The following is a 144,179-nucleotide window of genomic DNA, read 5'->3' on the forward strand; positions in this document are numbered from 1 at the left end:
TAATTGCTTCTTCTCTGCAGTCACCCTTAAGTGCAGAATCCTTGTGTTTTATGCAATCAGTACTACCTTTGGACTGTATCAGTGTAACAAGTTACGTTTTGATGTTGCAGGTGCAACTGTAATATTTTGAAAGTAATAAAATGATGCAACATAAGGGTCTGTAGGTAAATTATTATGGAAGCTCTCTCAAACTTCCGAAATATAGCCTGAATGGCACCAACAACATAAAAAACTACAAACAGAGCGCTAACAAGAACGTTCGCTTTAGAGGGGGCACTATACACCGTGTCCGACAGCAGCCCGCACGGCACAATATGCGAGTTGCGTTCCTTTTTACCAAGGAACTGTAGATCCTACATCGCTAGCCATTAAAGCTGTAGCACCATGACACATGGATAATAACGAAATTTTTATTGTTGTGGGTATAAAGTGCGCTATCGGCCGCTATCCTGTGGGCCGCCCTTTCAAATGCGTGCGCGTTTCCTTTAGCCACCACCGCGGCGCGACGGCGCTGCTACTGACGATCACGTCAGTGACAATGAGCCGCAAGCATCCCCTCTCCGGAGATCCTGTGGCAGGTGCACTTGAGTTCTTACATTAGTGCACTGACTCCATTTCGTCTGTTCGCCAGTTGAATAACATTCATGGACTTTCATAATGGCCAGCATTCCGACGGGCGGGGTAGACTATTACCCGCTATATGGCCTGACAGCCAGGCTAGAGTTTCTACTGCCTCCCTTCATGCTTGCCAAACCGTACATTGTCCAGAAGGATAGCTGGATCTCTCTCAATCGAGAACGCTTCCAGCATCATGAGCAGAGTCTTCCAACCAGCTAGGGATTTTGGCGGTCTAAGGTGCCAACTGAATAGAATTTGGCACGATCCAATAACTCTGTCACTCAATCAAGCAGAATGACTACTTGCATAAGAACCAGAGGTGGGTCAATGCGTTATTGACTTGCTTAATTTGTAAATGTTTTATTTTTCTTTATTGTTATTTTAAAACCTGTACAACAGGCAGGCTTTCAGCAGCAATCTACGCTGCTCTTCAGCCATAGAATACGCAATGAGAAAAACAGAAAGAATACACATAAGTTACAGAACGGTGGGCAATAAAACAGTAGACACATATAGACAAACACGCAGCCACTCACACTCGACGATAATCCACACTGCAAACTGTTGACACGATGCACAAACACTGAAGATGGCGATGGCACAGGTGAACGATGGAGTGCGGCGGTGAACACTGAACACTAAACACGACGGCACACACGAGACACTGATGGTGATGATCTCCATCACACAAATGTCCACTTAGCGTGTGCGGGTCCGGGTACCTGCCAAGAGAGAAAGAAGGGTGAGGTGGGGGAGAGGGGAGAACAAGGATTCCAATGGCTGAGGAGATGGGGGAGGAGGAGAGGGATAGGGGAGGGGAAGCCTGGGTAGGAGTGGGGAGAAACAGAGGAGGCAGGGGAGAGAAGGGTGGGAGGGTGCCCAAAGGAGCAAACACAGGAAGAGTGAGGGAGGATCGAAATTGGGGGAAGGGTAGATGGAGGGGAGGAGGGCATCAGGGAGAGGGAGCTGGCGGAAGCCACCTTGGGAGAGGGTAAGGAGGGTGAAGAGATGGAGACTGGGTGGGACGTGGGAATACAGGCGCGGTAGTGGGCGGGGCGGCAGAGGATGGGCGAGACAAGCAGGTGAGGAGGATCGAGTTTGCGGGAGGTGTACAGGATCCGTCTCCTTTCAAGGAAAAGGAGGAGGTGGGGGAACGGAATGAGATCGTCCAGGATCCGTGTGGGGGAGGGGAGATGGATGCAATAGGCGAGATGGAAAGCATGGCGTTCAAGGATTTGAAGGGATTTATAAAAGGTAGCGGGGCGGAGATCCATGCCAGATGAGTGTAACAAAGGATGAGGAATTTATAGGTGTGGAGTATGGTGGAGGAGTCCAGACCCCACGTACGGCCGGAAAGGAGTTTGAGGAGACTGAGTCGGGAGTGTGCCTTGGCTTGGATTGTCCAGAGACGGGGGGTCCAGGAGAGTCGATGGTCGAGGGTGATGCCAAGGTACTTAAGGCTGGGGGTGAGGGCGATAGGAAGGCCATGGACGGTGAGATAAAAATCAAGGAGGCAGAAGGAAGGGGTGGTTTTGCCTACAATGATAGCCTGGGTTTTGGAGGGATTGACCTTGAGCAACCACTGGATGCACCAAGCTGTTAACCAATCAGCATGGGATTGGAGAAGGTGTTGGGAGCGCTGCAGGGTGGGGGCAAGGGCAAGGAAGGCGGTGTCATCGGCAAACTGGGGAAGGTGGGCAGGGGGTGACGGCGACGGCATGTCCGCCGTATATAAAAGGTACAGAAGGGGAGAGAGGACGGAGCCTTGGGGCACACCGGCAGAGGGAAAAAAGGTGTAGGAATCCGTGTTATTGATGGTGATGTAGGAAGGATGGTGCGAGAGAAAGAAGCCGATCAGATGGATGCAGTTAATGGGAAGGGCGAAGGTTTGGAGCTGGAAGAGGAGACCGGAATGCCATATGCGGTCATAAGCACGTTCGAGGTTGGCCTTGCGAAGGGTGTCAGGGAAGGGTTGATCATAATGGAGAAGAGGATAGTAGGGGGAGGGTTTAGTTCTGGCAAGGCGACGGAAGGCCGACTAGAACTTGGACGAGTTTATAGGTAGGGTAGCATTTAAACGGATGCATGTCTGTCGCCAGTCCCGGCGTTTCTTAGCCACAAGCAAATCAAATGTGTCGCTGGAGTTGCCAGTGGCGTTGAAATGTGTCCGGGTCACGCGTGTGTAGGAAGGCACGGTAGAGACGGCGGGATTCACAGAGGAGGATGACGGCCTGTGGTGGTAAGGTAGGTCGGTGGGGCTGGATGGCGACAGTAGGGACGTGGGCCTCCACGGCCTCAGACAAGATCTGCTGGAGAAAGGAGGCGGCATGGCTAACATCGTCAGGGTGATGGTAGGTTAAGGGCTGTCTATCGACCTGGGTGGAGAGGGTATCCCGGTAGGCATTCCAGTTGGCACGGGAATAGTTAGGGACGTACTTTGGAGGAGGGTCATTACGAGGGTGGGGGCGGGGGCGACGACCGTCTGAAACGGTGAGGAGGACAGGGAGATGGTCGCTACCAATAGGCTCCAGGACATCCACCGTTATGAGGCCAAGAAGGTTAGGGGAGGAAAGGATAACATCAGCAGTGGAGTTGGATTCAGGACAGGTGTGCTGGGGGATGGGGATGAGGTCGCCTTGAAGGGAGGAGAGGAACCGATGCTACCGCCGTAACCGGGCGGTGGAACGACTATGGATGTTGAGGTCGGCCACGATCACACAGGAGGAGAAGGTACAGTCAATGTGGGAGAGGAATAGGGGAGTTAGGGCGGACATAGATGGTGGCGCAGGTGACAGTAAGGCCGGGGAAGAAGAGACTTAGGATCAGGTGTTCGGTGGGGTCGGGAAGGAGAGGATGGAGCCGAACTGGAATCTGGCAATGGTGACTGATGGCAACGCTGGCACGCACAATCGGAAGGGGATTATCGGAATGGTGAAGGAGGTAGGGTGAAATGTGGATGGTGTGGTGGGGTTGGAGGAAGGTTTCATTGAGGAGGAAGGCATCCATGTGGTGGGTGGCAAGGGTGTGCAGGAAGAAGTTATTGTGTGTGGGAAGGGAGTGGATGTTGTTGAAAAGGATACGGTGCTGTCACGCGATGACAGGGATTTAGACAATGGTGTCAACACGGGAGAAGGTGAAATGGGCCTAGTGGTTGGAGTAGGTGGCATACATTTTTAAATGGAAAATGGAACGAGCAGCGAGGGAGACCTGTTGGAGGGTGTGAGGGCACTGGAAAGGGTGGACGTTTTGTAGGACAATGGTGAGGAACCTGATCATGTCCTCAGCAGTGGGGCGGGGGGGGGGGGGGGGTGGACGAAAGGAATTGCCAGGAAGTATGGGGGCGTCCAGAGGACGGACAGGGACATTGAGTTCAGGAGTGGTCGGAGGGGGTCGGGCTTTACACTTTTGGGAGTAGGTGGGACGGGGGAGATTGCAGATATTACAGTAGGGAGTGGATTGAAGGTTAGGGCACTGCCAGAGGAAGTGGGCTTGCCTACAATGCGGTCAGGTGGGGGCCTCGCAGCACTCGGCTGTTGGGTGTGCGTTATAGTGCAGACATCTCTGGCAGTGCAGGGATTGAGGAGGGGAATGGGAGGGGTCGACCTTATTGCACTGGTTGAAGAGGAGGGCACCCTCCTTCAGGAGATGGTCAATGGAGGGGGCGTCCTCAGAGAAAACCTGCATAAGGCAGGTGGGGCCGGCCGAGTTGAAAATGAGGTGGACCACCCGCACCTCCAGCGTGGGTTTCCTCGAGCTCCGCCAACACCTCCTCCTCTGTGATCGTCGGACTGAGCCGAGTGATCACGGCAGTGAGGGTCGGTGGGCGATGTGGGGGTTGGGGTTGGAGGGTAGGAGATGGAGAAGGAGCAGTGGTGATTGAAGCGTTGGGGCCAAAATGGGTGATGGGGAGTTGGGAGAGGATGTCAGTATGGAGGGTGGGACTGGGGGAGGAGATGAGAACAGAATTCCGTCTGGGAGTGAAGAGAGAGTTCGGGTACCAGGGAAGTGTTAGCGGAGGAGGAGGGAGAGATTACGGGCCTAGAGAAGGGAAGGACCAGGATGGGAGAGGAGGCATTTGTATTATGAGGGGGAGGGGAGGAGAAGGAGGAGTTGGAGCGAGCAGGGCCAGGCTAGGAGACCCATGGCATCCTGGGGGGGGGGGGGAGGAGGACGGGGCGGAGCCTTTTGTGAGTGGAGGAGGTGGTGGTGCACTAGGACATTTAACGGCGGCAGAAGGGTGGGTGGTGACGTGAGGGATGGGAGCTATAGGGAGGTGACGGGAAGGGGCAGGTCCCGGCGTGGACGCAGCAGTCGGCGCTGGAGATGGTGACGGTGAGGGCGATGGCGATGGCGACAGCGGTGATGGCGAAGGCGATAGGGAGAGTTGGGCATGGGCAGTGGCCCGACGGGCCACCACGCTCGCTGGAGCTGCAGTGACAGGCTGGGGGAGTGGGGAGAAAGGATCAGAGGGAGAGGAGTGGGAGGAAGAAGCTGGAGAGCTGGAGATAGGGTGACAAAGAGCGTAGGCGAAGGGAGAGTGAGAAGAGGAGGGATGGAATGAGGGGGGAGTGACTGGGCACACCATGTAATGGTGGTGGTGGTGGTTAGTGTTTAACGTCCCGTCGACAACGAGGTCATTAGAGATGGAGCGCAAGCTCGGGTTAGGGAAGGATTGGGAAGGAAATCGGCCGTTCCCGGTACAAAGGAACCATCCCGACATTTGCCTGAAATGATTTAGGGAAATCACGGAAAACCTAAATCAGGATGGCCGGAGACGGGATTGAATCGTCGTCCTCCCGAATGCGAGTCCAGTGTGCTAACCACTGCGCCACCTCGCTCGGTGGTGGTGGTGGCGGCGGAGGGCGAAGTATATACTATGGCAGTGGTGGTAGTAGTGGCAGTGGTTGTGGGGGCTGATATGACGACAGGGATAATTAAAAAAACATAGGACGAAAAGGAGAGGAAAAAAACTGGGGACCGACGAAGACGGAGGAAGACGAAGACGGAAGAAGACGAATACGGACCAAGACCAGAGTCCCACGCTGCTGGCGCTGGCGCTGGCGCTGGCGACGGCTCTCAGGAACGCTGCTGCTGCTGCTGCTGGAGGGCCGGCCAGCTGGACCGCTGCTGCTGGCCGGGACCGCTGCTGCTCGGCTGGCTGGCTGGCACCTGAAAACCTAGCGCTTCGATTAGTGCTGGAGTGGCACAATCGAAGGGCAGTATCCTTTAGGAGTACCGCCGGAGATGATACTTAATTTGTGAAGCTCTTTCTTTTGAAAAATCATCCAATTTTACTGAAATCGTAATATTTTATTTTTCTGTAAATGTACATCGCATCTACCGATTTCCATCCCATTCGGGTAATTGCTTCGCGATACGTCTTTTTGTGTTATAAAGGGTAATCCATTGATTGTCATCGGGCCAATATCTCACGAAATAAGCGTCAAACGAAAAACTACAAAGAACGAAACTTGTCTAGCTTGAAGGGGGAAACCAGATGGCGCTATGGTTGGCCCGCTAGAAGGCGCTGCCATAGGTCAAAAGGATATCAACTGCGTTTTTTTAAAATTGGAACCCCCATTTCTTATTACATATTCGTGTAGTAAGGAAAGAGGTATGAATGTTTTAGATGGGCCACATTTCGCTTTGTAATGGATGGCGCTGTAATAGTCACAGACATATGGCTCACAATTTTAGACGAACAGTTGGTAACAGGTAGGTTTTTTAAAACGAAAATACAGAACGTATGTACGTTTGAACATTTTATGTCCGTTGTTCCAATGTGATACATGTACCTTTGTGAACTTATCATTTCTCAGACCCTATGCTGTTGCAGCGTGATTACCTGTAAATAACACATTAATGCAATAAATGCTCAAAATGATGTCCTTCAACTTCAATGCATTTACAATACGTGTAACGACGTTCCTCTCAACAGTGAGTAGTTCGCCTTCCGTAATGTTCGCACATCCATTGACAATGCGCTGACGCATGTTGTCAGGCGTTGTCGGTGGATCACGATGGATAATATCCTTCAACTTTCCCCACAGAAAGAAATCCTGGGACGTCAGATTCGGTGAACGTGCGGGCCGCGGTATGGTGCTTCGACGACCAATCCACCTGTCATGAAATATGCTATTCAATACCGCTTCAACCGCACGCGAGCTATGTGCCGGACATCTATCATGTTGGAAGTACATCGTTATTCTGTGATGCACTGAAACATCTTGTAGTAACATCGATAGAACATTACATAGGAAATCAGCATACATTGCGCCATTTAAATTGAAGTCGGTAAAATGGGGCCCAATTATCCTTCCTCCCATAATGCCACACCATACATTAACCCGCCAAGGTCGCTGATGATCCACTTGTTGCAGCCATCGTGGATTTTTCGTTGCCCAATAGTGCATATTATGCCGGATTACGTTACCGCTATCGGTGAATGACGCTTAGTCGCTAAATAGAACGCGTGCAAAACATCTGTCATCGTACCGTAATTTCTCTTGTGCCCAGCGGCAGACTGTACATGACGTTCAAAGTCGTCGCCATGCAATTCCTGCTGCATAGAAATATGGTACGGGTACAATTGATGTTGATGTAGCATTCTCAACACCAACGTTTTTGAGGTTTCCGATTCTCGCGCAGTTTGTCTGCTTCTGATGTGCGAGTTAGCCGCGACACCAGCTAAAACACCTACTTGGACATCATTTGTTGCAGGTCGTGGTTTATGTTTCACACGTGGCTGGACACTTACTGTTTCCTTAAATAACGTAATTATCCGGCGAACTGTCCGGACACTTGGATGATGTCGTTCGGAATACCGAGCAGCATACATAGCACACGCCCGTTGGGCATTTTGATCACAATAGCCATACATAAACACGATGTCGACGTTTGCCGCAATTCGTGAACGGTCCATTTTAACTATAGTAATGTATCACGAAGCAAACACCGTCCGCACTGGCGGAATGTTAAATGATACCACGCGACTATTACATTGCCATCTATCACAAAGCGAAAAAAGTGGCCCATTGAAAACATTCTTATTTCTTTACATACTACACGAAAGTGCAATAAAAATGGGGGTTACTATTTTAAAAAACGCACCTGATATCCGTTTGACCTACGGTAGCGCCATCTAGCGGGCCAACCATAGCGCCATCTGGTTTCCCCCTTCAAGCTAGACGAGTTTCGTTCTTTGTAGTTTTTGATGCTTATTTCGTGAAATATTTGGCCCGGTCACTCTCAATGGACCACCCTGTATATGTATCTGTCATCGTCGACGCAAGTTACGTAGGACTACTGAGTCCAGCATGGCGTTGCGTGTGAATCTTCTGGACGCATCGTTTCTGTTTTCACACGACAGTCAGGGTATCCTGATTAAAGGAAGCAGTAATATCGTAGAGATAGGCTGCAGCCTTCACACTCCACCATCCTACAGCTGTCGAATTCTGACGATTGCTGGTGAATGCTTCTCCATATTAGATTACACGCTCTTCTCACAAATAATTAATATCCGCGTACCATTTCCGACCTAGGAACCTACTGCGTAATCTCTGCTCCTAGGTACTTGACGTGGCTGTACTGCAATGATAATCATTTGCATATGCAAGCTCGTAGTACATTTGATGCCATTTTGATGGTGTTGCAATTTTAATGGAAAGAAATGTATCTGACCACACCTTCTTCTCATCTGGTATCGATCTCAGGAGAGGAGCAGTCGGCCAAACTGCAGCTTTGTCATGCTTCCTCGCACATGACCCTCCTACACTATCAGAGCCCAGCTGAGATGCTCCATGGTCACGGACACTGTACTTTTTTTGGACTACAGTGCCAGATACGGATAGCCCATCACTCACAGCTTCATCTGTGCAACTGTACTGCCTCCATAGTCTGGGCTCGCATATCAGGCCATTCACTGGAATGAACTCTCTGGCAGCTCACAGATGGTTTCGAAGGATTCGGAGAAGGAGCTGGATAAAAATGCGTCATCCATCATCCCAATTAGCTCGAGCCGTGCAGCGAATTTACTATTCTCAGGGTCTAAGTAGCTCCCTTAGACTAGCCCTGTCTTAGGTTAAGCGGCTGCCTCCCACACTTCCACTCACTATACGCTAAAGTTCTTCGTCTCTTATCTTGGCGGGACATCGGTACAAACTCACAAGGAGTACACCATGGAAGCCTATGGAGATAGAAACACAGTCCCCATTTTTGGAACCCCAATTCCCATCAGACGAACAAGCGAGACTTTCCACAGGCCACTAAAGGTTAATGAGCTGTTTGCAGGGACGCCCACATACCATGCCTGTGACATCTCCAGTACCAGTTTCCTTTTGATCATTGCTATGATGGGCCAATTAAAAGGGGGAGGGTCTAACATTCGGCCTGAGTTATGGAGATGGGCTTGTAGAATGGCGGCGGTATTTGTTTTAATAAGGTTTATACTTCTGTTTTCAGCAGATGCGACTCCAGAGGTAGGGCAGTTAGGCCCAAACAGAGAAAGTAATACCTGGTTCATCCATCAGCCGGAGCAGTTATCCATGTAACCTCATTTTAGCCTTAGTTACGCCTGTTTTCCAAAGCAACTGTTTCGTCGAATTTTTGAAACTGTAAACTGACTGTAAACGTTGTTTGAATCTGTCTTGCTGCGCAAGACGATAATGGCGATTCTGGCTTTGTTCATCGGTACTTATTTGGGCCGACGTTGCTCCCAGTTGTACCGTTCACTTTCTATGTCATTTTCGGTCGTCTGTTTAGCGTCAATAAACTGGTTTCGAAAAGATCGTGATTTTTACGTGCTAAGTTAGTGCCAGGCAGTGATGCAAAATTTTCATGGTATGTGAGTTCAGGAATTAGGCTAAGATTAGTTTTGATGATATGACATCTCCTTGCCTGACGGCCCTTTGAGTTCTGAATTTCTTTCTGTCGTGATGAAACATAATTGTAACTCTGACACTGACGAACGTATTCTTCATTTTGCTAACGTAGGTCTTTGCTTTATTTCTCGAGGGCTCCTGATGCAAAATTTATATGAATAATTACTTGAGAGCCCTTAGAATTAGTTTTTCTCCAGCTTCACTAGACCCCTTGCATCTACTGCGCCATTGTTTTCTTCATAGCTCGAAAGCCTACCTAGCTGAACTAATCAATTTATTTAGTGTTTTATATTTTTCATTCAGTACTTATGAGTCCAGGGCGTGCTTAACTCTGTTCTTTCCTGCCAAGTATCTCATGAGGCTGAGAGCGGCGCAGAAAATTTTCCAACTGAACATATTGACGGCAAGATTTCCAGTTGCAGCAGTCTCCTGGTAAGTAAGGGAAACCTCGTGGGAATCTTGCACTAAACTCAGGGGTTCAAACTACTTCGATTTATTTCTTCGAAAATGTTTCCTCCGCAGTGTCCGACCCAATAAGGAACACTTTTTACGTGGTACATACATCGTTTTTGCTTTTTTGACGTAAGTTCAGTATTTTAAAAAGTTTATCAATATTTTTGTTTCAATGTCACATAGCTGAAGCAGAAAAAATATGTTTTTGTATAGCTCACGTTATAATATTTTCAAAGCCCTATGTATTTTTGCAAAGAGTCTCGTTAAAAGTTACTGAACAAAGTGGTGCAGTGACCAGACAATGGAACCAAGTTCGGGAGTACAACTGTTCAGATCGCCGTCTAGCTATCCATATTTACGTTCTCCATGGCTCTCCCAAATTACTTCAGTCTAACACCGGGACCATTTCTTCGAGCCGGCCGGTGTGGCCGAGCGGTTATAGGTGCTTCAGTCTGGAAACGCGCGACCGCTATGCTCGAAGGTACGAATCCTGCTTCGAGCATGGATGTGTGTGATATCCTTAGGTTAGTTAGGTTTAAGCAGTTCTAAGTTCTAGGGGACTGATGACCTCCAACGTTAAGTCCCATAGTGCTCAGAGTCATTTGAACTATTTCTTTGAAAAATAGACGGCTGAGTTCCTTCCTCATTGTTCCTCAATAAGAGAGTGTGATCCGCCGTTAACGGTCTCGCCTCGACGGGACGAAAACCCCTATCTTCCTTTCTTTCCTTCATTAGGAGTTACGTTGGTAATTCTCCACGCAGAAATTAAACGACGAACGATAGGTATTAACGTGTAATCGTACGAAGACAGAGGGAAATAATTTTGAAGAAAAATCGGTCGGATATGAAATGATTTGTCTAAATGTAAGAAATAATATAGATCACAGAAACATTTGATGCACTTCATTTACTCTACATTATTTCGAGTATCATTCCAAGATGAGTCAGATGTTTCTCTGATCGAACACAATTCTTACATTTAGACAGACCATTTCATTAAGTTTTGACTGATCTTTTTTTTAAAAAAAATTTCGTTTCTTGTTTTCAAATTTCGTTCAGCAAGCACCATCTTATTGACACCTTATTTCCTTCGTCTTCCGTTATCGAAATGATCTGAACCTGATACCTGATTCGAAGGAAACTGTTTTTACAATTAAATTTCGCACCAAAGTAAGTTCTTGACGCAAAATTGCTAGGCCCAGAAGAGATGAACTTTTTCATTCTTCATTTACGTAGCTAGTAACAGCTTTTCACGAAATATTTCAGTGTTTCCTCAAATCATTAATAAAGTTTTCTTAATTACTCTGCTTACTTTCAAGCTGGTCAGTTTTATACATTTCCCATTAGGCATTTGTCCACTGTAATTTGGATGCAACTTTTTGCTCAGATCACTAATTTTTTTTTTCTACTTACCCTGGTTAATTTCAAGCAAACAAACCCTGTTTTGATGAACTATTCCCATTTTAGTGAATTTGATACCATCTTTACCCTTCTTCTATCCTTCATTTGGTTATGAAGATTTAGGCAAAAAGCCATAGTGTGATTTTTTTAAGTAGTGTAGATGGGCAGTATCTGGACCAGTCTGCATAATTGCAAGAATTTCCTCCCTGGCCCCATGACGTCGGTGCTGATGTCACTATGCACTGCCGAAATATTTGTCCTTCCCTCGAACTACTCTCTGACATCATAGGAAAATTGCCCTACGTATGAAAAGGTTGAAAGTTCAAAAACAGGCGAGGAAATTCAACATACCTAATTAGACAATAGGGTTTTCCAGCAATTGTGTCACATTCCAGCTCGAAGGCCAGTCGTCCTAACTGTAAACTGATAGGAAATTTAAAAATTGACAGTTCTCCTAGGATGAAAAATCCAAGTGCGGTAACTAGAGAACCCCACAGACCTGGGGTTAGTGGCCCACCCTGCAGTATTACTCAGCCTTGTGACACAATGTAAGACAGTGGACTTGTTGGATAGTGCCCCATCCTACATGGTCAACTGAACACCTGTCCAAAGTTTACAATGGTGGGAAATTCATAAATTGAACATAGTTGTACTGATTTCCGTCACTTGTACGTCTTTCGTGCTGGCACTGCAGTCACAAGCAAAGTTAAAGTGGTGGGAAATTTTTGAAAATGCAAGAACCACACTTACGGTTTAGCCCATTTTGGAAAATGACGGGATATTCCAAACTATCCTAATTTTAAGATGACCAGCAACCTACACTCTCAGTGTGGAGAGAAATTCAAAAATTGAAGTATACTTGTCCTGTGGGAGACGGTGTTTAGCTGTTCAGTAGCCAAACAGGTTCTATGTTTACAAAAGTCATCACTAAAAAATTAATATTTGGGATGTCTGACAGCCATTAAGAAGTCTCAGTTCAGTCAAACTTTTATTTTCTTTATGGTTATTTCGTACTCTTGCCCCATATGGGCGGCGAGCGGGTGCCGGTTGTAGAGAACTCTGCTCTTCTTTCTTCTTCTTTCGTTTCACCCTCTTTGGGGTACGCTGGATCAATCATTTCTTTGTGCGTTGTTCTTTTCTTAGGGTCCAGTATTTCTTCATTCTTTCTGATCTTCTTCTCCTCTCTTCTTCCGGGATGAAGGGTTTGGAGTTTTGTGTGGATTTGTCTTGGAACCTTATGTTTTCATCTTTAGTAATTAATTTAGCAGTTCGATCAATAAATGATTTTCCTGAAATCTTTAATTCCACTAGGTCTTTCTCACTTTCTTTAAACCAGTTAGGCTTCGTTTTTCGGTTACGGAAGAAGTCAAAGATTTGTTTAGTTAATTTGTTGGAATTCATTCTGAGAAGATGACCATAAAAATTTATTCTCCTTTTTCGCATAGAATCTGAAAGTTTTTCAATTTTCTTGTAGAGAGTTTCATTTTTGATGTATATAATCTTATTGTCTTGAAATTTTGGCCCAATGACTTTTCTTAAAAATTTTCTTTCCTTTACCTCAAGTTTCTCCATTTGGCCTTTGAAATTCATGTTAAGTGTTTCTTCTGCATACAGTGCTTCTGGCTTAATCACTGTCTTGTGTAATTTTGGACCCCCATGAAAGGGATTTTTTGTTGTTTGTATTTTTTGTTAGTTGGAAGGCCAATTCAAGTTTATTTTTTCTAGATTCCATTGCTTTGCTTTCCCCAGCATTCCAACTAATCCATTCTCCGAGATATTTGAATTTTTTTACTATTTCAATCTTCTGTTCTTGAACGTTGAGGTATTTACATGAGGGCTTGATGTTTGTCAATATCTTAGTTTTTTCAAAGGAGATGTGAAGACCAATTTTAGCTGCTTGTTTCTTTAGTTCAAGGATTTGCTCCCGTGCTTCTTCCATTGTTTCAGTAAACAGGGCCATATCATCTGCAAAAGCAATGCAATTTACTTTAAGGTTCTTCTTTTTGCAAACCAGTCTTATACCACTCTTAATATTTGTGTTCCATTCTCTGACTACTTTCTCAAGCGCACAATTGAACAGCAACGGCGAGAGCCCATCGCCCTGTCGCACTCCCGTTTTTATTTCAAAGGGTTCCGATAGTTCGCGCATAAATTTAACTTTCGAAAATGTATTTGTAAGGGTCGCTTTTATAATATTAGTTGTTTTCTTATCCAAACCAATTTCTTCCAGCACTGACAACTCTGCTCTTCAATCTAGAGCATTTACAAGAAATAAATGAACAAACAACAAAACATATTTATGCAAACAAAATTTAAAAAAAGTTTTAAAGTATAGTGTTGAGATGATTACAAATGCACGGTGTGGTTTTCCCCATTTAAAGTCTAGAAAGGAAATACAAAATCTGAGAGATAAAGATAAAAAGACAAAATAGACATTTAAAAACTTTGAAATGAAACGAGGATGTTTCGTAAATGGAAGCACTGCAGTTCCATTAAAAATCTGAAGGACCTGCGCCGGATGAAGAAGCTGCGTGGCGCTTAAATGTAAAGACAGTAGTTGGTATCAATTTAGAAGCCGTTGGGTAGTATCTGTAGAGAGAGGGTAGGTGGTAAGGTGGATAAAAACGGAAAGGAAGGATGAGTTTGTTGGACGGCAGGGCCATGGAAGGGAGGGATTGGGAAGGATAGTGCAAATAGTTGGTGGAAGGATAAATATCGAGTGGATTTCACTGTGGCAGGAGGGGGTTGGTTGAAGTTGCGCTGAATTAGGATATGGAGTGTGTTTAGGTGTAGGGATGGTGGGGTGTAGGCATAAAGTTGCGGCATCATATCTTGGTTAGTGATCATAGAGGAAACAATGGGGATACCAGAATCTAGTAAGCGGATAGTTTAGAAGATTTGGAGCTGTTTGACATGCGAGAGGAGAGCTGGAAATTTGATCAGATGGTAGAGAATCGATGTGGGGGACGATAGACCCGTTCGGACTGTGAAGCAGAGTGCACGGTGTACGACGATTTGCAGGAACTTACAGAAATTTCATGAGGAAGATACCCATGCAACATTTACATAGGAGTGGATGGGTCTTCGGGTCCTTGCTTCGTTGGCGGCGGCGGACAACCCACTCGTGGGACGGTTTTCTTCTCAGTCGCACCGCCCCCGACTCTGATTTTGATGCTGCTGCAGAAAGGTGGGAGAATAATGTGCTCCGGTTCTTGCAGCGGTGCCTGATGAGGCGTATCGCAAATCCGGTTGATACAGCCACTCTTCTGTTGTCCAGCAGCGCGGATCTATATGGAGGCGTCCAAAATCTGAAGACCTCCCCTGAGCCCGAAATGCCGCCATTTGATGAGATTCGACGAGTGCTTACCCAGTATTTCGACCATCAGGCTCATGTGGTAGCAGCTATGTTGCAGATTAACAAGTACCACAAACGCCCTGGGTAGTCATCATAACATGCCTATATGTTTCTTGCTTTCTCTGTGCTAATAAGATTACTTTCGTAAAAATGCTGAATTGATTGCACACTGAACAGTTATTGGAAAGAAAGGAATCTTATCTATAAAACATAAATATTTATTGTTTCAAAAGGAAGGAGTCACGCTTACATCTTGAAAGTGATGTTTATCATTTGTCTATCTTCTTCCCTCGACACCTTCCCTTCTCCTCGCCTTGGTGAGTTAAGATGGATGTATCGTTGTAAATATACTGGTGAGGGTTATTATCTATTTACAACTGGTAATGAATCTTGCTTTATTATTTCTTAACGTATATCTCTGTCTAATGTTATTAACAGGTTACCAAGTAGAAAAGTGTGTGTGTGTTGTACAATCGCTGTAGTCGGCTTTGGCGGAATATGCATACCCACCGTTGCGGTCATCTCATCAAGATAACTACAGTTGCAGTAATTGTTTAGAAACTGCTCTTCATTTAATTAGTTGTAATTCCGATTGACATGTGCAAATTAAATTATCGTACTTAAAGCATTCCAAATTCACACGGTCGCGAAAATACGAAGCTAGATCAGTTACTACGAGAGTTATATTTTGTGTCATGGTATTTTTAAATCAATGTACCTTTTGTCAAGTTAACTCACTCAGTTCTTCTTAGGGTGAGCTACACTGGCGGTCATTCGTAGGACTATTTAAGATAGATCGTTAATGTGCTGTGTGTGTAATATCATTTCAAAAGTCTATATTTCATTGTTGTTTGTTTCTTCTTCATGTCACACTACGAGATATATTAATACTGAAAGGCTCGTGAAACTTGAAAAGGGTACGACATTTATAGAAAATTAGCACGTCAATTTATAGAAAGGTGTATGAAATAAAGAAATCCCATGAAAAAATTATAACTGATAAAATTTTTGAAGACCTCATTGTTAACACCCGCACTAAAAGGTGAGACAATACCATACTCAACCAAATTAGTTTTGCTTTCCATAGCTGTAAAATTTTTTGAGGATTTAAATGCAGAGAATGAAGTCAATGTTACAACTGTAGTCAATATTACAACTTCTAATTACTACGTAATTATATTGTACATTCTAAAACAAGGCCACAAAATGACGAATTTTCATAGTTAGGCAAGCGCAGAGTGTTGTAGTGATTAGAATTTATTTTACACAGAAGTATTTTATGGTGTCAAGCTGCGTGCAGATACCATCTGTGAACTGCTTACAATTTAGCGGTTTAGCTGTATTACGATAAGTAATAAATTCGACAAACTCCATTGTATGATGGTATAATGATAACCTATCACCAGTTTGGAATGATGGTTTCTTCGCATACAGAAACTGAGTCTAATCGGATACCAGAGGGTGAATTCGCCAGCATGATAGTTGTAACGAGTGAAATTACGTTGGCGGTTAATGTAGAGACTAAACCTGTTGTGCAGAATCAGATCCTACCACGTTAATTTTACAAAACGTAGACGTTACAGCTGGTAATACAATCACACTGAATCAAAGGTAAGAAATCATCGCCGACGTTTTTAACACTGTGATTTGACTACTCAGGTCACATAAATAACACAATAGCTAAAAAATCAAACAAATCAATTAAAAACCGAGATTGCAAGTTACATGACCAAACTGCTGCGAATCGATCTAAAAGCCATAACTAGCGAGATTACAGACTTGAAAACCACCGTTAGAGGTATCCTTCAATCTGTAGGGACTCTTATTGAAAACCTTAGCACTTTGGAGAGTAGATGAATATTTAAAAGAAAAGGAAGGTTAAATCACAGAAAGACTAGAGACCTAATTAAAGAAAACAGCACAGAGAAGTATTGCCAAAGTGTATTCTAAACTGATGGCGAGAAAATGTCCAAGCTCACCTTAATGATCAGGTTGGTGACGTACAAAAGGAATTACACGCAATAAAGCAACAGGTTAGGAATGGTACATCAGAGGCATGTCAAATATCTGAGGCTTCTGATGTTTGTCATAGTCCAGCACCCAATGCCCAATGAAAATGCTGACGTCAGTGAAATGCGTTGTAGCAGTCAGTTGCCACAAAACCGTACGACCATGCGTGTGGGGGCCGAGCCAGCTTCTTCTGTTATTCTGCCTGACGAAAGTCTACTCAGATACAAACAGCTTCAAATTTTACCTTTATAACAAGCAGCAGTAACGGTTGCGGTGCGAGTTATTGAAGTTTGGTTGGCGTTTTCCGTCGCAAGACGGATTATGTCAATTCGATGACGCAAGCAGTGAAGCGTCTGCTACGCTACCCACGCCTCGCGGAGCGTGGCTCGCCTTGTATCAATAAGAGGAACCTGACGGAAACCCAAAAGGTTACCGTTCTCCAGATTATGACACAATACACTGAATATTCGTTACAGGATCATTTAGCAATCGCGAAAGCGTTACGGAGATGATAGATAAACTCCAGTGGAAGACTCTGCAGGAGAGACGCCCAGTAGCTCGGTACGGGCTTTTGTAAAAATTTCGAGAAGATACCTTCACCGAAGAGTCAAGCAGTATATCTCGCGAAGAGACCATGAGGATAAAATCAGAGAGATTAGAGCCTATACAGAAGCATACCGACAATCCTTCTTTCCACGAACGATACGAGACTGGAATAGAAGGGAGAACCGATAGAGGTACTCAATGTACCCTCCGCCACACACCGTCAGGTGGCTTGCGCAGTATGAATGTAGATGTAGATGTAGAATATGACATAATACACAAGCGACAGAAAGGGTGGGGGCAATTTAATTCTAAATCTGTTGTTTGTTGGCTTATCCCATTACCAAAAAGATTAAAGGACATCATTCGCACTGAAACCTTAATAAATACCTTCTACATGGAAATCATTAAATGTTGAAAAGCAGACAGCGGCTCAGGAACTGCACTTTGTATGTTCAGTTAATCATCAGTGAATGCCCTCAACCCGTGACACATCTGGGTTGAAACAGAAGCGAATATCTGCTGTCTAACTCCTATAAAATAAATGACCGATTTCTCTTTGTGAAACTCTGATTATATTTCACTATTTTAGTAATGATACGAATTTAGAAGTAATTAGGACACTTCAATGGCTAGTTGCCTTTATTCACACTCACTGTGGTCAATGAGGATAGGCATACGACCACTGTGATTTTTAGGATTAATTTGTAAAAAGAGAATCAGAGCCAAATGACCCATCGAAATAAGTAAGGTGCCGTTTGGTCGAGGGTATGAAGTTTAGGGAGAACGAAAGAATGGAAATTCCATAAGGAATAAGATTTAATTGATGGGCAATTAACCAAATGTATGCGAATTTTTGTGAAATATGTATAAGATAGATCAGATGCCCCTCAACTAAAACACAGAGAAAGAAAATTAATATTATCTATATTAAATAAAGATTAAATAGCAGTGTTCTCATAGATCTGAATGAATGCATGAATGACGCAGTGGCAAACATTTATGAAATGTTGTTGTTGTGGTCTTCAGTCCTGAGACTGGTTTGATGCAGCTCTCCATACTACTCTATCCTGTGAAAGCTTCTTCATCTCCCAGTACCTATTGCAGTCTACATCCTTCTGAATCTGCTTAGTGTATTCATCTCTTGGTCTCCCTCTATGATTTTTACCCTCCACGCTACCCTCCAATACTAAGTTGGTCATTCCTTGATGCCTCAGAACATGTCCTACCAACCGATCCCTTCTTCTGGTCAAGTTGTGCCACTAACTCCTCTTCTCACCAATTCTCTTCAATACATTAGTTATGTGATATACCCATCTAATCTTCATCATTCTTCTGTAGCACCACATTTCGAAAGCTTCTATTCTATTCTTGTACAAACTATTTATCGTCCACGTTTCACTTCCATACATGGCTACACTCCATACAAATACTTTCAGAAACGACTTCCTGACATTAAAATCTATACTCGATGTTAACAAATATATCTTCTTCAGAAACGCTTTCCTTGCCTTTGCCAGTCTATATTACATATCCTCTCCACTTCGACCATCACCAGTTATTTTGCTCCCCAAATAGCAAAACTGCTTTACTATTTTAAGTGTTCAATTTCCTAATCTAATTCCCTCAGCATCACCCGACTTAATTCGACTACATTCCACTATCCTCGTTTTGCTCTTGTTGGTGTTCATCTTATATACTCCTTTCTAGACACTGCCTATTCCGTTCAACTGTTCTCCCAAGTCCTTTGCTGTCTCTGACAGCATTACAATGTCATCGGCGAACCTCAAAGTTTTTATTTCTTCTCCATGGATTTTAGTACCTACTCCAAACTTTTCTTTTGTTTCCTTTACTGATTGCTCAATATACAGATTGAATAACATCGGGGATAGGCTACAATCCTGTCTCACTCCCTTCCCAACCACTGCTTCCCTTTCATAGCTCTCGATTTTATAACTGCCATCTGGTTTCTGTACAAATTGTAAATATCCTTTCGCTCCCTGTATTTTACCCCTACCACCTTCAGAATTTGAAAGAGAGTATTCCAGTTAACATTGTCAAAAACTTTCTCTAAGTCTGCAAATGCTAGAAATGTAGGTTTGCCTTTCCTTAATCTTTCTTCTAAGATAAGTCGTAGAGTCAGTATTGCCTCACGTGTTCCAACATTTCTACGTAATCCAAACTGATCTTCCCCGAGGTCGGCTTCTATCAGTTTTTCCATTCGTCTGTAAAGAATTCGCGTTAGTATTTTGCAGCTGTGGCTTATTAAACTGATTGTTCGGTAGTTTTCACATCTGTCAACGCCTGCTTTCTTTGGGATTGGAATTATTATATTCTTCTTTAAGTCTGAGGGTATTTCGCCTGTCTCATACATCTTGCTCACCAGATGGTAGAGTTTTGTCAGGACTGGCTCTTCCAAGGCTGTCAATAGTTCTAATGGAATGTTGTCTACTCCGGGGGCCTTGTTTCGACTCGGGTCTATCAGTGCTCTGTCAAACTCTTCACGCAGTATCATATCTCCCATTTCGTCTTCATCTACATCCTCTTCCATTTCCATAATATTGTCTTCAAGTACATCGCCCTTGTATTGTCCCCCTATATACTCCTTCCACCTTTCTGCCTTCCCTCATTTGCTTAGAACTGGGTTTCCATCAAAGCTTGATATTCATGCAAGTGGTTCTCCTTTCTTCAAAGGTCTCTTTAATTTTCCTGTAGGCAGTATCTATCTTACCCCTAGTGTGATAAGCCTCTACATCCTTACATTGGTCCTCTAGCCATCCCTGCTTAGCCATTTTGGACTTCCTGTCGATCTCATTTTTGAGGCGTCTGTATTCCTTTTTGCCTGCTTCATTTACTGCATTTTTATATTTTCTCCTTTCATCAATTAAATTCAATATTTCTTCTCTTACCCAATGGTTTCAACTCGCCCTTGTCTTTTTACCTACTTGATCCTCTGCTGCCTTCTCTATTTCATCCCCAAATAGTGGATAGAATTGGAGGGAAAATCAGCATTGGCCGTATTTTGTTGTTTTATTGTCAACAAAATCGGTATATGATCGCTCTAAGCTTGTGGTTATAGCTTGATACCAGTGCCTACCAATTTTAATTGTATATTACAGCACTTAGGATGGTCACTAAGTGACCGAAAATCGATTTTGTTGACAATAAAACAACAAAATACGGCCAATGCTGATTTTCCTTCCAATATTGGTTATGTTGCAGTAAGTATTACAAAATCAGAGCCATTCAGAATAACTGCGCATTTGTGGTGTCAGAACTGTCCACATTGCATGACTGCAGCAGTGAGGCTACCCAGACTAAAGAAAAGTAATAACGCCACAAGAAAATGGGAGACGACGTTTTGCAGTCGTCATTTTGAAATTTGATAGAATACCTTTAGTCATTGCTAAACATGTAATGTATAAAAACACCAATTATTGGATAACGTCAGTAACATTCGCTCTTACTGTTACACATCCAAAACACACTCGTCAATATTAGACACCATTTTCCAGACACTTCTTTGAATTATCATAAAATAATTTTTGTAACTCGTTCTTAGATACAGACTATATATCTGTGCGAATTTCTGTGCAGATTATACGTCGTTTAGCCTCTTTGTAATGTGCTCTGTCGCTCCCTCCACTGTCCGCAGCCCTGCGGAGGGCTCCACGGTATTGTTCGCGGCGGCCGTCGCTCTCACCCTAACCACCGCCCTCAGGCAGGGTCTGCTTTCCTGCCGACGCTGCACCCATTTCTCTGCGGTGCTTTCGGTCATGTCCACCCCGCGGTGATCCCAACTGGCTTCATAAATCTGTAAGCGCTTCACGCCAGACGCAACCGATGTTCAGAGAGAAAAGAGAGGAGAGAGAGAAGAGAGAGAGAGACAGAGAGAGAGAGAGAGAGAGGTGGGTCGAGATGGCCCTGACATGGTGCTCTACGTGATTTAGCATCAGATCAATGCGATCAGATTTGTGACACAATACACAGATCAATGCGACCAAGTCTCAAATGATATCTCAGAAATTTCACTCGTATCGAAAACTGCGGTGGACCGATATAGTAATAATTTTTTGGTGGCAGGCTTGAAGTGGCGCAGTAAGCAGCAGCAAAGAATTATCAGAAGGGCGGGCGCCAGCGGACATTTAAAAGCCTCAGATTAGGGGTGTGTGGGGACAACGTTTTGACATTCCCCATCCCATTAAATACGAGGGGCCTTCAATACGTAATGTAATACATTTTTTTCGGCCAATTTCTGTATTGATTCTGAGACATCGCGAAATATTCTTGCTTAGGTCCTTGTAGTTTTATCAAGTTCCAACAGGTAGTGGCGCTATACACAGACTTCAGAATTGCATTTGTAACGGAGGAGCGTTCCAAGCAGAGAACTGTCATTCAGTTTCGTTTGGCGGGAAACCAGAGTAGTACATAAATCTACAGGCGCTCACAAAAGTCTGCGGAGACCTGTCAGTGAACAAAAGCACGGTGAGTCGTTGGGCGGGGCGTCTGTCATCACCGTAACGAGGTCGCACATACCTATCGGATCACCTGCGTGCCGATAGCTGCACACAGCTGTGACTTCTGCAATACTGGAACGTGCTGACACATTCACTCGAGGTGACCGACAAATCACAGTAAACACCTCGCTGCACAACCGGACGTCTCTGTTGGCAGTGCTGGCAACTGGTACACTGGTTGGGGTACTCAAAGGTGTGTGCCCACTGGGTTTTTCGCCACCTAAGAGAAAAACAAAGAGAGCAACGAAGGAACATCTGTGCAGAACTGCTTGGGTGTTACGAAGCAGAGTGTGATAATTTTTTAGCGAACATCGTCGCAAGCGATGAAGCAGGGGTTCACCACTTAGAACTGGAAACAAATCTACAGAGCATGGAGTCGCGTCAGACTACCTCTACTGCCAATAATAAGTTCAAAGTCGCACCCTCAGCCGGGAAAGCCATGCGACGGTGTTCTGGGTCGCTGAAGGCTTTTCCTGTTTGGTGTCCTCCCTCATGGTGCAACGATGTATATTGTGCTACCGTCAGGAAATCGAACAAACTACTTCAATATGTTCCTAGACAAACGAACTTCTTCTTCATGACAACACAAGGCGCAATACAAATCTGAGCACCCGCAGGGGCTCACAAATCTATACTGGACTGTTTTGAAAATTATTGTAATTTTTATTGTGGTGTAAATAATGAAAGAACAGAGGCCACAAGGTGCCCATTGTGTGGCGACTAAGCTGACTGTATTTTCTCTTTTTCCTGTACTTGTTAAATAAATGAAAGTTTAGGATAAGAGCGTCAAGCGTACTGTAGAGAAACAGGTCCACCACATTATTTTATCTAGGTAAGTATAAAAATGTACTTGCTGTTTGGTAAAATAACGTTACTGCAACCATTGCTGGCATATGGTACTACGTTACAGGTCATAAACCATAAATTGTTGTACTGACCAGAAATTATTACTTTTTTGATATACGAGGGGCGATCTGTCAGTAATCCAACACATTTTTTTCTGAAAGCCAGCTGATTTCATTCAGGACTCCAATATATCATATTATTCCCCATTCTTTTGGCTACAAAACCCTATTTTTCAACATAACCTCTTTTCAGCATACCGATGAAACGCCACCTTACTGGGAGGGTGTGTATGCCAGCAAGGTACCACACTACAGGTCGACGTTGAAGACAAAGTCGTGCTGAATCAAAAACCTCATCATCACCATTCACGTACCGCTTCCCGCAGAGTGCATTCATCATTGGGTTAAGCGGAAGTCGGAAGGTGCGAGATATGGGGTGTGGGGCAGATACGGAACAACAATTCATTAAAGTTTGAGCTTGTCTCGGGTACACAGATTTGTGTGAGGCCTTGTGTTGTGACGGAGAAGAATTTCGTCGAATTTCTATTGCGAGGAACACATTGAAGTCGTTTCTTCAATTTTTTGGCTGTAACTCAATACGCTCCAAAGTTGATCGTTGCACCTTGAGGGAGAACATCAAATAGGGTTACCTGTTCAGAGTCCCAAGACCGTCGCCATGACTGAGGGCGCGGCTTTGAACTTTTACTTCGGAGTAAAGATAGCGTAACACGACTCCATGGACTGTAGTTTTGTTTCCGGTTCTAAGTGGTGAGCCCACTTCTCAGAGCTATATATAGCCCTAAATGCCAGACTACCTACTTTAACCTTTTCGGTTCTGCCGTCCTCATATAAGGACATACTAAATAAATGCTTAGAATACTAAAATTCGTTAAATTTCACTATTTCTAATTGTTGCTCTCATATTGTCACAAGCAGAGAGTTTATTTGAGAAGTGGGCCTGTGACGATATTCGACAAAAAACTGTCACGATCAGCCTCCTTCCCTGCATGACGTCGCTGAAGAGCACTTCGCCCCCTAGTTGGGTTCTGGTAACCGTGTGATATCGCGAGTGTTACCACTTTCGCTTCATTACATTAGTGTAGTGAGTGATTAGCAATTTATCCTGTCTGAGGCGTTGACAATGTTTGAAAGAGAGGAGGCGTTCGAAAATCTATATCTCGCATTAGCATAATTTCGATATCCCATCACTATGATTGGTTTCTAACTGCAGCATTGAAGGATTTCAGTATCTTGCTGCAACAAATCGAGCATACCGACGCAGACAGTACTACAGATTACCAGCCACACCCACTAGTGTGTTACTGGCTACGCCTGGAGGCAAGTCGTGTGAGTGGCTGGACGTGATTTCTTGCAGGACAAATCTGACTTAAATTTTTGCCCAGAGCCATTGATAGCACAAATGTTTGCAGGAAAATTGATGTCTCTAGGAATATGTGTGCCGAGTCCGTGTTTAAGGCCCAAGTGACACAAGACGCCGCTTGTGACGTCAAGCCACAACTATAAGATTTTATATGTGGCGTGTCGCCCGATTATATCGGCCGTCATAATATTTCAAACCCAGAGAGAGAGAATGGGATAAGCATGTCGGAATGGGGAATAACACAGACAGCAGAGAGGGACAATCATTGTCCAGACAAGGGGAAATTGCCTGTTGTTAATATGAATTCAAAATTGTTGCAGTCTTGAGGCGCCCCTGTGGTAGAGATTCGGTGCTGCGAGTAGCTGTCATATAAAAAACTTTCACGCTATTTTCGTAACACATAACTGAACCAAATCAGATACAGGCTGTAATATACATAGTCAACAACAAAGAAGAAAACCAGCAAAAGACATCACTGATTTCGATTTCTAGATATACACTGCCCCTCTCCTTCCCCCAAATGTCACACCAGCAGCTACATTATAAAATTAAAAAACGATGGACAAAGTGTTCTAGACTAATATAGTGTAAGACTATTTATTTTTAAGTAATATTTCTCTATGTATGTATTAACGCTTGAAAATGAAAAGAACATGTTCGAAGCGCGTTACATTATGTTAGATTAAGCATAAAATAAAAAAAAAGCGAATGGTAGCAGAAACTTGAAATAAATAATTATCCCACGCGTCACGGTCCACGAACATATCCATTATGGCTGTAAATAATTGTGAGTAGCTGGTCAGTAACACGGCCAGCCGATAGCGCTGCGAGAATAAAGCATCCACCAAAGAATCCGCCGGCCCCTAAAAAGATTTAAAAAAATGTTTAATTAAGTTCTGCCCCTTTTGTGCCTGTATGTACATTGGTCACGATGTGTACCGCTCCAATCATGATAGTTCGTGAATGATTGTAAAGGATTTTCTGTGGAGCCTAACTGTACGTAGTATGGAAAAATACAATGGCTTGAAATTTAATTTCTGAGGAATCAATTTTTGTAGCTTTACTGTGGAAGGTTTACTCTCATCAAATATAGTGTTGCTAGATGACTGATGTGGATAGTTGACTTGATTAGAATTAGTTCTGACTAGAGAACTGACGGTACATTTTTGCAAATGACAGTTTATTTATTCTAGGCAAGTGAGATGTTCTTAGGAAGTGGTAATATTATTCAACATTTCGTAACTTTGAAGTTCATTATCGGACATTTCTGAGAAATCAAACAAAATTACTGTTTTAGGGCTGGATTTCCATCGTGCGTTAGTAAAATAACGGGAATAATTATAAAGGTCCCATACATACTCTTGTGGTGCCTCCCTAGGCCGATAACTCGTATTCGGTGCGCCAGTTCCTACTGGCCAATTGGTTGACAAAACAGGGTATCGCGAGGATGGTAAGCGCCAAAACAATGTAAGGAAAGCACACAGTGTTGGCTTGGGGTGCCAAGTGAAGAGAGAGTGTGGGGGCGAGCCGGAGAGGAGCACCAAGTGCAAAATTTGTGTATACTTTGGACTGCCAGGTCCAAAAATAAAAAAAGCCGGACTCAGAGCTATATGTAGCCATAAATGCCAGACTACTTATTTTAACCCTTTCGGTTATGGCATCCTCATATAAGGACATACTAAATAAATGCTAAGAATATTAAAATTTGTTAAATTTTACCATTTGTTATTATTGCACTCATATTGTCACAAGCAGAGAATTAGAGAACAGTGTCGACATCTCCTGTCAGTCTGTAGGACTACAAAACAAAACTGAATGTGCACAGTAACATGGACGCTTCCCGGTAATCTTTGTACCTCCCATCAGCCGGTTAATACCTTCTGAGTTTAGGCAAAAAAAAAAAATATTTGTGCGTAGAAAGGAGCATTCTTGAAGGTGAAAACTAATGGTGTCTTTCAGAACGAAAGGTAAGTGACATACTTATAACTTCATACATGTCTCCAAATGAGTACATTGTGATTGAAAGGTTGTAATAGCAAAGAAATTTAGGACATTATTTCGCTGTCGTTTTAGTCGTCTTACGGTTATTTCACGATGGCCCATGTCCAAAATAGGCGAAGGTCACTTACACGAGAAGAAGTTATAGAGCCCCTTAATTCATCTGAAACTGACGATCTGTCTGATGATCCTGGCGATAATTTTGAGCACAAGGACAATGATGGAGGTAACGTTAGGCATTTTATACCATATGGTATATTGTAAGCTGAGTAGCCTAGACGCAAATCCAGCTAACTGCTTGATAAGTGGCACTGAGATAACCACGAAGCACTCGTCCCATCCAAACGACAACGCAACGGCAGCGAGACTGTTCTTGTTGCGTACGAATTTGTTACAGCAACCAACGTAAAGCTGAATAATAAAAATATCGATTCTAATCGTAAGGAACTGAAAGGTAGCTTTGAATACCCACATTGGTAAGTCTGATGTCTGTTGACGTGCTTTGTATCCGGACCTGCAGGGTGACAGCCATGCGTATTGGGCATTTAGCGGGCTTTGCACCCGATGGCAACATGCAATTAGGTGATTTTGAAACCGTAAACGATTTTCGACAGCCATTTTCCACCGTTTATAGCCGGTTTTGCAACCTCAAAGTGGATGCATGTTTGCTCATGCAATTGATATTGCATGTGTAAATGCATGGATTGAGTACAAGAAAAACGCATCTGACTTAGGCGTTCCTAAAAAATAAGAGCCTTGATTTGCCTCACTTTAGGGCAAGTGTGGCCAAAGTAGTGACAAAAAAAGATAAATCAGCTGCCAGGAAAAGGGGGCGTCCAACTAGCGACAGTCTAAGTACTTCAAGCCAATGAGGAAGTTCGTCCACAACCTGGAGTTCGTCTGGACTACGTTGGGTACCGTCCAGCGATCAGTGACAAAAAATCATTTGATGGGTGCAAAAAACCCAATTGCAAAGGGAAAACCAAATTTCATTCTGTAAAATGTAACATTCACTTACGTTCCTTCACTTTTTGACTTATACTGCACCCACTTGAACACAATGTCCTCATTTGCGGACTAGTTGTATGTACCCCCCCTTTGGGGGGGGGGGGGGGGGGGGGAACTTCGAAATATTTTATGCATCTGAAAATCATAATTTAAATCGAAGAACTGGATAGCAAAGCCATGATTTTTTTTCCGGAAAGGAATAATTCGGGACTGAAAGGATTAAACAGAAACAGAGTCACATGAATACTTTAAATCGTTTATTGGTTACCAATTACAGTCAATTTTTTGCTAGCTCAATGTTAAACTTGTTTAAGCTAAAAAAAAAAAGAAGAAGAATTGCGAGTATGACTCGTGTTTTGAGGGTTGGTACAATATATACACAGTTATGCGTATTCAAATATGGCATTATATAAACAGGTAGAACACGCCGCTGCGGTCAGCAGCGCCTATATAAAAGAAGAATAGTCTGGAGCAGTTCTTACATCGGTTACTGCTGCTACAATGGCAGGTTATCAAGATTTAAGTGTATTTGAACGTGGTGCTATAGTCGGGGCACGGGCGATGGGACACAGTATCTTCGAGGTAGTGATGAAGAGGGGATTTTCCCGTATGATCATTTGGCGAATGTACCGTGAATATCAGGAATCCGGTAACACATCAAATCTCCGACATCGCTGCGTTCGGAAAAAGATCCTGCAAGACCGGTACCAACGACGCTGAAGGAACCGTTGAACGTGACAGAAGTGCAACCCTTCCGCAAATTGCTGCAGATTTCAATGATGGGCTATCAAAAAATGTCAGCGTGCCACCCAAAGAAACATCGTGGATATGGGCTTTCGGAGCCGAAGGCCCACTCGTGTACCCTCACTGACTGCACAACACAAAGCTTTACGCCTCGCCTGGGCCCGTCGACACCGACGTTGGCCTTTTGATCACTGGAACGAGGTTGTCTGGTCGGACAAGCGTCGTTTCAAATTATATCGAGCGGATGAAAATGTACTGATGTGGAGACAGACTCATCAATCCATGGACCTTGCGTGTCTGCAGGGGACTGTTCAAGTTGGTGGAGGCTCTATAATGGTGTAGGGCGTGTGTAGTTGGGGTGATATGGGACCACTGGTACGTCTAGACATGGCTCTGACAGGTGACACGTACGTAAGCATCCCCTCTGATCATCTGCATCCATTCGTGTCCATTGTAGATTCTGACGGACGGGCAATTGCAGCATGACACCCCACACGTCCAGAATTGGTACACAGTGGCTCCAGGAACACTCTTCTGAGTTTAAACACTTCCGCTGGCCAGCAAACTCGCCAGACACGAACATTATTGAGCATATCTGGGATGCCTTGCAACGTGCTTTTCAGAATAGATCTCCAACTCCTGACTGATACTGACAGGTTTCAGATAGATTATATAATGGTTAGACAGAGATTTAGGAACCAGGTTTTAAATTGTAAGACATTTCCAGGGGCAGATGTGGACTCTGACCACAATCTATTGGTTATGACCTGTAGATTAAAACTGAAGAAACTGCAAAAAGGTGGGAATTTAAGGAGATGGGACATGGATAAACTAAAGGAACCAGAGATTGTACAGAGTTTCAGGGAGAGCATAAGGGAGCAATTGACAGGAATGGGGGAAATAAATACAGTAGAAGAAGAATGGGTAGCTTTGAGGGATGAAGTAGTGAAGTCAGCAGAGGATCAAGTAGGTGAAAAGACGAGGGCTAGTAGAAATCCTTGGGTAAAAGAAGAAATATTGAATGTAATTGATGAAAGGAGAAAATATAAAAATGCAGTAAATGAAGGAGGCAAAAAGAAATACAGACGTCTCAAAAATGAGATCAACAAGAAGTGAAAAATGGCTAAGCAGGGATGGCTAGAGGACAAATGTAAAGATGTAGAGGCTTATCTCACTAGGGATAAGACAGATCTGCCTACAGAAAAATTAAATAGACCTTTGGAGAAAGGAGAACCACTTGTATGAACATCAAGAGCTCAGATTGAAACCCAGTTCTAAGCAAATAAGGGAAGGCAGAAAGGTGGAAGGAGTATATAGGGGGTCTATACAATATTATAGAAATGGAAGAGGATGTACATGAAGATGAAATGGGAGATACGATCCTGTGTGAAGAGTTTGACAGAGCATTCAAAGACCTGAGTCGAAACAAGGCGCCCGGAATAGACAACATTCCATTGGAACTCCTGACAGCCTTGGGAGAGCCAGTCCTGACAAAACTCTACCATCTGGTGAGCAAGATGTATGAAACAGGCGAAATACCCCCAGACGTGAAGAAGAATATAATAATTCCAGTCCCAAAGAAAGCAGGTGTTGACAGATGTGAAAATTATCGAACTATTAGTTTAATAAGTCACAGCTGCAACATACTAACGCGAATTCTTTACAGACGAATGGAAAAACTGGTAGAAGCCGACTTCGGGGAAGATCAGTTTGGATTCCGTAGAAATGTTGGAACACGTGACGCAATACTGACCCTACGACTTATCTTAGAAGCTAGATTAAGGAAGGGCAAACCTATGTTTCTAGCATTTGTAGACTTAGAGAAAGATTTTGACAATGTTGACTGGAATACTCTCTTTCAAATTCTGCAGGTGTCAGGGGTAAAATACAGGGAGCGAAAGGCTATTTACAATTTGTACAGAAACCAGAGGGCTATGTAAGGGAAGCAGTGTTTGGGAAGGGAGTGAGACAGGGTTGCAGTCTCTCCCCGATGTTATTCAATCTGTATATTGAGCAAGCAGTAAAGGAAACGAAAGAAAAATTTGGAGTAGGTTTTAAAATCCATGGAAAAGAAATAAAAACTTTGAGGTTCGCCGATGACATCCTAATTCTGTCAGAGACAGCAAAGGACTTGGAAGAGCAGTTGAACGGAATGGGCAATGTCTCGAAAGGAGGATATAAGATGAACATCAACAAAAGCAAAACGAGGATAATGGAATGTAGTCGAATTAAGTCAGGTGATGCTGAGGGAATTAGATTAGGAAATGAGACACTTAAAGTAGTAAAGGAGTTTTGCTATTTGGGGAGCAAAATAACTGATGATGGCCGAAGTAGAGAGGATATAAAATGTATATTGGCAATGGCAAGGAAAGCATTTCTGAATAAGAAATATTTGTTAACCTCGACTATAGGTTTAAGTGTCAGGAAGACATTTCTGAAAGTATTTGTATGGAGTGTAGCCATGTATGGAAGTGAAACGTGGAGGATAAATAGTTTGGACAAGAAGAGAATAGAAGCTTTCGGAATGTGGTGCTACAGAATAATGCTGAAGATTTGATGGGTAGATCACATAACTAATGATGAAGTATTGAATAGGATTGGGGAGAAGAGAAGTTTGTGGCACAACTTGACCAGAAGAAGGTATCGGTTGGTAGGACATGTTCTGAGGCATCAAGGGATCACCAGTTTAGTATTAGAGGGCAGCGTGGAGGGTAAAAATCATAGATCGAGACCAAGAGATGACTACACTAAGCAGATTCAGAAGGATGTAGGTTGCAGTAGGTACTGGGAGATGAAGAAGCTTGCACAGGATAGAGTAGCATGGAGAGCTGCATCAAACCAGTCTCAGGACTGAAGACCACAACAACAACAACTCCAACCCCTCGTTCTCTTACGGATTCATGGACAGTCATGCAGGACTGATGGTGTCAGTTCCCTCCAGCACTATTTCAGTCATTAGTCGAGTCCATGCCATGTTTTGTTGCGGCACTTCTGAGTGCTTACCGGGATCGTACACGATGTTAGGCAGTTGTATCAGTTTCTTTGGCTCTTTTATATATATCTGACTATCTCGAAGAAAATGATTTTTTGACAGCCAACACGGATCTGCAAATATCATTGTTGTGCAACACAACTAGGTCTGTATTCTCATGCAGCAATGAGTGCTGTCCACAGGGGACGTCGAATTGATTCCATATTTTTAGACTTCCAGAAGGCTTTTGACACAGTTCCTTGCAATCGACTTCTAATTAAACTGCTTGCCTATCGTGTACCGCCTCAGTTGCGTGACTGCATCCGTTATTTCCTGTCAGAAAGGTCACAGTTCGTAATACTACGGAAAGACATAGAGTTAAACAGAAGAAATGTCTGGCGTTCCCCAAGAACTACTAGAGGCTCTCTGGTTTTTCTGATCTATATAAACGATTTAGGCGACAATATGAGAAGTCCTCTTAGATTGTTTGCAGATAATACTGTAAGTTACCGCTGTGTAATGTCATAAAATGATCAAAATGAATTGCAAAATGATTTAGACAAGATACATATATTCTGCAAAAAGTGACTGTTGACTCCAAATTATTTAGACTGTGAACCAATCCACACGGGTACTGAGAAGAATCCGCCACGATTGCAGTTACGCATAGATAGTGTCGTGGAGAAAGCAAACCAATGACTACGACTTAGAAAATGTAACAGGTTTACTAAAAAGACAGCCTACAGTATTATTTTACAAGACAGAGATTCTAAATTAATTACTGATAGCGGTTTTTGATAAGTTGAAGAGCAGAAGAAATTGAAATATAAAGAAATGGAAAAACTTAAGAGTAGAAATAATGAATTTCATCATCTCAAATTCACTCTGTGCAGAATTTTTAAATTTTATCATTCCTATTCATTTTATGATCTTTAAATGGACAATACCAAACAGCTAAAGCAGTATAGTAGTTGTATGATAAAAGTAGTATTAACGAATTTTATAAAGATACATGTCGAAAAGATGTGTATCATAATATGTGCAAAGAATTTCTTAAGGAATATAATAATTCAAAAACATTTACAAAAAACAGTTCATAAAAATCTTATGGCTGCTCAAGAAGAAAGAATTAGACAAAATTTGGGTAAGGAAGGGAACAGTTTTTACTTGCATTCAGCTTTTATAATAAAAATACACTGACCCAGTGAACCAATAAAATTTTAATATGAATTCTTCTTTGTAATAACGAGTCACTTTCTTTCTTGTCATGCAACTTTTATAAAATAAATATTAAATTTTTTTCTTACATTCACCTTTTGTGTGAAAAAAATAATTATTTCATAATAAGAGAACGTCATAAACAATATACATTTTTCTTAATTTTCCAAGTAATTTACTATAGAATATACGTTTTTAAATGAAATTAAGTGAGTTATCCCTGAAAAATCGGACTATAATAGTTAATTAGTGTAGGTTCTAGGTAAGTTTTTGTGTTTCAGTGAACGAGCGAGTGAAACGAGCGAGTGAGCGAGCTTACGAAAACTGGGCTAGAAGCCACAATAACTACAAACACACCTATCTACACAAGCAGAACAACACAGCGTTTCTGGATCTGCAGCAGTGTTATCACCCTCATTGCTTTTCTCACACACCTCGTATCTCCTACCCTCGCACTTATGTTACTAACTGGAACGACTTTAGTTGTGCGTTTTCTTCTGCATCGTAAAGAGCCTAACAAAAGCCGGACGTCCGTAAGCAGAAGCTGGACACCTGGTAACCCCATAAGAGTGCTATCAGTGATAGTAGCGAAAACGTAAGAGGGAAAAGGGGTGAAGGAGAGGGGTCACGCGCCTAATGACAGACCGCCCGCGTGGAAAAGTGTTCTCGAAACGGCTCCGTGTGTGCCACTGTGACCAAGCGTTTCACCACTTTTCATCCTGAACTAATTAAAATGTACTCCAGAGCGGGGACATTTATTCGACTGCGCTGGGTGACATCAAAAGACGAGGCATGGAAAGCAGAGGCGACTTACCGCCGCAAGAAGAGGAAGTCGCCTACGGCATTGCTTGAGGGTATAAATGAGCAGTATTTGCGTAAATTGAGGCACGTTGGAACACTCAGTGACAGAAGTGCAGGTTCCCTGACAACTGCCTATCAAGATTACAAGAACAATTGCGACAGGATGTGGCTTACTTCTTCCCACGCTACATCCCAGTTTCGCAAAGCGTCATGCACAGTAACTGAACTCGCTTACTCTTAATGTAAATCATATTTTGTAGCGCAGATAAGTTCTCGGTCTAACGTTCTTTTATATGGGTAACTATGAACAACTAGAATCATCATTCTCTTTCCACTTTCGTAAAAAAAGGCCCAAAGGCGACTGGTGTGAATAAAATTAAATAAGTGCGTATAGCAGTTAGAGTACGTAATTCAAATACTTTCTACAAATAAGGTATTTGCATACTTTCTCGAGTAGAAACGACAGTGCCTACTTATTAACTGACGTTCTGTTAAAGAATATGAAAATGAGCTTTGCAAAGATGTAGTTTGCTCATTAAAACGTTTCTCAGAGCCAACATAGAATATGGTATGCTCATTTGTAATTTTTTCTTTGACAGCAAAATGCAAAACCAGACAATACTTTTTTTTGCCCATTTTGATTCGATATCCTCGAATACTTTTTCAGCCTGCAGTGTCCGTATATAAGATGGGCCAGTTGCAGAATGTACGAGTAACATTCTAGCTGTTGCATAATAGTAATTTATGTTTAATTACTTCAGTAGAAACTAAAACACACAACAAAAAATGTTATGATCGTATGAAATTACTGGCTGGAGGACCGCATCTGGTGACGATCGGCCACGTCGTGCAAGCACGTCTATTGGACTCCACTTTCTCGCGCGTTACTGAAGCTGAGATGAAATAATTGAGACAACACGTACACTCAGCCCCAAGCGAATAAAATGTCCAATCCGACCGGGAATCGGACCTTAGACTTCCTTATCTATAGGCGGATACTCTAATCTGTACGTGGCAAGCAGCGGACAAATATGTTGCACAAATGCGGACCTCGTGTTTTTCGCTGAGGCAGAGGCTGTTCCTCAAAGTCCCTACACGCGCAGGAACCGACACACCGACCGATCGACAAAGTGGACATGTTTAGGCGTTCTGACCGACCGACCGGCGAACTTTCTTCGTCAGCATGCAGGGAGGGTAATACCAGACGACAGCCGAATCTCCACCACTCCGCCCAACAAACTGAGTGGCGTGTAGCGCTTTCGTGCTAACCGCTTGACAAAAGTTCGTCTTTTGTCACCGGGCGCAGGACTAAATTGCTGGACTTCAGAGTCCGAAGAAACTTTGACAAAGTTTCTGAAAAATTTAAAGGCTGGAGATGTTTGTGGGACACGTCGAGCGAGGAGTACAGCAATAGAGATACCAGAAATGAAGCATTTATTTCATGTTTTAACGAGTGCATAATGGTTTATGTGGATCGTTGACAGATTAAAGGATATTCATTTTATGGATAAAAGTCTGTCGACGTGCTGGATTTCGGTTTGTGTTTTTTTTATTTCCGATACTTTTCGGAAATCTAAAACCCAAAATACATAAAGATTAGATCTTAGATTTAATGTCCGATTCGTGTCGGAAGTTAAACCGAAATGTAGATCATCAATGGATGTTTATTCATAAAATAATTGCCTCTTCATGGCAGAAGGCTGGGATGCAGGGGGGGGGGGGGGACTTTTTTTAACATTTATTCAAATGAACCAATTCATTCATAAAATAAACTTATTTCATTGTTATAAAAGTTAAAAAATGTCAACACTACACGCAAGCCTTCTGCCATTAAGGAGAAAGTGTGGGATTTACTTTATGAATAAACGTCCATTTTAACATTTATAACAATGAAGGAAGTTTATTCATAAAATAAACTTGCTTAATTGTTGTATACAGCTCTAACAGTTGCTTAATGCTTCATTTGTTATGTATACGTTGTTGTATTTATTAGATGATTTGCTCCATTACCGTGTGTAGTCTTTCTTCTTTGCTGTGAAATGAGTTCCTTAAACTTACAGATAATCTTTTATGCTACAAACATAAATATATTAATATCGTTTACATGAGCTTGTTTGTTTCACTTATTTTGCTTTACCACGATGTATTTCCCCAGTCAACTGTAAATCTAGTTGCAGGTTACAGGAACCATTTTAGCTAATAATTACAGGGATATATTGGCATTGAATTTAAGATCCTTTTAACTTTTGCCAGTGGCTAGAAAATGTCATCTTGTGAACAATCTCTTCTCGTAGATTACAGCCCCTCTCGTGATTGTGCTCTTTGTCATTAAAATGGTTTGATGATGTTCGGCAGTTCTGAAATGTACGATTCATCCATGATGATGACGAAAATCACCAGATCGCAGCTGCTTAAATAGCAGAACATGGGTGAATTTCTTTCCTTGCTTTAGCCACTTCTTTTCCTACTGTTTTTCTGGGCTTAGTTTTGGTCTTGATACCTCCGAATCAGCCGAGGCACACCCGTTTTCATTTCTGTGCAAAACCAAGTGGGACATCGTAGAAGATAAACACAATGAACTTAAGGTAACCAGATCACAACAACAGGGTGACGCTGTAATCGCTGAGCGCAGTCGCTCGGGTAGTATGTAGGTTGCCACGAAATTTGTCGGTCGGTTGGTCAGCTGATTAAAAAGTGGTTCGAATGGCTCTGAGCACTATGGGATTTAACATCTGAGGTCATCAGTCCCCTAGAACTTAGAACTACTTAAACCTAGCTAACCTAAGGACGTCACACACACCAATGCCCGAGGCAGGATTCGAACCTGCGACCGTAGCGGTCGCGCGGTTCCAGACTGAAGAGTCTAGAACCGCTCGTCCACACCGGCGGGCCTGGTCAGCTGATAAACTGTTGCATGCATAGGGGCCTTAAGTGACATCAAGGTATCAACCAATAGCATCACAGAATGGTTACTGCCCAACGTTATTTTTCGAAGAAACTGCCTTCTTCGAAAAGAATTTTGATTGTGTCGACATCATTTGACCTCTGTCAAGACAAGTGCCATACCGCGCCGAACCGATCTGAGCAGAACTCTGCCGTGCCGTGGATTTTGTCGTGAAAAAGGTAAGATGGCCTCGAAGGGCCTCTTGTTACATTTTCTGACTCCTGCGAGCATGAAGGAATAATAAGCGGATATGTCGTGAAGTCAGAAACATGAATCCATCGTCCGCCATGTCAACTGCCACAAATTTTAAATTCTAGTACAAGTGTTTTGGCCAAAAATGTCAGTTTTTGGCATTTACAGGTGTACTAATCATTCTGATTGTGGTCTAAGGTATAAAGACATCACATTTTACTCCCAAGTGGACTCATTCAAGCGATATTTTCTTTTATATAAGTGAATTTTTTGACTGTTCTGTTTACTTTTATTGTACCTGTATTATTTTAATTATTTCGACTTAAGATTTCGAATCAGACTAACACGAAAATCTCTCTGTTCCTCTCTCCAGCCGGTCTGGGTGACCGAGCGGTTCTAGGCGCTTCAGTCCGGAACCGCGCTGCTGCTACCGTCGCAAGTGTCACGCCCTCCCACCCATTCAAACGTAAATGAAAACTATTGTTTTTCTTCAGTGTAGTAAACAATTACGTTTCAGAATCACATTTAGGAATAACATTGTGATGTGTTTAGTACAGGAACTTCGCAATATTGTACCACGGAGCTTGGTAAAAATGGGATATCTTCACCAATCTAAACTTTTGACTTTTTCTTACCTTTTTCACACACTTTTTCATTAATAGAGCATTTTTCGGTGGTGCAGGTCGCTGAAATGTCAAGGATCGTTAGAACCAAACTGGAAATATGAAGGTATCAAATTTTAATGTGAACAGGGTCATATTCACCCATTCGTGAATATAACGAAATGAATGTCAGAATACCTCAGGATCTTTTAGAACTAAAGCGTGGCGTGTTTATTGGGATAAAATTCACGAACAAAAGAAGTGCCAAGTATATTCTAGGCAGACTTATTAAGTGCTACGGAAACAGGGCGTTTGAGGTGTTGTATCTTCGTACAGTAGAGAGGTGTGAAGGTTTTTATTTCCGAGGAGCACCAGATGAAGCTTCCCTGAATGCAAGAGACATCTTGCGCATAATTAATCCTCTTCTTAGTCAAAACCGATGCCGATTCTCCTTTTCTGATAAAAATATGAAACTTTTCTTTTAAGTTCAAAGATTTATATTTTTGTGTGTACCTTTCTATTTATTATTTCTGTCCTTTTGCTGTCTTTGTAGTAGAGTGATTAATACTATTGTGTAAGCTGTTTTCAATGCTTTAAACTTCTTTTTCCGTACTTTTTTGTGATTGGCGCTGATTTTAACACGGTTGGCTCTCTGCCTGGTTTATCTCTGAGCACTGTGGGACTTAAATTCTGAGGTCATCAGTCCCCTAGAACTTAGAACTACTTAAACCTAACTAACCTAAAAACAGCACACACATCCATGCCCGAGGCAGGATTCGAACCTGCGACCGTAGTGGTCGCGCGGTTCCAGACTGTAGCGCCTAAAACCGCTCCACCACCACGGCCGGCTGCCCGATTTGCCAGGTACATTTGCCATACGTATTTTTCATTTCTTTATTATGAGACTAGACGATTATAGGGCAGTTTTAAAAACTTTTTGCATTATTAGTTAACAAAACAGGCAGAAGAAAGAAATGTGAAAAGTTGTCGCATTTTTCAGTACCGTAAGCAAATGGTTGACAGGATGAATAATAACCACAGTGGAGTTCGTTTGTAGTCAGAATGTACTAGTATGTGGTTACAAAAACTAATGGCTGCTGCTAGCACAGAATGAACAAAGTCATTTTAGTAGTCTTTACAGTAATAGTGCTCTGATGTAAAAAAAAAAAAAAAAAACTGCTGACTTATGTCAAACTTCAATAACAAAATCGTTAGAAGTTAGTTGCGAAGACAATAGCAGGACATAGCAATAGACTGTTACAAATTTGCGTACTGTCTGATGGCACTGATGCCGCAAACTGCTTCACACAAACGTACGCTAATCATTTTTGCAAGTAATAAAACATATTTGTACTAGGGCTGTGATAGTTTTTGGGCCTATTCAGTACTACATAGGCGGGAGGGACGCTGAAGTTTTTACTTACTGTTGTCCAATTTTGAAGTAATTACCAAGCAATCATATACATATGTTAGTCTTTGATTATTGGTAAACTTGTATATTGCACAGTGTAATGTTTGCACATCTGACACTGAATGTGTCCTTACTTAGATTACGTATATCAGTTCAGAATGCCTGCTACACGTTTACTTCAAGAAATACTAAACTAACCTTCAAGAAACTTCCACTGATAATGAAAAATATATTAACTATGGATTGACGTTTATTGGAAAAGGCAATGTCGAACTGCCACAGTTTGTTGTTGTGTCATCTGTGGCCTTTGCGTCTGGAATGTTATCAAACAACAGCTGGTGTTGAAAAATACACCAAGAGCTTTTTTTTTGTAAAAAGACATTTTTTAAATCGCATGAATCGTTCCTTACAGCAGGATAATTAGAAAGTTATTGAAACTCTTGTGAGATTTTTCTTTTAATATCAAAAACGAAAACCTCATGCTATTGGTGAGACATTAATCAAACCTATTCTCAAAACAACCAGAACTGTTTTTGGAGAAGATAGTGAGAAATAGAAAAAAATACCTCTTTCAATTGTCAGTGTGCAATGTAGGATCGGAGAAATGGCACTGAATGTGAATGAACATCTAGTTAAGACGGAAAAAGTCATTTTTTGCCATTCAGTCTGAAGATTCTACTGATTCAGCTCCAAAATGTCACGTAATAGTATACTGTCGATTTGTGGGCGAAAAGAAAATAACGGAAGAACTCTTTTCTAAAGAACTTGAAAACATCAGGAGAATTTGTATTTTTTGCCATCAGTGAAGTTTTGGTTGAAGATAACTTGTCTTGGGACAGAGTTATGGGAAATTACACTGTCTGGCCACCAGCCCTGTTAGGTTCAATTTCTGGATTCCTAAGTGTAGCCAGAGAAAACAATTGGCTCTTACTGTACTATCCAGTGACAAGCCCTAGCTTCTAAAACTTGACCTGAAAAACTGAACACTGAGCTGAAAGCGGCTATCAGTGTAATCAAACACTGAAGGCTTTCACGACAGGATGTTTTAGCTGTCGAGAAATCTTCCGGGTTGTATAGCCGTGGTGCATGGAACTCTTCTATCCATGACGTTTCGTCCAAAGCTACGTTGGACATCTTCGGAGGTGCTCCTGGTTGTGCTGAGTCTTGCTGTCGGCAAGTTGTGGGATTGTACTGCGTCGGCGACGTTGTGCAACTCGCTTTGTGTACTGACATGTCTGCTTGTAGCGTGTCCGCAACCTATGGATGAGACATGGAGAGGCATCTGCAACAACCAGAGCAAAGGTCCAATCTTTTTGAAGCTGCAGTGGAAGTTGTGAGGGTAGTCTCACTGCATGTGCATGGTTGGATACAACGTCCACACGTGGGAACTACCGTCTGTGTGCCTCACTAGAAAACAGTGGGCTACCGGTACTCACTGCCTTCTGAGGATCACCTGACTCCGTAAATTATAACACAACCAAGACACTGCGAATGATATTGTCGCCTACATCGAAAGCGGAGATCCCATCCTACGCAATACGACCACAGGTACCGTCTCTATCAATATAGATTTAACTTCCTACACGTTGAATTCACACCTCAATGTTTATGACGTCATGCGTCCTGGACTAAATCTCGTACAATGATGTAAATTTTCTAGTACATTCAGTGGTATATGTGAACAGTGTCACCAGTACAGTTAGTCGTAGCTAAGTAATAAATTTCGATATCGTGGTACGTGCGGTGGTTTTACTGCATGAGCAGCGAAAATGTACTAAGCGACCTTTCCTCTTATCATTTTCTGGGGGTCGTGAACAAGGAAAAGTTTCGTAAAAGTTTGACATTGTGCGTCAAGTTTGTCACAAGGCTCCAAGTGACCTCATTCTCAAATACTGGATGACTAAAGTAAGAGCATTGGCGCGTCGTTGACTACTACATTCTCGTCGCCCTGGCCACCAATTTCACGGGAGGTTTTAACGCACACAGCGATGATTTAGAGTCAGTAAGCGATGTAGGTATGAACCACGTCTAGTTGAAATCTGTCCAGTGGTTTCGGAGAAGATGTGGAACCAACAGTACATGCATACGCACATTTTTATAATTTTTGTGGATTATTTAGAAAAATATAGTATACTCTTAAAAATATTTCTTGATTCATCATTGCGCGGAACATCTACTTGTCACTAAATCTTTGCTCACAATAAATATTGCACACTACCCAAGGTATATTTTAACTAAACATAAAACTAAACTGTTTAAGTTACTCTACATTTGTCTAGTCTGATATTAGTTAATCGTTTGGCTGTACAGTGATAGCAAAGTATGCTTATTTTCGATCTATCTTTTTGTTAAAAGTCCATCTTCAGTGAAACTGAGTAATCTTGTAAGTTCCCCACTCTGTTTTTCTCCATGAAATTTAGCCCAAATTTACCTCTGACTATATAAAAGTTCTGCGTATTATCCAAATTACTCATATGCTAACCTTTGAATAAATAGAACCTAATTTCAAACGAACTGTAGCTGGTCTGAGTACAGCTTGTCTTTATATTAAATGCGCAACTAAGTGAAACAGTTATCTGGCCCAAATCAAAATTTCCACTTACCTCACATCTTGACAACATTGTTGCAGATTTCTTTAAAACACACCAGCAAACAGGCAGCGGCTTGGGATGGGGAGAGTAACTATTCCTATGAAATGATATTGCAAGATAAAGATTCTTGAATTAAGTGTGTATAAAAAAAAATCCAGAGTAAAACTTCGCGTGATCTTCACACAACATTTGTATGAACAATACTATGCTTCACAAAGTGAACAATGATTTCAAAATGGTACAGTTTAACAGAGAATTTCTATAAAAACCAAACAACTTAACAACTTAATCAGTTGATATATTAACGCATGACTCAGGGAGTGGGGTGAACGTTCTATCACCTCTGACCAAGTGAACAAAGTTTACTAGCTGACAACCGTTCCGACAAACTAGCTACGCAGTTGCGCAGTGTTACCACAAATTTCTCTCTAAAAAATTTTATTCAAAATTTATATTTTTTTCGCCTTTCAATATGTCATGTTCATCTTTGCTGTTCTTTACAGTAAATCTTTCTTAATATAACGGATACGATCATAAGTCAACGCAGCACTACTGAATATGTCCATCACTTACCACATTTCAGCTATGAGTGCATGAGGCTTCGCAGAGGATAAGATAATGCCACAACAAGACCAAAGATTGTTTAATAACAACGTAACTTGGTCTCTCGCAGACCTGCACATCGATAACTTAAAAACTCCGAATTACATGCCCGCCTTACACCCTATCTTACTTTTCGTTTGCTGCTAGGTCTCAGGCGTCTTGCCTCGGGCATGGGTGTGTGTGTTGTCCTCAGTGTAAGTTAGCATAAGTTAGATTAAGTAGTGTGTAAGGATAGGGACCGATGACCTCAGCTGTTTAGTCCCATAGGAATTCACCACAAATTTAAAAAAATTAATTTTGAAGCCCTGTGATAAAACTGGTATTCACCGATCAGAAGTAATGTTCGCAATATCTCATGGTTAGAGATCAGAAAGAGCTTTCCGTAATTTTTCTGGAGGAAATTTAATATCCAAGATCACATTCACATGGTACTTGTGATAGTCATAATGGAACAGAACGTATAAAAAATTTGTTTCAAAATTAGTACAGTAATCAGGAATAAATGGTACTGAATGCAATTTGGCTATTACATTTTCTCCAGATAAGAAATGTTGCAGGAGGAAAATGATCTCATAACAACACAGGATGTTGACAGAGTAAATTTTAGGAAGTGAAATGATTCTGGAGAATGTTCTTTATTGTCTTCTCTCCCACTGCTTTCACTGCACGTAATGTAAAAGTCAAATAGCTTCGATTACTTGTCAAAACAACGTCAAAGTTATCCACAACCTCCCGCCATTCGTACTTTTCAGTGCCGGTCAGATTGCATTTGACATTCCCAACAATTTTTGACGGTTTGTTCAAGGGCGACCAGATAGATTTTAATTCTTTAATATTCCTGGAAAGGAAGCACACGTTTCTGTGGATGTACGCTAGAGCATTTTCGATTTTATGCTCAGTGACAGAATTTTGTGCCTCTCGTAATGGAAGTAAAGAGCCTCTCGGATCGGCTTCAAAATGTTAACTATGAAAACAACTTCAACCCATGTACCCACATCACTTCACTAGAACATGGTCCGGTGGCAACGTTAGCTTCTCTAAAGCGTGGGCTTTGATGAACACTTTCTTGATGTATGTTAAGTAACAAGGTCTCTTCCTCAGGGACTTTTCTTTGGTCACAGGACTTCTTAGAATGCCAATCACAAAATGAGCTAATGTAGAATGATCGACGTGTTTCAGCAGTTTACAAGAATCAAGAGTGGATTTTAGTCAGTGCTGCCAGCCAAAAATAAGTTATTGACTGCCAGAACTCTGATAACATATACTCTGGATATAGCTCCTGTACAGAGACCTTCCGTAAGTGAAATATCGAACTGAACAGATTAACGTGATTCAAGAAATGAAGGTATTTTGAAGTTCACAAAGAACGTTCCACTGTTGCAGTACACGATTAACATAGTCCGAAAGTGCTGACCATCTTGTTTTACTGGGGCTTAATATTTTTAATTAAGAACGTCTTGCCTTTATTGAGCGACTTAAGCCTCTCTGCTACACCGAGGAGAACTACTTCTTAGTTACTCAACTTGGCAGTTGGAATTCTGGAATATATACTTCGTCTTCTTCGGTGGAGGAAATTCGGAAAACCGTGTTCAGAAACTCTGCATTTAGTACTGTCATCAGCAACATTTCCGTTGCCATCGCGTACTGAAGGTACTGTGTCTTGTCGCTGACGTGCTATCCATATGGCCAGAATCTCAGTGTTTTCTGTCAGATTTAGAGTGAATGTTTCGTTCTTAAAATTATTAAAAGCATCTCCAAGGTCGAACTAAATTTTGAACTTCAGTAAAACATCGCCAATCTTAGGAGGTTATGCGTTCTTTTAAATTTGGCATGCTTTTTTCGTTGCTTCTGCAACAGTGTTCTGAGCTGTTTCGTTTATCATGGTGGATCAGTACCATCTCTTATTTATTCGATATATATCTCTGAACTGTGATTCTTTGAATTTAAACCACATATCCTCTACCCTTACTTAGCCAGATTGTAAGGAAAACGTCAAGCGAAGTTTTATCTGCTTTGTTAAATAGATATATTTTGCGTTTATTTTTGGCGGATTTGGATGTTAGTGTATTCAGTACTGCAACGACGAGCACGGGATCACTAATCCCTGTGGTGGTCATGATGCTGGCTATCTGATAAGGATTGTTTGTTGCTAAGATGTCAAGTATGTTTTCACAGCCATAGCCTTTGAACTATTGTTAGCAATAATATCCCTAGAAAGCCTTCAGTGCAATTTTTGACGACGTCTTATGCCTACCACCGACTTCAAACACGTATTTCTTCCAACATATCGAAGGTAGATTGAAGATGCCGCCAACAATAATTCTGTGTGTAGGGTCGTGTTCGAAATAACTCAAGTTTGCATTGAACTGTTCGGCAGCTACAGTGTTTCATCTGAGTCGAGGTTCCGTAAAAAGAACCAATTATTAATTTATTGCGGTTGTCAAGCATAGCATCTTCCCATACCAATTCAGGGAACTATCAACTTAAATTTCAAAAGAAAGTAAACTACTTCTGATAGCAGTAAATACTCCACCATGAACCGTATTTAAGGTGTTCTTTCTGAACACGGTAAGGTCCTTTGTAAAAATTTCGACTGAATTTACATCTTGCTTTAGCCAGCTTTTTTTTCCACCTGTAACAATTTGAGCATCAGTGCTTTTTATTAGCGCTTGGAATTCTTGTTATTTCTCAACACAGCTAGACATTTTACAATACCGGTAGTCGCTAGGTCTAACCTCGCCCTGTGTTTGACCTACGCCCTTTCTGTTGTTCCCCATTATCCTATGACTTAAAACACCACACAGTTCATTGCATACAACTTCCGCCACCTGTGTAGCAGCCTTCTGTGTGTAGTCGACGCCTTACCTATTAAGTGGAACCCAGAGAGCCACCATCCAATGGCGCAAGACGAGGCATCTGCGGCCTACGTGGCCACAGAAGTGTTTGACCCTCTGAAACAGGTCTTTGACTGAGCTCTGTAGCAAAATTCCGCAGTCGATGCTGCCGACGATACTACAGATGCTGAATACTTCCCCGATCTTGCAAGCAAGACTATCAGTCTTTACCACTTGAGCTAGGTGGCTGAAACCAGCAAGAATCCCTTCCGATCCAAAGAGACACATCGTTAGTACCTGCATCAGCCATCACCTTCAGTTAGTAGCGCCCTGTGTTCTTCATGGCCTCTGGAAGTCAGAGGACTAATATCTCTTGTGAGTACATGCTTGATTACATAACATTGGGCCCCTGCCTTTGCAGCATTACGTCTTTTCCGTGCTGCAAGCTAATACTTCCACCGTTCCTTTCCACCTCTGCCTCTCCATCGGTCCTTGCTGTGGGTCCAGGGGTTAGAATAGACTCGAGGTATTCCTGCCTGTCGTAAGAGGCAACTATAAGGAGTCTCACACGTTTCAGCCTTTAAGTGATGGTCCGCTGCGGGTTTAACTTCCATCTTTCTAAATTTTCCCGAAAAGCGAGCCAATTGGGAAAGGGCGCCAAACATGGTGCATCATGTCCATCGTGCACTGTCTTTAGCCCACTTTCTCGTCGTCGCATTGCAGTCCGGCTCATTCACCATCTCTTGGGCGAGGACACCTTGCTGGGTGCGTTTCCCACCATGCACTATGCAGTGTCGCTTTCTGCCCCGACGATGGACTTCTTAGCACCTCATATCGGGCACGGTTGCCACTCCGTTGTGGTGGGGCCGCCATGTACCCTGTTGGTTGTAGCCCCCTGACAACACATGGATCGCTCTGTTGATGTCTGCGCCGTTAACTCCTCTCATATGCCATGGAATAAATGCCCACCTCCCTGAGACATCGGGACTCGTGGCAATGGCCATCCTGCCAGGTGGCATTTTCTGTGGCTTGGTGGCGGCCGTGGGGAGGGCCCCTGGTCGGAGTGGGTGGCATCAAGGTGAATGACAAGCCATGAAGGGTAGTACGTCATCTCTTGCTTGTGGTCCGCCGCCAGCAGTCTCTAAGCGGGCAAAGTCTAACTTCAATGCTAAGAAGTATGACCCCAAATCGTTCCCCTCGGTGGCTACACCATTGGAGGAACGCCAGGCTAAGGATGGCAGTGAAGCTAATTCTCCCTGTTAACCTCGTATGTATGAGAGTTGATGGGGAATATTTCATGTCCATGAAGCCTCAGTTTTTTGTGGAGAATTAGGAGGAAAAGTTTGGGGAAGTGGAGGGCTTGTTCAAAATGCGCTCTGAGTCAGACTTGATAAAAACAGCATCCTCTACCCAGTAACGGGCATTACTCGCTTGTGACAAGGTGGGGGATGTTTCTGTTGCCATCACGTCTCGTTAGAGCTTAAATATGCTCCAGGGTATTATATTCCACACTGATCTTCTTTTGCCATCTGACGATCAGCTGCGCCCCAATTTAGAGCGACGAGGTGTTCATTCGTACGGCGAGTCCATCTGGGTCCGACGGATAATCAGGTTTCCACTGGTGCCTTCATTTTGGCCTTCGAGGGTGACACATTGCCCGTGAAGGTCAAGGTGATGGTCTACCACTGTGATATCAAGCCATATGTCCCTCCCTCGATGCGGTGCTTTAAGTGCTGGAAATTCAGCCATATGTCTTCCCGCTGTAATTCCAGATTCACATGCCGAGATTGTGGATGTCCGTCCCATCCCAATATTCCATGTGCCCCGACTCCCATCTGTGTCAACAGCGGAGAGCACCATTCACCTTCCTCGACAGACTGCAGGATTTTACAGAAAGAGAGGAAAATCGTGGAATATAGGACCCTGAACCGACTGACCTACACTGAGGCTAAGAGGAAATTTGAGCGCCTACATCCTGTGGCTGTGACCCCCTCTTACGCCGCCGCTATGAGAACAGTTGTCGCCCATTACTTCCTCGCATTCCTGTCGCCTCTCACAACCAGAAATCTACACCTTGCCCCCTTTATGGTGAGGGGCACTTCCCTCCACGTTGGTCCCGCACCACCCACTTCACGAGCAACATCCCACCAACCCACTTCCGTCGCTCCCTTCCCAGGTTTCTGCTAGTGAGAAGGATAACACCCATCAGTGGCTGAAGAGCTCAAAAGCAGATGGTCGTAGGGCTTCACGCTCATCCTTAGTCCCGTAGACTGTATCAGTGAAGTCCTCCCATCCAGGAAAACCCAAAGAGTAGCCAGAGAAATTCAAAAAGAGGGTCCCCAAGACCAAGGGAATTACACTGGCACGCACACCACCGCTACCTCCAAGCTCTGCATCTGCATTTGAGCTGGAGATTCTGGCGTCTGCTGAGGACCTAGCTTCGCTCAATCTCGGACACAATGGATATAGGCTGCTCAGGCAAAACGTCGGAGGCAACGGATGACCCTGAGGTGTAAACTGCCTCATTGAGTGTTCCATGCCTTCCTAGTCTCACGATGACGTCATCCTCCAGTGAAATTGCGGCGGTTTTTTCCACCGCCTGGCTGAGCTATGGCAGCTGTTAAGCTTTACCCCCTGCTTTCTGCATTGCCCTCGAGGAAACCTGGTGCCCTCGATGGCTATAAGGAATGCTACAGGAACCGTAGCGACTATAATCGAGTGTCAGGGGGAGTTTGCGTTTATGTCCTAAACTCAGTCTGTAGTGAACATGTGCCCCTTCAAACCACTCTTGAAGCTGTGGCTGCCACAGTAAGGACGATGCAGGAACTAACTGTCTGCAATGTTTGTCTTCCTCCAGACGGTGCAGTACCCCTGGGGACGCCTGCCCAGATGGGCTTTAATCAAGGCGGACTGGGATACTTTCATCTCTACTGTCTCCCCCAAATGGTAACATCGATGTCATGGTTGAGAACGTCACTGCAACAATCGTTTTTGTGGCAGAAAACAAGATTCCTCGCTCTTTAGGGGTCCTCCAGCAAAAGGCAGTCGCTTGGTGGTCGCTGGAAGTTGCTGAAGCAATTAAGGAGCATCGGCAAGCTCTACAGTGGCATAAGCGGCACTCTTCCCTGGAGCACCTCAAAGCCTTTAAATGGCTACATGCCCACATTCGCCAATTTATCAAACGACGGAAGCAGGATGGTTGACAGAGATATGTATCGACAATTGGGTGCTATACGTTACCTTTCCAAGATCAAACGTGTTTTCGGGTAGCAGACCCCAACAGGTGTTCCCAGTGTTAGAATAAGTGGCATGTTATCCACCGACGCAAACGCGATTGACGAGCACTTTGCTGAGCACTAAGCTCGAGCCTCTGCATTGGAGAACTATCCCCCAGCATTTCGCACTATAAAACGGCGGATGGAAGGGAAAGTCCTCTCGTTCACTACATGCCATAGTGAATCCTATAACGCCACATTTACAGAGTGGAAGCTCCTCAGTGCCCTGGCATATTGCCCCGACACAGGTACTGGGCCAGAAACATCTCTCACCTGACTACAATCGTCATCTCCGCGTGATCATCAACCGGATCTGGTCCGATGGCGCCTTTCCGTCGCTCTGCCTGGAGAGTAGTGCTATCATACCAGTGCTCAAACCCAGCAAAAACCCGCTTTATGTGGATAGATATCGGCCCATCAGTCTCACCTATAGAGAAGCATCCACAAGGTCCAGTCATGGACTCTAGCCCACGGCTTCAGGTTTCGGCCGCAAAGTCATGTTTTATGCACTTCTGTCGTCGTCTTACCGTTCATCCGGAACCTGAACCTTACCTTACTGGCGATCCCCTCACTGTAGTGGAGACATATCGATTTGTAGGACTGATTTTCGACACCCGATTGACTTGGCTTCCTCACCTTCGTCAGCTTAAGCGAAAGTGCTGGCAGCTCCTCAGTGCCCTCCGGTGTCTGAGCAACACCAATTGGGGTGCAGATCACTGTACGCTGTTGCAGCTGTACAGAGCCTTGTTCAATCCTGCCTTGACTATGGGAGTCTGGTTTATGTTTCGGCGGCTCCCTCAGGGTTGCGTTTACTCAACCCAGTGCACCACTGTGGCGTTCGACTAGCGACTGCAGCTTTTGGAACGAGTCCAGTGAGCAGCGTCCTGGCGGAGGCCGGAGTCCCTCCATTGAAAGTCAGGCGTGCACAACTGCTCACCAGTTACATTGCACATGTTCGTAGTTCTTCTGTGCATCCAAATTACCTTCTCCTTTTCCCACCCACAGCGGTTCATATCTCGCATCGACGGCCCAGGTCAAGACATAAAATTGTAGTTCTGGTCCAATCTCTTCTGTCTGGAGTCCTTGTCTTTACCACCTTTACTCCAGGTCCATTCACGTACACCGCTATGGTATACACCTAGGCCGCGGCTTCGAATGGACCTTTCACATGGCCAAAAGGACTCAGTTAACCCTGCAGCTCTGTTGTCACTTCCTCTCGACTCTTGACGTGCATCGAGGCCATGAAGTGGATTACACCGACGGCTCGATGGCTGATGGTCACGTCTGCATCGCGTATGTCTATATAGTATTCCTTGCCCGCTGGCTGCAGTGTATTCACTGCCGAGCTGGTGGCTCTCGAGCACAACAGCTCATGCCTTTGGGAGTCGTTTCTCCTGTGTACTGACTCCTTGAGCAGCCTACGAGCTATCGACCAGTGCTACCCTCGTCACCCTTCGTTAGCGTCCATCCAGGAGTCCATCTATAACCTGGAATGGTCTGGTCGTTCAGTGGTGTTTGTGTTGACTCCAGGACACGTCGGAATCCCAGGCAACGAACTTGCTGGCAGGCTGTCCAAACAGGCTATGCAGAAACCGCTTATGTAGATCGGTATTCCAATAACTGACCTGCATTCGTTTTTACCCCTCTAGCTTTTTCGGCTTTGGGAGACGGAATGGCATAGTCTCAGTACGAACAACAAACTGCGTGCCTTTAAGGAGACGACGAATGTGTGGCAGTACTCCATGCCGGTCTCTCACAGGGACTCTGTGATTCTGCGCCCACTTCGCTTCCACATCGGCCATGCTTGGGCGACCCACGGCCACCTTCTGCGCAGCGAAGACGCAGCTCAGTATCGATGTTGACAGTGGCTCATATTCTGGTGGACTGCCCACTTTGACTGCCCTGCGACGAAAACTTCGGTTATCAGACTCGTTGCTACTAATTTTATCTGACAATGCTTCGTCAGCTGTTTAGTTTTATGCTGTTATTCGTGAGGGTGGGTTTTATCATTTGATCTTAGTTTTAGTTCACGTCCTTTGTTCCTCAGTGTCCCCGACCCTGGTGCCTTTAGAGAGAAGGTTTTATTGTGTTGCAGTGTGGCTGGCTTCTCCTTTTTATTCTCATGGTCAGTCAGCCATGGTAACCTGTTTTGTCATTTTAATCTCTTCTACCTGTTTCTTGTCTTTCTGTGCTTTTATTCTCCCCTTTTGTCCACTTTAGTGTTTGTTGCCCTTCCGTCCGTTTGTGTTGTCAATATCGCTTGTTTTATTCTCACCCTTGTAGTATTGTTTTATTTGGAACAAGGGACCGATGACCTAGGAGTTCGGTCCCTTCCCCCCTCTTTTAAACCAACCAACCAACCACGTTCCATTTACCTTGTGGGGATTCGTAGTTTCGTAGACCACTGCCCTAATACAGCCCCAGGCCGCCCGCCGCGGTGGTCTAGCGGTTCTAGGCGCTCAGTCCGGAACCGCGAGACTGCTACGGTCGCGGGTTCGAATCCTGCCTCGGGCACGGATGTATGTGATGTCCTTAGGTTAGTTAGGTTTAAGTAGTTCTAAGTTGTAGGGGACTGATGACCACAGCAGTTAAGTCCCATATTGCTCAGAGCCATTTTTTAGCCCCAGGCCGGATCTCATCCACTACCAAATTGTCAAACACCTGTCAATGGATTAGCAGCACCATATCCTTGAAACTTGAAGCAAGTCTGCAGTGAGGGCGACTTCCCATCGCAGTGGCGAGGTTACATCGACCCTCTAGAGATGGTCTGTTACTGTCCAAAATGAGTTTCACCAATTTTCTCTGTAAGTTACCTGAACATATGGCGAGCCAGCGCCTATGTTGGCTTCTTGAGTCGCAGGGTCTTCTAGCTCCATCCCAGGATGGTTTTTGCCAAGGCCATTCCACTACTGATAATCAGGTTTACCTGGTTTCCGCCATCTGAACAGCTTTTGCCTGGCGTAAATACCTTATAGCCATCTTCTTCGACTTGCAAAAGACCTATGTCACCACATGGTGATGCCACAGCCTCGCTAACTTATGTTGAGTGGGGTCTTCGGGGTCCACTCTCGATTTTTATTCAGAACTTCGGGTCTAACGTATTTCCTGGGTTGAAGTTACTGCCTGCCACAGGTCTCCCGTATCCAAGAGAATGGGATTCTGTGGGGCTCTATACCGCGTTTCCCTTTCTTTATAGTAGCCGTCAATGGTCTACCAGCAGCTGTGGATTCGCATTATCACCCTCATTGTATGCTAACAACTTTTGCCTCTACTGTTGCTCCTCTAGTGTGGGTGTCGCTGAATGTTGATGGTAAGGTGCCACACAGAAGGTGCAGGTATGGGTTCCCATCTGTGGCTTTAGGTTTGCAGCCTCCAAGACTCGCGTCATCCACTTCTGTCGCCATCGTGTCGTTCACCCACAAACAAAACTTTACCTCGACGACAAACTACTCAATGTGGTGCAGATTTATCACTTCTTAAGACTGGTCTTAGATTCTCATTTGATGTGGATTTCCATCTTCGTCAGCTTAAGCAAAATTTTCAGACTGCACCTTAGTACACTTTGCTGCCTGAGTAAGACCAGCTGGGGTGCAGATCACACTGCCTTTCTGCAGCTTTATAAAGCCCTGAAACAATCTCTTTTTGATTATGAGAATCTCACAAACGGTTTGGTGTAGCCCCCAGTATTACATATACAGGATCTGGTACACCACTTTACAGTTAGACTTGCAATAAGAACCTTTCGACTAGCCTTGTGAACAGCTTACTCGTGGAGGCTGGGATCCCTCCAATGTAGATCAGATACCAGAACAGCATGCCACTTATGCTACAAACGTTTGCAGCTCCCCCAAGTATCCAAACTACCATATCCTCTTTCCTAACACGGAAACACAACTCCCACAACAGTGGCCCAGATCAGGCATTAAGATTGCAGTCCAGGTCTGGTCCCTTCTCTCTGAACCACCATCACCTCTCCTCCAGGCCCACTTACATGTCTCCGCGGCACATCCCTTGGCCACAGTTTCATCTTGACCTATCACAAGGTCTAAAAGACTCAGTTCATCCTGAGACCTTCCACTGCCAATTTTTCTCCATCTTAGGTGCATACCAGGGTTCAGAAGCAGTGTATATTGATAGCTCAATAGCTTTGCTTATACTCACATATGACATACTGAACTCCTTGCCAGACTGTTGTTGTGTGTTCTGTGCAGAGTTGGTAGCCACCTCTCTTGCCCATGAGTGTATCTTCTCCTGCAGTGTGAGGTCCTTTCTCATCTGCAGCGACTCCTTGATCAGACTGCAAGCTCTCGACCAGTGTTAACCTCGCCAACCCGAACTCTTCGACTCTGTAAGTGCATAACAGGGAATCAGTGATCATAAGGGCGTTGCAGCAGCCCTAAATATGGAAGTTAATAGGAATATAAAAAAAGGGAGGAAGATTTATCTGTTTAGCAAGAGTAATAGAAGGCAGATTTCAGACTACCTAACAGATCAAAACGAACATTTCTGTTCCGACACTGACAATGTTGAGTGTTTATGGAATAAGTTTAAGGCAATTGTAAAATGCGTTTTAGACAGGTAAGTGCCGAGTAAAACTGTGAGGGACGGGAAAAACCCATCGTGGTTCAACAACAAAGTTAGGAAACTACTGCGGAAGCAAAGAGAGCTTCACTCCAAGTTTAAACGCAGCCAAAACCTCTCAGACAAACAGAACCTAAACGATGTCAAAGTTAGCGTAAGGAGGGCTAGGCGTGAAGCGTTCACTGAATTCGAAAGTAAAATTCTACACTCCTGGAAATGGAAAAAAGAACACATTGCCACCGGTGTGTCAGACCCACTGCGAGAGGGCTGTACAAGCAATGATCACACGCACGGCACAGCGGACACTCCAGGAACCGCGGTGTTGGCCGTCGAATGACGCTAGCTGCGCAGCATTTGTGCACCCCCGCCGTCAGTGTCAGCCAGTTTGCCGTGGCATACGGAGCTCCATCGCAGTCTTTAACACTGGTAGCATGCCGCGACAGCGTGGACGTGAACCGTATGTGCAGTTGACGGACTTTGAGCGAGGGCGTATAGTGGGCATGCGGGAGGCCGGGTGGACATACCGCCGAATTGCTCAACACGTGGGGCGTGAGGTCTCCATAGTACATCGATGTTGTCGCCAGTGGTCGGCGGAAGGTGCACGTGCCCGTCGACCTGGCACCGGACCGCAGCGACGCACGGATGCACGTCAAGACCGTAGGATCCTACGCAGTGCCGTAGGGGACCGCACCGCCACTTCCCAGCAAATTAGGGACACTGTTGCTCCTGGGGTATCGGCGAGGACCATTCGCAACCGTCTCCATGAAGCTGGGCTACGGTCCCCCACACCGTTAGGCCGTCTTCCGCTCACGCCCCAACATCGTGCAGCCCGCCTCCAGTGGTGTCACGACAGGCGTGAATGGAGGGACGAATGGAGACGTGTCGTCTTCAGCGATGAGAGTCGCTTCTGCCTTGGTGCCAATGATGGTCGTATGCGTGTTTGGCGCCGTGCAGGTGAGCGCCACAATCAGGACTGCATACGACCGAGGCACACAGGGCCAACACCCGGCATCATGGTGTGGGGAGCGATCTCCTACACTGGCCGTACACCTCTGGTGATCGTCGAGGGGACACTGAATAGTGCACGGTACATCCAAATCGTCATCGAACCCATCGTTCTACCATTCCTAGACCGGCAAGGGAACTTGCTGTTCTAACAGGACAATGCACGTCCGCATGTATCCCGTGCCACCCAACGTGCTCTAGAAGGTGTAAGTCAAGTACCCTGGCCAGCAAGATCTCCGGATCTGTCCCCCATTGAGCATGTTTGGGACTGGCTGAAGCGTCGTCTCACGCGGTCTGCACGTCCAGCACGAACGCTGCTCCAACTGAGGCGCCAGGTGGAAATGGCATGGAAAGCCGTTCCACAGGACTACATCCAGCATCTCTACGATCGTCTCCATGGGAGAACAGCAGCCTGCATTGCTGCGAAAGGTGGATATACACTGTACTAGTGCCGACATTGTGCATGCTCTGTTGCCTGTGTCTATGTGCCTGTGGTTCTGTCAGTGTGATCATGTGATGTATCTGACCCCAGGAATGTGTCAATAAAGTTTCCCCTTCCTGGGACAATGAATTCACGGTGTTCTTATTTCAATTTCCAGGAGTGTATGTACCGACTTGACAGATAATCCTAGGAAGTTCTGGTCTTACGTGAAATCAGTAAGTGGCTCGAAACAGCATATCCAGACACTCCGGGATGATGATGGCTTTGAAACAGAGGATGACACGCGTAAAGCTGAAATACTAAACACCTTTTTCCAAAGCTGTTTCACAGAGGAAGACCGCACTGCAGTTCCTTCTCTAAATTCTCGCACAAACGAAAAAATGGCTGACATCGAAATAAGTGCCCAAGGAATAGAAAAGCAACTGAAATCACTCAACAGAGGAAAGTCCACTGGACCTGACGGAATACCAATTCGATTCTACACAGAGTGCGCGAAAGAACTTGCCCCCCTTCTAACAGCCGTGTACCGCAAATCTCTAGAGGAACGGAAGGTTCCAAAGATTGGAAAAGAGCTCAGGTAGTCCCAGTCTTCAAGAAGGGTCGTCTAGCACATGCCCAAAACTATAGACCTATATCTCTGACGTCGATCTGTTGTAGAATTTTAGAACATGTTTTTTGCTCGAGTATCATGTCGTTTTTGGAAACCCAGAATCTACTCTGTAGGAATCAACATGGGTTCCGGAAACAGCGATCGTGTGAAACCCAACTCGCTTTATTTGTTCATGAGACCCAGAAATTATTAATACAGGCTCCCAGGTAGATGCTATTTTCCTAGACTTCCGGAAGGCGTTCGATACAGTTCCGCACTGTCGCCTGATAAACAAAGTAAGATCCTACGGAATATCAGACCAGCTGTGTGGCTGGATTGAAGAGTTTTTAGCAAACAGAACACAGCATGTTGTTATCAATGGAGAGACGTCTACAGACGTTAAAGTAACCTCTGGCGTGCCACAGGGGAGTGTTATGGGACCATTCCTTTTCACAATATATATAAATGACCTAGCAGATAGTGTCGGAAGTTCCATGCGGCTTTTCGCGGATGATGCTGTAGTATACAGAGAAGTTGCAGCATTAGAAAATTGTAGCGAAATGCAGGAAGATCTGCAGCGGATAGGCACTTGGTGTAGGGAGTGGCAACTGACCCTTAACATAGACAAATGTAATGTATTGCGAATACATAGAAAGAAGGATCCTTTATTGTATGATTATATGATAGCGGAACAAACACTGGTAGCAGTTACTTCTGTTAAATATCTGGGAGTATGCGTGCGGAACGATTTGAAATGGAATGATAATATAAAATTAATTGTTGGTAACGCGGGTACCAGGTTGATATTCATTGGGAGAGTCCTTAGAAAATGTAGTCCATCAACAAAGGAGGTGGCTTACAAAACACTCGTTCGACCTATACTTGAGTATTGCTAATCAGTGTGAGATCCGTACCAGATCGGGTTAACGGAGGAGATAGAGAAGATCCAAAGAAGAGCGGCGCGTTTGGTCACAGGGTTATTTGGTAACCGTGATAGCGTTAGGGAGATGTTTAGCAAACTCAAGTGGCAGACTCTGCAAGAGAGGCGATCTGCATCGCGGTGTAGCTTGCTCGCCAGGTTTCGAGAGGGTGCGTTTCTGGATGAGGTATCGAATATACTGCTTCTCCCTACTTATACCTCCCGTGGAGGTCACGAATGTAAAATTAGAGAGATTCGAGCGCGCACGGAGGCTTTCAGACAGTCGTTTTTCCCGCTAGCCATACGCGACTGGAACAGAAAAGGGAGGTAATGACAGTGGTACGTAAAGTGCCCTCCGCCACACACCGTTGGGTGGCTTGCGGAGTATGAATGTAGATGTAGATGTAGAACCATTTATTGTTGCTATCTGTGATTTCCTGTTTGTACTAGAAGAATGTGGACGTTCTGTGACCTTCGTCTGGATACTGGACCACGTCTGGATACCAGGGAATGAACTCGCAAATAGCCTGCGAAATTGACTACCCGTAAACTGACTCTGGAAATCGGTATTCTGGAAACAGTCCTCGAATTGGTGTTACGCCATTTAGTTTAGGGTGACCTGAATATGGAATGGCTCACTCTGACCTCACCAAAGTATGGTTGATAAAGGAAACTGAATCTATCATCCATGCAGGCCTCTCACAAAGGCTATGCTGTCCTTTGCAAGCTCCACATCAGCCTTACTTGGCTGACTCATGGTCATCTCCACTATTGTGAGGATCCACCCCACTTTAGTTATCGTTATTGTTCGATGGTGTTCCACATTTTTCTGGACTGTCCCAACCTTGCTGCCCTGCAGCAAATTCTTAATCTCCCTGACTCGCTAACCTTGGTGTAATGAGATGATGCCTTAACAGCTCTCTTAGTTTCATATTCATGAAGGGGACTTTCAGTGCTCTCTTTAAGGCGGGGCCACTCAAACGTATTGGCAGAACTCTCTGTGGCCTCCCCTCCAGGGGCTCATTGTTCGTTTGTGAGTTCATGCACCGTGCACATGGGACTCCGAGCTGTTGCAGCCTATTCTTCATGCCTGGGCTGCAGTTTCCCTCTCTGCGCCATTCTCTCCTCATTTTCATTCTTTCCCTCCTGTCCTGTCCTTCCCCTCTCTGTGTTTTTATTTATGTCGAACTTTGTATCCACCTAGTTCCCTTCATTCCTTGCTGCTTTGCTGCTCTTGCCTGTTGTATTTCGTCCTTTTTGGCGTTTTTGGTCCCCACTGGGATTTGTGCTCCATTTCTAAGTTTTCTGTCTTTAATGTGAGGCATTTAGGGAAGAACTCTTTTCCTAGGCGAGGATTTGCCCTCTTCCTTCCCTTCTGTATCCCCCATATGCCCCCATATGCAGAACTTGTAGTTAGTCCCTGTGGAGGGGCTGTTAGGTACCCACCTGACTGAGCACTCTGACAACACAGGAATTGCACTGGTGATACCTGTTGTTTCTCTGTGTACGCCAGGGAGTGGTTGCTTGTCATCCTTGAACGTCAGAACTCCTGGCAATGGCTGCTGTGCCAGACAGCCCTTTCAATGGCACTGGAGTAGATGGTTTCAGGGCGGATGATTGGTGCGTGAAACGTATCAAGCTGCAAAAATTTGGTTGTTCTCAAATGGCCTTCTCTTTAAGTGGCACTGGATCACTGAATGCGGCTTCATGTTACCCTGAAGCCTTCCCTTCCCTGGCTTCACCCTTTGGCGGATGGCCGTGGTCGCTGTCTTTGTATGAAACACTTACCCCGCTACCTGGTCTGTACTAGGACAGAGGGGGACGGGGACACATTCACTGCAACAAAGCCTTTGTCTTTTATGGAGAACATCAAGTTTGGTGAAGTGGAGTGTAAGGCTCCCTGCCACCCAGTCTGTAACTCTTCGTGCTTGTGACCGTCTTGGCGACGTCCTGGTGTCAGTTGCCCCTTACTATGATCCAGAGAGTGATTTTTCATAGGGATCTTATTCTTCAAACCCTTTGTTCTGGTTTTCTATGGAGATATTCTCCCAGAGAAGGACAAGGTCTTGTTACTGACGTGACATGAAGCTGTACATCCTGCCACCCATGAGGTGCTTTTAGTGTTTGCATTTTGAGTGTATGTCTCCCTACTGTGCGAGAGACCCACGGAGTGGTGATTGTGAACATCCACTCCATGAGGCCAGCCCTTGGGTCCCGCCACCTGTGTGTCTGTCATGACAGCCACCCTCCATGTCGCCAGACTGCCCAGCTTACAAGAAAGAAAAGAAGATCCAAAAGCATGTCCCTTGATCATCTATCTTATACTGAGACTCGTCAAAAATATGACAGGCTCCACCCAGTGTCAGTGTCCTCTAATTTTGCCTCTGTTACCTCCTTTTCCTCTCCTACCTCTTGCTTACCCCGGTCCTGTCTCCCCTCCCCTCCCCTCCCCTGGGGTTTTCTCTGGCTCCTGCTCAGGATGGTAAGCCCTCTCGGAACATGTTCTCAAGACAGGAGGCCTGAAATATCTGGATGGCTGATCCGACTCCGAGGGCCCTAAAGTCACTGTCCGACCCAGACATTGCTGCCACTATTTGCCTACTGATAACACCTCCTCCCTCCTCGCAAGTACAAGAATGAGTCCTCCCCGTCATACTGGGGGCTTTGTCCAATCCCTCTCACTCCGAATCAGGCCTAGTTTTTACGGATGTCACCTCATCCTCGTCAGTAACAACCACTGACCCGATGACATGACCTCTCCTCGGCTTCTTTGTGTAACCTGGAGTCTCGCCACACAATACTCCAGTGGAACTACAACGGATAATACCGTCACCTGCAGGAAATATAACAACTTGTTTCCTCTTATTGTGCATTCTGTCTTTGTCTTCAAGAAAAGCACTTGCCTTATGACCAAACGTTTGATGGATGTTGGGCGTTCTGTTGGAACTGTGCTGGGCCCAAGATAGAATCTGGAGGGAGTCTGCACTTTTGGTTCACACCAATGTCATTAGTGACAAGACACCCTTCATACCAATCAGGAAGCAATCACCATTTGCAATATTACATCCCTTCCGGTAGGCCACTTCCTTATGTTGACCTGCCTACCTCATTACCCCTGTATCTTCTCCTCAGGGACTTCAATGCACACCACCCCATGTGGGGAAGTGCCACTTCAACTGGTTGCGGTATAATTGACCAACTTATTACAGACTTTGATTTGAGTCTCCTTAATGATGGTTCTCCTACTCACTTCAGTGCTGCTCATGGCACCTTTACCGCCATCTATCTCTTCATCTCCTTCCCCGCTTTCATAACTGCACTACACTGGTCACACCATGATGGTCTTCGATAGTGGCCACTCTCCTGTGATTCTATTGTTCCCCTGCCGCAGCCATGTAGACAAGCCCCCAAGTTGGGCATTCAGCAGAGTCAATTGGCTATTATATACGTCTGATATGCACTTGGCTACCTCTCTCTCAGATTGCACTGATGCAGCCGTGCAAGACGTCTCTGAAACTATTCCTGACGCCGCTGGCACTACTATCCCACTGTCCACAGGCCCCCTCGTCATCGCCTGGTACAGTGTTGGAACAAAGACGTAGCAGTCGCTATCCAGGACCAACGACATGCGCTGCAAACATTTAAACGACACCCTTCTCAGACTAACGTTATCATTTTTAAGTGTCTCGGTGTTAAGGCTCGCTACCTTATGAAGAAGATTAAAAAGTTATACTGGGAGCGCTACGTTTCCTCCCTGTGGATGTATGCTTCTTCAGCCCACATTTTGTCCAAGCCTTCTGGGCCGTCAGCGACAGTCAGCTGTCATGGGTCTTACCCTACAGGATGCTCTGTGTTCTCATCCATCGGTAATTGCAGAACACCTCATGACACACATGGCGACAGCATCAGCGTCCTCTTCCTATCCTACTACTTTTCTCATGCAGAAATTATGAGTTCAAGAAGTCCCTCTGTTTCATCTGAAACCTGTAATGAACCCTTTACTTAATGGGACTTCTTGCAGGCTCATACCTCTTCACATGACGCGGCCCCAGGTCCAGATTCCATTTGCAACCAAATGGTCGGATACATATTAGTCAACACTAACTTTGAGAACGCAGAGAACATAACCACTGGGGTATTGATATAGGTGTGGGATCCCCATATTTACAATGGAATCCCAGAATCATTCGAATATTGACTCTGGTGGTAACGCCTCGAAAATATTCTGTCTTCAGGATCATAATAAGCAGCATCAGAACCTGTAACAATGTTCAAAATGACTGGATCAAATCAGTACACAACTACTTGGTGGTTGTAATTGATGCGTAGCTACTCACAGGGCTCCACTGTGGGCTGTAATTACCGTATGGCAGCCAAACTTGGTAAATAAATTTTGGCCACCAGGTGTAAATCAGGCGCAGCGAATGCGAGAAAGATATATAGAAATGTTTCCGGTTGTAATGGATTACGTACAAGACCTCGGCAGAAAAGGTCAAACAAATGAGAGGCGTAATTTTGATTTTATTATTAACTGCTGCTTCCACAATTTGCTGAATATGAGCACCGGGGACATTGAAAACATGTTGTGTCCATAAAACGTCGTAATCACGTAACAGTTGCTCGCAGCAGTTCTGGTGAAACCTGATCAACGTGTCCCTGCAAAATAAACTTAAGAACTAGAAGAGACCTAACGTGTCGCTGGTAAGCGCGTTATTTTAGCTATCCTCAGACCCAAAATCGCATGGGTTCACATCAGGTGTTCTTGCAGCCGTGCATTTGCGATGTTCCAAAGAGGGAATCGTATGCTATACAAAGAGATCTCGGTAACCCACACGTCACGGTACACCTGACAGGCCCTCCGTGAAAAGAAAGGATCGAGAATAAAAGTACTCGTAAATTCACACCACACAGTCACATACAGCGAGTGCAACGGCATTTCGTGCAGAACACGGGGTCAGCTCATTCGCTGCTTCGTGTAGTGTACAATATAGCCTGCCTCGACACTCCATAGAATATTGCGCAGCCACATGTCATAAACTTCGATCCGTGTGAGAAAGCGAAGAGAAAACACAGTGTTGTGTTGCTGCGGATCATGAAGCTTCAGTTGCTGCACCGTCTGTGAAACGGTCTGTGCTTGATGGCAGCGATAACGTACTTACGCGCAAGATTTGCCTCGCCAATAGTGGGCAGGACGGGGCCACGGTGGTTTGAATAGCGCTCACACATCGTCTCGACGCAGTGTGTGTCCAACCGAGCATATATGTGGTTTTGCTGGAAGAGTACTCGTGCATGGCGATAAATACTGTGGACAACGCTATGCGGAATCGGATATGTGAATAGCAGTGCTAGTGAAGTTACGTGGACCTACTGCAGTGTACCTTTTGGAAATACAAGCGTCCACGGCTGTTTGTTCGGCCCTGTTTGGAGTCTGTGCATTTGTACGGAAGTAAACGTGGCAGTCTTCTGAACTGGGGCGATCTTGCCGGTGTCCCACAAAAAAGGTGCTACTCTGCAGAGGTTACGGCACTGTATTGATTCACCTTTGCTTCAGGATGGGTGGAGAGCGAGATTGGTGGAGTCAATTGAGTTGTACTTCACAGCATGACCGATAATGGTGGGCGCCTGTTCTTGCATTCTGATTGAGTTCAGAGGCTTGTTGGCGCCGGAAATGTTTCGGTGGATCCTGCTTGAGTAGTCGTATTAGGTGATCGTTAATACTGTTCATTTGGATGTTTTAAGGCTTTAAAGTGTTTTTAAATTTTAAGCTCAAAGTGTTTAAACTTGATCTCCATTTGTTAAGTGAATACCTTCTATTTAACTGTAATCTCCGTTTTGTGCGACTGCGTGAATTTGGTTTCTGTTGCACGATTATAAATGTGAAACATGGATTGATTTAACTGACAAGCTTCCAATGATTGAGCTTGGTGGGCCTTCACAGTTCTGAACTGAATTACTGTTAGTTTAATCTGCAGTTTGTGGTAATGTGTAAATCTGATTTCTGTTGCACTACGATAAACATAAAGTATTCACTGGTTTAACTGATCCTCCAGTTGTCTTGCTGGTGTTGGTTAAAATTTATTAAGGTTTAAAGTTTATTGTCTTATGGAATAAGTTTTAAAGTCACGCCACGGATGGCGTGGGTTTGGTGTAAGTTTTTTTATAACTGTTTTGGTGTTAAAGTGCTGTTTTCTGTTTTACACAAGCAGCTGGTTAGTGTTTTCAATGTTATTTGCCTGAGGCCGGCCGCTGTCGACCTTATTTTGGCACTGGGGCATGTTGCATGCGTTTGGAAGAAAAGACATATATAAATTTGAAATTTAATTTTTACATACATGTGAATGTGAACAAATTATTAATTGTAATAAAGAGTATAATTTGATAAACGTATTGTTGTACCGGTGCCAAGGTAGCCCCCGAGTGCCAGAAACCCATATTACACCACAGAGGACGAGGATGTCTATGTCCAAGGCGTACCAAACGCACCATGATAAACACCGGATATTTACATACAAGGTAATGGAAACACACATTCAGATCGCTACTTCCTTCAGGGGGTGTTCGAGCCACGGCCTGCAGGAAGTACCACTACGCCAAAACCTGATTGGCTGGAGACACCTATTTAGGGGCTAGAACCAGCCCCGCAGTTCACGCCGGATGCCGACCTCGGGTACTGCTACCGTTGAAGATTGCGTCTTCGTCTCTGAATTGGACTGTTAGTTGTTACTAGGTGTGTGTGTGTGTGTGTGTGTGTGTGTGTGTGTGTGTGTGTGTGTGTGTGTGTTTGTTTGTTACCTTTGTGGAAAATTATATGTGAAGTTTCGTCTGCCTCAATCAGGAGACTTTTACTGGCATCGTTATTGTTAACTTTCGTTTGTTGTTGAGTCATCAACCTTGCGAACTCACATCAATAAAAGTTGTGTTTGTGCAAATTGAGAATTGTCAGTCACAACACTTATGACCTCTGTATTGTGGTCTTGTTAGCTTAGTTGAAGGATTTGTCCTTCTGTTTTTTTAATTGTTTACTTACATGTCTTTAAAATGTTGAGCAGTTGTTAATTGATTTTACCTGTATGATTTAAGCTTTATTTGCCGGGAAAGGTAGTGGGGGATCTCAGTCTGGATCTTGTACAGGTACCAGTGTAAAATGGCCCGCCATACTTTCCGTACTGTTGACCACGTGATGGAAAATTTTCGGGACACTGCTCGAGCACTAACACTACCTGGGGCATGAGATGCTCGGTCAGTTGCAGCAACAGCGACGACGTCAGTAACTTCCACCGGGATAGTACCCTTTCCTCTTCCACGTGCCAGGCAAAGCTCAACCATATTTTGGAATCTCGTTATGTTCTTTAAACCACTGAATGACACTGAATCTCTGATCGGACCTTTTAGTCGGCGATACTCTCCCAACGCAGTAATGTAATTACTGCTGTTCACATAAAGCAGTTACACTAACAGCGAGAGGTCTTCTTTCTTCATAGCCACACTGTTCACGCACGTTATGGATTGTGAGATGCCAGCGTGGATGTCACAGCGTCATATAGTGTACAGCGCCATATCTGTACTCGGTGGCCACAATTGGAACTAATCTGGTTTCGAGTATAACTAGGTTTCGCATTAACGCATTAGCATATATACCTAATTTCGGTACCACAGAATTATTACAGCCCACCCAGGACCTGTGAGCAGCTTTACTTTAATTATAACCACCTGGTGTTACATTCGCATAATAACACTGCATGTAGGCATCGAAAATATTAGCGGCAGTGCTGGTAATGCTGTACTAACATACGAAACTCTGAGTGTTTACAGCACCCTTCCAAAAACACAACACTTACGACAGAATGGATCACTGTAAGTATACTGTGAATTATCCTATCATCATCAGGTGCTATGTTGACATCATGGTAAGCCTCAGCAACTATGTGGATAAATAAAAGACACCTCTGATATCAAATAAACTCGGTACAATGCATTTCATACTCTCCAGCGAAAGTTATGTCATTGAAATCCTCTAAATCTCCGAACACCTCATCCGTGCGAGGTCTACACAATCTACCACGAGCAGCAGCTGCACTGTCAGGGCTGTTGGGATCGCTTTATTTTTCGGCAACGACTGAATAAACCATCCCTGGAGGTTGAGACTTTTATAAGCATATAGCTGTGAGAAGCTGTCTTATGATCGTCACCACTCAGGTTAGGCCATGCCGTCAGCTACATTTCAATACTTTCACATCTTTCATGTGAAACGGTACTGTATGTACCGTTCCATGATTAAATGCGATGTTTTGCAATCGTACCTTCCTAAAAGGACACCATCTCTCTCTCTCTTAACGCGGCCCCAACGCGGGCGCCACGAAACTCCTATGACGTAGGATGGAACGTTGATTTATTATCTTGTAGAATATTTATTTAATGTTAATATGTTCACTCACGTGGAATATCCTTTAAAACCTATCCCCAACTTTCCTGAAGCGATGTCAGCCATTAGTTTGGAAGCAGACAACTCTTGGTAGACTGTTGTAGTGGCAACTTTGTTTCCATGCGCTTGAGTGGCAGAGATCGACTACAGGCAAAACTTTGTCAAAGAGAATAGGGTTTAGCGTGGAGAGATTGGTCAGACTACCCCCTCCACCGAATACCAGAGGCTCTCAGGAGCTCAGCCATGGTAAGAGGCTGTTTTGCGAAGAAAGGGTAAGCGCGTGGACGTGCCTTCAGCATGTCCGTCTCGATTGGTAATAGAAAAAGATATTGGAATACTAGATATTTGTGACTAACCCAGTCTTTTTCAGACCAGCGTTGAATAGGCAAACCAACGATTCCGCTCGTGGTTATTTTGATTATTTTTTGTTGTATGATTTTTGTGCATTGAGAGTGATATATGTATGTCTTTGTGTTGACGCCACGTGGTAGGCAAGGTTAGGTTTGGGTAGTGAAATTGTCCATGTATACGATAGAGTTAGGTAAAAAACTGTGTGTTAGGAACTTTGGAAGGGTTTATTGATTTTTAATGTGTGTTTTCTGCGTATTACAAATAGGGGCCACGCGCTCCACGCGTGACGAACTAGTAACAAGGCAGCTACGCTCGCCTATAGAGAAACTCGAGTGGAAGCAATAGATTATTGAAATAAACTGCTACCGCCTCACTGTACAGGCCTTTACACAATTTCAACTGTTTGATTAAAATCTTGTAAGCATGTGGAAAACCACTTCGAACCCACGTGGTCACAGCCACCACGTGCACATGCAGTATCCTTTGATACTGGCTAAGTTATAACTGAAGTAGCTATACAGTACAGGAAAGGAGTATAGAAAAGAAAGCTTTATCGTCTAATGCCAAGCCGATCTCTGTCCTCACCCCATTGCATGCTAGTATTGAATCTGTGCACTAGGTGCAAGTTTGAGCTCTTGTCTATCCTGTCCTATGTGTTTTAGTATTAAAGTAGCGGGAACATTAAGAGTGGCTGATGAGATCCAATCCTGTCTGTTAAGAATCCCACCTTTCCCAGAAATAGTGTGCGTGTTGCGTGCAGTTGTGTAAAATAATAAGAGGCTTCACCTCCACCTAATATTATATTAAATTAGAAGAAACATCTATGAAAGAAATAAAGCCAATTTATTCAGAATAATTTCAGTGTGCTATGCTTGAACAAACCCGATACCCCTTTAACAATAATAAATATTAACGGCACAGACTGCCAATACGTATGCTGCGTTCTATGACGGAAAACTCCTTCATTGATCCCTTCAAAAGAATTCGTTGCTCATTATTACCAACCAGAGCCTAAATATCGTTAGACACTGCCATAATCGAAGGTAGTCTTGTCGGTTTCTACTGGCCGTGCACCAGCGTGTTTAATATCCACATCCATAGAGGGCTGTAATACAAATGTAGGAGGTTTCTGAAAACCTATGACAGAAAAGAAGTGTAAACTAATTGAAAAATTCATCCTTATCGTTAAAGAAAGTAAAATATCCCTAAACATACCTATAACTAAGAATTTATAATTGCCCCACAAACAGATAACCTTTAATTAAGGCAATTTCTGCCATAATCTGTTTCAAGTAATATACCCGCAGGGCCGGTCGGTTTTCACACGGATTGGAAATGACATCCAACCAGTTTCAAAATACAGTTTTATTAAACCTTGACTACGGTTTAGACGGTTTAAAATTGCCGAACACATTGGCAAGGTTTAATAAAACTATATTTTGCAACTGGTTGGATGTCATTTCCATTCTGCTGAAGCTTTTGCGTGCACAGTTGCTGAAGCGCAGCCATGTTGAAAACTGTGTTTTCACACCTCATGAGGGTCCCTCTACCAAGGTTTCGAACAATGCAGCCCCCCTTACACGATGATAAAATCAGAAAACTGTATATTCTCCACGTCAAGTAATGCTGCACGAACTTCCCAAATTTCGTTATACTACGTTATACAACATTAAAATATGAACAGGTTCTTCACCAACTGCTGACTGAAAAATTCCTCGTCACACTAGTATGTCTTAAATCTACAGCCAATGTCTCCACCATACTTTCAGAAAACAAAGCAAACGTTTTACATGATGGTAAAATCAGAGGGGAGCGACCTCAATCAGCTTCACATCAAATGAATTGGGAATTGGGAATAAGTGCTACCGTCAGGTATATAATGGAATTACGACAGTGAAAATATGTGGCGGACCCGGATTTCCTGCTTATCGGGAGCGGTCGCCCTACCATTTTTTTTTTGTTTTAATTTCATTTTGTTCGATATTGCTCGTTGCATTTGTTCGGGACGGATGTCCCATGGCACACGTTCAAGTTCAGTCTTGATCCTTTCACTCAGCTTTATTACAGAGGGCAGCTAACCCTCTGACCGCACACGCTGAGCTACCGTGCCGGCATTACCATATGATTATCCGTGCATGACTCACGATCACACCCAAACTTCGATATGTTGTCAACCATGCACCTGTCCGTGAGTCGTCCACGGGTAGCCGAATGGTGAGGCGTCGGCTCGCTATAAGCGGGAAATCCGGGTTCGACTCCCGATCCGGCACAAATTTTCACTGTCGTCTTTCCAGTCTACAGTTGATGGTAGTCCTTATTCACAATCGCGAACTCATTTGATGTGTTTCTTAACGGCTGTCGTCGCCGTAGTGCCTGTTCCTTTGGACACACGTGCATATCCAAAGGAACTTTACATCGTAATCAGAATAACACAGACACTGCAATATCGTAAAGTATTAATCAACTTCAGTTACAGAACAGATGGTTTACTAGGAAATTTTCAATAAGATGAAATCTTGCTGGATGCCCCATATTTTTCTCATGCGCGACTGTACTGAACACTGATCAGCAGTCAGGAAAACGGTATTTACCACTTTCAGGTTCTTGTGGAACTTAAATGGAATTAAAGCGAAGAATGACAATGCATTTCTTGCGAAACCGTGTAGCGTGAAAGTAGACAAACATCAGGAAAAGTCGCCAGCGACCCACACCCACCCAAACAAATTGCTTGCCCATAGCATAGTGTATACATACAAAGAATTTTACTATGTATGTATGAAATTTTACAGTATTTCTCCTGTAACTGCAGTAATATCGGATAGCGCTACTTAGAGATCTCACGAAATAGGCTACATTAGCTGGTATATTCGTGAAAATCAGCGTACAAGTAACTAAATTTTGGTACAGCTTTCTGTAATTTCGGCCAACAGTTCTTTGATTGGCGTACACAAACACACACACACACACACACACACACACACACACACACACACACACACAAAGTAGTATTGTTTAATTGTTTAACTAATAGTAATTTTTGCTGTGGTATGCCTTGACGTAATGGAAATTTTGATATGGATGTAAAGGAAACGTCAACATATTGCTATATGGAAGAGACTTGGGTCATTTTTACGTGAGTCTCTGCATCATAGGTGTAACAGCATAAGACCATACCTATATAGGTACTTAGTAGTGCAGGTTTTTCGTATATTGATGAGTTGACGAGATAATTACGGACCAAACAGAAGTCGTCTTTGGGTTGTGTAAGGCCACCACAGCAGCAGCTTGATAATAGTTAGTTGCTCCTGACGAAGACGAGGGAGATACTTGTTAAAAGCTGATGGTTTTAATCGCAGTGCACTGGAGACTGAGCAATGTTTTAAAAAATGAATATGTTGGGGGGGGGGGGGGGGGGAGAACGGGAGCGGGGATGTCTTATACTTAAACGTTGATCCATTCCATGTATTTGTTAGTTCTGCTTATGTGAAACGTTACTTTGAACGTTAACAGAGAACAACCTGATTCTGAGTTCTTTTCAACAAAACTTGTATAAATAGTACTTAAGGTAGTACAGATTTTTTTTTCGTACACGTTTTCGTCATGAACTTAAACTGCGCTGTGGTATCATATCTGCTGTTCCGGTCATCGACCTCTGTCGGGATGTCAGTACAGGTACCTAAGTCACCTGAACATTGTCCTTGCATACATGTTAACTCGTCATCGTCAGCTGAACTATTCAGGTGAGCAAAATGATTACTGAACTGTAGCGACTGGCATCTGAGGACACGGATTAAAATTCAATTAATTACAGTCCGAATTTCGTTTTTAAGAAAGGGACATCATACAATTTAGCAAGAAGAAATATAGGAACATTTCTTTCCACTCGGTCGTCAGCATGGGGAGATTAATTTCGTTACAGAAGGTACTAACCGTCATCGACCACACCTTTAGCAACAGTTGTTAACTTTCTACTGCCTAAAGGTGTGGTCGATGACGGTTAGTTAACTGAGTATATACCGTGCAGCGCTGTACCACACCAGACTATGCAGGCTGCAGCTAACTGCTAGACGAAACGAGGGAAAGAGAGTGAGGCTGGAGTAGCCATCGGTGGCGACGGGCAGTAGGCAGGTTATCTGGCGCCCCGTTGAGCCGCCACTGGCACCTAGCACAGCACCGCAGCGCCGCCGCTAATTCGACGCGACGGGCAGCTGTCTTCCGTGCCGCAACCCGGGAGCGCAACTTCAGTTACCTAGCCGCACGTTACCACTTACCGTCACTCAGTGACGTTACTCCACGGCTGCCTGTTTAACGGCTATCCATAATACTATACACCAGAAACGCTCACCTCGGTCACCCAATTATAGCTGCCGAACTGACATCACGTTCTCTCCACCGATGAGCGTCGCATATGCCTTCAACCAGACAATCGTCAGAGACGTGTTTGGAGGCAACCCGGTCAGGATGAACGCCTTAGACACACTGTCCAGCGAGTGCAGCAAGGTGGAGGTTCCATGCTATTTTGGGGTGACATTATGTGGAGCCGACGTAAGCCGCTTGTGGTCATGGGAGGGGCCGTAACGGCTGCACAATCCTTCAAAGTCATCCTCCGACCGATACTGCAAGCATATCGGCACCATATTGGGGAGGCATTAATCTTCATAGACAATTCACGCCCCCATAGTACACATCTTGTGGACGAATTCCTTCAGGATAACGACATCGCTCGAGTGACTAGCATGTCCTCCAGACATGAACCTTATCGTACGTGCCTGGGATAGATTGAAAAGGGCTATTTGTGGACGACGTGACCCATTAAGCATTCAGGGGTCTACGCCGAATCACCGTTGAGCAGTGGGACAATCTGGACCAACAGTACCTTCATCAACTTGTGGATAGTATGCCACGACGAATACAGGCATGCATCAATGCAAGAGGACGTTCTACTGGGTATTAGAGGTACCGGTGTGTATAGAAATCTGGACCACCAACGCTGAAGGTCTCACTGTATGGTGGTACAACATGCAAGGTGTGGTGCTCATGAGCAATAAAAAGGGCGGAAATGATATTTCTGTTAATCTCTATACAAATTTTCTGTACAGGTTCCGGAACTCTCGGAACCGAAGTGATGCAAAACTTTTTTTTGATGTGTGTATTATCGAGAAACAGGGGAGAGAGCGTCATGGAGATGACACTAAACTTGGAGTGGACATCATTAACTTTGAAGCGTTTCTCATTGCGGAGGGATCTTCCCAACATATTTCAATCACCAACTTTCTCCTCTGAATGAGAAAATATTTTGTTGACACCGGTCTACATAGGGAGAAACCATCGTGCAGCCCGCCTCTAGTGGTGTCGCGACAGGCGTGAATGGAGGGACGAATGGAGCGATGAGAGTCACTTCTGCCTTGGTGCCAATGATGGTCGTATGCGTGTTTGGCGCCGTGCAGGTGAGCGCCACAATCGGGACTGCATACGACCGAGGCACACAGGGCCAACACCCCGCATCATGGTGTGGGGAGCGATCTCCTACACTGGCCGTACACCTCTGGTGATCGTCGAGGGGACACTGAATAGTGCACCGTACATCCAAACCGTCATCGAACCCATCGTTCTACCATTCCTAGACCGGCATCGGAATTTGCTGTTCCAACAGGACAATGCACGTCCGCATGTATCCCGTGCCACCCAACGTGCTCTAGAAGGTGTAAGTCAACTACCCTGGCCAGCAAGATCTCCGGATCTGTCCCCCATTGAGCATGTTTGGGACTGGATGAAGCGTCGTTTCACGCGGTCTGCACGTCCAGCACGAACGCTGGTCCAACTGAGGCGCCAGGTGGAAATGGCATGGCAAGCCGTTCCACAGGACTACATCCAGCATCTCTACGATCGTCTCCATGGGAGAATAGCAGCCTGCATTGCTGCGAAAGGTGGATATACACTGTACTAGTGCCGACATTGTGCATGCTCTGTTGCCTGTGTCTATGTGCCTGTGGTTCTGTCAATGTGATCATGTGATGTATCTAACCCCAGGAATGTGTCAATAAAGTTTCCCCTTCCTGGGACCATGAATTCACGGTGTTCTTATTTCAATTTCCAGGAGTGTATTTGGAGACCCCGCATCACTCTGTGCAATACTGCAGCCAACAGTTGAAAGTGGTCCATTTTCTGAACCAGTGCCGATTTTATAACCGTCTACGTTTTACTACACGTCGGCCTCTGAATTATCAGATATTACAGCAGATATAGAACGAGACGGAGATCGCTCTTCACTATTTATTCGTCGTAATGACATGGCGAAGAAAATTTAATTCCCAACGGTTTTTGCAAAGGGGAAGCGGTCGTTTTCAGCTATACCTCAACTCGACTAGTCTCTGAGCATTATCGACTCCAAATTCTTACCGTAATTGACCATTTTATGTTACGATACAGGCCCATATGACATAAGCTGTTTCGCCCCATAAAGCAACGAAACATTGAAGCATGTTGTCAGATACACTGAAGAACCAAAGAAACAGGTACACCTGCCTAATATCGTGTAGGGCCCTCGCGAGCACCCAGAAGTGCCGCAACACGACGTGGCATGGACTCGAATAATGTCTGAAGTATGAAGTAGTGCTGGAGGGAACTGACACCATGAATCGTACAGGGCAGTCCATAAATAAGTAAGAGTACGATGGGTGGAGACCTCTTCTGAACAGCACGTTTCAAGGTATCCCATATATGCTGAATAATGTTCATATCTGGGGATTCCGCTGGCCATCGGAAGAGTTTAAACTCCCAGATATGCTGAATAATGTTCATATCTGGGGATTTCGCTGGCCATCGGAAGAGTTTAAACTCAGAAGAGTGATACACTCTGTAGCAATTCTGGACGTGTGGGGTGTCCTGCGAGAATTGCCCGTTGGAATGCACAATGGACATGAATGGATGCAGGTTGTCAGACAGGATGCTAAGGTACGAGTTAACAGTCTAAACGTATCAGGGGTACCACATCACTGCAACTGCATACTCCCCACACCATTAGATAGCCTCCACCAGCTTGAACAGTGCCCTGCTCACATGCAGGTCCATGGATTCATTAGGTTGTCTCCATACCCGTATACGTCCACGCGCTGGGAACAATTTGAAACGAAACTCCTCCGACAAGCACCATGTCTCCAGTCATCAACAGTCCACTGTCGGTGTTGACGTGCCCAGGTGAGACGTAAGGCTTTGTGTTGTGGTGTCATCGAGGGTATACCAGTGGGCCTCCGGCACCGAAAGCCCATATCGATGATGTTCCGTTGAATGGTTCGCACGCTAACACTTGATGGCCCAGCATTGAAATCTGTAGAAATTTGCGGAAGGGTTTTACTTTTGTCGCGTTGAACGATTCTTTTCACTCGTCGTTGGTCCCTTGACAGTACACTCATGAAATGTACGGGTAAATCCCTACTTCGTCGCTACCTCGGAGCGCTGTGTCCCATCGCTCGTGCATCGACTATAACACCACGTTCAGACTCACTGAAGTCTTGATATCCTGCAATTGTAGCAGCAGTAACCGTACTAACAACTGCGCCAGACACTTGTCTTATACAGGCGTTTCAGACCCTATTCTGCCTCTTTACAGATTCTACACTACTAGCCATTAAAATTGCTACACCAAGAAGAAATGCAGATGATAAACAGGTATTCATTGGACAAATATATTATACTAGAACTGACATGTGATCACATTTCTCGCAATTTGGGTGCATAGTTCCTGAGAAATAAGTACCCAGAACAACCACCACTGGTCGTAATAACAGACTTGATACGCCTGGGCATTGAGTCAAAGTGAGATTGGATGGCATGTACAGGTACAAGCTGCCCAAGCAGGTTCAACACGATACCACAGTTCATCAGAAGTAGTGACTGGTGTATTGTAACGACCCAGTTACTCAGCCACCAATGACCAGACGTTTTCAATTCGTGAGAGATCTGGAGAATGTGCTGGCCAGGGCAGCAGTCGAACATTTTCTGTATCCAGAAATGCCCGTACAGAACCTGCTATATGCGGTCGTGCATTATCCTCCTGAAATGTAGGGTTTCGCAGGGATCGATTGAAGGGTAGAGCCGCGGGTCGTAACACATTTGAAATGTAACGTCCACTGTTCAAAGTGCCGTCAATGCGAACAAGAAGTGACCGAGACGTGTAACCAATGGCACCCCATACCGTCACGCCAGTTGATACGCCATTATGGCGATGACGAATACACACTTCCAATGTGCGTTCACCACGATGTCGCCAAACACGGATGCGACCATGATGATGCTGTAAACATAACATGGATTCATCCGAAAAAATGACGTTTTGCCATTCGTGCACCCAGGTCCTCCGTCGAGTACACCATCGCAGGCGCTCCTGTCTGTGATGCAGCGTCAAGTGTAACCGCAGCCATGGTCTACGAGCTGATAGTCCATGCTGCTGCAAATGTCTTTGAACTATTTGCGCAGATGGTTGTTGTCTTGCAAACGTCTCGATGTGTTGACTCCGGTATCGAGACGTGGCTACACGATCCGTTACAGCCATGCGGATAAGATGCCTGTCATCTCGACTGCTAGTGATACGAGGCCGTTGGGATCCAGGACGGCGTTCCGTGTTACCCTCCTGAACCCACCGATTCCATATTCTTCTAACAGTCATTGGATCTCGACCAACGTGAGCAGCAGTGCCACGATACGATAAACCGCAATCGCGATAGGCTACAATCCGCCCTTTATCAAAGTCGGGAAAGTGATGGTACCCATTTCTCCTCCTTACACGAGGCATCACGACAACGTTTCACCAGGCACCGCCGGTCAGCTGCTGTTTGTGTACGAGAAATCGGTTGGCACGTTGTATGTGTCGCCACCGGCGCCAACCTTGTGTGAATGGTCTGAAAAGCTAATCATTTGCATATCACAGCATCTTCTTCCTCTCGGTTAAATTTCGCGTCTGTAGCACGTTAAATTCGTGCTGTAGCAATTTTAATGGCCAGTAGTGTATATTCGAATACTCATGCCCATACCAGGTTATTTGGCGCTTCAGCCTATATGCTGATGGTCGTGAAATGCACAATAGAATCTCTGCGTCTCCTTTCAGAAAATCAAGTCGTGCAACAATAGAAAGCAAATGAGGGGGATTGTATCGACCGGAGCGCCCCGTGTTTTTTCGCTTCGGGTGGCAGTTGCTGGCCTGAGCGGGAGAGACTTGGCCGGAGTTGACGAGGCGGGGCAGTGAGTGAGTGGCGCTCGCCCCGGCCCGGAAATTGGAGCGGCGGCCGGCAGTGGCCGCCGGATCCCGGCGACTCATTGCCGCCCTTACAAACTCCTCCATATATCGCCGGCCATTAATGGGGCAGCCGGCACTGGCGCCCGGGGCCCGCGCTCTCCGTCCCTGTGGAAGCGGCGCCCCGCGGCCGCCACGGCGCAGACACAGCCCAGCAGCGGGGAGGGGCTGCAATCACTGCAGCTGCTAGTAGGCGGGGTCTCGGACCTCGGAGACGGTCGCCGCAAGTGTGTTTGGCGCATCCTGCTGCTCGATTTATTTTTTCTCAGCTTAGTCTAGAGACGTTAAAGTAACGTCTCGCGTACCACAGGGGAGTGTTATAGGACCATTGATTTTCACAATATATATAAATGACCTAGTAGATTGTGTCGGAAATTCCGTGCGGCTTTTCGCGGATGATGCTGTAGTATACAGAGCAGTTGCAGCATTAGAAAATTACAGCGAAATGCAGGAAGATATGCAGCGGATAGGTAGTTGGTGCAGGGAGTGGCAACTGACCCTTAACATAGACAAATGTAATGTATTGCGAATGCATAGAAAGAAGGATCCTTTATTGTTTGATTATATGATAGCGGAACAAACACTGCTAGCAGTTACTTCTGTAAAATATCTGGGAGTATTCGTACGGAACTTCTTGAAGCGGAATGATCATATAAAATTAATTGTTGGTAAGGCGGGTGCCAGGTTGAGATCCATTGGGAAAGTCCTTAGAAAATGTAGTCAATCAACAAAGTAGGTGGCTCAAAAAACATTAGTTCGACCTATACTTGAGTATTTCTCGTCAGTGTGGGAGCCGTACTCTAGTACCTTCCACCGCGGAAGTCGAACACGCGCCAAACAAATGGACGTGGTCGGCCTCTAGAGGGCTCCGCGTCCGCGGAGGCTTTTCAGTGCAGCGGCTCTCGCACAGCGAGGTCGCCACCGTTACGCCACGTGCAGACAGCGGCCAATAGCTTCTTCCACCGGTTTCGTATATGGGGACCAGCTCTGCCCTAGTCCAGTCTTCTCTGATTCCGCCCCATCCATTGACCATCTCCTCACCCAGGGTGCCCTGATAGACCACCGTCGCCACCCTGCTGAATCCTCCAAATCCACTCCCCAATTCTACCTTTGCAAACAGTGCCTGATGTACAATGACCACCTGACTCCCAACTGCAACCCCCCCCCCCCCCCAGCTGCCCCCATTGCAAGGCCTCCCACTTTCTTAAGAATTGCCCCAACCTCGCTGCTCCTCCTTCCTGTAACACCTGCAATGGCCCCCATCCCATCTACTCCCACAAGTGTAAAGCTAAACCCCCTCCAGCCACCTCTGAGCTTACAGTCCCAGTTTGTCTCGTTGATCCCCCTGTCCATCCCAACAATGCCCTCCGTTCACCCCCCACGGCTGAGGACATCATACGGTTCCTTACCGTTGTACTCCATAACATTCACCCTTTTCAGTGCCCCCACACCTTCCAACAAATCTGCCACCTGAACACCTTCACCACCTACTCCCACAACCAAGCCCACTTCACCTTCACCCGCCTAGACACCCCAGTTTAAGCCACTCTCTTCTCCCTCTCCTTCCCGCCATGGTGCGGCCCGAGTATCGCATCCTCTTCCAGAACATTCGCTCCTTCCACTCCAACCAATACCTCCTCATGCACACTCTCTCCCACCACCAGGACAACACCTTCACCACTCTTGAACGAAACCTTTCTCCAGCCCCCCCGTTCTATCCGCACCTCTCCCTATATCCTACACCACATTGACTCTCCTGGTCCTCATGCGCAGGGTGGAGTCGCGATTGGCCACCTTAAGCATATCCTCATCTGGCCACAACCTCTCCTCAATGACCCCACTGAACAGCTTATTCTTCCCCTCTCTCACCATTACCTGTGCCACCATCTATTTCCGCTCCACTGCTCCTCTTCCTTATGACTTTGACCTCACTTTCTCCACCTATGTGATTGCCGCCGACCTCAACATCCATATCCGCACTCCTGCCGCCCTTCGGCGGTGGCATCAGTTCGTCTCCATGATCCACGGTGATCTTGTTCCCCTTCCCCAGCACATCCGACCCGAAAGTGACACCCCCCCCCCCTGATGTTGTCATTGCCTCTGCCAACCTCCTTGGGCGTATCACTGTCGCCCTCCTTGACCCCACAGGTAGCGACCACCTCCCTGGCCTTCTCACTAGCCGGCTGCGATGGTCTTGCGGTTCTAGGCGCTGCAGTCCAGAACTGCGGGACTGCTGCAGTCCGCAGGTTCGAATCCTGCCTCGGGCATGGATGTGTGTGATGTCCTTAGGTTAGTTAGGTTTAAGTAGTTCTAAGTTCTAAGGGACTGATGACCTAAGATGTTAAATCCCATAGTGCTCAGAGCCATTTGAACAATTTTTTTCCTTCTCACCATAACGTCTGCTCACCGCCCCCCCCCCCTGGCCCCGCATCCTGCACCCCCTCCCAAAGTAGTCCATGACTATCACCATCCCAACTGGGATGCCTACTGGGACTCCATTTTCACCCAGGTCAAAAGCCACCCTCTTACCTATCGCCATCCTGACGACATCATCCATGCCTCGTCCTTCCTTCAGAAAGTAATTACTGACACTGTGGAGGCCCATGTTCCTACTAAAACCACCCTCCGCCCCTGGTCACGACTGTGTCACCTACCGCCAACTTCGAGACAGCCCCTATTCCTTCCTGACTGTCCTCGCCCATCTCTATAATGTCATCCTCTACTGGCTTCTACCCTGACCTGTGGAAGACCTTGCGTGTCCTCTTATTCCTCAAACCCAACAAACCCCCTTCTGCCGCCTCTTCCTATCGTCCCATCTGCCTCACCTCCGTCTTCACTAAGGTCTTTGACTCCATCCTCTCCCACCGTATCCATCAGCACTTTACTCAAAACCATCTCCTCCCCTTTACCCAGTGTGGCTTCCAACCCTCCTTCTCTGCTGAAAATCAACTCCTAAATCTTGTTCACCTTCTGTCCGTCGAGCACAACTCCCGTCGATCAGCCATTTTTGTTTCCCTTGACCTCCAAAATGCCTATGACCATGTATGGCATCCTGATCTCCTCTTTAAACTACAAACCTAAGCCCTGCCTATCAATTTTGTCCATCTGGTCGCTACCTTCCTCTTGCACCGTCCTTCCTGTGTCGCCCTCCACAACACCAACTCCCGTATCTTTTATCCTAAGGCTGGCGTCCCCCAGGGTTCTGTCCTCTATCCTCTCCTATATCTCTTGTATATGGCTGATATGCACAAGCCACCCCCACCAGTCCACACTCTGTTTTCCTCCTGGCTCTCTATCCTACCCTTTAACGGTCCCAACTTACCCTCCACACCCACCTTAAACAGTTCAGCACTTGGTGTAACCAGTGGTTCCACCATCTCAACCCCTCCAAAACCCAGGCAAACATCATAGGCCGCACCATTCGCTTCTTTCGCCTCCATGATTTCTATCTCACCCTTTATGGTTGTCCCATCCAACTCAGCCCTGCCCTTCACCCTTGACTGACACCTCAAGTGGACCCCTCATCTCCAGACCGTCCAGCAGAAATCCCATTCCCGCCTCCGCCTTCTGAAACTCCTGTCTGGCCGGACATGGGGATTGCATCCTTCTACCATCCTCCACACCTACAAATCCCTCATCCATCCTATCCTCTGTTATGCCAGCATAGCCTGGATCTCCGCCTCCACCGGCTTTTACAAGGTCCTCCTAATCCTTGAACGCCATGCGCTCTGCCTTGCCTTCCATATCCGCCTTCCTTCCCCCACATGGCTCCTGTATGAAATGATCCCCTTCCCCCATCTCCTCCTGTTCCTCGAACATCTCTGCGTCCTTTACATTGTCCGCAGGCTTGATCCACCTCACCCTCTGGTTTCCTCCTTCCTCTCCACCCTCTGCCCGTTGCCGCGCCTCTATCGCTGTATCCCTCCCTCTCTCCAACCCCACACCCTCCATCGCCTTGATCAGGGCAATTTCCAACACCTCCCCCTCCCGGATGACGAACTTCGCCGTGACATCTACCCTTCCTTCCAACTATAACCTTGCCTTGTTCGCCCCCCCTCCCTCCAGGGCCCCCTTTTTCCGCTCCCCTCCTTCTCCCAGAACGAATTTTCCTCCTTCCCCCACCCCTGAGACCCTGCACACCACACTTGCCTCTTTCCTTCCACATCCCTCCCTACCTGGCCCTCTTCAGCGTGCCCCCTACCCATCTTCCCCCTCTCTTCCCCTCCCTCCCTCCCTCCCTTCTTCCGGTCTCCCTCATCTCCTTGCGCCTGGCAGATCATCCGTTTCGATCATCGTCAGTGTGCAACGTCAGTGTTGTGTTTAGTGCTGTTCCTCCTGTGCGTCAAGAAGTGTGATTTTAATTATGTACTGCCTTGAGGTTCGCCATCAGTGTTTGTTATGTGCTATGCCACCCGTCGATGCTTCTTATGCTCCAGTCATACTGTGCCTTGTGTTCTTTTAATTGTCGCAGTGTGTGGCTTTTTGTGTGCGCTACTTTTAAACAGTTTTTTATCTCCATTTTACAGTCGCCCTTTTTTGTCTGTTGCCTTCCATGATGTTCCCCCTTTTTTATATCTATGTTCACCATATTCTCTCCTTTGTTATTTTTAAAGTCTTCTGTTGTTTGTTCTACGTGTTTCAGCCTGTGAGCAGGGCATATGCTGCAGCCCGACTGCCCCGATGGGGAATTGAAATACAATAAAGGAAAAAAAAATCCTAGTCCAGTCAGTCTGGTATTCGCTCTGGATTGCGTTTCTATCTCGGCGGCACTGCGTTCTGGTCGTTGCTCGTTGTTGACATTTGCCTGGGTCCGGTTCCGAGTGGATTTACTGTTGGTGTTTAGAGTTTGGTGTTGTGGTTTCCACAAGCCACCGTTGTTTATCTCTTCCTTGTTGTGTCGGTCATAGTCGGTCGTGGTCGGTTGTTGTCCGTTGTCGTTGCTCTGTCGTCCGACTCGTCCTGTGTTTACCCGGTGGTGCGTGCTCCACCGCCGGCGGCTTCCCCGCCTGGCGGCTACGATCCGCGGCCCAAGGCGTTCCTGCAGTTGGGTTTGGTTACTACACGTCCCATGTCGGGTAGACAGAGGAGATAGAGAAGATCCACAGAAGACCGGCGCATTTTGTCACAGGGTTATTTAGTAAGCGTGATAGCGTTACGGAGATGTTTAGTAAACTCAAGTGAAAAACTATTCAATAGAGGTGCTCTGCATCGCGGTGTAGCTTGCTGTCCAGGTTTCGAGAGGATGCGTTTCTGGATGAGGTATCGAATATACTGCTTCCCCCTACTTATACCTCCCGAGGAGATCACGAATGTAAAATTAGAGAGATTCGAGCGCGCACGGAGGCTTTCCGACAGTCGTTTTCAAATGGTTCAAATGGCTCAGAGCACTATGAGACTTAACTTCTAAGGTCATCAGTCCCCTAGAACTTAGAACTATATAAACCTAACTAACCTGAGGACAACACACACATCCATGCCCGAGGCAGGATTCGATCCTCGGACTGTAGCGGTCGCGCGGTTCCAGACTGTAGCGCCTAGAGCCGCTCGGCCACCCCGGCCGGCGCAGTCGTTTTTCCCGCAAACCATACGCGGGTGGAACAGGAAAGGGAGGTAATGACAGTGGCACGTAAAGTGCCCTCTGCCACACACCGTTGGGTGGTTTGCGGAGTATAAATGTAGATGTAGACGTAGTGTTCTACCAAGACTGTTGTTACTAAGGCATCGATCCAAGGGCTTCTTCATGTGCGTCATGAGCTCACTCCCTCTGAAACAATAACTTACTAAAAGCGTTCATTTGTGAAATTCTCGGGGCCCTCCTTGCTCATGTCACAAATTCTCTACAATATTTCGACAATCACTGGCTTTCTTGGCCACTTCAATTACCTACACATTAATCAGATGTTTACAAAAAGGCTGCACATTAATAAGTTCATCTGCAATGTTACCACTTAGTAACTGAGACAGAAAAACTCACAGCAATTGAAGTAAAGTTATACAGGGTGAGTCTCTGTCCCTACTCATGTTGTTTTACGCAACCCACAGTTCCATATCTCGCCTTCAAAAACGACGCACGGGATTTTCACATTCTGTCACTCTATTCGCGCAAACTATTATTCCTAGAGAAGAAGTGAACGGGAACTTAATTTAACTACATTAAGTTTATTATGAGAAGTTCCCGTTGTTATGAGGTGTACTTCGATATATTGTCGTTAGAGCCGTAGTTTTCGAGAAAACGCACAAAAGCGACGTGCAAACGCACCCCGACTCCCACACTCTTCTCTCACCGGTCACGATTTCTAATATGTAGTTCATTGCACTCCCTCTTACCACTGTACAAAAATTGACGACTGCAAGAATTATTTCCCTCATTCGACCTCTTTTGCTCTTCATTAACTGGCCTTAGTATGTCACCAGCTTCGTCGAGAAATTTCTAATTTAAAAACTGAGGTTTCTGTAAATTATATCAAACAATTTTGTGAATTTCAACATAGAGAATCAACCAATTACACTATAGTATTCCTCAGAAATTCTCACTATGAAACCACCGTGCTTGGAAGGGTCTTTAAGTGTGGATAGAACTGCCAACGTCTTAGCGTAATGTTTACAAAAGAAGTTTTTCTTTCAATGACGCCATGGGCACCTTTAAGTTAACAATGTTAAGAAAATAGCAGACTACGCTCGCTGGTGACATAATAGCCTAATCAAGAGAGACCATAAAAGGCCGTATCGTTGGACTTGTTCATGTACTCGGAAATTCCGGTACACTGGCAAGACGAAGTGCCACCAATAACATACTAGAAATCCTGACTGACGAAGGTTGTGTCTGGGGGACTGCAGGTGCGTATGAAGGTCACTTTTGGAAGTTGTTCTTGAATAACTCTGAAACCGTACCGCCCCCCCTCCCCCCAGCTAAAACGGACCCAAGTATAAAATTTAACTGCATTAATTTTCCCCGAAAAGCGATGTCCGGTTCGTTTTCTCTATAGAACTGATAGTTTCCACGTGCATACAGTGACAGTATGGTTCGTGATAGAAAGAAGTGACAATGTTGACACAATACGATCGTCCGGCTAAGAGTGATGATTAGTAACGTGATGCTACATCGATGTATTTTCTCACTGCAGGCTTCCGTGCTAAAGCTGATACACGTTTAAAGATCTGCACCTGCATACAGGATGTTTCACAGTTCATGTCTGTTTTAGAGGTTGTAGAGGCTCTTCGTAGATCAAGTTTTACAGACGATCACACGTCCGGAAACGTCATCCAACGACACTACAGAACCTCAAAGTTACAGGCGCCGGCTCCTGTAAGCACATATATACACTCCTGGAAATGGAAAAAAGAACACATTGACACCGGTGTGTCAGACCCACCATACTTGCTCCGGACACTACGAGAGGGCTGTACAAGCAATGATCACACGTACGGCACAGCGGACACACCAGGAACCGCGGTGTTGGCCGTCGAATGGCGCTAGCTGCGCAGCATTTGTGCACCGCCGCCGTCAGTGTCATCCAGTTTGCCGTGGCATACGGAGCTCCATCGCAGTCTTTAACACTGGTAGCATGCCGCGACAGCGTGGACGTGAACCGTATGTGCAGTTGACGGACTTTGAGCGAGGGCGTATAGTGGGCATGCGGGAGGCCGGGTGGACGTACCGCCGAATTGCAAAACACGTGGGGCGTGAGGTCTCCACAATACATCGATATTGTCGCCAGTGGTCGGCGGAAGGTGCACGTGCCCGTCGACCTGGGACCGGACCGCAGCGACGCACGGATGCACGCCAAGACCGTATGATCCTACGCAGTGCCGTAGGGGACCGCACCACCACTTCCCAGCAAATTAGGGACACTGTTGCTCCTGGGGTATCGGCGAGGACCATTCGCAACCGTCTCCATGAAGCTGGGCTACGGTCCCGCTCACCGTTAGGCCGTCTTCCGCTCACGCCCCAACATCGTGCAGCCCGCCTCCAGTGGTGTCGCGACAGGCGTGAATGGAGGGACGAATGGAGCCGTGTCGTCTTCAGCGATGAGAGTCGCTTCTGCCTTGGTGCCAATGATGGTCAAATGCGTGTTTGGCTCCGTGCAGGTGAGCGCCACAATCAGGACTGCATACGACCGAGGCACACAGGGCCAACACCCGGCATCATGGTGTGGGGAGCGATCTCCTACACTGGCCGTACACCTCTGGAGATCGTCGAGGGGACACTGAATAGTGCACGGTACATCCAGACCGTCATCGAACCCATCGTTCTACCATTCCTAGACCGGCGAGGGAACTTGCTGTTCCAACAGGACAATGTACGTCCGCATGTATCCCGTGCCACCCAACGTGCTCTAGAAGTTGTAAGTCAACTACCCTGTGCCAGCAAGATCTCCGGATTTGTCCCCCATTGAGCATGTTTGGGACTGGATGAAGCGTCGTCTCACGCGGTCTGCACGTCCAGCACGAACGCTGGTCCAACTGAGGCGCCAGGTGGAAATGGCATGGCAAGCCGTTGCACGGGACTACATCCAGCATCTCTACGATCGTCTCCGTGGGAGAATAACAGCCTGCATTGCTGCGAAAGGTGGATATACACTGTACTAGTGCCGACATTGTGCATGCTCTGTTGCCTGTGTCTATGTGCCTGTGGTTCTGTCAGTGTGATCATGTGATGTATCTGACCCCAGGAATGTGTCAATAAAGTTTCCCCTTCCTGGGACAATGAATTCACGGTGTTCTTATTTCAATTTCCAGGAGTGTATGAAGAGTGATTCCGTGACGGAGAAGGATAAATGTAAAACTGATTTGAGATAAGGGCCCCTGTTGCCTCCTCTGCCCAGAAGGCTGCAGCAGTCTGGGCTTTGTAGTCCAGGCCGGTCTTCACGCTACCTGCTCTTTTATTGTTCGCCCCACTCTCGTCTGTTCGGCTTGTTTGTCTTTTGTCTCTCCGCGCTTCGTTTCCTCTGTCCGTCTTTCCTAGGCGACTTCTCAGTGGGGTACTTCTGTTGAGTCGCAGGGCTGGGGGACTTTCTTCCCTCATTGGAGTCTGCTTTCAGTGGCTTCCACCTGCTCCATAGGTGGGGCACCTTGCCTGCCTTTCTTCATCTCTCTCCCTTTATTCTTCTTGTCACGTATCCCGCCTTCGTTGACCTCTGGTCGACCATATGGTTTTCGTAACCTGCGTTTTGCCCTGTAGGCTATTTCTGATCTACAATCATGTAGACCTGTCGGTTCGTCCCTTTAATCATCAGATCAACCCACCAGCCGAGAATTCTTAAAGTGACAAATGTGCTAGAAAGCTGTAAGATCTAATAAAAGCGTAAATATTTTTATGTACATTCCTTTCGAAGAAGCCAACTAATTTTTGGGCATAACTGAATTGAAAACCAAGGGTTAAGAAAATGACTATGGATTGTAGAACATTACAAGCTGCATTCAACACAAGATATTTACCAGATGCGAGCCCATATGGATGAGCAGTTTTTCGTCTACCTGTGGACTCCCTAACTATCAACATCTGTGACGCACAACGGAAGGTAAAGACCCTTAACTGAGAAGACCGACTTTCTCAGCTCAACCAAAAAGCATTCCCCCTCTTACATCTTGCACAACGATAATCTGAAGACCTGTGTTTACAGTTGTGGCGCACGTGTAATACTGACAATAGTGACCGCAAGTTTCGATTTTATATTGTGTAAATTTTGACACAGTTAGTCGTGAGGCCTTCTTTTCATATTATTGTTCTTAAATGAATAGCTTGGTACCTGTACCTCCAGAATTTTCGGACAAATGCATTTCAAGTGATTTTTTTCTCCAACTCAAATTTATCGTAAGTTATAATAAAGCGCTATACTAAGCATTGATAAAACAACTTCCTTGGTACTACAATTAAAATCTTAACCTTCTATAGAACTTTAAATCTGATGGTGAGCGGAAGTTGTATTGAGAGGTGGAGGGGAGACGTGTGATGCGGGAGGTAGGCAGTAAATTGTAACCAGGTCTCTTTCCACACACCCTTCTTTATTTCCATGTACCCAAACCGCCCAGGTTGAGTCATGGATCAGAGCGCATGTCATTCACATTTCATCACACTACTTTTTTCTCATCAGAACTGCAAATTTGACAACCGAATTGGGCAAATTGATGCCAGACTTAATGTTGTTGGTATTTTGCACTTCCAAGACTGATTTGATGCAGCTCTCCATGCTACTGTGTGTTGTGCAAGCCTCTTCGTCTTTGAACAACTACTGAAACCTGCATCCTTCGGAGTCTGCCTTCTGTATTTATCTCTTCGTCTCCCATTGTCGTTTTTATCACCTACACTTACTTTGGCGATCCCTTGAAGTCCCAAATGTTTTGCATCAAGGCGGGCTCACAATTCCCTTATTGTTGCCATCTTTGATGTAGTGCTATAGCCCTGCCTGAGAAAAAAGGGCCTGATGATCTTCTAGTTTGGTCTCTTCATTCATGCAGCCAACCAACAAATCATTTGTGCTTGCCGTAAATATCGTTTTTCAACCGTTTAGATTTCCTTTGGCCTGCTTTATTTGCTGCATTTTTTATTTTCCGCTATCATCAATCAAATCCACTGTCTGCTGTGATATTGAAGGATTTTGTATTTTTATCAATTTTACCCTCTTGCTACCTTCACTATTTCATCTGTCACAGCCAGCCATTAGACTTCCATCCTATTCGTTTCTCCTGTTTCAGTCAGTCGTTGCCTAATTCTCACTCTGAAACTGCCAGAAACCCCAGTTGTTTCAACTTTTCTGGGTCCCATTTCCTTAATTTACCATTCTTTTAAATTTCCTTGACAGCAATTTGGAGATAATGAACTCTACATTAAAATCGGAGTCCATATCTGCCTGTGGAAATGTCTTACAGTTTAAAATACGGATCTGAAGGCTATGATTATTTAATTGTAAGACAATCTGAAACGGTTTGGTGTCTCGAGGTCTTTGCCACGTATACAGCATTCTACGGCGATTTTTAAACAAAGTGTTAGCGATGATGAAATAACGCTCTGTGCAAAATTCCACCAGTAAGGTTCCTCTTTCATTTATGTGATATTGCAGTACCTGTGTTGTTCACCATTGTTGCAAGTTGATCGTAATGAAGTGGGTTAACAGTTACCTCTGGCTGAAATTTATCCGTGTTATACGGAATCTGTTGAGGTCAGCGGCTCAACAACGCGCTCCGCGCGTACCGTGTTGAAGCACTCATTTGGCGATTGGTACGCTCGACGGTTTGTATCTCTTGAGCACAGTCAAAATGGTGATTGGTCAGACCACGCTACACACCTCCAGTCAGCTCATGTGCAGTTTCTGTCATGTCAGTCCCATTTAACTGTCTTTATTGCGGGTCCCTACTCCAAATGTCTATTGTATGAATTTCCCTTCACTGTTCACTCCGAATTGATTGGGTTGGACCTGCTTCTTTTTTGGCACATTTTCATCGGCAAAGTGTGACGACTGTCTCTGTTGGTTAGGCCTATGAGTGGTACACCATTTCTTGTAGCCTCACTGGAGTTTCTGCGTATATCACTAGCGGATTTTATGACCCACCGTTTAATTTCTTATGGTGGGTCGTATGTTACCACTTAGCCGCTGTGACTGGGTCCGGGGTCCGGAGTGACTGAAAGTAACACCACACCGGCTCCCGTCCCAACTCACACCGTTGCCCGTGTCCCGCCACGTGGAGCCGGGCTCTATTTGTTTGGATACATTTGACATCTTTTTTTGTGGAGCATTGATATATTCCGAAATAAGGGCCATCTTATTCACGTTATGGTACTGGGTACGTCCCAACACACGACAGCTCCTTTCTGGCTTTGTCACGTCTCCACGCCGTCCCACGTTACTGCGGTTACTGCTCACAACCGAATAGCATTAACATGCCACTCTGCAGACATGAGTTCCGTAAGCAGTGCGAAGGGCACTTGGCCCGCTGGCATCAGTCCTGCTCGATCTAGAGTGCTTGAGTGCGACGAGTGTGACAGTAAAAATAAAAAATGAAGTACTTTCTGTAGAATGACTCGATTACTGGATGTTTTATCGTATTGCCAGTGCTTCTTTAAATAAGAGATTTAAATTAATAATTTTTGACAGCACAGTGGAAAAACGGCGATTGTGAGTAATCTAGACTATTACATACATTCTACTCGTTGTTTAACGTTGTTAGTAAAAACCTCGGCAACCTCTTGATCGATTGGCTTCAGATTTTTAAGCAACTCCTAATAAACATTCAGACAGCCATGTAACAATGTACTGGTTTTCTCTTACAATGGACTGGCGGAATGAAGATCGTGTGCCATGATATGCTAAAAAAAATAGAGTTTCGTTTTCTGTCTTACAGTCAGTATTAACTACGATAGCAGCATACTTAAACAGTAGACAAATTGTTCCTCCCACGTACGAAGGATGGAACTTAAATAGTGGCAGCTATTTATTCACAACCGATAGAAAAGAGTTACATGTTTTCGCCGGTTGTTGTTGTTGTTGTGGTCTTCAGTCCTGAGACTGGTTTGATGCAGCTCTCCATGCTACTCTATCTTGTGCAAACTTCTTCATCTCCCAGTACCTACTGCAACCTACATCCTTCTGAATCTGCTTAGTGTAGTCATCTCTTGGTCTCCCTCTACGATTTTTACCCTCCATGATGCCCTCTAATACTAAATTGGTGATCCCTTGATGCCTCAGAACATGTCCTACCAACCGATCCCTGCTTCTGGTCAAGTTGTGCCACAAACTTCTTTTCTCCCCAATCCTATTCAATACTTCCACATTAGTTATGTGATCTACCCATCTAATCTTCAGCATTCTTCTGTAGCACCACATTTCGAAAGCTTCTATTCTCTTCTTGTCTAAACTATTTATCCTCCACGTTTCACTTCCATACATGGCTACACTCCATAAAAATACTTTCAGAAATGTCTTCCTGACACTTCAATCTATACTCGACGTTAACAAATTTCTCTTCTTCAGAAACGCTTTCCTTGCCATTGCCAGTCTACATTTTATATCCTCTCTACTTCGGCCATCATCAGTTATTTTGCTCCCCAAATAGCAAAACTCCTTTATTACCTTAAGTGTTCTCATTTCCTAATCTAATTCCCTCAGCATCACCCGACTTTATTCGACCACATTCCATTATCCTCGCTTTGCTTTTGTTGATGTTCATCTTATATCCTCCTTCAAGACACTATCCATTCCGTTCAACTGCTCTTCCAAGTCCTTTGCTGTCTCTGACAGAATTACGATGTCATCGGCGAACCTCAACATTTTTATTCCTTCTCCATGGATTTTAATATTTACTCCGAATTTTTCTTTTGTTTCCTTCACTGCTTGATCAACAACATCGGGGGAGACTAAAATCCTGTCTCACTCCCTTCCCAACCACTGCTTCCCTTTCATGTCCCTCGACTCTTATAACTACCATCTGGTTTCTGTACAAATTGTAAATAGTCTTTCGCTCCCTGTATTTACCCCTGCTACCTTCAGAATTTGAAAGAGAGTATTCCATTCAACATTGTCAAAAGCTTTCTCTAAGTCTACAAATGCTAGAAACGTAGATTTGCCCTTCCTTAATCTAGCTTCTAAGATACGTCGTAGGGACAGTATTGCCTCACGTGTTCCAACATTTCTACGGAATCCAAACTGATCTTCCCCGAGGTCGGCTTCTACCAGTTTTTCCATTCCTCTGTAAAGAATTCGCGTTAGTATTTTGCAGCTGTGACTTATTAAACTGATAGTTCGGTAATTTTCACATCTGTCAACACCTGCTTTCTTTGGGATTGGAATTATTATATTCTTCTTTAAGTCTGAGGGTATTTCGCCTGTCTCATACATCTTGGTCACCAGATGGTAGAGTTTTGTCAGGACTGGCTCTCCCAAGGCCGTCAGTAGTTCCAATGTAATGTTGTCTACTCTGGGGGCCTTCTTTCGACTGAGGTCTTTCAGTGCTCTGTCAAACTCTTCAGGCAGTATCGTATCTCCCATTTCATCTTCATCTACGTCCTCTTCCATTTCCATAATATTGTCCTCAAGTACATCGCCCTTATACAGACCCTCTATATACTCCTTCCATCTTTCTGCTTTCCCTTCTTTGCTTAGAACTGGTTTTCCATCTGAGCTCTTGATGTTCATACAAGTGGTTCTCTTATCTCCAAAGGTCTCTTTAATTTTCCTGTAGGCAGTATCTATCTTAGCCCTAGTGAGATAAGCCTCTACATCCTTACATTTTTCCTCTAGCCATCCGTGCTTAGCCATTTTGCATTTCCTGTCGATCTCATTTTTGAGACGTCTGTATTCGTTTTTGCCTGCTTCATTTACTGCACTTTTATATTTTCTCCTTTCATCAATTAAATTCAATATTTCTTCTGTTACCCAAGGATTTCTACTAGCCTTCGTCTTTTTACCTACTTGATCCTCTGCTGCCTTCACTACGTCATCCCTCAAAGCTACCCATTCTTCTTGTGCCGTATTTCTTTCCCCCATTCCTGTTAATTGCTTCCCTATGCTCTCCCTGAAACTCTGTACAACCTCCGGTTCTTTTAATTTAACCAGGTCCCATCTCCTTAAATTCCTACCTTTTTGCAGTTTCCTTAGTTTTAATCTACAGGTTATAACCAATAGGTTGTGATCAGAGTCCACATCTGCCCCTCGAAATGTCTTACAATTTAAAACTTGGTTCCTAAATCTCTGTCTTACCATTATATAATCTATCTGAAACCTGTTAGTATCTCCAGGCTTCTTCCATGTATACAGCCTTCTTTTATGGTTCTTGAACCAAGTGTTAGCTATGATTAAGTTGTGCTTTGTGTAAAATTCTACCAGGCGGCTTCCTCTTTCATTTCTTTGCCCCAGTCCATATTCACCTACTACGTTTCCTTCTCTCCCTTTTCCTACTACCGAATTCCAGTCACCCATGACTATTAAATTTTCGTCACCCTTCACTATCTAAATAATTTCTTCTATTTGTTCATACATTTCTTCAATTTCGTCGTCATCTGCAGAGATAGTTGGCATATAAACTTGAACTACTGTAGTAGGTGTGGGATTCGTATCTATCTTGGCCACAATAATGCGTTCACTATGCTGTTTGTAGTAGCTTACCCGCATTCCTATTTTCCTATTCATTATAAGACCTACTCCTGCAGTACCCCTATTTGATTTTGTGTTTATGACCCTGTAGCCACCTGACCAAAAGTCTTGTTCCTCCTGCCACCGAACTTCATTAATTCCCACTATATCTAACTTTAACCTATCCATTTCCCTTTTTAAAATTTCTAACCCACCTGCCCGATTAAGGGATCTGACATTCCACGCTGCGATCCGTAGAACGCCAGTTCTCTTTCTCCTGATAACGACATCCTCTTGAGTAGTCCCCGCCCGGAGATCCGAATAGGGGACTATTTTACCTCCGGAATATTTTACCCAAGAGGACGCCATCATCATTTAATCATACAGTAAAGCCTTATGCCCTCGGGAAAGATTACGGCCGTAGTTTCTCCTTGCTTTCAGCCGTTCGAAGTACCAGCACAGTAAGGCCGTACTGGTTATTGTTACAAGACCAGATCAGCCACTGCAACTACTGAAAAGGCTGCTGCCTCTTATCAGGAACCACACGTTTGTCTGGCCTCTCAACAGATACCCCTCCGTTGTGGTTGCACCTACGGTACCGCTGAGGCACGCAAACCCGCAACGGGTTCTGCACAACACTGGTGACTACTTTGAAGGACAGTAACAGGTGCAAACATGTAAATCTTTTGTATCGGTTGTGAATAAATAGTTGCCACTATTTAAGTTCCAACCCTCGTATATTCCTTGTTCTTATATTCTTATATATGCAATCTGTTTTAACAGAAGACAATAAATTTTACTTATGGCTTATCGAATTGTGGTTAATACTACTACAGGATCTTAATCTGTAAACGGGTTGGATTACAAAGGTTCGGACGGTTCATTTTGGTCACTATCCTCTCAGATCCGGCAGCAAGAAATGACTCTCATATCTCGTGCACCAACGGTTCCAACCAGTTTACCCACTCATTATAAGGGGCCTCCATTTCCACTCAGGGTATCATTGGCAATAACAAGAACTAAGGCTCAGGGTCAGAGAGAGAGAGAGACAGGAGGACATTAGGATGCATATCCAACTCTTGATTCATTTTTACCAACTGCGAATCATTGTCAAGTTCACTAGTATATTAATAAAATGCAGTCCTGATGACGTTTCTTTTTTTTTAATTCTTGTAACCGATTTCGGTGCTGTCCAAAGGCTCCAGATGACGTGAGGTGCTGGTTCACGGAACACTGAGTAGAACTGACTATTATTCTTTGAGTTTCTGACAGGTTCCAGATATTTTTTAAATACACGTTCACAATTATAAATTTTAGGCAAACGGTAATTATTTTCATTTTTGAGTCATCCATTTTGCTTACCTCTCGCAAATAATTATAAAGTATATTATCTATTATCTGTTATGATCAACGAAAAACTTGCGGGCCCAGACTTGGACACGAATTTTGATTCGTCGCAATGCATACTTACATTCCTTGTTAAGAATTTCTGTCTGGAGTTCGTTGGTATAATTTATGTCATAGCGTCTTGATTGATTTTCTCCCCATCATCCCGTGATTTCATTCTAGCCATTCTTGTTCAACTAAAATTGCAAAACTTGCTTTATATGCATTTTGTGTATAAAAGTTGTGAATAATGCGATGGAAAACTATAGTACTTTGAGGTTAATTTTGTACCATTAAAACATAAAAAATATTTCGTGATGTGTAGTTATTAGCAGTATCTAAGGAACAGTGCTGGAATTTTTCTTCGTCCCACGCATATTAAATCCTTAATTGAACGTAATTGGATACGACCATCGTGTTTTCTTTTAATCTTTAAATAAAGATTTTGTTCCATACTCACATTCTGACAAATGATTGAGGTAAGTTTCTGAATCTTCATAAGTATTTAGAATTTTGTGATTGCTACCGAGAAATGATACTGTGAAGAGAAGCTCTTTAAAGGACTAACATCGTTATGAAGCTTCGCGTCGGTGGCGGATACCAGCACAAAACTTTTTCTCTTGGGGCTGCTGTTTACTGCTTCTAGGAACGATCCAGTTGTTTCCGTACCAGAGAAGAAAGTACGCAAAAGCGCAGTCCGTGTTTCTTTCATGTCCGGGAACTTATTGTGCAACTATCCTAAATATTCATACAAAAGCATCTGACCGAATTATTTAGTGGCGGCACATCTGCAGTTTCCTCGTTCTATTTCTCTGACAGTAATGTGATAGCATTCATCTCTGGATTCGAGAACCTCAGCACAGCACATCCATACATTATTCTTGACAAAAGAAGAATCGTTAACACTCTGTTAACCTCCTCAGTCCTTATGTAGTGCATATTCTACTCCAAGCTTCTACTTTTTTCTAGCTCTCAGAATAAACAGTGCCTGAAAGTAGCGTAAATAGCACGCGGTGTGATTTCCGTACATCACATTTTTCCTTTCTGCATGCCCTCAGTAGGTGGCATCATCTCCTTGAAGAAAGCTGTCAGTGTGTCTTCGAAAAACATGGGTTTTTCGTGTCTGTTTTTAGAAATGTTGAAATAGAATGTGTTTAGATCCTTCTGTAATATGTCAATATACGCTACAGAATGTCATCACAATAACACACTTTTTTCGGTGAAGTACAAGTCTACATTGGGCAATGACTTACACTTTCACATGCCAGTTGCATTATTTTCATCATTTTTAGATCTTTATTATAGAGTCATCTGAGTTTTTCAATTATTTAAATTATTTTCTTACATAAATACTGTTTAGTTTCAACATAATCTAAAATTTTGGCGAATCTCAAAATTTTTAAATTTAGGTTTTGTGCATGAAACGTTTAAATAGGTGGCCATTGCACTATTTTGCGGCAAAATAAGACTCAAGTACGAAGCTCAGGACTGACAAGGTTAAGTACTCAGCACGGTCTAACAGTACTACACAAGAACATCGATAACTGAGTGCGGCCGGAGCATTATAGCATGAAATACTGCATCCACAGACGACCATCCCTACTGTTTGTCCACCGAGATACAGGGGTCTCGTCGATAGGTGTACTGTGTCCAGCTTCTTGTGCTTCGCTGTGCCTCATTAGTAGTGCAGTAGTGTGAAGTAACCCTATCACTGAGAAAATTGTTCCCAATCGTAATTATGTTCCATACGTGCAAACTGGCTTCTTCACACTAATTAGTCGGCAAGTGTCCAGGTTAAGGAAGACTGATCTCGCCCCTGGCATTGGCATTGGTATTATAAACGTATTTTTTTATTTATTTACTGCCATCAGTCTTCTGACAACTTTGAAGCGTCCCGCCACGAATTCCTCTCCTGTGTCAACCTATTCAACCCAGAGTAGCAGTCGCAACCTACGCCCTCAATTATTTGCTGTATCTATTCCAATCTCCGGCTTCCTCTGCAGTTTTAGCCTTCTACAGCTCCCAGTAGTACCACGGAAGTCATCCCCCGGTGTCTTAACAGATGTCCTATCATCCTGTCCCTTCTCCTTTTCAGTGTTTTCCACATATTTCTCTCCTCACCGATTCTACGCAGAACCTTCTCCATCTTCACCTTACCATTCCATCCAATTTTCAACATTCGACTATTACATCACATCTCAAATGCTTCCATTCTCTTCTGTTCCAGTTTTCCCGCAGCCCAGCCCAGTCCAGTCTGCTAACTACTGCGCCACCTCGCTCTGTCCTAATGCTTGAAGTGAAAATAAAGATGATTGATTTTCTACATATTCTATTTTCGACTCCGTGATGTTCTTTAGACTCTTTTGAACATTTTGGTTTATTGTACATTAAAAACAGACAGTTTTAACACCTTCAAATGACTTTTTAAATTTAACATGCAACTGTTCATCTCTGACAAATTTCATCACATTGTATACAGTGCCAGTCATACGTTAGAAATCACGCACCACACCAAGGGAGCTATAAAATGCCTTGTTTTTATGCCAGCGTTACGTCTCGAGAGTTGGCACTAGGAATAAACAGATGAATTATTTATTTTCAAACAGTTATTGCAAGACGGAGTGTCCTAGCCCGCGATTTCGGTAGTGTTCTATCATATATTCTTTTGTACCTACAGATGTGTCAGATATGAAATGCCATCTGAAGATGTTTAAGACACGAGTGTGCATAGTGAAAGAAGCGTAAATAACCAGAATAATGTTTATGTACAAAAGAGTTTAGGTTGCCTGAAAATTGAGCTTACCAACACTTACACCAGTCTTTGCGTTTTTGTTTTGCATTTTGGTATTCCGGCTGCTATGGGTTCATTTATCCATTCTCATTTTTCATTTGCAGTTCACTCTTGCTATTTCAGGTTTGTCATCTGGAGATAGTGAGTGGAGCTGTGGACGCTATAAAATGGAGTGGTAAGTGGAGAAATCGGAACATGTCCAACATATTCTTCTGTTTGAGTTCAATAGAAGGGTGGCAGTAGCAGAAGCAGCCAGAAACATTTGTGCCGTTTATGGAGATAGTGTCACTGGATAGAGCACGAAAAGATAATGGTTTTCCCGTTCTAAGAAAAATCTTTTGACAATAGTAACTTAATCCACAAAGATGTAGCCCCATCGTGCGACATTTGCATACAATGGGGAACGTTCAAAAATCCGGTGCATGTATACTGCAAGATGTAACAAGGAAAGATTCAAATGCAAGGTCGCAAACGGCCAATAATATTTACGGCATTAAAGGCCCCACGTGTTGTCTTTCATGCAACTATGGGGGGGGGGGGGGGGGGGACTGGAGGCACAGCATCAGGCTATGGAGTGTAGATGAACTGCTTAGTCGACCAGTAACATTCAACAGTGCTACGATGGTAGTGGTGTTGATGCACAGCAGAGCAATGGCAACGGCGAAAAAAGCAAACATTGCATTATACTTACTGACAAATTTCACATTTCATTCAAAAGGAACCCAAGGAATTTCGCAGAGTGAGAAAGATGTGGCATATGAAATATCTGCGTTTCTGAAAGACGAGTTAGTGAAATGTGTGGTGCGGTATACGCCCGACTGTGAGGGCAATATACACGACGAGGAGAATAATGACTACATATGCTTAACTCTAAAGGGCTGCCATTATCGAAGCCTATCACACATGTAGACACCTTGGAAAGACGATAGTCACTGTGGTTAACCATATATTTTTCTCACTTCACCACTCAGGAGTGGAAATTCCCTCAACTAACCAACTGATCGTTGATTTAAAGTTTCACTAGATGGCACTAGAATCACAGTGCAGTACTTACTTTCTCCGTGTATTTACGACACGAGCTGATACTTCTTGCATTGTTGGTGTAAGTGTCGTGCATATCCCTCCGTAGCTCTTCTTTATGCGGCTATGTTTGGTAGTAATTGTTCATATTTATGTGATGACCTTCTATAAGTCTACACGTAACATTACTTTTTATTCGAGTAGAATTTTCTATACTTCACACATAGATTTCTGTGTGATTAGTGGCGCTGATCACCGTCCTTCATCTCCATGCAGTATGTCTAAAAAAAAAATAAAAAAATTAAACAGACGAAGAGTGTTACGAAATATTTGATGTAATTCCTTTTAGTGACTACATTGTTGACAATGATGAAAGTGATGACCGTAACCGGCATTCATTTTCGTCGAGAAGTGTAAAAAAGTTTGTTGGCTCCGAAAATAGTTTCTGTGATTGCTGCTTCGTCGTCTGTAAACAAAAATTCTTCATTATCTCAGATTAAGGCACACAAGCCATACGTCAGCGAAAGTATTCGCCACAAAAGCAGTAAACATCAGCCTACTCACTCATAATCTAGATGATGTGCAGGTTGCAGTTCAAGAAAAACGCTGATTCGCACTGTGCGGAAGTGTTGAGTGTGCGAAACTCCTTTCTGCCAGAGCATACAAGTAGTGTTCCAAGAGATACCACGAAAATTAAAAGAAAGGTATACCAAAATTAATCAACTATCGGACATGTTTACTGTAATATAGTGCGGTGTATTCATTTAAAGATAATATTTTGTTGTTTCTAAGATGAACTTTTACACAACTTCCATCGAAAACATGACACAATGATAAAACTAAAGAGTTGCAAGTGGACAAAATTTGAAATACGCACATTATTGTTGATGCACATCTATGGTAGATTTTTTATGGCGTTTACAAGCCCCTCAAAGAGTTAATAAGTGAAAGTGACATTGAAACTGGTGTCGAGCCACGTCGTATATCATCCTTGTGGGACAGGGGGTCACAAATCCCGTCTCCAGTGGAAGTTAGTAAAGGACAGTCGTTATCTATGAGCGGGCACTAAATGTAATTACATCCGTGGAGGATCATCCGCAGCAAAGTGAAAAAGCAATTATGAACATATTTCGGAATATGTCCGCAGGAATATGGCCTTGTAGTGCATATGGAAATCTACGGATGTACAAGGGAAGACAAGACACACTTGCTACAAAAAGTGGTGTTCCTGCTGTTTAAGGATGTTTCACACAATTTACATGATGTGCATGATAGTCACCTATTACGTTGTGCACATCTAATTGCGAGAGACGTAGATTACTGTGATTTCAAGTGAAGCAGTGGATGGTTGCGTAACTTCAGTGTTACATACTTGCAAAATGTGAGATGGCGAAATTTCAAAGGAAGTTTCAACTTGACGACGCACAGCAAACTGAGGAATCAGCCCAAAAAATTTGTAGATGAGATAAACTTATCCCATCGTTCAGCAAGGAATTTGTTTCCAACTCCGACCAATCGGGATTTGAAGAGGAAGTGTATATGAGATGAACCTTGGAAATAAGGGGTGTCGAGAGAGTTGTATCAAGATCAACTATCAGTATCTTTACGCATTCGTATACAGTGACGCCGACTGTTAATCTGGAAGCCGGCAGCTGTGGCTGAGCGGTTCTAGGTGCTTCAGTCCGGAACCGTACTGTTGCTAGGCCGAGATTGCTACGGTCGCAGATTCGAATTTCTCCTCGGGCATGGATGTGTGTGATGTCCTTAGGTTAGGTTTAAGTAGTTCTAAGTCTAGGGGACTGATAGATGTTAAGTCGCATAGTGCTTAGACTCATTTGAACCATTTGTTAACGTGGATGGTAAATCGGTTGGGAAACTTTACTTTACTAGGAGACGTGCCTTGTCCTCTATGATTCTTCCTCATGTGCGAGGCCTTGCAAGGGAAGCAAGATATATTTACGTCGCAACATGGTGTGAACACTGCTTTCCGCCAATAGTTGGTCAAAATGACTTGCTTTTGCTTGATTCCTGGTCTGCGTATAAAAATCATACTCATTTAGAGCAAACTATCCCTCCTGAAAAGTGTGTGACATTGTAGTTCATACCACCTAGAATCACTGGACAAATTTAGCCTTAGGATGTTAATTTTTTCCGTGCCTATGAAACATATTATCGCACTATCTACAGCTACGTCTTAAAGGATAGTCAGTTTCACGATAAGCTCCACGACAGTTTTCATCACCTCGTTAGACCAGAATGAGTCTGTTTGCTTTCCTTGAGTGGATACCTAGTTGAACGTACTGTACAGTTTGTAACTTCAAAAGGAGTTCGCATCTCGATGGTGTTAACCTTTGTGATCACTGTGGAGCGCAATTTTTCATCGCTGTTCATGGAGCAGATTAATGGCTTGTTTTGAACATTTCTTGAATATCGACGATGTAGATTTTGTGAACACATGTATACCATAGAAAGTTGATCTCTGCACCTCCCGGACACTCATTTTCTGTCGCCTCCTGATGCATGTGCTGTGGGTCATTAGCAGCTAATATAGGGTGGGATGAATAAAAGTGGCACGGACGAGTGGACACAATTTGTGGTAGCATCAACGGAGCCAACAGTTACTTCCAACAGCATCGTGCACCTGCTCTCACAGTCAGCCGAACTTCAGAGCACGTGCACATTGTCTCCACATCTGACAGAGTTGTTGGCAGAGGTCAGTCTGGTCGCAGCTGGACATTCAGGTTCAACTGATCTGTCGGTGTGCGATTACATTTTGTGTGGAGCCCTCAAGTCTAAGGTGTATCCTAACACCCCTCATAGTCTTCAACAACTGCAGAAGAACATTTCGGATGAGACTGCAGGAACTGCAGCAGTCCAGCTTCGACCCCACTCCAGCAACTTTCTGAGGCGGTCACTACTATAGTGAGGTTAGTTCTGTGTTTCCTTTGCTGTGCTTCTTTGCACCATGCAACACTTGGCTCACCCTGTATTTTTCCTGTCATAATAGTTAACATTTTCAAATGAGCGTCACTAAAAAGTGAACTTGGAACCTCGCACTCAAGAGGTCCCTTGTGAACCAAAATCACAAAATTCAGCGTGTGGTTGTTGGCGCATCTCTGCTTGCTCGTCATTAATTGATGTTAAGAAGACCTCCGCTCACAGCTGGCAAAATTGTTGTTTACTAAAACAAGACTGGTTTCGTGGCTTTAAGCCGCATCATCAGGTGAAGAATGTTGCAATACCATAGGCATACCCATCGCTCCTAGCCAAAAACTACCAGCTGTCAGCAGAGTTCTCCCTTACATCATGCCTTTCAACAGCTGCAGTTGCCTAGTATATACGAGGGTTAGTCAAAAAGTAATGCCTCCTATTTTTTTTTCTACGTTTAATTGTCAGGAAATTTAAATGCAATTACATAGGTTGAAAACCACAACATTGAGGATCATTTTGTCATTTTTCAATGTAATCTCCGCCCATCTCTACAGTTTTGGTCCATCTTTGAACAAGGGCATGTATCCCAGCACGGTAAAAATCACAGCTCTGCTTCCTAAGCCATTGACGCAAAGATGTTTTGACGGCCTCCTCATCTTCAAAATGAATCCCACGATGAGCTTCTTTTAGTGCCCCGAACAGATGGAAGTGTGATGGTGCCAGGTCAGGGATGTATGGGGGATGAGGCAAAACTTCCCATCCAATTTTGACAATCTCGTCAGAGGTGTGACGACTGGTGTGTGGTCTTGCATTGTCATGCAAAAGAAGAGCATCTGCCATTGATTTTGTTGGGCGAACTCGCTGAAGACGTGCTTTAAGTTTTTTGAGGGTTGTGACGTATTGAACAGAATTTATTGTGCATCCCTGCTCCAAAAAATCAACCAGAATCACACCCTCTGTATCCCAGAAAACTGTTGCCATAACTTTCCCTGCCGATCGCACAGTTTTGAATTTTTTCTTCCTCGGCGAGCTTGTGTGACGCCACTCCATTGACTGCCTCTTTGATTCGGGTTCAAAAAAATGCACCCACGTTTCGTCCCCGGTCACAATTTTTTTCAGAAACTCATCTCCCTCCAAACGGAAGCGCTGCAAGTGTTGGGAGGCTATTGTTTTCCTTGCCTCTTTATTGTGATCGGTTAACATTCTTGGAACCCACCGTGCACAAACTTTTGAGTACCCCAATTGTTTAATAATCATGATCACACTGCCTTTACTAAGAGAAATAATGCGACACACTTCATCTGCAGTCACCCGACGGTCACCACGAATGATGTCATCAACTTGCTGAATGTTGTGTGGAGTCACTGCACTCACCGGCCTGCCGCTCCGCTTTTCGTCAGTCAACGGTGTTTGCCCTTCAGCTTCCTTACAACGACGAACCCATCGTCTAACAGTGCTGACATCCACTGTCACAACACCATACACCTTCTTCAGTCTTTCATGAATGCGGATGGGCGTTTCACCTTCTGCATTCAAGAATTCAATCACACAACGCTGTCTCAAACGAACATCGATGTCGGCCATCTTACAAACTTCTGCTGTGCTTCCACCTGTTGACACAGAAAGTTACTACTGCAGTGGATTGCAGAAGAAGGTTTGAGGAATGGCGCCAAATTCAAATTTTTCACTTAACTTAATTTTTTTAAGTAGAAAAAAAAATGGGAGGCATTACTTTTTGACCGACCCTCGTACTTGTAAAATACTTCGTCGTTATTAATTGGCTCACGAACAAGACCGATCATTCCTAGCCTCTATCGTTACTGGTGGCGAGAAATGGTCTCTTTATGCTAACATTAGGAACAGAAAGCAATGGTTGAGCCCGAACAAAGCAGCATCTCCCCTGCACGAATCCAGTCGCAGATTACCCCAGCGTTGGTAGGCTGTCATAAATAGTGAAGGACAATATAACGTAGATTAGTAAAGTCTCTGTTACATGTGTCAGTTGTGTTTCTTAAATTTACGGAAAAACGCTAAGAACTTGTGCACCAACCGAACACAAAAGACTCAAGGTTCTGGAGTAGTTATGACAGATCACACGAAACCGTCTCACACAAATACAGAAGTGCTGATTTATTCCTGTGCACAGTCCTAACAAATGCTGTCACGAGTTCCATATTAATGCGCACTGATGAAAGATTAGTTTTGTCCGGATACAGGTTTTTAGGCAGTATTTTTTGACCCACACCCTTCCTGCGATGTCGGCGGCTAGAAGACCCGCGGCTCTTCCTCGCCTGTCGCAAGAGGCGACTAATACGAGTATTTTTTATTGGGTGTAATTTCTTATATTGGTCTTGTGACTTTCGAACTTTCGAATGTTTTCACTCTTTTCACTTTTTTTACGCTTTTTACCCCCTCATCTTTTTTGACTTTTTAAGTTCTGGTCCCCTTTTTGGGTCTGACCACAACTTTCCAAATTTTACCGAAGTGTGGTGCATAAACTCTCCACTGTGCGCTGTTGTTTTTTAAACCTGTCAATCAAGTGGATGTATCTCTACACCCGAAATGCATCGCAGTAGGAAGTCCGTCGTAGTAGGATCGCGATGTAGCCCTCTGAAAACGCAGGGACAGCACTGCCGATGGATCAGCTGAAGCCTCTCCCTGGTAGCCAAGGCGTAGGTGCCTCTCGAGATACCGAGGCTGTGGACAACGGCTACTGTGCCAGGTGGCCTTTGCCTCCGCAGGCTGACGCCCATGGTGAGAGCCTCCGGTCGGAGTGAGTGGGACTGGGGCTGATGATCTGCAGTGAAACGGATCAAACTTAATGCTGACTGTGCCCAACACGATCGTCTCATCAGTCAGGAACAGTGCTTTTAACGCAAAATATTACAATTCTACGGCATTTCCGTCATTAACCATGCTTCATGACGACAGCCAGGCTATGAGAAATGAAAGTGGACAGTTTGCCAAGTTCTTAGTTTCTTCCCACACTGAAGGCGGCTCTTTCGCTGCAACGAAACCAATAATTTTGGTTGAAACTATTGAAGATATGTTTGGGGAGATTGCTGCAATAGAGAAATAAAGAAAAGTATCTACGCTGATCAAAACAGCGCACGTCAACCAGTCACGAGCACCTCATGCCTATTTCAAGTTAGGAGGGACTTCGGTCACATGCTCAACCAAATCTAGCTGTTATTCAAGGTACCTAATGCTACAATCTCATGAAGAGCTGTGTACTAATCTGGTGCGGCGTGGAGTCCGCTTTGCCCGTCACACCCAGAAGGGATCCAGTGGAGCTTTTATCCTAGCTTTTCAGGGCAATATTTTACCTGAGAAGGTTAAGGTCATGACTCTCAGCACTATGGTACTTAACGTCTTTGGTCATCAGTCCCGTAGAACTTAGAACTACTTAAACGTAACTAACCTAGGGACATCACACACATCCATGCCCGAGGCAGGATTCGAACCTGCGTCCGTAGAGGTCGCGAGGTTCCAGACTAAAGCGCCAAGAACCGCATGGCCCCTCCGGCCGGCGGTTAAGGTCATGGTTCATAGGTGTAATGTCAGGCTTTACTTTCCACCTCTGATGAGACGTTTTAAGCGCCAAAGGTTCGGACACATGTCCTTTCCTAATAAGGCTATCCGAAGTGCTTATGGACAGGCTTCCCATGAGGGAGCCCTTGTGACCATGCCCCTCAATGCGTCAGCTGTCCAGAACTGCACTCTTCTCGTTCACCACAATGGTTAGTGTTCAAGAGGGAGAATAAAATTAAAGAGTATAAAACACTTGACCATCTCTCTTTTCAAGATGCATGGAAAGACTTCATTCGAAAAATATGGTCTCCAATTTTGCAACTGTCGTGTCACACTCCTCACCTTACACAATGACAAAGTCTCACATCACATCTCCTGGCCCCGGTAGTATTCCAGAGCCTGCCCTACAGTTGGGGAAGGGACGTCAGCTCCACTGATGGTTCCCACACCATCGGTGCGGGCAGAGATGCCTGTTCAACTTCTGGCGTCAGGAATGACACCTGTAAAGGTGCCCCCCTCTCAAGCCAAGGATGAGCATCCGATGGCTCTGGGTCAAAGAACAGTGAGGTCCTTTCCTTTCATGGAAAATAAAATGGAGAGATATACACAGAAAGCAAAGACAGGACAAGAAGGATAAACAGAAAAGTAAGCTTCTCTCAGAGGCTTCGGATATTCCGCTCCCCAGTGCTGCAGCAGTCGAGCCCATGCAAATGGACGATGGATCACCAGGACCTGGCAGCGAAGTAATCACGCGCACCTTTTCCCTTGGCCACTTTGTCAGACCTGACCCCAGCGCTCCTTTAATGGAATTGTAACGACCACTATTGCCATTCGACTGAACTCTGTCATTTAATGTGCACTTAGTACGTAATTGGAATAGCGCTTGAGGAGACATGGTTTACATCAACGCAACTCCCTGCTCTTAAAACCTAGAAACCCTACTGTGCCAGTAGCGTTATTGTTAAGGGAGCGTACGGTAGGGTCTGTACCCGCATATGCTCTGATATTTTCAGTAAGCATGTGCCCCTTGCCACTGCACTAGAGGATGTGGCAGTTAGTATCTGTCAGTTCGGATGACAATATGTACTGTTTATCTACCCCTAGACGGATCTTTCCATTATCAATACCTGTTAGAGTTAGTGTAACAGCTCCCTGCCCGCTTCCTCTTATTGGGGGACTTTAACGCCCATTATCCTCTGTGTGGCGGTGACACTCCTTCCCACACGGGCCGAGCACTAGATCACCTCCTTTCAGAATTGGACGTCTGCCTACTCAACACAGGAGCTGTAACCTATTTCAGTTCCCACTGAACATTTTCAGCTATTGATCTCGCAGTTTGGCGACCGTGCGTCGTGCCCTGATTCAGTGGCGCTTCTATTTCGATGTTGGTGACAGAGAGCTTTTTCCTGCCGTTCTCCCCCTTTGCACTCACTGACGTCTAGAACATGCTCCACGTAGGTAACTTCAGAAAGCTGATTGGCAATCTTTTTCCTTTATAGCTACTTTCGCAGATATTTGTTGTGATGGATATCGACAACTTGGTACAGGATAGTACTGATCCCAATGCCATGGTGATCTGAAGATACAGCCAAAGCTATCAGCGAACGCAGCACGGCGCCATCCCTCCATGGATAATTTAATAGCATTCAAGATATTTCAGGCGAAAGCGTGGTTTTCAATAAAGAAACGAAAGCAGGAGTGTTGCGAGCAGTATGTTCAAATATGCGATTCCATACGTCATTGTCGGAAGTTTGAACTAAACTCCGCCGCATCTGCAACCATGCACCCCCGACTGCGGTTCCTGGCATCCTTGTCAATGGTAACATCTGCACTTATCCTGTAGTATTTGCCGAATGTTTTTCGGTACACTTCGCTGAAGTGTTCACACGGCACTCTGTCATATAACGTCCCTTTCAGTGAATGGGAGCTTCGAAGTACTCTGGCAGTGTGTCGAGATATAGCCCCTGGACCCAAAACAATGAACAACCAAATGCCCTGAGATCTTCGTGCCGACAGCACGAAACATGTCCTCGAGCTTTTCAACCACATTTGGCGGGAGGGAGTATTTGCCTTCACATGGTGGGAAGGTAATATTTTTCCTATCCTGAACTGGGACACGTCTGTCTTATTTTAACTAACTTCCGGCCAATCTTTCTGACAAATGGGCTGTGTAAGCTGTTCAAACGAAAGGTCAAACGCTTCGTTGGTGCCTTGAAATCCGGAGGGCATAGATCACGATTCTAAAGCGGCTTTCAGGCTTTCTGGTCCACCACAGATCACCTGGTTCGTTTGGAAATCCGCAGTGCACAATCGTTTTGCGCGTCACCGATGTGTTCTTTGACCTACAAAAGGCATACCAAACCACATGCTATCTACATTCTATGAATGGGGTTTCTCAGGAAGTTTACACATTTTTATCCAGAATTTGCTATCTCTCTGACTTTTTCAGGTCTGGATAGGTTAACTCTCAGCAACCACTATGTACAGGAAACTGGAGCCCCTAAGGGATCGGTTCTCAGCTGAGCACTGTTCGCTATCGCCATCAATTGTACAGCAAATGCAGTTGGTGGCCAAAGTCTATCTGCCACTGTATGTAGATCATCTTTGCCTATTATGCCTCTGAATCACTGCACACCACTAAGCGGCAACTTCAGGGGGCTGTCTGCAGAGCCCATGAGAGGGCCCTGAATCACCGCTATCAGTTTACTACTGTATAATCGCGAGTCATGTATTTTTGTCGACTCCAGACCGTGTATTCACACCCAGATATTTATCTTGATGACCAGTTACTTGAAATCTTTAAACGTTCCAATTATTAGGTATTTTATTTGACAGCATGCTGACTTGGTTGCTGCGTGACCGCCGGCTCAAGGCAGCTTGCATGAAGAAGCTGAATGCTCTCTATCTTCTTAGTCACTCCACATGGGGCGCGGACCATACCGTTCTTTTGAGCTTTTACAAAGTGCTGATTCTATCCCACTTGGACTATGGATGCGTTGCCCACGAGTCGGCAGAACCCTCTTTACTGAGCTTGCTGGGCCCTGTTCACCACACTAGCGTGTGGTTGGCAACAGGGCCATGTGTCTTGTTTCTTTTAATCCTCCATTTTCGGCATGCATCTACACAGTCGGATGGAAAGTCAACGGCAGAATTGGTTATGCTTATGCACATGCAAGGGTACACAAGAAGCATTCTCTGCCGAGTGCCTGCAGTGTATACATTGCAGAGTTGGTTGCCATATCTCAGGCTTTGTGGTACATCAAAACTCAGACAACGACGAACTTTCTGATCTGTAGTGATTCCATGAGTCACTTAAGCGGTATAACCCTATGCTATCGCAAAATTTTTTGGTCGCCAATATCAAACACCTACTGGCTGAGCTCTACAGCTCTGGAAAGACAGTGAGTGGTCTTCATCTGGACACTGAGCCACATAGGCATTCCAGGAAATGATCTCGCTGACCGTCTAGCTAAAGACGTAACTATAGGAGATCAACTTGACGTTGGATACTGGACACAACTTAGGATTACAACTTCAACACAATATTTTGGGGCTCTGGGAATTGAAATGACAGGTTACTACACGCCAAAACGAGAGCGATTAAAGGGTCCACTAAAGAGTGGCTACATGTTTCCAGACCTCTCAGAAAGGTGCACTGTGTTGCGCCGACTACTCATCGGCCACACGAGACTCACAAACGACTTCCTTCTGCGTCAGGAGAATCTCACTGCAGCTGCTGTAGTCTACTGTTGATAGCGTATGATCTTACTGAGTGCGGCCTGCTGACCAAACTGCGGCACACCTGTTTCCCTACCCCATTTTCTTGCAGGTGAAGGCAGCCACTACCAGTGTCATATTTCCTGAATGAGATCGGATCTTACACTAACTTATAATACTACTCCACTTTCAATGTTAGGAAATTGGAAATTTGTGGTAAGTTCCTATGGGACAATACTTAATCTAAATTAAACTAAAATACGCCAAGGACAACACACACACACACACACACACCCATAACCGAGGGAGGACTCGAACCTCCGATGGGGGAAGCCACGCGAACTGTGGCAAGGCGCCTAGACGGCACAGCTACCCCGCGTGGCCCAATGTTAGGGGTGGTTGTGGGAGACAGGGAGAGAACCTCCCCTGTGGCGAGTATCCAGTAACCAGTATCCAGTAACAATGTCAGTACCATGTTTGAAAACTGTTTTCCTCTAAAAGTTACTCAAATTAAACAGAAGTCTATAATAAAACCATGGATCACACAAGGAATAAAGATTTCCTGTAAGACAAAAAGGAAAATGTATCTGTCGACGAAGAATAGATCCAATGCTGATGATTTAGCTAAATACGAGGAATACTGTAAAATATTAAAAAAAGTAATTCAGGCATCTAAAGAAATACACTACGAGAAGAAGACAGCAATGTCAGGGACAAAATAAAAACAATATGGGATATAGTGAAAGAGGAGACTGGTAGAAACAGAAAGGAACAGGAGCAAATAGCACTAAGGGTAGTAAGGGTAGATGACACATTAGTAACCGACGGGCATAGTGTGGCAAATCTATTTAACAAGTACTTTATATCCATTACTGATAGAATGGGATTGTCAGGATCAGTAAATAATGACCTTGAATATCTGAAACTAGCCTTGACAAATAGCTTTAGGAACATGAATATGTCACTCACATCACCAAAAGAAATAACTTCCATAGTAAAATCTTTAAAAACAAAGCATTCCAGTGGTTACGATGAAATATCAACAAAGTTAATTAAGGCATGTTCTTGTGAGTTTAGTACAATTCTAAGTTACTTGTGTAACCAGTCAATTATAACTGGGACATTTCCTGACTGGCTGAAATATGCAATGTTAAGCCTCTATTCAAGAAAGGGGATAAAGAGATGCCATCAAACTACAGACCGATTTCACTTTTGCTAGCATTCTCAAAAATTTTAGAAAAAGTAATCTACAGGCAGCTTCTCAACCATCTGACCACAAATAACATATAATCAAGAACACAGTTTGGATTTCTGAAGGGTTCTGGAATCGAAAAGGCTATTTACACCAACAGTGAAAATGTACTTAATTCATTAAATAACAAGTTACAAGCAGCAGGTATGTTCTGTGATTTGTCAAAGGCATTCGATTGTGTAAACCACAACATCCTTTTAAATAAATTAGAATTCTATGGTGTCACAGGCAGTGCTGCAAAATGGTTCAAGTCATACCTCGCTAACAGGAAACAAAGGGTGTCAGCGCAAGGGACTAGTGAATTAAGTCATCAGTCATCATCAGAATGGGAAGAAATTACATGTGGTGTCCCACAAGGATCCATCTTATGGCCATTGCTTCTTCTTGTGTACATTAATGATCTCTCATCAGTTACACTGCCAGAAGCAGAGTTCGTTTTGTTTGCAGATGACACAACTATTGCAATAAATAGTATGTCGACTGTAGTTCTAGAAAGATCTGCTAATGATATTTTCATGGATATTAATAAATGGTTTAAAGCCAACTCACTGACATTAAACTTCGAAAAGACTCACTATATGCAATTCAGAACCTGTAAGAACTTTCCACCCAGCATATGCATAACGTACGAGGAAGAGCAGATAGAAGAGGTTGACAGTCTTAAATTCCTGGGATTACAACTTGATAATAAATTCAGTTGGGAGGAGCACACCATAGAACTGCAGAAACGCGTTAACAAATCTGTATTTGCAATTCGGGTGTTAGCATACATAGGCGACATAAAAGTGAAAAAGCTTACATACTTTGCCTACTTTCATTCCATAATGTCATATGGTATAATATTTTGGGGTAACTCTTCAAGTCAAACAAAAGTTTTCAGAGTCCAAAAGCGTGTAATACGTATTATTTGTGGAGTAAACTCACGGACGTCTTGTAGAAACCTCTTCAAAGAACTGGGTATACTAACTACTGCATCTCAGTATATTTACTCCTTAATAAAATTTGTCCTAAATAATATATCTCTTTTTCCAACAAACTGCTCAGTTCATACATACAATACCAGGAACAAAAATGATCTGCACAAGGATTTAAAAGCACTTACTTTAGTTCAAAAAGGGGTCCACTACTCAGGAACACTCATCTTCAATAATTTGCCAGCAAACATAAAAAATTTAGTTACAAATAGGGATCAGTTTAAAAGGAGCCTGAAAGACTTACTAGTGGCCAACTCCTTCTACTCCATTGACGAATTTTTTAATAGAAACAAATGATGTGTTGTATATATTTATACTATTAGTATTGTTATTTCAGCTTTATAAAATAAAAAATAAAAAAGGTGACATGTTCCAGATCCACGAGGATCTCCTCAACACAGATCTGTGGAACGAAAACTAATCTAATCTAATCTAATCCACGAAGCCACCGTAGGTTACTTTTTCCCCCCTCATCTTGTTGTGTCTTTAGACGCTCTTGCGCAAGATGATGCCTTTCACCTATCTTGTTACGACTACTGACGTGGCCTTTTAATCTATTTGCTTATAAAGTTTGAGCACCCTAGTTCCCTTTTTTCGCTTGTTAGCTTTTTATGCGTTTCTCTCATGATAAGGATGGTCTGACGACCCAGTAGTTTAGTCGCTTTAAACACAAAATCATCATTATTTGACCTAGGTGCCAGAGCTGTTCATGGAGGCCAGTCCCTCTGTATATAGTGTTTTTCTCTCGCAAGAATGTCAGGCTCACACAGGTAGCTGCAATACTTAGTGTGACCTACTTGCAAAAACCCGACACCATCTCAGTACTTTGAAATCTCCACATAGCAGCCATTCATGCTTGTTTACAACAGATTTCAGCACGCCGCAGCTTTCTTCAGCTAAGATAGCATGCGTGGCAGAGATTGATTGTGTTTCGTTAATATAGTGGATCAGTATTGCCTTCATGCTTGTTTTTGAGGCATCTAGAAAGAGTGTTAACGCATCTGGTTTGTATGTAGATAACAGGGCATCCAACAAACTGTCGGTATCGTTGTAGAATGTAACGCCACTTTCAGTATTGAAATGACACTCGAGTTATTACTGACGCTTCAGAAACAGACTGATATGTCAGTGGCGAGAGTCCACTGCTGCAGTGGCGAGACAAAGGGTTGGCCCTTACGCTTTGGAAGTCTCAAATTCCTAATCATATCACTGAGTTCAAGTGGTGCGATTTCACATGGTTCTCCAGTTGATGATGTTGTTGTAAGCGTAGGGTCAGAGTCACTGTTGGATGGTTACACTTTTTCGGCTGTGTTTATCACTTCAGCATCATTGTATGACTGCTTAACGGTGGCAAATGTCTCTTCGTATTGATTCCTTTCCCTCACATACATTCACTGCCAACCGACACGACACTCGTTCCAGTAACAAGTCAACCTACGTAACACAAACACATGCAGCCGTGACAAACCACATTAAAATCGAGCCCATTTTCTACATTCGACAATACTCTCGTGACTGAATGATGTAAAGCAGTGTTGCGTAAATGTAATAGAAGATCCCGTCTCACTCACTTGTGCAGAGGAACCCTTGTCAAAATGCCTTTGCATATGGCCTTTATAATGTCCCATTAGTGTGACTGTGGAAAGTAAACACCTTATTTACGTCTTACCCTGAGTCAGAATACAAAATTGTTCAAATGGCTCTGAGTACTATGTGACTTAACTTCTGAGGTCACCAGTCCCCTGGAACTTAGAACTACTTAAACCTAACTAACCTAAGGACATCACACACATCCATGCCCGAGGCAGGATTCGAACCTGCGACCGTAGCTCTCGCGCGGTTCCAGACTGTAGCGCCTAGAACCGCTCGGCCACCCCGGCCGGCAGTCAGAATACAATTTTAACCTTGATATTCGTGTTCAGCTCATCTATGTAAAGCACGGTTACTTCCGTTTCTGTAAAAAATAAAAACAGAAGATTTGTGTACTATCATAATCAAACATTGGCATCATGGGACGTACTATCTTCTCTTAAGAAAATGAAAATGACCGAATCGAAGAAATTACTTGTAAATTCGTTTTCTGTTTCAAGTAATTCCCCTTGACCACTTCAATCGTAGTGGCTGGACGGATACTGAAACACTATCTGGAGAGCCTCTCCAGTGGACTTGAGGGCCGCACGTCGCTAGTTGCAGAGAACTATTTAATGTGAAGCGCCGTCTCCTAACGAGGGCCATTGTGTTTCGTCATTAATAAAGGCGATAACAGACACTTTTGATACACTCTGACGCTAATAAAGGAGCAATGAATTTGTGGTGCCACCGAAAATCACGTTTGTGGTTGTAAATAATTACAAAAAAATGCGCTGCTACAATGTAGAGGTGAGCTAAGTATAAATTGTGACTAGTTTTCGACACAAGGGAAATTAGGCTCTGTAATGCATATTGCCTAAAACAAAGCAATGAGTACTGTCCGCCGTGAGAATGAATTCCGCCTGGTGGCGTTATGGGAGCGTAACAAGAGGTGAGGGAAGTGGTAAGCGGAGCGGAGAAGAATACGAACCATCCTAGTGACGATACGGGACGCAAATCGGGAATTCCACTGACGTACATTAGTGCTACTGTTGTTAACGTCCGTGTAAAGTAGTTGAGGGGCGGTCCAACAATAGGTAGGGGATAACGTGTTGAACGCCCACGCCTCATTACAGAACGTGAAGATCGGCGGCTTGGCAGCTCTTTAAAGCAGGATACGCGTCGATTCATCGCAGATGGGATGACGTTCCTAGGTAACACCTGATGTTCTATGTGCCCTCTCCAGAAATGTGAACTGTGAAACAGCTTGTAGAGTATTAGAACATTGGAAGGAATGTGTTGCATGTAAAAATAAATAATACCAGCTGTAAATGGAAGAAATCATTACTGAAGTACAGGATGCTTAGCGATGGTCTAGCGTAACTGAAACAAACTGACACACGAAAATAGAATCAGGAAGCTCGTGGAAGAATGTGTGAGCCAATTATCAAGAAGCACATGTAGTCCCAGTCTTCAAGAAGGGTGGTCGAGCAGATGCGCAAAACTATAGGCCTGTATCTCTGACATCGATCTGTTGTAGAATTTTAGAACATGTTTTTTGCTCGAGTATCATGTCGTTTTTGGAAACCCAGAATCTACTCTGTAGGAATCAACATCGATTCCGGAAACAGCGATCGTGTGAAACCCAACTCGCTTTATTTGTTCATGAGACCCAGAAAATATTAGATACAGGCTCCCAGGTAGATGCCATTTTTCTTTACTTTCGGAAGGCGTTCGATACAGCTCCGCACTGTCGCCTGATAAACAAAGTAAGAGCTTACGGAATACCAGATCAGCTGTGTGGCTGGATTGAAGAGTTTTTAGCAAACACAACACAGCATGTTGTTATCAATGGAGAGACGTCTACAGACGTTAAAGTAACCTCTGGCGTGCCACAGGGGAGTCTTATGGGACCATTGCTTTTCACAATATATATAAATGACCTAGTAGATAGTGTCGGAAGTTCCATGCGGCTTTTCGCGGATGATGCTGTAGTATACAGAGAAGTTGCAGCATCAGAAAATTGCAGCGAAATGCAGGAAGACCTGCAGCGGATAGGCACTTGGATCAGGGAGTGGGAGCTGACCCTTAACATAGACAAATGTATTGCGAATACATAGAAAGAAGGATCCTTTATTGTATGATTATATGATAGCGGAACAAACACTGGTAGCAGCTACTTCTGTAAAATATCTGGGAGTATGCGTGCGGAACGATTTGAAGTGGAATGATCATACAAAATTAACTGTTGGTAAGGCGGGTACCAGGTTGAGAGTCATTGGGAGAGTCCTTAGAAAATGTAGTCCATCAACAAAGGAGGTGGCTTACAAAACACTCGTTCGACCTATACTTGAGTATTGTTCATCAGTGTGGGATCCGTACCAGGTCGGGTTGACGGAGGAGATAGAGAACATCCAAAGAAGAGCGGCGCGTTTCGTCACAGCGTTATTTGGTAACCGTGATAGCGTTACGGAGATGTTTAGCAAACTCAAATGGCAGACTCTGCAAGAGAGGCGCTCTGCATTGCGGTGTAGCTTGCTGTCCAGGTTTCGAGAGGGTGCGTTTCTGGATGAGGTATCGAATATATTGCTTCCCCCTACTTATACCTCCCGAGGAGATCACGAATGTAAAATTAGAGAGATTCGAGCGCGCACGGAGGCTTTCCGGCAGTCGTTCTTCCCGCGAACCATACGCGACTGGAACAGGAAAGGGAGGTAATGAGAGTGGCACGTAAAGTGCCCACCCCCACACCCCGCTAGTGGCTTGCGGAGTATAAATGTAGATGTTAACAAATACTCATCACCTCCAACAGAATTTTGGTCTTATGGAGCTACCAATAACCTTCTACTTTACAAGATTCTCTCACTTCACTAAACCTCATGAAATGTTTCAGCATAGCTATCGAGTGGTTGGAATACGATGTAAGAGACGTACAGTATGACTGGCCTGCATTTCTATCCAAGATTTGCAGAGATCCGTCCTTGAACTATCTTACTGAGCTGTCGCGAAGAATACGCTCCCTATGTGTTTTGCCGTGAAGCCCTTGTGGTTGATGTCTAACGCCATCGAATTCTCTGGAAAGTGTAATTCTACCCCTATAATCTAAATGATGATGCGGGCTGCTACATTAATATAAGTTGATGGATGTCATTTTTGCGAAAATACCTTAAAGTGAGAATAATGAAACAGTACCTCACTAATTAACTCAAAAACAAGGACCTTTCTAATAGAATCGCTCCAAGGAAGTCCTATCAGTGACTGGAGAGCATGATTCGGCAGTCGAGATTTCTTACCTAAAATCGTGAAACACCGTAGCGGTTCGAACAACTTTGTTAGCTTAAACATTACTCATTGGTTTCTTGTGTAGTAACATCGATGTAAGATGATGACCGGTAGTCTTCTCCTGATACCTCTAAAAGAAGAAGTGTCCTTTTTCAGAAAATATTTGTTAAACAAAATCACTTCCTCCGCACCAGAACGGCTGTGATTTCCCTACGTAGTGTGCGCTGATATGGCTGCCTGTCTCACTTACGGCTAGCCACTGCGCCTCGCCCCACCGTCTTGTGGCAGCTCCAGATGGTCTCAGCTAGCGTCAGAACTGAAATCTTACGCCCTGCTAATTCGTTCTAAAGTACTACTTGAGCTCACTGAATATTACTGATATCTGCAAATGTGACATAAAATGTAAATTTGGAAAATAAAATGTAGCTGGGAAATAAGAGGTACTTTACAAATCGAAGATACCTTTACATCCAAGGTAACACCTAGAAATCGAAAAGAAAATCGCGTTGAATAATGTTAGTTCTGTGAATCTGTTTTTCTGATACAATGGACGGAAAAAAGGAAGAATTTCAAATAAAATGTACAAGTAAATGAAAAAGATTACGATTTTTAAAAGTGCGTCTTACGTGCTGGAATTGATATAAAAGTGGAAGGAGCGAAGATGTGAGTCCTTAGAAGTGGATAAATAAAATGCGTTGCATTCATGAAACGTTTTACACCTTATGGTGTGCGTACTGTAAGACCTTCGGTACACACACCATCAGATTATTTGACTTGTCGCTCTAACGAAGTATGCGAGTGTCAGCAGTATGTCTCGTGGCGTGTTTATCTTCTGCCGTTAGGTCAGACGATAGAAATGCCACAAGTACGCTTACAGTAGCAGATTGACGGTGACCGACTTTAAACAGAACTCGATTACTTTTCACACACATTTATTAAAATAATAACAATCATAGATATTACGTAATTTGATTCTGGATGCTGTTTACAATTGACAATCTGAAGCTCCTTTGGGCTTGGTAAGTTAGTCTTATTCTCACATATCTCTGATACTTGACAAAGTGTCTATATATTTCTCTTCATGGCTATGTACAGGAATATGATAATCTTATTAGGCGCAGACTGAAACTTGACTACAGACTAATGCAGACTGACTAATCGGAGGTCTGTACACTCGTTATAATACCTCGCGCGTTCATATCACTGCGCGAGTGTGATCCGCGAGGAGAAAAGGTTCTACATTAGCAGCAATCTCATTGGCTGCGTTACATATTAATACGCGGATTGACGGAAGCAGAATTTGGTCCGTCTTTATGGCATCGCCATCTCGTAGTGCGGAAACGGACGAGCGCTGCGCGTGCGCTGTTGCGCTTAGCGGGGCGCGCTCTAGTGGGGAAGTTGTGTGCGCGCTGACTACGTGGAACTACACTCCTGGAAATAGAAATAAGAACACCGTGAATTCATTGTCCCAGGAAGGGGAAACTTTATTGACACATTCCTGGGGTCAGATACATCACATGATCACACTGACAGAACCACAGGCACATAGACACAGGCAACAGAGCATGCACAATGTCGGCACTAGTACAGTGTATATCCACCTTTCGCAGCAATGCAAGCTGCTATTCTCCCATGGAGACGATCGTAGAGATGCTGGATGTAGTCCTGTGGAACGGCTTGCCATGCCATTTCCACCTGGCGCCTCAGTTGGACCAGCGTTCGTGCTGGACGTGCAGACCGCGTGAAACGACGCTTGATCCAGTCCCAAACATGCTCAATGGGGGACAGATCCGGAGATCTTGCTGGCCAGGGTAGTTGACTTACACCTTCTAGAGCACGTTGGGTTGCACGGGATACATGCGGACGTGCATTGTCCTGTTGGAACAGCAAGTTCCCTTGCCGGTCTAGGAATGGTAGAACGATGGGTTCGATGACGGTTTGGATGTACCTTGCACTATTCAGTGTCCCCTCGACGATCACCAGAGGTGTACGGCCAGTGTAGGAGATCGCTCCCCACACCATGATGCCGGGTGTTGGCCCTGTGTGCCTCGGTCGTATGCAGTCCTGATTGTGGCGCTCACCTGCACGGCGCCAAACACGCATACGACCATCATTGGCACCAACGCAGAAGCGACTCTTATCGCTGAAGACGACACGTCTCCATTCGTCCCTCCATTCACGCCTGTCGCGACACCACTGGAGGCGGGCTGCACGATGTTGGGGCGTTAGCGGAAGACGGCCTAACGGTGTGCGGGACCATAGCCCAGCTTCATGGAGACGGTTGCGAATGGTCCTCGCCGATACCCCAGGAGCAACAGTGTCCCTAATTTGCTGGGAAGTGGCGGTGCGGTCCCCTACGGCACTGTGTAGGATGCTACGGTCTTGGCATGCATCAGTGCGTCGCTGCGATCCGGTCCCAGGTCGACGGGCACGTGCACCTTCCGCCGACCACTTGCGACAACATCGATGTACTGTGGAGACCTCACGCCCAACGTGTTGAGCAATTTGGCGGTACGTCCACCCAGCCTCCCGCATGCCCACTATACGCCCTCGCTCAAAGTCCGTCAACTGCACATACGGTTCACGTCCACGCTGTCGCGGCATGCTACCAGTGTTAAAGACTGCGATGGAGCTCCGTATGCCACGGCAAACTGGCTGACACTGACGGCGGCGGTGCACAAATGCTGCGCAGCTAGCGCCATTCGACGGCCAACACCTTGGTTCCTGGTGTGTCCGCTGTGCCGTGCGTGTGATCATTGCTTGTACAGCCCTCTCGCAGTGTCCGCAGCAAGTATGGTGGGTCTGACACACCGGTGTCAATGTGTTCTTTTTTCCATTTCCAGGAGTGTATGTACACAACACACCTGCCATTATCTTCAGGTGAGTATGACCCGAGAAGGACTTTGTTTTTCCGTGGCTTTCGTATATTTACACACTTTCGCACCCTTTTTATAGCTTAATTTGTTACATTTGTTCCCCTGGATCTACACGGTTCGCGTGTTTGACAACATGTGCAAATATCAATTGAAATATTCTTACTACATCTTTGAGATACATGGAAAAATGTTGTTTTTTATTTTATTTTTTTAACGATGCAGATTTTTGCTTGCTTATTGAAATGAATGAAGTTACACAACAGTGCAGGTCGCTTATTGCGTGCAAGTTATTAAAGCATTATTGCTACGTTCTATCAGCTCTTTCATGCGGACGCATTTCATATAGCGTAGTAGTTTCTGAGTAGTCATGATGAAACGATTTTATTTCTGACAAGCACCTTTAAGCATCAGTAAATGAATGTGACGATGAGGAGAATATTTCTGAAAAGATGATGATCTTGCCAGTGGCGACACAATTAATCTTACATCTGAATCAGAAGGCACGTCGAACATCACTATCTCACTGACGACGTGAAAGCGATGCAGGTGGTTCAGTAAAACGACAAAAATATAATTTGGAACTTCGTGGAGTTTTGAAGTTCAAACTGCAAGAGGTGGCAAGAATTACACTGAAGAGCCAAAGAAACTCGTACACTTGCCTAATATAGTGTAGGGCCCATGCGAGCACGTAGAAGTGCCGCAACGCCACGTGGCGTGGGCTCGGCTAATGTCTGACGTAGTGCTGGAGGGAACTGCTGTCATCAGTCCAGCTTGACTCTCCATGAATCTGTAAGACTACGAGGGGGTGGAGATCTGAACAGCACATGGCAAGGCATCCCAGATACGCTCAATAATGTTGATTTCTGGAGAGTTTGGTGGCCAGCGGAAGTGTGTAAACTCAGAAGAGTGTTGTCGGAGCCACTCTGTAGCAATTCCGGACGCGTAGAGTGTCACATTATCCTACTGAAATTGCTCAAGTTCGTCTGAGTGCACAATGTGACATGAATGGATGCAGGTGCTAAAACAAGGTGTTTACGTACAGGTCACCTGTCGGAGTCCTATCTACACGTATCAGAGGTCCTATACCACTAACAGCACACGTCCCACACCGTTACAGAGCCTCCACCAGCTTGAACATTCCCCTGCTGATATGTAATGTCCATGGATTCATGAGGTTTTCTCCAAATCCTTACAGGTCCATCCGATCAGGCAACGTGTTTCCAGTCATCAACTGGCCAATGTCGGTGCTGACGGGCCCACGCGAGGTTTAAAGCTTTGTTTCGTGCAGTCATAGAGGCTACACGAGTAGGCCGTAGGCTCCGAAAGCGAAAATCGATGATGTTTCGGTGAACGTTTCGCATGCTAACACTTGTTGACGGACCAACACTGAAATCTGCAGCAATTTCCGGAAGGGTTGTATTTCTGTCATGTTGAACGATTCTCTCCAGTTGTCGTTGTTCCTGTTCTTGCAGGATCTTTTCTCGGCCGCAGCGATGCCGGAGATTTGATGTTTTACCGGATGAGCCGTGCATGACTCGCCGTCCCACCATTTGGTATTTTACACCATGGTTTAATGTATTTCCATCTCTCCACGTTAATTTAAATTACTGGCGTTATTGAGTTGTTCTTTTTCCTGACCGTCATCGGCGCTAGTAGCGCTTATCGGTATATCCCCTCTGATAGGATCTTTGCTCGGCTGTTACCACATCCCGGCTGTCATCTGTCCGGAAATGAGTCGGAACGTGCGAGGAGGAGAGTTCACGGCGGCAGTTCGGGTCGTGAGTTGGGCCCTGGCAGGGAGTAGCAACGCGTCTGGAGCGCAGCCCGGGCCATCCAGTCGCCGGATTGCAGCAGCGGAGAGCCCTGCGTGGACATCGGCCGCCCGACCGCTGCCGCCACGCATCACTTAACCCGGGCATGACCTTTGGTGGGTTGTTGGTCGGTCGGTTGGTCCGAGGACATCTCCGTGCGGCGTGGTCGACTGGGCCACTGGCGGTGTGTGCGCAGCGTCGGAGCCTCTCTGGAGCTAACGGACCCAGGACGTGAAGGTTAAGTGGTTTTGAGGATTACGTTGTTGGTTCCGGCTTGCTGTTGTGGAGGTTTTCCTGTGGGCAACAAAGAGTCAAGTGTTCGAGGTAGCCGCCGTCAGGTGGAATCGATTAAATTAATTTATCCTTAGATAAGTGCACAAGCGGAATTTTCTGACTTGTGGCCGTTAGTGTTCTGGTTACTTGCCCTGCCCGCTAACGTAATTTATAGGAGTGTCTTTTCCTCACCGTTGTTGCTGCCCCACATGGTGTGTAGTTTGGCAGCTCAGTTCACATATGCGTTTGTTTGGGGATACTGATACTTAAACTTTTTTGAGGCCTTGAGTTCTCGTGTACTCCGTCGTGGCAAGCAAGCGGTTGGTCTGTCGGTCCGTGACCGTCCCTTGGTTGGGTTTCGTACGAATTAATTGTAGTTGGACTCTCACCTGTCTCGCATAAGTGAACGAGGGCAGACCGATCCACTAGAGACTCCTAAGTGCACCATTCCCTTAATTATTCTTTGGAAGTGTTAATGTTGTTGTAATTTATTTCAAACAGTTTTTTTGGGGCATCACTATAATTTATATTTTCAATTTGCCAAGGTTAATGAGGGCCTTCAACCCTGGAAACATGTTCTCAGAGTTTCCTTTAAGTCCAAACATTATTGCTTTCTGCCCTTGAAAGGCTATTGTAATTTCTTCTGCAAGGTTTTATAAGTTACTGTGGGCCTTCCGCCGTTGGTGTTGCAAAAGGGAATTTGTTAACTCAACTTTCCGGCCTTCAGCCATCTTATTGCGTTTGTTTATGTCTTTCTGTGCACCTTGCGGGCTATCATCCGTTTTAGCATCTCAAAACATTGTGGCCTTCTGCCTTCAGTAATCATCATAGTATATTTGGAATTTGAAGATTTAGCCGGTCGGTGTGGCGGTTCTAGGCGCTTCAGTCTGGAACCCAGTGACCGCTACGGTCGCAGGTTCGAATCCTGCCTCGGGCATGGATGTGTGTGATTTCCTTAGGTTAGTTAGGTTTAAGTAGTTCTAAGTTCTAGGCGGGTGATGACCACAAATGTTAAGTCCCATAGTGCTCAGAGCCATTTGAACCATTTAGCCATTTGAACCATTTTTTTTTAAATTTAATTCGGCGGCCTTCAGCCACTCCGCATGCTGCTTTTACATATGTATACAATTTATCTTATTCGTAAATTTAACTAGGTGTCATGTCTTTTCAAAATTGATTTATTCTAAAGCATCTGTTTGGTGGCCTTCAGCCGCGAAGCAAATTTAATTCTTTGAAAGTGTATTTGTGAACTAAATGATAATAAATTACAATTTTGAAATGAATCCGACCGCAACACCCTTGGCCCTTTCCACAACCCTAATTACCTGTTAGCCCTGCGTGATTTAGCTGGCGTTTCACAGGATTCCTGGTATTCACGGTACACTTGTGAAATGGTCGTACGGGAAATTCCCACTTCATCGCTAGCTGGGAGAAGCTGTGTCTCATCACCCTTGCGCCGACTGTAACACCATGTTAAAACACACTAAAATCTTGATAACCTGCCAGTGTAGCTGCATTAACCGATCTAACAACTGCGCCAGACACTTGTTCCCTTATATAAGCGTTGCCGGGTGGTTTTTTCGGTCACTAATCGTGATTAACGCTATACGCAGACGCTTGGGATATACACTCCTGGAAATTGAAATAAGAACACAGTGAATTCATTGTCCCAGGAAGGGGAAACTTTATTGACACATTCCTGGGGTCAAATACAGCACATGATCACACTGACAGAACCACAGGCACATAGATACAGGCAACAGAGCATGCACAATGTCGGTTCTAGTACAGTATATATCCACCTTTCGCAGCAATGCAGGCTGCTATTCTCCCATTGAGACGATCGTAGAGATGCTGGATGTAGTCCCGTGCAACGGCTTGCCATGCCATTTCCACCTGGCGCCTCAGTTGGACCAGCGTTCGTGCTGGACGTGCAGACCGCGTGAGACGACGCTTCATCCAGTCCCAAACATGCTCAATGGGGGACAGATCAGGAGATCTTGCTGGCCAGGGTAGTTGACTTACGCCTTCTAGAGCACGTTGGGTGGCACGGGATACATGCGGACGTGCATTGTCCTGTTAGAACAGCAAGTTCCCTTGCCGGTCTAGGAATGGTAGAACGATGGGTTCGATGACGGTTTGGATGTACCGTGCATTATTCAGTGTCCCCTCGACGATCACCAGAGGTGTACGGCCAGTGTAGGAGATCGCTCCCCACACCATGATGCCAGGTGTTGGCCCTGTATGCCTCGGTCGTATGCAGTCCTGATTGTGGCGCTCACCTGCACGGCGCCAAACACGCATACGACCATCATTGGCACCAACGCAGAAGCCACTCTCATCGCTGAAGACGATACGTCTCCATTCGTCCCTCCATTCACGCCTGTCGCGACACCACTGTAGGCGGGCTGCACGATGTTGGAGCGTGAGCGGAAGACAGCCTAACGGTGTGCGGGACCGTAGCCCAGCTTCATGGAGACGGTTGCGAATGGTCCTCGCCGATACCCCAGGAGCAACAGTGTCCCTAATTTGCTGGGAAGTGGCGGTGCGGTCCCCTACGGCACTGCGTAGGATCCTACGGTCTTGGCGTGCATCCTTGCGTCTCTGCGGTCCGGTCCCAGGTCGACGGGCACGTGCACCTTCCGCCGACCACTGGCGACAACATCGATGTACTGTGGAGACCTCACGCCCCACGTGTTGAGCAATTCGGCGGTACGTGCACCCGGCCTCCCGCATGCCCACTATACGCCCTCGCTCAAAGTCCGTCAACTGCACATACGGTTCACGTCCACGCTGTTGCGGCATGCTACCAGTGTTAAAGACTGCGATGGAGCTCCGTATGCCACGGCAAACTGGCTGACACTGACGGCGGCGGTGCACAAATGCTGCGCAGCTAGCGCCATTCGACGGCCAGCACCGCGGTTCCTGGTGTGTCCGCTGTGCCGTGCGTGTGATCATTGCTTGTACAGCCCTCTCGCAGTGTCCGGAGCAAGTATGGTGGGTCTGACACACCGGTGTCAATGTGTTCTTTTTTCCATTTACAGGAGTGTGCATATTCTATCACCAGGGAGGGAGGAGATGGATGTAACGGGGTGGTGACAGAATGGGGACCGATGATCGGACGCGTTTTTAAAGTCAGCGTGTCGAGAACGTGAATACTGTTTACGCCGGTTTCTGGTCTGCCGCAGTAGACTGGGGCGCAACTAGTAGATCCACTGCCCCGGGAATCGTGGGAATTGTAATAGCTAGTTTTCTCCTCAGTGTTGGTAATTTACTGAATGTGTAAGTTCAGATCAACAGTCTCTAATTCATCTCTTAGTAGGTTACAAATATTAAAAAGTAGCTAGCCAAGATTAGAGCGCTTCTTGGCTCTGTTAAGGATGACTTGGGTTTGAGGAAGCCCGGTGTGTACAAGATCCCTTGCCACTGTGGGAAGTCTTATATTGGTCAAACAATCCGGACCATTCAGGAGCGATGTGTTGAGCACCAGCGGCACACACGGCTGCTTCAACCTGAGAAATCTGCAGTGGCGGAACACTGTCTCACCGAGGGACACAGAATACTATATGACGAGACACAAATGGTTGCCCCTGCATCTCGCTATTGGGACTGTGTTTTAATAGAATCCATAGAGTTTCGTTTATCTGATAATCTTATTAATGAGACAAGGGTTACCTTTTAAGTTAGACTTGGAACCGGTGTTATCAGACATTAAAAAACAGCGGTCTGTGTTTCGATCGTCGTTATAATTTTGAATTTTTGATAGCGATATCTCGATTTCACCTGTTTTCTCCACTGGCGGCGCTCTTTGTTTACTTGAGCTAGAGGGCAGTTACAGCTCCTTCTCGCGCACTCGTTGTGGGTCTTCTACGGCCTATACATGGGCCGCCGCTTGCGCTGGGAAGTCAGTTCCGGCGAGATCGTGTACCAGCACTCTCACCTGAATATGGCGGCCAGTTGGACCGCGCAAATATTGTCTCAAGATGACGTTATGATCCGGCTGCACACCCGAGAAGATTATCAATTATTACGCCGGGAAAGCCTTCGTAATCTCATAGCTAGGGATACTTTGCTTTCACGTGTACGAATTGAGAGTAATTCAGAAGTATCAAAATTAGTTGGAGGTTTCTTTGTGGTCTATAACATTGTGATAGAGCTGCATGAGGCCACGCGTATGTTTGTGTGTGATAAGTTTTCTGAATCAGTAATGTAACTGGTCGTGGGCACTGTATGTGTATATAACATTCCGGTGGTCACAGTACAATCCGACTATTTTTCTGAGATATGAGTTTCCTTCTGCATGGCTTGCATAGCTGTTAACTCGTGTTTGTTGGTGAGAAACTGTTTGCGGTATTCTACACTCACAAACGAACCGGTTTTCATTTTAAATAAATCCTCGTGCAATACTGTTTGCTTTCGCTATCATTCTTTGTCGGTGTCGTGATTTGCAGTGGATTCCTCTGCGTACTTTTTACTATGAATTTGGGTGTATGTCCGGATACTCAGCCATCGAGTCTAGCTTCGCCCTAACTCATTTTAGATTTTAGTATTCAGTACAAACACTCCCTAGTAGGTCAAGATTATTATTGATATGCTTGCTGATATTTTTGAAATCTTAATACAAGAATAAATGTTTAATAAGAGGTATCCTTGATGTTAATAACCCACCTGCTATTTATGCAAGTCCTGTCGAGCCTCTTCTAGGCATCCTAGATCACATGAGTGATTATCAGCTTATCTTTAAAAGCATTTCCCAAACTGAATCTCCTCCAGAATTAAAAAGTTCTGAGTGTCTCTGAAGATATAATTGTTTTCCTGAATTGAAGCCTATTTACCAATAAAGTCTTCAGTTAAGTACAGTGTAGTTACAGGTTTCATTCTAGAGGCGACCCTATAAAATCTATTAGAAAATACGATTCCACCCATGAGGCTCTGTTCCTCTGCAATTATCAAACAGAAAAGTCCACCTCTCTGCCCTCTCCCCACTGCACTAGCACTATGGTTGAATAAGCAACACTTAAGTGCCACCTGACGAGCTAACCTTCACGAGGCAGGTTTCACTAGAAAAGCAAACAAATGTACAACAAACAAGGTCACCAATGGCGGAAAACTTTACGCTGCAGGCGTTTCTCCACAACAATTGCTAAATCCTGCTGGACTCGTATTTATTGTGCGTCAGGGAGAAGAGGATTTCCGAAAAGCGCGCCCAGCGAGCTTTAAAGGACGCTATGCGGCCCCCATTAAAATCTTGGGAGATCCCCAACTGCACGTCGCTGCATCAAACCTCTCTAAAAATACGACCGTAGCTGAATTTTTATGAAGCGATATGTAAGCGCTCGGCGCACCAATTTAAGGAAAAAGGACTGCGCGGGAGAGAGGAAGGGGTTGGGGGAAGGATGTTGGCCGGTGGGTGGGTGGGGATTAGGACGCGACGAGTGCAAATAGCGGCCGCCTGCTGGGGAATTAAACCGGCGCCACTAATCGCAGGTTCGTGTCGGCGCAAGGCGATGCAGGGGCGGCAGCAGCCCTGCGATGTGGGCCGCGCTTTGGTCCCGCGATCTGTCCGCGCCGTCGGGATCCACGGAGGGGAGGCTCTCCACAGCTGGAGTAAAGCGCCCCTGACACGATAGGACAGAAAGCACTCGCTGCAAAAGTCACTCCTTTCGCACCTACACTGTCCTCTCTCCAGCCATTTCATCACGAGGACTTCAGGCAGGGCCGAGTTTTCGGACAGGCTATCTAAAGTAAAAAATTTTTCTTTCAGTTCTGGGGGACAGACATCTAAATATTCCACTCCATTCCATTATGGAGACGTCTCTTACAGACTCCCCAACGTTCTTAAAAAGTCATCAAGTGAAGGTAGCTATCAGAGTTAACGATAAGGTGCAACATCGCTTTCATGACAATAGCTGAAAGATCCATATTCTCACTCTGGGGTCTACACAATCACATGATTACAATGGTCGTCTTCCTACATTGGTCCTGAGGGCTCACCCTGTTTGATCAGATTTCAAGATTATCTTGTAACCCGAAAGAGCACCATCAAAAACAAGTTGCCCTTTTCCGATCAACACAGGAGAAGCAAGTATAATCAACCTTCTCCCGGACAAACTGCAAACCGTCCAGTATGCCCACCAACGCCTGCCCCCCCCCCCCCCTCCCCGAGGAACAAGAACCTTTCAGTTTTGAAAGAATTAGAGCTTTCTTAGTTCGTGAGATGGTCTGCAGCCTTAACGAGCAGTTGATTACAAAAAACCAAACTTTTTTACGAAGCTATGTTGTCCATCTTCCAAAAATGAAATATTTCTTCCACGCCTCCTCCCCCCCCCCCCCCCCCCCGCGCGCCACCACCAAACCTCTCTCTCTCTCTTATCCCATTTCCTCATTGAAACCAATGTCTCCTCCTACCCCCTTCTTCTTTCAACATTTATGGCGCCTTTCTTTCCATTCTTTCCAGACCAAAACTTCCTCCAACAGCAGAAATAACTTCTCTTTCCCTTATTGCGACATTACCCTCTGCTCCACGAACCTCATGTCACACCATTTCCTCTTTCATCCTCCCTTTCCATACTATCATAGAACACGAATCTCCCCATGCATTCACCCTCCTTCCATTTTCCGTTTTCCTTCCTACCCTCCCCCCCCTCCCCCCCCTCCCCCCCCTCTTCCCTGTCTTTCTCCCAATTCTCCAGCACTTCATGTAAATTCCTGTTGCTCCAACACCGCCACCTGGCTGGAAGACTCACGAAAGTCCCTTTACGTAACCCCGCTACGTAAATTCTGTGTTTATGGTCGGCGAGGGCGCTGCAGTTCCCCTCATTCAGTTCGATGGCTGTGGCCAAGGGGCTCGCAGTTCTTTCATCAGTTCATGCACGGCCAACACAGGATGCCGAGCTATTGGAGACCATTCTTCCTTCCTGGGCTGCTTTTACTTCGCCATGTCTCTCCCTCCCCATCTAGGGCGACTTCTCCGCTGCCTCCTCCTTCCCATCTCTGTATTCTTATCTATTTCGACATGGTCATCCACCTGGTTCCCGGTATTTCTTGCGATTTTGTTCCTCTGGCTTGTACTTTCATCCTTTTTGGAGGTTTTGCTCCCCTCTACCCTTGGGGTTAACATCCACTTATAAATTGTCTGTATTCAGCGTGAGCCATTTGGGGAAGTTTCCTTGGAGTCCATAGTGCGGATTCCTCTCCCTCCTTCCTTGCCCTCTTCCCTCCCCACTGAAGACCTGCTCCACCCCAGGAGGTCACCAAGCAAGTGCAGCCTGCCGACGTGGTGGACATACTCATGTGGTTGAGCCCCTTGACAATGAATGGATCACGCTACTGACTTCTGCGCTGTTTCCTCCCTATTTATGCCATGGAGTGGCTCCTTGTCGCCTCGCGGGATAAGCCGAGCGGTCTCAGGCGCTGCAGTCATGGACTATGTGGCTGGTCCCGGCGGAGGTTCGAGTCCTCCCTCGGGCATGGGTGTGTCTGATTGTCCTTAGGATAATTTAGGTTACGTAGTGTGTACGCTTAGGGACTGATAACCTTAGCAGTTAAGTCCCATAAGATTTCACACACATTTGAACATTTTTTAGCTGCTTGTCATCCTGGAGCATTGGAACTCCTGACAACGGCTGCCATGCCAGACGGCCCTTGCTGTGGCTGGGCGGCGCCCATGGCAAAGCCCATTATCAGAGTGGATGGTATCAGAGCGGATCGTCTGGGCAAAACTTGTATCAAGTTGCAAAATTCTGGCTGTTCTAAGACTGCCGTCTCTTCGAGTGGTAGCAGATCATTGAATGCTGCTTCGCATGACTTTGCAGCCTTCCCTGCTCTGGCTACGTACTGGGAGGCGGGCCAGGCTAACTGCCTTGTGATGAAACTTTTCCTCTTACCTGGTCTGTTCTGGGACATATGGGAACACATTCACCACCACAAAAGGTGGAGGATATCGAGGACAAGTTTCGTGAGGTGAAATCTCTCAGTAAGATGTGTTCGAGATCCCTGTTAATCAAAGCTTCTTCTGCCACAGAATCAGCAGCCCTTCGTGATTGTGACGGCCTTGGCGACGTTCTGGTGTCTGTTACCCCTCTCAATATGGTAGAGGGAGTGATTTTTCATAGGGACCTCATACTGAAAACTGATGAGGAACTGCAGGTTAATGTGTAGTAAGATGTGTTCATTTTGTTCAATGTGTGCAGAAGGGTGGTAAAGACAACCGCACCGATACTGGCACCTTTAGTCTAGCTTTTGAGAGCGATGCCCTCCCAAAGAACATCAAGGTTATGGGTACCAATGTGACATGAAGCTGCACGTCCCACCATCCATGGTGACGTGCGAGGTGAATCGTTTGCCCGTTTTTTAACGGGACCAAAAATGGCGTAATCACAGGTAGAGAGGTCCGGACTGTATGATGGGTGGCCGATTTCCGCAGGAGTGCCGCGACTGTGTTGGCCATATGAGGCTTTGCATTGTCGTGGAGCAGAACGACCCCACGGGTGACACTGACTGGCCGTTTTGATTTGATCGCTTGGCGAAGGATGGTCAAGGTTTGAGAGTAACGCTGGGCATTCAGTGTTGTACCGTTCTGCACCATGTGAATCAGAAGCGGGCCATGTTGGTCAGAGAAGAACTTCAGCATAACCTTTCCTGACTCGTATGAACGACGACGTCCCGCTGTACGTGCGAAACTGGTGAACATCGCAGCCCCGGGAATTTTATGAAAAAGCCATTCACCGCCTTGAGTCACACTGGGGAAAGTGTCTCAAAAGGCAGGGTCAATACTTCTAACATAATGTACTGGTTTCTATAATTATGCCTCCGGCTCGTTTCTTTTTTGACGCCCCTTATACGTTCCATCCTTGGAAAGTTCCAGTGTGCTACCATTATCTACACTGATGGATTTGAAATGATAGATAATGTGGCCGTGGAGCGAGACTGTGTGTGTCCCATATATTGGTGGAATGGCCCTTCTTTTGGCTCTTTATACTGATACACCTTGTCTTTAATATTGGCAGATCATTCACAGATAGTTGAAGAGGTCCTTAGCTTCCAGCGTAAAACTGATTTTTTTATTTTCAGTTATAAGGTTTTGCTTTAGTCCTGGAGCAGGGCAGGATGGTTGTGGTTGGGGCCTCTCTTCGTGTTTTCTTCCTCTGATACCTATGACCGCTCCCCCTTGTAAAGACCGCTCTTTTATCCCTCTGTTTTCCCAGTTTCTCGATTTGGCCTAAGTTTCTATACCTTCTACTGTGTGTGTTTTAACTTACTCGCATTATAGTTTGACCGCTCTGAGTGGACCCGCCCACTTTTAGCGGACCCTCTGTCTTACGCAAGTAACTTTCGAATCGTGACACTGATGACTTGGCCGTTTAGTCCCATAAATCTCTCAATCAATGAATCAAACTGTCGATGCCTGTAAATGCGTACGTACCGCTGCACAGGCTTTCCTTCTGCTACAGTGAGTCTTAATTACATGACACCTTCTATTTTATCACTTTTGTATTTCATTCGAACCTCCCCCCCCCCCCCCCCCTCGCCCTCGCCGGTCTCTTCTCCAGCTCGGTATGCTCAATATTTTTACCATTTATCTTTTTACCTCTTTTCAGAGATACCCACTTTAACTTGTTTAGCTTATGACAAATGTGTTTCCCATCGCCGTTTTACATGACATGACAACTGTTGGGCCCCATACTAAATGGTTGCAGTGTTCAAGAAAGTAAAATTTAAAGCATTTTGAATTTATTGATCTCTTAGTGATATTAGACTCGCCGCACGCTAGATTCACGTGTTTGAGCTGTAATTATTTCTTTATTGTTCCAGTCTGATGAGGTGCTAACTGCTTGAAACGCGTATTTAGATTTAGTAAAACAATAACGTAGTTACAACAGAGATCGGTCACTCATTTGAATCTTTCCATCTAAGAGTAGCATTTGCCCCCAATACCCTCAAGTGTTAATTAGGTATGGTAGGACAAAAAAGAAAGGAAAAAAGGAGAAGCACCGTGAAGGTGAGGAGGAAACGAAATGAAACATCGCTGATTGGGAAGTCGTTGTATTCTCCCCCGGGGGAAGCTGTCCCATAACTGTTGCAACTGGTCTTTGGCGTCCTGCATGTTGGCAGCGGGACGGAGTCAACATCACAGCCTGCCACGTTGTTGGTTTGCACCGTACCATTTATCAACGCATTTCCAACTCTCTGGAGGAGGCATGGACGACTAGATCGAAACGAACGGTGTCTGTGTAGCAAGCTAGACCTTTCCAGTTAAGTGCACCGGGGATCCTACTCACTTTGGGGAAATTAGCTGGCGTGTACTGGAGGGAGAGGTTGTAGCGGGGGGAATCAGAGGGAGCTAGGACCTAGCAACGGGCAGAGAGAGGTGCAGAAGTCTGGGAGGGGGGGGGGGGGGGGAGGGGGGTTTGCTCAACGCTGCACACAACCAGGGTGCGTGTTCCGAGGTCTCCAGAAAGTAGAAATGAGTCTCTTCTGGTACTGTCAACCGCTGTGTCCTCCAAACAGGCGATAAGACGCACATCGTCTCGTTTGCACTCTCCATTGGTTCCAGCCTCCCTATATGCTGCCATTGTGCAACGATCTGCAGTTTTCTTGACTGTCAATGGGTTTCTTATAATAATAACAGCTTGAAGGAAGTATTTAATCCGTACTGAAAATGAAGCGATTAAGGAAAACCATTTACACTGAAGCGCCAAAGAAACTGGTATAGGCATGCCCATTCAAATACAGAGATATGTAAACAGCCAGAATACGGCGCTGCGGTACACATCGCCTATATAAGATAACAAGTGTCTGGCGCAGTTGTTAGATCGGTCACTGGTGCCGCAATGGCAGATTGGTTCAAATGGCTCTGAGCACTATGGGACGTAACAGCTGTGGTCATCAGTCCCCTAGAACTTAGAACTACTTAAACCTAACTAACCTAAGGACATCACACACATCCATGCCCGAGGCAGGATTCGAACCTGCGACGGTAGCAGTCGCGCGGTTTCGGACTGCGCGCCTAGAACCGCGAGACCACAGCGGCCGGCAATGGCAGATTATCAAGATTTTAGTGAGTTTGAACGCGGTGTTATAATCGGCGTACGAGCGATGGGATACAGCATCTCCGAGGTAGTGATGAAGCGGGAACTACCCCGTACGACCATTTCACAAGTGCACAGTGAAAATCAGGAAACTGATAAAACATCAATTCTCCGACATCGTGGCGGCCGGAAAAAGATCCTCCAAGAAAAGGACCAACGACGACTGAAGAGAATTGTTCAACCTGACAGGACTGCTACCCTTCCGAAAATTGCCGTAGATTTCAATGCCTGTCCATAACAAGTGTCAGTGTGCGAACCATTCAACCAAACATCATCGATATGGCGCTTCGGATCCGAAGGCCCACTCGTATGCTCTTGATGGCTGCACGACACAAAGCTTTACGTCTCCCCTGGGTCCGACAAAACTGACGTTGGACTATTGATGGCTGGAAACATGTTGCCCGGTCGGACAGTCTCGTTTCAAATTATATCGTGCGGCTGGCTGTGTACTGGTATGGAGACAACCTCATGAATCCATGGACCCTGCATGTCAGCAAGGGATTGTTCAAGCTAGTGAAGGCTCTGTAATGGTGTGAGGCGTGTGCAGTTGGAGTGAAATGGGACCCGTGGTAAGTCTAGATACGACTCTGAGAGGCGACACGTACGTAAGCATCCTATCTGATCACCTGCATCCGTTCATGTCCATTGTGTATTCTGACGGACTTGGGCAATTCCAGCAGGACAACGCGACACACCACAGGTCCAGAATTGCTACAAAGTGTCTCCAGGTATACTCTTCTGAGTTGAATCACTTCCGCTGGCCACCAAACTCCCCAGACATGAACGTTATGGTTCAAATGGCTCTGAGCACTATGGGACTTAACATCTGAGTTCATCAGTCCCCTAGAACTTAGAACTACGTAAACCTAACTAACCTAAGCATATCACACACATCCATGCCCGAGATAGGATTCGAACCTGCTACCGTAGGGGTCTCGCGATTCCAGACTGAAGCGCCTAGAACCGCTCGGCCACACAGGCCGGCCATGAATGCTCATATCTGGGATGCCTTGGAAAGTACTCTTCAGAAGAAATCTCCAGTCCCTCGTACACTTACGGATTTATGGACAGCCCCGCAGCACTTCTTCAAACGTTAGCCGAGTCCATGCCACGTCGTGTTGTCACTTCTCACAGAGGCCCTACAGGAATTAGGAAGGTGTACCAGTTTCTTTGCCTCTTCAGTGTACATATTACGAGCAACTTCAACCGCTCCCTGTCTTGATAAACTACTCTGGTACGAGCTAGTTACTTAGTAGATGGACAAGGATTATGACATTGCTGTCCAGGAGACTACCTGACCATCACACAGACACTTGAGAGAAACACGCTCCCTGTGTGGACGAGCATGTCGCCTGAGAGTTACCACGTGAGGAAGTAGGCTGTCCGTGGTGTACCGTTGTTCCGTCAGAGTTCCATCAATCACCGCCAGCCTTCAGTTGAAGTCATACACGATGGTGCCTCAAACCGTGAAGCTAGGAGTGACACAGGTGTGTGTCTCCAAAACACTGTAAAATTGAAAACTCTCTCGAGGTCGCTACCATACTCGCCGACAACCATCATCCGCCATCGATGAACACACTGCGGCTCCATTATTTAACACTCCATACTTCACGGTCAGAGCACAATTGCAAACTTCGTAGTTTGTGATGTTAACGGCAGACTAAACATCAGACTGTAATTCCCTAATCTGGTTGCAATTAGTCTCTGACCAATAGTACGGGATGACACAGAATGTTCCACGGAGTCCGTTATTTGTTTTCGGATGCCAGGTGCAGATGTGAAGGCATCTTTGAGCAGACTATACGTGTGGGCCATTTTTACTGAGGAGCAAGAGTTCAGCGTTCTCCATTCGCCTGGTACAGTGTAACAAACGAATATATAATAATAACGAATAAAAATTGCGATAAAATACCTACCGTAGAATGTAAACGCCATAAATATAAAATAAAAGCAATAATAACAGCTACGTGGGTTTCTAGATCAGAGATGATCTAGAAACGGCAGCTGTTTCAGAAAAGATATCGAATTTAAAGTCCGTTGTTCATCACTGATTACTAAACTCAAAGGTCATGGTTGTTTTATTCGATTTTAAAGGGCTTTTGACACAGTTTACTAGGAAACATTGAACAGAGTAATATAAAACTTCACAGGATATTAATATGCTAGTGAAGAATGGAAGACTACCTGACTAAAATAAATTCCTGCCACAAAGATTCGTGTTCTATTATCCTGCACATATCTTCCCGATACTATTTTGAGGACCTTTGAATCTCTTAGTAACTACACGACATGAAAGTTTCGTTTCAGTGACTATGAGGGGGGGGGGGGGGTTGTATCAGGCTGTTATGACACCAAAGATAACAGGTGTTATAACAAAGGTAAGCAAGAGCAATAAATATTGCACAGGCGTAAACTTTAGGTAGATTAAAAGGAAAATGAGGACTGTTTTTTGGAGTGTGGTAAAAAAAGAACGTGAGTGAGTGCTTGAGAGGGAAAGAGGGAGGGAGAGAGAGAGGATAGACAGGAGACATTTGAGAAAATTTCTTTAAAGTTAGAGGATAATATGAATACGGACAGCCCTCAAATATTTAAACGTTTAACAACTTATTTTTAACAGGTGATAATCATATTGGTTCAAATACGTACAGCAGAGCTAGCTACATTGGAGATTAACTTTCAAAATGTAACTCGTCTAATCTTTTCGTAAAAAACAGTAGTAAAATAATTATATGTGGCTTAGTTCAGCTTTGTATCAGTTTAACTGCTACAAAGATAAATCTCTTAGTACTAGTGTTTTAGTACACACACTGAAGTATGCTGCTGCCAAGCCATTTCATAGAAACTGAGATAAAACGATAACGAAGCGTTACTGACCGATTACCTCATCGTCACTAAGATCCTAATTATTTTCTGACGTTAATCTACAACAGAACTTAGAAATACTTATTACAAAAAGTTAAAGTGACAAACATTTTCAATTTCAAAACGGATATCCATAGAATCAGCAAAACCGAGCTTAAAATTTTAGGAATCATCGTTTCTATCGCACAGGTTGTTTTTCCGCTCCAACTCTTCCTGCATAAGTTTAGTTTTTCTTGCGGATTATACAAGTGTATGAATAAAAAGTAGAACCAGCCATAATTTCGAAAAGACATCTAAATAAATATTTGTGAAGTATTGCCAGATGTTTTAAGGCAGGTGGACGATCATCAAACTGTAATGGGACTCAGTACACACCACTGAATGTTTGTCATAGTATGACAGATCATTATTTGAATAAACTGTAGTTTTGTGCTAAGGAAGAAGTGTTTATACATCTACATGTACATCGCAAATTGTGTTGGAAAACTCATACCCTGTACTTAATGAAGGACCTTTGTTGAGCTGCATTTACTGCAAATATAATAACAGTTACTACTGACTTAAAAATGAATAAATTTTGTTTATCGGCACATTGTCAATATTAATGATGTTGGGAAAACATGACATACAGACACGACAATCTTTCAACTAACAGAGATGGAATGTACGTCAGCCCTGGATCTTCCTGAAGATAAGTTTTCAAAAGTAAGGAGAACATCATGTTTAGTCAACTGTTTGATACCATGTAGAACCATTTAAGCGTTTTATAAACACTAAAATTTTTTTCTCTAGACGAAATTAAAAATATAGAACAACATTATAACTGTAGAACCAAAAGCAATCCCTACTAAAACAAACTTTAAAGATAGCATTTACGAAATATTTGGGAACACACGCCATCAATGACATGCAAGAAAATATTAAATATCTTATGGGTAATGTACTGGAGATTACGAGGGTATTAAGTAAATGTTATTGGAAGACCTCTTCTTCAGCACTGACTTCATAAAACTAAACAACGGTGGCCCCAGCATTTCAAAATGCTGTGAAACAAAATGTGAAGCAAGAGGCAGCCAGCACAACAAATGAGAAGTGGAGAAACCTGAAAAACGCAGCGTTAGATACTGAAAAGGAACAACTACTAGATAACATACATCTGCACACCATCAGATAAATCAGAATAAATGCATTCTTAACTGTTTTATGCCAATTTCAAAACTGATCTTAGTTGTCTTCTAACATGCACAATTTTTCTCATAGTAGAATAAACTTTAACAAAACTCAAACGTGGGAATTAAATGCTCTACTTTTTATGTAAGTGGGATAGCTGGGCAGAGCAAAATAATTGGAGTGTAATGGTTTGCCAAATCGGAAACATTTGGAGTGTGGGGCTAAAACCGTATTGCACAAATTGCTTCTAGACCGTAAAAAATATTCCTTCTATCACTACATATCAGATTGACGTTCATGTAATAGTTTGTAAGGGTTCATCCGCAACATGGATTCTCCTAAGTACTTTTCTACGAGATTTTGTTGCATCTGCCGAGAAAAAGTATCTGGAATTTTTATTGGTCATCAGTTTGTTCTCAGTTTCATGATGATTCCTCAGTTTATCAGAGATAAAAATATGAGTGGACTGACTTCAGGTTTATAACTGAAACACTTTCTATGGAATAAAATTCATCAAATTACAAGAACGTAATCAAAACCGTATTGGAAAATTTCAAGAAGTTGGGTTGTAACATCAGTCTAAAAGCTGCTACCTGCAAACAATTACTGAGCACGTTGTAGAAAATCCTGTACATTATAATGAAGAGAAAGGAGAAAACGTCAACCAGGACATTAAGAATGGGAAGAAGAGTAAGGATATCAGGGAATAAAGTGTGATGGCTAGATGTTGTTGGATGCTGGAGAGTGACAGTAAAAATGGAGATATAGGAAGAAAATTGAAAAAGATAATGTCTCAAAATTATATGTAACAGAGTACTCACGATGTTGTTTTGACCACTGTTTCCAGTATTCTTAGGGTATTTCTAAATTAGTGGAAAAAGGTAATTATCAAAATATGGACGTTGATGAGATATTTTTAAAATATTTCCGCATCGATTACTTAAATAACTAAAATATGAGATATTTTTTTCTGGAGACAGAGCAAAATTAAAGCCCTTTTCAGAATCAACATAACCGATCGATTCGAGACCGCCTATTTTTGAGAAATGGTCTGCCAATTTTTTAAAAATTCAGGCTAATGTAGTTAGCACTGTTGTTGTATTGCATTACCTCAAATAACTGACTGTTTTCCACATCCTAGAGATTTTATTTGGAGTAATTTAATGCACAGATGAAATCATAAGAATACAGTATCATTGATAGTAACGCCATCTCTGTGTCAGGGTAAGGAATGTTGACATTGGTCTCGTAAACATCTCCCAGACAGAGGTTAATTCCCAGAACTCACTGTAACGTTTTGTGGTTGTTACTTACCTGACACTGGGAAAATCCCAATGACGCACCAGGTAACTCTCCGTCTCTCTTAATCATGCAGTGAAAATTACAGGGTGCACAATATCGTCTCACAAGGTATCAAATACTGGACGTTCGAATGAGGAGAAGCCAATTTCTGATACACAATAAGTGGCTTTAGAATGCCTGAAATACCCGTTGGGGAAAGAGAATAATTTGAAAATTAAGAGTCTGCTTCGATATTTGGAACTAAATGAGAAATGATGTTATAAAATAAATTGCAAGAGATGTAAAATAGTCTCTAGAATAATTATACGGCTTTAAATGTCATAACCAATGTAATAATTGAATAGAGAATTTATTGTATTCAAAGAGAAGAGAATTCGGCATCCAATCAAAGGATAGGCTTTCCATTGGTGAGCGCGAATGCCACGGGCGACTAAACAACCGACAGGCAGAATACGGCGAGCCTTTGGCTGTAGCGGAAGTGATGCTACTAAAATCGCGACAAAGAGCATGGGTGCGAAGCGTAACAGTGACGTTCAGGTAATGTGACAGTGTGCACACAAAGTTTCCGTATAAGAAAATGGGAAAATCAAATGGACAGTGTGAAATTACGTATTTGACCAATCTGTGAGTAAAAGAGATGAGTAAGCTGACATTTAAGGCTACGCATTTACAGCTGAAGCTGCAGCTCAAGCGAACTCCCATGTGCGTTCCAAGAGGAAAGTAGCCTATCCAACATGCATCCACAGTTCCAACATTGCTAATGACAGCACCATTTTGCACCAATATTAAGAGAAAAACTTTCGTTCAAGTCCTCAGTAATGTAGTACGTAAAAGTCACCTGTTGGAAAGAAATTTTTGGTTAAAATTTGTCAAAACAATTGCGCAAGTTCATTCCTTCTTTTTCTTAATGTTCCGCGTTTAATTTACCACAAATCAGAAATTTCTTCCATCGTTACGGCGTTCAGTTAAGAGTTCTGATTTACGACAAAATTGTCAAATGGTCTGGTGTAAGTCAAACCTGAACGACACTAGCCTCTGGGTAAAAGCAAGTGAAGGTGCTGGAAACATTCTATATTCATTATTCGTGAAAGAATGTCTCGTTCAGCAAAGTGATAACTTGAACGGCGATGTCCAGTAACTGGGAATTTCAGCTTTAAACAAAATCAATCTCTTACCTCGTAGTGTTAATTAGATGCTTTGTGAAATTTGCTTATTTACAAAATCTCACTGTATACAAAGTTATCTTATTTTTTCTTTCACTGGTTTAGAGCTCCCACGAATGCTCGTCAGGTTCTAGTGACTGCACTTTACAGCTATGTATGTATTAGTATCCTCTGGGCGGCCAGATATTGCTTTTGGCATTGTACAAAAGAGATTTAAAATGCTTTTATCACGCTTCAGAAGTGTTAGCATGGCTTTCCACAATCTGACTCTTAACGAAAATTTTTGGGAGGACTGTAAAAAGTAATTTACAATAAAATCTGAAAAATACCCTTTGAAATTCAGAAGGTAGCAGGAGCAAAGTACTGCGAGCGAAAGGCTATTTAAAACTTGAATAGTAACCAGAGGGCATTTACAATAGCACGAGAGGCATGAAAGGGAAACAGTGGTTGAGATGGGGGTGGGACACGATTGTAGCCTACCCCCAATATCAGTCATTCTATAATAAAATTAAGTAATAAGCAACTACTTGCATAATTTAATTTCTTTACCGGTTTCGGGCACTTACAGCCCTTCTTCAGAAGGTTAAGCCTATCGCAATATTTGCGAGTGTCAATAATAAAGTGTATGTAGCAAAAAATCCACAGTACTAAAAGTACATGCACGAGCAATAAGTAATACAATGCTGTATCCATTACTGCAATATGAGCTCTCAGATGCGTACATGTAGTTCAGTGCCTGCATAAAACTAATACAGCATACTGAGCAAGCAGTGTAGGAAACCAACGAATGTTTGGGGAGAAAAATGAAAACTTTCAGAGAATTTCAATGTCATCGGCAAACTTCAGAAATAGCTAGGGATGTGCAACGCAATTAAAGAGAATGGATAGTGTCTAGAAAGAAGCATGTTAGATGAACATCAATTGTAATGGAATATAATCGAATTAGCTCAGGCAATGCTAAGGGAATTAGATTAAGAAACGAGATACTGAAAGTAGTAGATAAGTTTTGCTATTTGGACAGTGAAATAATTGACGATGGGCGAAGTAGAGGACATAAAATATAGACTGCCAATGGTGAAATTAGCGTTTTTAAAGAAGAGAAATTTGTTAACATCGAATATAGGTTTAAGTGTCAGTGAGTGTCTTCTGAAGGTTTTTTCATGGAGTATAGGCATGTATGGAAGCGAAACATGGATATTAAGCAGTTAAAGACAAGAATAGAGTGGAAGCTTTTTAAAAGTGGTGCTGCAGCAGAATGTTGAAAATTAGGTGCGATCATGTAAATAATGAGGACGTACTGAATAGAACTGTAAAGAACAGAAATTTGTGGCACAACTTGAGTAAAAGAAGTGATCGGTTAACAGGATACATTCTGAGACATCACGGTATCACCAGTTTTGTATTGGAGGGATGTGTTGGAGGTAAGAATCGTAGAGGGAGATCAAGAGATGAATACTGTGAGCATAATTCAAAAGGATGTAGGTTGCAGTAGTTATTCGGAGGCGAAGCGGCTTGCGCAGCCTAGAGTAATGTGGAGAGCTGCATCAGAGCAGTCTTTGAACTGAAGACAACGACAACAACACAGTAAAATGGAAGAAATCATCAAGCGCTAAGAGGGAACAAGCAGAGAAACGTGACTAATTGTGTAGTGCCGGTCATATCTTTTATAGTGACTTCGTCTGCAGGGCTGGACGACATGCTGGGGGAGAGAGAGAAACGAGCAGTAGTCTGGTCAGAGTGATCAGCAGGCGCCCAGCGAAGCCAGGCCCTTGACAAAGGGAACTGGAAACTGGCATAAGATGAACAAGCTGGCAACGGTCAGGAATCAAGTTACCTGTTTTGAGGTGATATTGAAAGAAACCTTAAAAACTACTATAACTGTCGACATTAAGACTCACCTACGGTACGTTCGTACCGTGACAGGTACACTGATTCCATGCTAGGGATCCATGAAGGTTCTCGACACTAGTGATATTCAGAAACGTTGCTGAAACATACATCTGCTGAAGATTGTTTCAGAGATGTAGCTGTAAATGTCGTTCGTTTTTACTGATGCACAACGGGTATCTGCATCGTAATGATTATCTAGAACTCTCAAAAAACCAAATGTTTCTCGAATAATGGGGTAACCAAACATGTAAACAGCTCTTCCGGAGTGCCTGTCGGTGTCTCGTATATCAAACGCTTCTTGTTGCCTCACAAAAAGAAATCCATAACGCGTTAGAAACATGTCTAGAAGGAATATTCATCCTAGCGTAGTTTAAACATCATCACGCGCGTCAAAACTTTCAAGGACCGCCGCACGATGTGACACGTGGTTTGAGGCGCCCTGTCACGGATTGGGCGGCCCATCTCGCCGGAGGTTTGAGTCCTCCCTGGGGCATGGGTGTGTGTTGTGTTGTTCTTAGCATAAGTTAGTTTAAGCTGGCATGGTAGCTCAGCGTCTTTAGTCAGAGGGTTAGCTGCCCTCTGTAACAAAAAAAAAAAAAAAAAAAAAAAAAAAAAAAAAAAAAAAAAAAGCTGAATGAATGGATCAACGAAGAACCAAAACAGATGTCATCAGACGTCTGTCCCGAACGAAGTCAACAAATAATTTGCAAGAAAAACAGATCAACAAAAAAAGTAGTGTGTAAGTTTAGGGACCGATGACCTCAGCAGTTCGGTCCCTTAGGGATTCACACACATTTAAACATTTCTTTCGTAGACTCCTAGTGGGGAAATGATGCACCTACGATATTTTTGTCACAAAGCTTTTGTTTCCGTTTCCTCCGAACACACAAATTTTATATACACGTTTCTTTCTTCCAACACTGTGCGATTCATCTCCCCAACCGGCATCGTTTTATGCAGCCCGCAGTGTTGTGTCTTTCCTTCAAAAACCACACGGAATATTTTCACATTCTCTTGGTCGCTACCTGCAAATTGCTTGCCCTACTGAGAAAATGTACAGGACGTTTTTGTAGGAAATTTAATGTAGTTAAATTTTGTACTGGCATACGTTTTTGCTGGAGGCTGTGGTTTCCGAATTATTCAAGAAAAACGTGCAAAAGTTACTTTCAAACGCACCCCTGCTTCCACACTCAGCCCTCGCCAGTCAGGATTTCTGGTATGTTGTACATGAAGTTTCCTGTTACCACTGTACGAGAGCATGAATTATTTCCCTACATTCGATCTTTTTTGGTCTTCATTGTCAGGGCACCGCTTTGTCGAACACTTAGATAAAATGCACACCAACATCAACTTTACAATTTCAGACAACTTTGTGAATTTTAACAGCATAAAGGAAACACACACATCGCTGTTTTCGTCAGGCCTTCTGATTACGAAACTACTCTGCTTGTAAGGGTTAAGTTTGGATCAGATTTCAGTCCCAATTAGTTTTAGCGTTTTCCTTTCATCTCTCTTATGTGGCCGTTTAAATTGGTAATGGTAATGCAACAGGTATGCCGCTGGCCTAGTATCCCTATGAATGGATATCAAAAAAGTCAGATACTGGGAAGAACTAGTGAAGTCGGAAATTTTTGTGCAGTGGTAGGAGGAGGTGCCATGAACATTACAAATACTGCCAGTTGAGGGGAAAGTGTCAGGCAATTTAGGTGCTTTTGAACGTCACTTTCCGTACCTCTTTTTTTCAAAAACGTGAAAAACCTAGCCTCCAGCGAAAACGTATCCAGCTACAAAATTTGCTTCAAAATGATCTTGTTCATTTTTTCCAGTGGGGCATATAGATGGCGCATAATGAGTGAGAGAATATGAAAATCTGGCACTTGGTTTTTGAAGGCCAGATATATCACTGCGGGTTGCACAGAACGACATCGTTAATGCCAGCTAAGCCACACTCTATATGTACTTTCTGCATTTTGGCTAGTTGTGACTGAATATTATTACCCATTGAGCCCCGTCATCCATGGTAGCAGAAAAGTTACTTCCTACTGTGGTTCTGTAAAAGATGGCATTAAGGATGCTGGTAAAATCCACCTATACACTTGCTTGACATTGTGGCACTAGAATAGAAATGGGCAACACACTGAGAAGGAATGTGATCGCGTAAGCTGTCACCAGCACACTGGTCGGCAAAGACGTTGCAAAAAAATGGATAGTAGGTTCTGGAACAAGCGCGGCTATCAGGAGACAGCCTAAGACAGACTCGCAAGTAGATGCCGCCAAAACCCTCTCGACCGCAAGTATTTAGATCGCCGCCGCTGACTGGAGGCCTCAGAGAGTCGGTCAGTCACTAATCAGTCTGTCTCAGCCACTAGTTCAGGCACTATCCTAGTTGGTATCTGTCAATTCACATCATCGGCTACGAGAGCGTGTAGCGACTGGAATAGTGTTTGTAGCGGGACTTCACCAGCAGTGAGGCTTTCGTGGAAGAGCTTGTACCACAACACATGGACTGTCTTAAAGATAAGTAGCTTCCTGTTTATCTAAATAACTGTACTAATACATGTGTGATCTTGTATTGTACAAAGAAGATACCCACCACCAAACGACGTCTCCTTTGATTCCTACAGTACAAGATTCAACAGTGGCGACGAGGACCCAGCAGTAGCGACGAGTATACAACAAGTAACCAGGAACGCTTTTTGCTAGTGAGGATACACAGTGGACGGCACTTGATGTCCTGTGTCTAACACAACGGAATATTAAATAACTTGGCTGTCTCTTGGCGGTGTGTTACTTAGTTATTAAGAGTGAAAGTACTGTAGGGGCCTGGTCTGAGACCCCCTACTGTTGTCTGAATGACAGTGTAGAGTGCGGTGGAGCAGGCCGCTCGGCGCGCTGGGCGTTAATGTTACAACATTAGCGGAACAACAGCTTATTTCATTAAAGTTAATAATAATGTAATTTTGTCTAGAACGGCCCCCAGGGCAGCGGCAGCGCAGCGCACGCTGTCTCAAGTCTTCTTAAGACGTTGTCCCGGCGGCGTCTGTTAACGTATACACGGTGGCGAGTGGGTGGGCGAGCGGCAGGTCTCGCTGGCACTCGGCGGAGCCCCTACGGCAGGTGTTGCTGCCCAGGACAGCTACAGGGCTCTCTCGTGCTCAGGTGATCTCTCAGCCGCTCTGCACGGCGTGGAGACTAACATCAGCTTAGCCCTTCCAACGAGATCGGGTGCGGATGTCGATGATTGCTTACAAGTAGCAGCCCGGGGCAACAGCTACTAACTAGCCTCGAAAATTGAAACCTGGTAGTCAAAGAAAGGCAGGATTCGGTTACGATTGTGGACGGGGCCGTAATCAGCTACTATTGCTTGCCTTTTATAGTTACACACAATTTATTTTAAACTAGTAATTCCAGATTCAAAAATAAATAAAAAAATACCCCACGTTATTAATGAAGGAATAAACAACTGTGTAAATACTAGTGTTTCCAGTGAGTTACAATTTACCAAATCACCATTAAATACAGATACAGCAGATAACGTTTTAAAGGCAAGCCACTGTGATCTGGGCAGAAAGCCTTACTCGCAAGGAATGGCAATAAATTAAGAATTAGTTAAAACTCGCTGCAACTTACAAATTACAGGTATTGAAATATTAAAGGCAAGTCGCCACAAACAGGGTAGAAGGCATCAGACGCCAGGAATGGCAGTAAATAAGGTTATAAGGCTTACTGCTAAAATAGAAATACCAAATTAGAATTTGAAGGCAAATGACCACAATCAAGGCTGAAGGCCTTATAAGCCAGGAAAGGCAATAATATAAAAATTTAGAAATCTGCTTTAAAACGGCAAATACGCGTAGCAAAGGTTAATTAAAAGCAACTGATTACCAAACGGGTGTAGTAAGACTATGGTAAAATTTGAAACACGAGCCTTAACATCGACTGAACACTACACTGTTAGATTTATCCCAGAAGGCGACCCGAACTATTAACTAGACATATATAACCTTTAATGTAGGCATTACAACGTATTGTAATAAATAATACAATAATAAAACACAAGGACCAGTACATAAGTTCCCTAAAGGGTACTGAGGCAGATTATACCCGCAGAAGGCGTGGGTTGAGGGACCGTTACACTGAACTACTGGCCATCAGACCTCCTTTTAAAACACACATGTTTTACAAGAACCAAGGGGCCACAGACGGTGCTCCAGGAATTGACCTCTTAGAAGGTCAGGCAACAAGCGTTTTCGCGAGCGATGAGATAGGCAGCCAAGAGTTGCACTGACTTCACAAGATGGTAGCTCAGAATAGTGGTAGTCTAACGAATGACTAATGATAATCTTGCTGAAGCTACCTGACGTCCGGTAGACCAAATGCAACGATGGAACAGTACGCCAAAGCCGAAGCCGGCGGTTTCCACTGCGTCCCCAGAAATCTGTGTTTAGAGCGCCCGGAAGGAGAAAGGAATCACTACCACCAGAGTAGAAGAATCACCAACCAGCCTACAAAGCTGCCAAAACTATACGCCTTACCGGACAGCAGTGGCAAGGCGAGGAAACGTACACTGCGGTTACATAAACTAACCTCCAGGGCAGGTAACTGGGGCATTAGCGGCCACCAGGCAAGAAAAATTACCACTGGTTGAGCTTAACAAATTGTAACAAGTTGAACTTAGTAAATAGTGATAAGAAGTCGAGAAAAGCTAGTCAGATCCACCGTCCCCAAGCACTCCACTCGCTGCTCTTCGCCTCGGCGACACTACGAGCAGCAACACGAACCCAAATCGCTGGAGAATCGCGAGATATCACAATGGTAGAGGTTTCTCCACTTGGACTGAAATGCACTCACCTTAAAGCTTGCTGGATCCGGTTTACGGCGAGGTCGTGCACCCTCGTGACCACAGCCCTTCCATCCGGCAGTTCACGCGTGCCGCCAGGGGCCCCGGCGTGTTCTGGCAGTCAGACCTGGCTCATCCGGAGTCCCTAATCGAACTGGCCCACTCACACTGCCCGGAAAGACAACGACGTCGCCCCAAAGATATCACAACAGTTACTACATATCGACAACTGCTGCTGCTTCCACTAGCAGACAGACAACGGTTGTGAAACCGAGTGGCGCCAGTCAACACGAGAAACAGACAAACAACCGCAACCAAGCCAACTAAACGATACCGCCTGGCCTCCAGCAGAGGGCGGAAACCTACAAACAGCGCCAAGGCGAGCCACAGCACGGCACAAAAATACTGAGATAGGTGCAGAGCTGAACAGATTGCAAAGTCTTCTCATCAGTGGCTGAGAGGTTGGCAGCTCACAGTGACCAGGTACAGCTGACTGTACAGGCAGGCGGAAGTCATATTGGCGGACGGCAGCAGTGCATCACAGGTTTCGCCTCGTAGCTGGTGTACTGCAATGGTATTCGTGTGAAGGCTCAGAAGCCGCAGTATTTATTCCTGTTCATCTGAGACAAGGGCGTTATACCTGGCCGGCGATGACTTATGGACTACTTCTCCAGGCCAATCAGCAAGAGTAACTCGCACGGCTTCAACTTGTTATGTTTCCACCATATAAGCAGGTTACTAGGTGTTCTTGTGAAACTTGAGAAAAGCTGTGCTGTCAGAATAACGTTATGTCTTTTCCTCATTCTGGTCATGTTGCCATCAGGTCTCCCGCTGAGACAGTATCTTCCGTGTTTTCTGCCTGTTTGTTATTCTGATTGCGACACGGGATATGGCTCGGCTTGCATTTCCTTGGTGCTGGTTGGAGAGGACTTCGTGGAAATTTTACAATTTTCTGTAATTGCATAACATTGTTACACCAGCAGTAACTCGACAATCGTTCCTCTCGAGCGGCAAGTAACGACTGCAAAGTCAGAAGTGCAGTATTCTAAATGCAAATCCCGGAATTCGCGAACTCTGTAACTGAAGGGACTCTAGCTATTGCTGGCGCTGCAGGAAGTGTCTTGAGTGTCGGTAGCATGTCTTTCTTTGTTCCTGTTGGTGAAAGGATGTCCATTTGTGCCACTGTTAGGTGGAAGCAAAATAGTCCTCGGTTGATAACGCTCTCTCTGGTGGTTGGAAACACTATCGGCTTATGAATTTGACGCGTCGGTTGAGGTGAGACGAAAGCAGAAGGTAGTCCTAGCAGCGTGCGTAATGTGGCGGTTGATACTCGGAAATGGAAAGGCACCTGGCGTTTGGTCGTACCTGTGTGGTTGCGACTTCTCGTAATTTTGCTCAGTACCTCTTTTCCATGTACAATGCATTATAGCTTCGTTAACCTAGTCTTTAACGTCATGACATATCAAAATCAACATCCAAGCCAGTGGCCCATGAAAATGATACTTCTCCAACGTTTAAACTGTCCACAGCTATGGCTTTATGCAAAGGTCAAAGTTGATTGGTGTGGAGGTATCATTTATCGTATTCATATTTGCCTCACCTTCCCGCCTCTCTAAGATGAAATATTCGCTGATCGACTTTGCAGGACATGTCACACCTATGTGACGCAAGAAGCCACAGTATAGGATCAGTTAGGGTTTCTTCAGTGAGATGCTATAAGAGGATTAGCTGACACTATATAAACCGCTCCAAGAAGTTAAATTACTACACAGATTTGGCTGTGAAGCTGCCAACACAACTGAAAAGATGGGGCAATGTCGTCATGGCTACTTAACGGTCACACCTTGTCCCTCAGTTCTATTGACTTACAGGGCAGAAACACTAACGTTTCTGGAACAACAGCAGACCAATGTTGCATATCTATCGCGACTTTTAGACAATCTTCATTGGTCGCTGCCATCAGGTAGCTACGATAGGAGGTCTATACCAGTCTGGTGTTGAGAGCTTGTTGTTCCATTTCAACAATCAGTTTCTGTCTTTAGTAACTGTGGCCTCCTGTCCGCACTAACGAGGGGACAGCGCCTACTTGTCACCGCCGGTTAGGTGCAGATTTATGGCATTCGCGAGGTTTGGCTTGATATGAAAGTGACAGAAGTTGGAACTCCCAACAGCCAAGTGATTAGGAGAAAATAACTCGTTTGCGCGGGTCGCGCGAGGCATGAAGTATTTCAAGATGGAGGAGCATTGCCATCTTGCCCACGTGCCCACCCTTCTCACTTCCCCGACACATGCACTACGCTAGTGCAAGCCTGCGATGTCTGTTTTATAAGAAGTTTAACAGTTGGACCAGAAAGCTTCTGCACTACTATTACTTTGTAGAGAGAGAAAAATAAATCACACCCCGAGAAGCCTGAACTAAAACACATTCCGCCGCACATGACCATCCAACATCGTCAGCACTTGGCGAACTAATATGAATGTGTGGTGTGTGTTCTTCCGACAGAACAGATACCACGCACAATCCGCCGCAGCTATGATGCGTTACGTGTAGACTGATGGTGGAGGGGAGAAGAAAGCAAAGGAAACGGAGGGGGCGACTGTTGTCAGCTGCACTAGGACATCACGTGGAACGTCCGAAAGGACAGACACCACACGTATAGCTAATTCGCCTAGCTGGGAAATGGATCCATCTTCTTCAGTGCGGATGCACAAATACGTCCGACCTCCTGTGGGAATCTTAGAGTAGCGAACACGGAGGAATTGGACAGGGATTGCGTATAGGTGGCGCTCGATGGTAGTGTGAAACGGCTGAGATTTTTCCGTGCTGTTCCTTTTTTTTCTTGCTAGTTTTACGGAAAGTCAGTTGTTCTTCAGCCATGTTTAAATTTTTATTTCATATGGCAATTGTTTCATGTGAACTGTGGGTTATAAAAACATACAAATGCCTCGTAATTTAAGCTGTAGTAAGTTACAATTGTCACTTAGAGATGGTTTTGAGGTATATTAAGTAATCGTAATGTAAGCAGAGTTGTCGCTTACAGATTGTTCTCAGGTATATTAAGTATTATACATGAGCAGACACTCAGTCAGAGAAGTTGAGTCAGAGCAAGAAGTATTATTGTAGTATTTCATTTAACTGTTCTTCTTCTCGTTGAAAACACAGAGTTACAGTTTAGGAAACGTTGTGAGCTTGAGAGATGTCGGACCCCTTTTGCCTTGTCCTCTCTCATTAATTTACTTTAATCACGTATCAAGGGATACAGCTACTCAGATATTATTTTGCAAGCTGTGTTGGTGGACATTCTGTGTGGGACAGGCACGCAGGACCGAGGAGTACCGGCCGGTGTGGCCGAGCGGTTCTAGGCGCTACAGTCTGGAACCGCGCGACCGCTACGGACGCAGGTTCGAATCCTGCCTCGGGCATTGATGTGTGTCATATCCTTAGGTTAGTTAGGTTTAAGTTCTAGGGGACTGATGACCTCAGATGTTGATAGTGCTCAGAGGAGTTGTATGCGACTACCTCCACCGAGATACAAGAAGGTTGAGGCCAGGTGACTATGGATGTGATCAGAGACGGTCTCTTTCAAAACTGTCCTCGGCAGACCGGCAACATCGGCTTTTTCTCAGCTGGTTGAAAGGCATTGAGGCTCGTGTAGACCGTTGAGTATGCCAACAAGGCGCCACGCTAATAGGTTTACAACCGCTGGCTGGCATCGAACCAGCCGTCCTGACGCTGTGGCGCCTCAAAGAGTTGTCTCACAACCTGACGCCTTACGTGGGCACAGTATTTTGCTACGTCAGTTATACTTCCCAGACTGCTATCTTCCCGCGCGCACTTTAAGGGAGCAAGCTGATTGGCAGACAGTCAGTGACATTGCTGACGTAAGAAGGTGCGCTAATTCTAATGGAATACGATTTTTCGTGGTGTTCTGGAGCGGTGGTTGCGTGGCAGTTCGTATACGAATGATCTCCGCTAAGATCCTCGACTGGCCTCCTTTGGCAGCCATGTGGCTTGCTCGGGTCGGCACATCTTCATTTTTTGGTGTTTGTATAGAGAGCTGAATTTTCTCGGGGACTCTGCTCCGAATTGGAGAAGAGACCAGAGATCCAGTCGAGATAACAATCTTCATTGTCTCTTTAGCCTGGCTACTGCTTTGTAAGTGCTGATCTGGACCACTGGTCAGCATAACTCAGGTTCTATGCCATGACTTTTTTTTGGGGTCATCAGTCTACTGACTGGTTTGATGCGGGCCGCCACGAATTCCTCCCCTATGCTAACCTCTTCATCTCAGAGTAGCACTTGCAACCTACGTCCTCAATTATTTGCTTGATGTATTCCAATCTCTGTCTTCCTCTACAGTTTTTGCCCTCTACAGCCCTCTAGTACCATGAAAGTCATTCCCTCATGTCTTAGCAGATGTCCTATCATCCTGTCCCTTCTCATTATCAGTGTTTTCCACATATTCCTTGCCTGTCTGATTCTGCGTAGAACCTCCTCATTCCTTACCTTATTAGTCCACCTAATTTTCAACATTCGTCTATAGCACCACATCTCAAATGCTTCGATTCTCTTCTGTTCCGGTTTTCCCACA

Source organism: Schistocerca gregaria, chromosome 7 (assembly GCF_023897955.1).
Source record: "Schistocerca gregaria isolate iqSchGreg1 chromosome 7, iqSchGreg1.2, whole genome shotgun sequence".
Lineage (NCBI taxonomy): Eukaryota > Metazoa > Arthropoda > Insecta > Orthoptera > Acrididae > Schistocerca > Schistocerca gregaria.